This window comes from Rhinolophus sinicus, chromosome 2, assembly GCF_057876585.1.
Source record: "Rhinolophus sinicus isolate RSI-liver-muscle chromosome 2, RSI-T2T, whole genome shotgun sequence".
Taxonomy (NCBI): domain Eukaryota; kingdom Metazoa; phylum Chordata; class Mammalia; order Chiroptera; family Rhinolophidae; genus Rhinolophus; species Rhinolophus sinicus.
Window position 1 is genome coordinate 20,860,580 of NC_142502.1, and position 118,821 is coordinate 20,979,400.

Consider the following 118,821-nt stretch of genomic DNA (forward strand, 5'->3'; position numbering starts at 1 on the left):
TCTTTTCTCTCTTAATTATTTGGCATTTTATCATGCATTGCCTTGGGATGCTACATGATCTTTTCATGTGAATTTTTCTTACCACCCTGATACGCTTAGAATTTCTGTAAGTAGAAATGATATTCATCTTTGTTCTTTAGTGACACTTTAAGGGATTTTTAGGGTAATAATGAGCGAATACTTATGATTGACCCGTTAACCAAATAATGACTCCCCCACTGGAATTACACATGTATTTTGGTGAAAATGGTAAATTTCAAGAATGTGTTGGTTTAACTGAGAGACTTCTTGAACTAGCTCTCAGAACAAGATATAAGAAAAGATTCTTGGTCTGAGACTAGGAATTTTTTTCCTCCTTTTCTTTTCCAATAACCAGCTTTGAGATACTGAGCAAGAAACTCCATTACTCCTGGGCCTCTATTCTATCCTTTGTAGAATGGAAGAATTAGATCATCTCTAAAGGTCCTTCCATCATTTAGAGTTTGTGAACCAGAGTTTATGTCACTTTCATCAGCACTACTAAAGTTTTTAACACTTCATTTAACAATTCAAATTCCCAGGATTATTCAGCTTCCCCAAGTGGTTTAAGAATTTAGATGCTGAAACACTGAGACTTTCCCGAGAAGGTAAATTGTGACCAAATCAAACACATTCCTACTAAGATTCATTCCTTCTTGTCAAGACTCATTTGTAGTGACATGCTATCTCCAATTTTACTCAAATTCTTTCATACCCAGATGAAAATTTCTGACTCTCTAGAAACTCTTTTTATGAAAGCGTACTGCAAACTTTTCAATTACTTTCTTACACAAACTTTAGCATCCTGATGACTTACCCTACGCACTGGCTGAACAGTCATGGCAACGATGACTACCAATGAGAATACCAGTAGGACTTCAGTAACATTTCCTGTGCGTTGTGGAGACTGAGTTGCATCCTTGCTTTTAAAGCTTGAGGTAGAATATTCTACCACTTAATCTGCTTCCTCCTCCATCTTGCTCTCTTTCTAGCCCTGTTGTAAGCCCTGTTTGCTCCACAGCACTCTCCTTCCTATGGTGAACTCATCCCCATTTTAATTGTTAGGTGTCTCAGCCCTGTAAGTCATACGAGTAGGGTTTGGGAAAGAGCAGGCTGTGAGAAAATTATGAATAGGACTGGAGCTTATACAAAGTCGGGATCTGCAAGTTGATACACATTCAGCTTCAGAAAGAATGAAAATACAGGAAAGGACTTAAAGACTCCAATCCATCCATCTATTCCATCTTTACGAGATTGCGGCCCATCTCACTACGACGATGCGTCTATACTGGTTCTGGTAAGCAGTTTCTCCTTATGGCTGTTTTGCTGTAATTGAGAAAAGTTATTTCTCAATTATAAAGCTTTTCCACAATTATATTTTTTTCTTTTTATGCTTCCCTTTATATCTTAACTACCCACCTCATTTAATTAGAATAAGATGCAACTCAAATGCCACCATCACAGGGAAATGCTCAGCTCCAACTTCCCCAGTTTAGAGGAAAAAAAATCATTTCAATAACAATTCATGAATGTTTTTTCCCCGACACTTAAAACTACGCTTCCAATTCTGTTTATTTCTGCACATCTGCATCCTGAAGCAGATTCTGAGCTCCTGAGCAGCAGAGACTTCTAATAAAACTTTGTGTCCTCAGGTTGCTATACTGGAAAATAAATTATTTTCTAATTTCCTTTGCTTTTCTGCTTCACATAATTCTAACATTTTCAAAAGGAACACTATCTGATACATATATGTTTTATGTATGTGTACACACCCACAAACATATTTAACAGGATTCTCTATGTTATTTGGCCAGCAATACTGGGATATTTTTCATAAATGGTACCATTAATCTGCCAATCAAGCAGGTTGAAAAAAAAATTATTCCAAGTCACTATAGCAAAAGTTCTCAGGCTAATTAATTTTGGAAATACTTAGAATATCAGGGGATATTTACAAACAGTATCTCAAGAGTATTGATAGGCGACTCAATAAACACATATACTTATTTGTAAATAACTAAATACACTCATGTGTTTCCCTTTAAATTCAGCACCAAATAAGTCATATGTGTTGTTTGCAATCTTCACATATGTAGAAATAAAATCTCCAATCATGAGAAAAAGAGTCAGTAGATTATTTTCATATCATCTTATATAGGAGTCACTCGAAAAACAACAACAACAACAAAAACAAAACAAAAAAAAAAAAGGAAGAAAAAGAAAAACAGGAAAAGGAGCACACTGCAAAAAGAAAAAAAAAAGCAAAGGCTGATTGGTTTTATTCAGGGTCATAAAGATCAATTTTAAGGGTGTAGTATATTTTGCTAGTCATATTTTCTAATTGGTCTATCAGTTATTGAGGTGGGTATTAAGATCTCCAATTATAGTTGTGGATTTGTTATTTCTCCTCGCGATTGTATTAGCTGTGCTTTACGTATTTTGAAGTTCTCATGGTAGGTACATAAACCTTTAGAATCGTTATGTTCTCTTGATTAATTGACAGCTTTATTATTATGAAATGACTCTCTTTATACCTGGTAACATTCTTTGCTTTGAAATTGTCTTTGTTAGATTTTTGCACACTGGCAATCTTCAAGTTGGCAGAAGAAAATTATCTGCCCAAAGAACAGAAATTATTTTGCTGTCCTGGTCCTTGGTTTCAACCTTGTTCAAAGGGATTTATTTACTGAATTCTTGCCGTATTAAGATAAGATGTTCAGGGGATATTTACTCTTTAAGTAAGATAGATGTGGGGATTCACGTTTTGAGAATACAGGATAATGTGTCTGGTTCAAATGAGAAGTGATTTGATCTAACTTCAAACTTTGCCTGTGGAAGTAAAAGCGTTATTCAGAGACTTGGAGAATCATAGATCGTCAAAGAATCATAGATCGTCATGACGCTGGATGTGGGAGATCTAAGCGAGGAAGCTCAGGAAGGGTACATGTTCTTTAGTGATGGACAGAACAGATTATGGCCAAAGGGGGACCAGAGCCCCAGTTTCCTGATTCAGAACAGAACACTCTCTGCATGATAACCCCCGTGCCCATAGCTCGATAATCTTCACACCTTTTCCTCAGTTGCTTGAGTTTTGAGCTGTGGGCAGAAGAAAAGAGTATATTCACTGAGAAAGAAAAAATAAATCCAAATGAGTTCCTACTTTCCTCACAGTGCTCAGGGCTCAGAAACAGCTTCTGTAATTTTAAGCTTCCATTTGCCCATTCATCTGTAAAAATAATCTTTCGGTTACAATTTCCTCAGACATCACAATTATTTTCAATTTTTGACGTGGTCTGAATATTTTTTTCCTGTTTTTTAACACATAGAGCTTTTCTTATTCAATAACTCCAATGGGCTTGAACGTATTCATGTTTGCCAGAATGTGGATAGGAAAAGAACATACAAGCTGCCTGCAGAGAACATGATTGTTGTTACTAGGACGTCATTAGTGTATAAGAATGTTTTGAGCGGGTCTGAGTCACTGTTATCCTTCATGATTGCAACAGGCAAAGAACCATGCACTTGAACTAGGAATCAAGTCCGTGGATGGACTCCACCCAATATTCCAATATTCTAATATTGTGGAATGAGGGTTTTTTCCTTAGTCACAATGATCAACAAATAATTTCAGAACTCTTTGATGCAACTATCATCATACTTCTGTTTCAGTATTAGAGAACAGACATTTCTGAACATAATTAACCCTTATTTGATGATTTCAGTATAATTTACTCATTCTTCCACCCATTCATCTATAAATTTCACCAGGTATGGATAGTTTGCATCAGGCATCATGCAAAGTACTAAGGGATTCACAGATATATAAATAGCTCTTACCATCAAGGAGCTTATCATGTAACGATGACAGTCATATGCAAGTAAATAAAGCTTAACTTACATGATATATAAAATGAAGATGTAGTCACTTTGCCAAGTTACTGTAGTTAGAGGGGTATTATTGGTTTTACACAGAACGTACAGAAGCATGACATAATAGACAAATCTAAATGCTCTTCTTAAGGGACTCTGAATGTCCCCGTATCACAACACAAATAACATAACTGAGGGGTCAAAAAGAAAAAGAATTCTATGGGTTACCAATAAAGCATGCCACCAATATGGTTATGAGCACATATGAGGTGATCAAAGCCTTCACAGAGATACACAAAGAGATAGCAATAGACCATTTTTTTTTAAAGTGAAGATTGAGAGACAGACTGTAGAGGAAACTGAGAATTGAAATTCATACTTTCAGGTCAAATATTGGGTGATGGAAGGAGAACTGACTGGGTGGTGAACACACAATACAATTTATAGATGATGTAATATAGAAATGTACATTTGAAACCTATGTAATTTTACTAACCAATGACACCCCAATAAATTTAATAAACGTTTAAAAAAAATAAAACTGTCATTGAAATAAAATTAAAAAAAATTATACTTTCCATCTCTTTCAGAGTGTAAATGTCAATTCTTTGGCAGGACTATCAGTGCCTTCATCCTCTTGCTTCCTATCTTAGTTTGCTTGGGCTATCAGAACAAAATGCCAGATTAGGTGGCTTAAGCAACAGAAATTTGTTTTCTCACAGTTGTGGAGGCTGAAAGTCCAAGATCAAGGTGCCATCAGGGTTGGTTCCCGGAGAGGCTCTTTTACTGGCTTGTTGATGGCTTCCTCTTGTTCCTCACATGGCTTCTTCTCTGTGTGAGCATGGAGAGAGAAAGAGAAGTGGAGAAGGAGACGGAGACGGAGATGGAGATGGAGAGAGAGGGGGAGAGAAAGAGGGAGAGTGAGAGGTAGAGAAAAAGGGAGAGATATATTTCTAGTGTCCCTTCCTCTTCTTCTAAAGAGACCAGTCCTATAGGATTAGGGACCCATCTGATAGCCTCATTTAACCTTAATTACCTCCCAAAAGGCCCTGTCTCCAAACAGTTACATTGCGAGGTAGGGCTTTACCATATAGAGTTTGGAAGGACACAATTCAGTCCACAGCACCTCACCACCTGTGCACTCTTTGACTACTCCTGTTCTCAATTGGCCATCTGTCATAGCCACACTAAATTACTCAAATTCCCTGAATTTCCTACATTTTTTTTTTCCCTCCATGCTGTTGCTCATGCTATAATTTTTGCTCACTCTTCTCAGCTTCTCTGCCTGGCAAACCTTCAGCACAACCTTTGCTTCAAGGCCTTCCCTGACCTTCTGCAGGAAGAATTATTGTGTCTCATACAATACCTCAAGTGAAGCATTATCACATTTTACTTTAATCGATGATGGATATTCAATACACATTAATATTTTTGAATAAATGAATGATGCTAATATATTTACAAGATCTCCCAATATTGCTTAATGATAAAGCTAGTTCCCCAGGAAGTTACTTCATGGGCTATTATGCAGTCATCTCTGTCCCTCCAAACTTCAGGGAATATCTGAAGGGACAGGTGCTCTTGCCTCAGACTTTCAGGTAAAAATTTAATTGAGGAACTAACTAATTATAAGCATTATTATTATATTTATATTGAAGTCCACATTCCAGTCTGATTTCCTAAAGGTGAGGGCTATCTAAAGTATTTTTAAAATAAAAATGCTTAACAAAACATGGTATGTTTAAAATAAAAATAGTAATGTTATTTAAGATAAAAAGGAAAAAAACAAAACAAAACAGGAATGTTTGGGAAACTCAGGACTCCCTAGCGATGTGGGTCACCCTCTCCAAGATGACGTACTAATCCATTGCACCAGTCATTCAAATCCTGGTTATTTTCTCCTTGAACTCGCTGTCCATTCGCTCTCAGGCCATAGGCTCCAACGTGTGTGTTCATGCTCTGTATTCACTAACATCCAGTTTATTGGAACACAGTACCCAGATAATAGAAAAATCGAGCTGTTACACCGCCTGCTGATCAATAGGTATTGCGACCTTGATTGTGATGATGTGGAGTTCACTTACAACATCTCCCTGTACTCACAATAATTTAACTGATGGCTCTTCTTACAAGGATGAGACATGGTCTGTAATAGGCACTCTGAGCTTTGAAACTTTCAGGATTAGCTGTGCAGCCTCAGGCACATTTATTATTACCCAGTGGCTCATTTCCTCTAGGAACAAGGATAGGATCCACCTCTCAGCATCACTGGCAGGATTATATGAACTAACACATGTATTATAAAACACTTAGACTCGTGCCTGGTATTTAGTAAGCACTCAAATATTAGCTATTGTATTTATTATGCTTAAAGTATTACTTATTTTGGGGTGGCCGGTTAGCTTAGTTGTTTAGAGCGTGGAGCTAATAACACCAAGGTTGCTGATTCCACCCCTGCATGGGCCATTGTGAGCTGCGCTGTCCTTAAAAAAAAAAAAAAAAAAAAAAAAATGCTTATTTGGAATTAGTCCTACTTAAGCATACTCCAGTGAATAAGCTTTCAGTCTCAGGATTCCATGTAGACATAGACGATTACAGCCATGTAAACATAGTGGTATCTTAACATTTTATGATCTTTTAAGAACATAGCTTTTCTACTGGTGGAGGTTTATTTATGGTCCAACCTAGATGATGTGATCCAACTGCTTTGGTACATAAAGTGAGTAGTTAAAAGGGGGTTGGGGGTGAGTGGAGAGAGGAAGCTATACAGGTAAGTGAAACCTTCAACCCCTGGTCAGTTATTGCTCTTTTAGAGTTGAAGATAATTATAACAATGCTATTAAAGTGTAAAGTTCTTTAGAAAGGATAACCTATAACCTTAACACAATCACCTCAAATTTCTAGAAATACAAGTCACATAGAGATAAATTCTATGAATACCTGAGGATGTTAATTTTCAAGACCTGTAACTGGGGTCTTTTACCTGGTAATCTTGAAGCCTGCAAACTTCTTTGAGCATGTAACCATGGGAACTGTCCTTGGCTTTCAGCAGCGATTTAGTGAGATGTCTGTGACAGTCACTGTACCCAGAACTTTATCGTGTGTTTTCTTCCCCCCGTCTGTATTGAGAAAACAACGTTATCACATAGTTTTACTTGAGACGGCCACATGAACTTGGGAACATTGTACTTCAGCCTAAATGTCAGCAGAATTCAGCAACTCTCCCCACTGCAGTGAGTGACTATTTCTTCCAGGTTCAGGTTAAAAGGTGAGTCAACCTTCAGTCCTCCCACATGCACACCTCAGATCCAGGTGATTGCAAATACTGTGGCTCTACTTTAAAAAACAGCCAGAAACCAGTGACCTATTATTAGTACTTCCACTGCTATCCCTGATCTAAGCCATGGGAGTATCTCACCTTCATTACTGCAATGTTCTTCTAATTGGTCTGTCAGCTTCCACCCTTGCCCACCTCCAGCAGCTCTCTATCTTGCTTAAAGTCAAGTTTTCTACAAAAACTCTCTATGGTCCTAAGCATTCTCGCAACTTCACAAGCGTCCTTCACTTATGCCCTCTGACCTCTCCTGTACCTCCCTCTGCCAGGAATATCTTCCTTTTCCTTTCATTGCTCCAATGTCACCCCGGTGAGGCCTAGCCTCTCCTATCTCATCCTACTTAAATATGCTTATGTCTAGACACACCTGTGCACTTTCTATCCTATTTTCTAGTTTTCTCCATAGCATTTATCACTATCTAATACACAAGTTTCTAAAATGTGGTTCCTAGAACTTTGTAACAAGTTCCTGTGCTGCTGCTGGGGGTCCAGGGGACACACTTTGAGAACCACTGCTAAAGGGAACTCTCTTTTCCCAGACTCTCAGTCTTTCTGAACCACTCAGACTATCAGGCAGGAGCCACCAGACTACCTAAAGTGTTTTTTCCTTTTTTTTTTTTTTTAATTAAAGTTTATTGGGGTGACAGTTGTTAGTAGTTACATAGATTTCAGGTGCACAATTGTGCAACACATCATCTATACATCACATTGTGTGTTCACCACCCAGAGTCAGTTCTCCTTCCATCACCATATATTTGATCCCCTTTACCATCATCGACCACCCCCCTTCCCCTTTCCCCTCTAAAGTGTTTCTTAAAGCTCTGAATGATAGGTTCTACCCTTAGAGTTTCTGATTGGGTAGGACTGGGGTAGGGCCTGAGATTTGCATTTCTAACAATTACCCTTTGAAAAACCACTAGTTGAATATAATACACCATACACTTTTTATTAAGTTTGTCTATTTCCTCCCATTGGAATATAAACTATGAGGCAGAGATTTTTTTTCTTTCTTGTTTTCTGCTATTTCCTCATGCAAAAGACAGTATCAGACACAAAGCAGCTGCTCAATAAAAACACGTTGAATGACTAAATGAAAATTGCTATCCTAGTGTTACATCAGAAAATTTCTAACTTCATTTTGCCAGATTTTATATGAAGATATACAAAGGTAAAATCTTTATAGTTTAATCTCCTCGTGCAAGAGTTTTTAAGCAATGGGCCATGGTGACAACTGGGATTTCCTGATACTCAGGAAATAAATGAACAATTTACAATATTCATATAAACTTAATGTTAACAATAATAAACATTTATGGAATGCTATATGTGCTAAGCACTTCCTGTATAGTATCTTGCTCAGTTCTCATAACAAACTTTGAGGTGGCTGTGGTGTTGCTTTCATTTTTCAGATAAGGACTGTCATACCATCACCCACTCATTAGTGGACTCCAGGGTTTCCATATTAGCTTCTTCCCTCCATCTGCTCTATCGATTGGGATCAATAAAATAGAGTATAAACTAAGAGGTGACAGTTTTCTTTCTAGTGTCCAGACATATTAAGATTTGAATTAAGATTTTTACCACTTATAACATTAAAGATAATTCTAGCCACCTTTCTATTGCTTCAAGTTATAGAGAACTCTTATCAGAGCACTGGATTTCTAGATGTAAATGTTGAACCCTACAAGTGCTGTAGGAATTTAGTGGTAACAGATATGGAAACATTTTTCATGTTAATTTGGGGCTTGTTTTTGCAATAATTTAGAAGTTTATTTTGTTTGAATATTCACATCAAACCCTATATCACAGCATTACACTTATGCATAGAAAAATGCAAAGATACAAATGATTGAGTTAATCCATTTTCTTTCATCAGATAGACTGTTAGATCAGGGCTCAGTAAGTTTTTTATTAAGGGGCCAAACAGTAAATATTTTAGACTTAGAGGCCACATAATTCTGTAGTCATGGAAAGCAACCACAGATAAAGTATAAATGAATGGGTATGATTTTGATTCAATAAAACTTTATTTATACAACAGGTGGCCAGCCTATAGGCCGTAGCTGCTCACCCATATGTTAAAGAACCTCAGTCTTAGTGGAATATATGAAATGTACCAGATAAATTCAGGTAAATTTGCTGAAATTCTCCTCTCTCACTTGAAAAAAATTGCTGTGTCTTACTATAAAAACATCATATTCCTATAATTAAAAATAATGATTTAAAAATGACAATTCTAGCATGCAAATGAAAACAGACATTTGGCTCTGTAATAAGTTGAACTAGTTAAAAGAATCCTTGTATTTATTTTTTACACAGCACAAATGCAGGTGACATAGGAAGTCCAAAATACCCCCACAAAACTTATGAACTTAACAACTGAGAATCTAATTTCTTATAATCTTCTGCATCATTTCATAGCTATACATTCTAGAGAATCCATTCCATAGCAGCAGAAGAGAACCTTAACTTAAAGCACCAAGTTTCCAGGCATTACTACAAATGTCTTTTTTCATTCTCTAATACATGCAGTCAAACTGCCTATGAAGCAAATACCAATTCACCTTACGCTTGAGTAGAGAAGGGAAAGCAGCTGGGACATCAACCTTATTCTTAAGTCTAAAAGTGACTCTATCTCTTTATCTTATATTCCCCTCCATGAAAATTTTAACTTTTAATGTAGTTATATGTAACGTGAATATAAATTAAATTTTAAACATAAGCTCTTTTAGATTCATCAAACAGTTTAGGATGTTCGTATTTGTTTTATAAATTCTGAGGAAAACAAAAAAAAAAATGACCTTTAATCTGAAATATTCTGGCAATCTTTATTAGAAGTTAAATTTAGAATTTTATAGCAAAGTAACATGATCTGTTTGACCAAATTATAGATTAAAAAAATCCTTAATTTATATAAATTAAGACACAAAGCTTATTCCCAATACATTTTAGAGAACTGTATTTTCATTTTTGGAAGCAGGGTTCAACGGGCAGTTTTAGATCTTGCTAACATTAGCCCTATACAGCCAGAGCTTACTGGATCCACTAAATGGACAACGAAAACCGGTTGGGCAGCTGATGAGTGCTTCAACAGGATTCCGATACACAGACACAGATTTCATTGTTATATTCAATGGAACTGAAGTCTTCCTTAAAACTGTGCTCCTGATAGGCTGAAGATAGTGTAACAGACTGCTAGTTCTTCGAGCCAAAATGCATGGATCTGCAGTACAAAGGCTTCATTCTCTGCCTGTGGTCAGTAACTTGAGGGCCTTCTGTAGGTTCTGCACGGCGGTGCTGACATCTTCATATTGCAAAGCACTGCCGGCATATTTGCAGTATTTCTGAGCTCTGGCAAAGTCCTCTGGTGTGAGACGGATATCCCCTAGAAGAAACAGAGTAACTAAGATATTTATAAGAATATAAAAAGTGCTCCCTTCAGGTTAGGGAAATGCTTACATTCAAGATTATAGAAAATATTTAAGGTTATGTAAACACATGAAGGATTTTTTTCTTTCAATCCCAGCTGTATTTAAATAAATTTTCTCATGCTATCAATTTTTAAAATACCAATATAAAACATACCTATGTCAATACATAACTTATACGAGCAAGATTTTTCTCCAGAAGTAATAAACTAGAGCCCTTTATATTTTGGCAAATTAATTACAAAAATTATATTCTGAGTAAAATAAGGACAGGAGCTTTAGTGTTTATGCTAGAATCACTCTGCCTCTCTTTTCATGGAACAATACACACAGACTAAACCATTCAGCACTCATCTGAACTAGAAATATAACCCTCAATAAAAAATAACAAACTTTATGTAAAAATGTCACTTAAGTTACTTAACTTTTTTAAGCATAAAAAGATTTGCATTTTTGTGCTATCCATATAAAAAAAACTCTAAGATTTAACAGATTTGATATCATTAAACTATATAATTAAACATGTATACAACCCTTACGAATTATTTCTTCAAAATTTATTCTCAGTAAGTTTTCCAGTTACACACACAATTAATATGTGTAGAGTCCAACTAAATAATTTGGGTAAACAAACCACACTAACAACATTTCATTCAATCTGAAATTTGAATATATATTTCTACAAGATTAAACAAAAATTGACTTTGTATCTTGTCTTTGAAATAAATGCCATTTTTTAAAGGAATTTTATGAGGAATCTAGGAGAACTGATCAGAAAAATAGGAGCATAGACTATAACCAACACATCTCAATTCTGTTTACAGGCTTATACTTATAAATAGAATGACTTTGTTCAGTTGCTTTTAATTTTTTCATAGATATACAGCATAAAACAAAAACTTTAACATTTCCTAGGTATGGATGTTAAAGTAGGTAGCAATTCCAGGTAAATAGTAAATTCAGATCCAAATTATTATTTCCTCAATTTTCAAAACAAGGAGTACTGAAATAATGTATCCTAAAGTTTCTAGCCCAGTGCCAGGCACCTATGAATGATCAGTAACTATAATGAATGAATATAAAAAAGTTGTCTGTACTTTAAATTATTTCCCACATTTTAAAATAAAGTTCATATAAAATTGAATATTAATTAAATTTCAGAGTTTGACATAATATACGTATAACTCGCCTAGTGTGTTACATATAGTAAGTCTTCAAATATTTGCTGAGTTACTATTATTAAAGATTACATTAAGAGTTGGCTCTTCCTGTTGTGAATTAGAGATTACACATTCCAATTTTGACAGAACTTATTTTAATTTCCTTGAATTTTGGTCTTGCTTAAAAAGCACACAATACAAATCAATAAACTAGTAAAATTATAATTATATACTAAAAAAAATCAAACAGAGTTTCTTTTCAATTTTACTTTTAGTGTTTTAGTGACTTGGCAATTGTTCCTCATTAAACCTCAAAAACAATTATCCTGCAGTTAGTTCTGTTGACAATTTAGTCAGGCACGGTTTGGCTTGTATTTTTTTTCTTGAAAATACCTACCAGATTCTTTAATCGTTTTCCAAAATATATTAAGGAGTTCAAGTCACCGAGATACACACACTATATCTAGGTAAGTGAGACATCTTTAAAAATTAAGTTTACCTTACACTTACACTGCTCATTTTGTGTTTTAATACTCCATCCTCCTATCTCAGGGCAATCTAAATATATAAGGCATCCATCCAGAATTTACCGGCTTGCTGGAAGAAAGCCCTAATGCTCAGGACTAATCTTATTTTTACAGCATTAGCTTTAGCATTGTTTTGCTGAAGTATCACTTATTTGTTAATCAGATAAAATGCGCATAATGGCAAGAACTCAGTTACTATTTTGGTTTTATAAGCTAAACTTATCCACCAATGGTAAAATTATTTTAAAACAAATATTGAATTTTTTTGTGAAATAAAGATTTCAATATTTATAAATATCAATGAAAATATTGTAATAAAAATATAATTAGATATGTAATACACATAATACACATGTATGACAAATTATGTAACTCAAAAAAATAACTAGATAATAACTTATGATTTAGATACAAAAGGTATGTTATACACTTACATAGAAAATTTATTTTCAACAATTAGAAATATAAAGAACTTATGCCATGTCAAAGAGTTACTTTTGTTATTTTCTAACAGTTTAGGTTTTCCTTCATTAAAAAAATATAATGTGTAAGTCATTAAAATAAAACAAATTAAAATTTTAAATTAAAAATAAAATCTGTGTCTGAATTATGATTCTTTTAAATTACAATTTAAAAACTAGAGGAAACGAAAAAGACAGAGGAAGGGAAAACACACTGCAGGAAGAAAACAGTAATTCAATTTCAGTTTATCTAATTTTATATTCAAAAGAGCAAATAATGCTTAATGCACCAAAATAAAAGGTTTTTTTCTATCACTAAAATTTACTAGAACTCATAATCAGAACCAGAGAGCGGGAGGATATTGTGGACCTAAAAGGTGTTTAAAGGATTAGAGAGGTTGTCTAATATAATATCTTTTCTGAAATCTGTGCTTGTATGTTCTAGAAGGCTTCAGACAAGATAAGTGTTTTATCACAGAGCTGCTTCTCCTTTCACAGGGCAGGATAAGAACAGGAACAGAAGACAGCCAGAGCTATCAGTCAAGGTCTCTCTGAGAGCACAAAGAGTCTCGTCAGCACTGGATCAAAGATAACATTACACGTATATGGTGTAAAGAAAAATTCCTGCATGCTCAGTTGGCACAAGCATCCACTTCCAAGGCTGACTTTTCAAGTTTCCAAGAAAGAACACTTAACATAAATATTTCCAAAGTGGGTCTTTGGAGATTTTTTCCTATTTAACTAGGGAGTTCTAGAATGCATGTTAAGGACCTTGGATAACGTGATCCTAGTATATTCTATCATCCTCTCACTTAATGGCATATGCAGGCAGGATCTTCTTTTTTTTTTTTTTAATTTTTATTGGGCCATATTGGGGAACTGTGTGTTTTTCCATGACCCATCAGATCTAAGTCAAGTCGCTGTTTTCACTCCAGTTTTGGAGGGCACAGCTCACTGGCCCATGTGGGAAGTGAACCGGCGGTTCAACTGAACTGGTGATTGTGAAACGGCGTTGGTGTTATGAGCACTGCGCTCTAACCAACTGAGCCAACAGGCCGCCCATGCAGGCAGGATCTTAAGGGAACCATCTGAGCTGCAGAAAATCTCAGAGATGAATGTAAAGCACAGTGCTGAACCCTCATATCCAGTCACGGCCCAGACACGTCACTTAATAATGGCAACAGCAGTAGCAATGATTAGAGATAGAATTTTATTAAGTCAGGTACTATGCTAACTGCTTTTTAGATATTCCATTTAATTCTCAAAAACTTTATGAGGGAAGCTGTTACTAGAATACTATATCAAGTACACAGGTGAAACAGTAAAGACTGTGCTTCAAAATCTAGCTTTCCAATTCCATTCTCATCTCCAGAATCAGCCAGAAATTCATTACACAAATATTTAAAATATATTAATACTAACACATACATGCAATGTGTGTATTAAAAAGCAGTAAGTACCAAGTGTTAAGGAGAAAAATGTTAACAAGAAGGGGCTACCGGAAGCACTACAGGTGGTAGTGATGGTGGTTATGAAACAACTATTATTTTTGTGGATTCTCTAGCCTTTTCCTATGCATTTACACACATAAATACACACAGGAGCTTATAGTTTTCTTTTAAATGTTTTTTTTTTTTTTTTTTTCAAATGGGTCATACTATATATAATATTCTGCAACTTGCTTGTTTACTTAATTTGTCTAGATCTTTTTACATGAGAGTTATCACATTGTTTTTTAACATGTGAACAGTATTCCTTAGTGCAGACGGATAATTGACTTAACAACTTTCCGTTAGTAAGCACTTAAGACTGTTTTCTACTATTACTACAAATGATGCTGATATAAACATCCACATACTGTGTTTCCCTGAAAATAAGACCGGGTCTTATATTAATTTTTGCTACAAAAGGCGCATTAGGGCTTATGTTCAGGGGCTGTCATCCTGAAAAATCATGCTAGGGCTTGTTTTCCAGTTAGGTCTTACTTTCGGGGAAACACGGTAACTACATTTTATGCCCATGTCTAAGTATTTCTTAAGATAGATTCCTAAAAGTAGACTAGCTGGGTCAAAAAAAATTTATGATTTGCATTTCTGATACTGACATAATGCTACTGAGAAAAGCTTTACAGATTTACAGTCCCACCAACAGCATGCTAGAGTCATTCCCTGTTTTTATTAACATTGCAGCTTATAAATCTTTTAAAACATTTGTGCATGTATTGACATAAAACCAAATGCTTTTTAACTCTCCAATTTTCCTGATTATCAGTAAGGATGGGCTTCTTTTCATATGTTCATTGCACATTTATATTACCTGTTTACATTCTCTGCCCATTTTTCCCCACTGAGTTGAATTTTACTTATTCATTTGAGGGAGCACTTTACGTATGCTCTGGACATTAATGCACTATTAATTATCAATTTCATCCTGGTCTATTAGTTACAGTTTAACAACGTAAAGGGGGGAGAGGGAATCTTTTGCTGCACGGAATTTATTATTTTTCACTAGTCAAACCTGTTAAGACAAACCAAATGAGATACAATAATTGAGATAGTTATCATACACACACACACACACACACACACACACACACACACACTTTTCCCTGATATCACTTTTAACACCACTTCTGAATACATATTCTTTCCACACTGATCCAAATGCCACCATTATCATTAATTTAATTCTCATACTATGACACCTATTCTGTTTCACTGAGTTGCCTTGCTTTTCAGATATCTTTGCATCAGAATTTAGGCACAGGCTTTACAGGTGGGTGGGACTATGGGAGGGAATCTGAAAACCAAGTTTAATAGAGGAATACAATATTCGTCGGGGAGGCTATCTGTCGACTAGCGTAAATATTTTCACCATGTTCTTGGGTAATTTGCCAGTTTATTATACAGTCCTACCTATTCTTTAGCACTATGTGGCCCCGTGAAGCACACACATGGTCTTAAATGAGACCTTTCAAGGCCCAAAGGTCACTTGGGCTTCATAACTTACCCACTTTTGATAAAACCAGGAAAAGTGGAACAAACCTAATGTAACTCATACACTTAAATACAAGTAAAACAACATACTACATTTAAATGGACTATGATATTCCAGCACAGTCCTTGATGCTTGGAGACACCATTACCTTATCAGCAGAGAGTGCACTGTGCTGTGCTTCAGACAAGCACATACTTCCAATCTCTCCCCTAACTTTATTAAATTCTGAACCAACTATAGCTAAATCTTTTTGCTGTCAGACTAGTAAGTCAACTGAGTACAGAATTAAAGGAACTAAGTACAGAATTTAAACAATTCATGTTATGCTCATAATGATACCAGGACTCACAAGACAGAGGTGACACCCTCCCCCATCCCCTTCCAATAAAACCTCTCCTCATTCCGTGGCTGAGAGGCAGGTCGCCAATTCCCATTCACACAGGGAGAACTGAAAACTCTTGTGGGAAACAGACCTGCAGACAGTACCAAGGGAAACCCAATAACACAACTGAACATAATAAAGCATGGCTTCATTCTAAATAAAAAGGACTAAATCTCATCAGACATGAAGAGAACTCTGAATGAGAAAGACCAAAATAAACACAACAACGGGACTGGGGTAAAAACAAAACAAAACAAAAACCACAAGTCAGAAAAGTAGGTAAGCTTAAAATCAACAAACCAATCACCTAGCCTGTGAACCAACCAACCACAATAATTATCCTCAGAAATTTTTATTTTCAATTATAGTCAGTTCCTCTTTTCTTAGATAATCTACTAACTCACTGCAGATGAGAAATATCATAATCAAAACACATGGCAATCTTGAACTAAACTGATCTAAGCTTCCAAGGATAGCTTTGGTAACATGTTTGTGCCACTATACACATAGCAATGTAAGAAAAAATGAACTAAAAAAAAATGAATGTGTTTGGATTTGGGGATTTTTAATAGATAATATGAAACAATCTCGGCTCATTAGAGAATCTAGTGAACATAGGCATTCAAAGAAATGTTTCAAATTACCTAGACAATCCTAAAGTAAAATTATAAAACAACGCCCCAAAGCAAGAGATACACTGTATCTTATAAAACAGTCAGCTGACTTACCTTGGGAAACTGTACTGAAAAGTGCAGGATCAATGGCCGGAATAGTCTGTGGAGTAGGTTGGATAGTATTACTTGTTACACCTGCAAATTAGAAATCCACAAATGGTTGTAAGTGTTACACTTCTTAAATATATAGTAGGAAAGGGCTTAAAGGGACATGGAGGAATTTCATGAGATCATTTACTTTCTTGAAACCTTAATGAATCGTAATCTGACATACTTATTTGATGTTGGAGTCTGGTACAGAAAATATGCAGGAAAACACATTTCGAGTGTTTACATACATGTTATTGGCCATACATTTCCAAACACTTATTTTGTTTGTCATGTCTACTTCAACTTGCTTCTCAAAGCAATGTCTATAAATAGTAGAGTCTCTTAATGTCTTAGCCTATCAAATAATTTGAGGGACAAGGTAGGATATAATTATGATTTAGTTTAACTTACGGGAGGAAGTCCCATTTCATCACTCAGGAAAGAACAAATTATACATTCCAAATTTTCTAGTTTACATGTTTTCAAGATGATGTTTTTATATATTCAATAAGCAATTAGTTTTGATGTCTGTGAGAACTTGTCATGACTCATATTCAGTAGACAATTAGCATCTTGACTAATACTAATATACTATATTTGAAGATCATTAATCATCTAAAAATTAACACAAACTGCTAAAACTTTCCAAAGAGACTCAAATGATTCAATAGGCAAGAAAGCAAATGAAGAAGAAAAGTTATTAATCTATCAATGCACTCAAAAAAAAAAAAAGGCAGGATTCACTTGCCTCAAACTAATAGGTTAAATTAGAAGAGGCAATTTGCGACAAGGGTAAAGTGGGAAAGACATTGGAGTGAAAGAGGAACAGAAGGAAGAAAACAAATTGGGAAGTTTCTAGGAAAACAAAAACAGTCAATAGAGTTCTACTATTATGGTTTCACAAAGGTTGACTGAAGTTCTAAAATATAGACTGCAGGCACAAAGTTCTGACTTTGAAGGACCTTCTCATTCCCACCTGAAAAGAAAAAATGGCTAAATACACTAGTCTATCTCATTTAATTTTGTTTTAGAGCAAATTAGTTTCACTTTACAGCTGTTGGAATTATTAAGCCATGAAAATGTTACTTTCTAACTAAAAATTGAACTAATAAAAAATTTTAAAGTACAAAGGGATACAAATGAAAAGTCAAGTACAAATTTTAAACAGTACAAAAAATGTAGGTGAAAAGCCTATTTATTATTCCTACTCCAGGCCACTTTAGTGCTCTCATTAGTTTCTAGGGCACCTTTCCATGCACATACAAGCATGTGTGTGTCCAGTCCAAAGTGTCTGTGTATAAAAATAAATGTTCTTTGCTAACTAAAAAAAATTGTGTTCTTGCCTAAACTGAAATCCTCCAAATTCTTTTCTCTCTGGAGAGGCATACTGTGGTTCGTGTGTGTTTGTTTTTCAAATGGCAATATGTCTGCATACTGTACTATTCTGTACATTTCTCATTTAATATGTCTGTCTGTCTGTCTGTCTGTCTCTCTCTGTTTCTCTCTCACACACACACACACATATATCTGCCTTGTTTTTTTCCTAATGGCTACACTGTGTTCCATTTCATATACAAATCACAATTTATAAAGCCATTCATTAATGATGGTCATTTAGGTTGTTTCCAATCTTTTGCTACTACAGATAATTCTGCCCTGAATATTCCTATCTACTGTGTGTGTGTATGTCTGTGTGTGTGTCTGTGTATGTATGTATGTGTGTGTGTGTGTGTGTGTGTGTATATGCATATATATATGGTGCCAAAAAATGTATACACATATTAAGAAAGGAAAGCTGTATTAAAATTGTAATACTCAGTATATACTGATAAAAGATGAATACAAGTCACGTTTGACTTCTGCAATTACAAGAGGTGCTCCAAGTGGTTACCATTAGCATCCAGATACTTCTGATTACGGTGAACTACTGCTTGAGCAACGTTGACCAAAGTGCCCACTTGTATGCTTTTTTTTGGCACCCCCAGTACATACAGATACAAAAGATGAATACAAGACATATGTATACATTTTTGTGGCACCCCTGGTATATATATGGTGAGCTGCATTTATAATTAAAAGGCTTGCATTAATTAAAAATAATTCTATTATTTAACCTATTTAGATATTTTACTGAGATTTTCTTCCTCTATATTTACCTCCTGTAAAATGTGTACGTTTCAAGAGAAGGAAAACACAGTATACTGATTGCTTATATCAAATCCTACAGTGGTTCAAGCACAAGAGGCAAAAACACTTGGCCTGTTTAAACAATCACTATCCTTGCTCTCTTTGCACCCGCTTTGCTTTTTTGTGGAAGAACTAAAAACTGTATTAGTACACACTATTCTTTTCAGCTATCTTAAGGATTTCCCTTTGATAAAAGTGCATCCTGGACTTTTATATGAGAGAAAATAAATCATTCTAAAAGTGAGCAAGAGGGGAAACATCTGCTATATTTATAAACTAAAAATCTTTTTTTCATTTTCTATTAGGCAACTATAAGCTGATTTTTTAAAGCCTGTTTTAAATATAATAGAAAAAAAATTCTGCCTGCTAAGACAATATTCCAATATCTCAAACCAATCTTAGGGGAAAATATGTATCAGAGAAGTATGTTTTGATATGGTAGAATTTTAGCTCCTTGAAGGAAGGGACATAAAAGGAAGGTGCCAAAAACATGAAATCAGAAAGACTTGGGTTCAAATTCTAGTTTTGTCACTTACTAGGTATGTTTGTATTTAGTTTTCTGGAGATAAGTGCTTAATTTCTTTACTGTCTATAAATTAAGGGCAGCGATATCTAACACAGTTTCTGTAAGAATAAATTTATAAAATAGGATAATTATTTAAATGCTAAGTCTGTAAGAATGTATAAAATAACAAGATAGGATCTTATCCTAAAAAAGTTCACCAGTTTTCAGTTTTATGTCCTCACTCTGAGGAACAAGAAGAGAGAAAAAAAAATCATGCCAGAAGTTAACTGGATCTAAATGAACTGCTCATGCCAGAAAATTTCCTAATAGAAGACTAACTCCTAATATCTATCTTTGTGTCACAGATATTCTAAGCAGGAAATACTGTCTGTTAGTTTGAACATATGAAACTACCAATATTTTTTCACTTTTGTTGTATAAAAATAGCGATTCAACATAATATAGCCTCCCACTAGATGTATACTTTCCCTCTCATATATACACATAGTATGTCTACATATAAAATAAAAGTATATATGCCTATGCCAATTCTCTGCCCTAAGATATACTATCTAAAGCAATACCCCTTAGGTCATCTTTTTCTAAGGCCATATCCTATCCCCAAATGGGACATTTCCCTTGATTCACAAACTGATTTTAAGTGTTCATTAACTTCCTATTAAATACCCCATCTTTCTTTGGCATAGAAATAGGAAGGAAGAGGGAAAAAAAAAGGAAAGGAAGCTAATTTGCTGAACACTGATTTTCTGTTAGGCACAGCACTAGTCAATTTTCATTCTTTTCCCCTTTAATCACTAAAATAACCATGAGAAGTGTGATTAATTTCATTTTAGAAAGAGGAAAAAACTAGGTTGAAAGAAGTTGAATAAACAGTTGAGTTTGTGGTTTAGCAAGGGGTAGAAACTAATAACCAATACTATTTGACTCCAAAATGCATTTTATTTTCACTTCACTCCTCCATATGGATGTTTCTGTCTGAGGCTCTTGATTTGTGTTTAAATTTACTAGCATAATTCATTCAAACAGTGTTCATCTAAGGTAAATACACATAAGTAGCGGGTTTTGCTTATATTATTATTCTACACTGGAAATACTGAATATTTCTAAAAGATAATGAAATATTTAAAACAGTGTTCTATAAAATTTTACTTACAAAATTAATTCAGATTGGTTTGCCTATTAATGTCAACACATAGACCATAAAGCAATGAAAAGTCAGGGTAAAATATGCGGAATGATGACACAAAAGAGACCAGTGTTAAAATTATTACTTTCATTAATATTCTTAAAGACAAAAATATTAGCAATATTTGTAGATTATAATTGGAAGTTTTAAAATAGGAAGAAAGAGACTAATCATAATTGCTGCTAAGATTGTCAAAATAGAAAACTTTTGAATATTATTCAATGTACGTAAAACAACCTAAATGGTTTGGGTAAACTGAGGTGAACTAAAAGTCAATGACGTAATGGCACACTGTATAACAGAAATGGTAGCAATCAGGACTCAAAGAATGACTCTCAATTTTATCAATTAGTTTGAAATGTTTGTATAGTTTATTAACATAGGTTAAACTTATGCTGAAATAAAAGTAAAATTTTAAGAATACTTTTTGTAAAACAATTAAAATAAGTTAAAGATTTAAATTATGGTTTCAAATATTCTTCTACTTGTACTATGTCAACAAGACAAGTATATAGAAGAGTATCTCTTTGCAACTTTAAAAAATACCTTTATCTACTGACATGGACTTACTGGAGACTAGTTTTGTCAGATCTTTCTTCTATGAAAACATAGATATACAGTCCTGAATTATTCCAGGATAGTAGATATGACTTCTGTTTTTAGTCTCATGTTTGTAATCTTAAAAAAGAAAATAACCTGAACCCCCTCTTTTCACTAGTCTGTGATTCCAGTGCTACTGAGATTCCATGGCTCAAAGTCTTCTCCCCTTCATCAATAACACCTATGCTGAGGCTACAGGGTCCTAAGGAAATGAGACAGGAAAAATTGAATTTTGCTATCACAGTGGGATGCTGACTGACACATCCTATAATGCCCTCCCCCACCTCAATGCTAGTCTTAAACAACACTGAATGGGAAAGAATGGGAGGGAAAGAAAAAGAACACAGCAACACACATGAAAAGCATAGAAGCTATTCTTATTAATAAAATATAAGTAATCAATATATTGATTACTAGTAATCAATATATGTAAATGTTCTGTCATTTCTCATAAAACTAAAATACAACTTATATTAAATCTTTGACGAAAGGATTTAATGTTTTTTTGTGGGTTCAAATGAAATTTAAAGCTCTTATGCTTTATGACCATCATTATGAGGCTCAGATATGATAAGTGCAGTTATTATTCATGCTCATACTTGTTGAGCTTTAATTTCCTACCTGTGCTGTGAGGCACTTCTGCGGGTGTATTAGCTGGAGCATGAGCACCGGGAGGGATCTGTATTCCAGTGTAGCTGCTTGACGGCATGTTGCTGGGGTCGTAAGTTGAAGATGGCGGCTGAGGTGGCTGGGTGGGAAGAGAGGTTGCTCCAACATCTTCGTTTTCTTCAACATCTATTGAATATATGTATGCAATCTTAAACTAGGCATTTTGAAATAATAATGCCAAATATTCTAATTTTGTTATACAATCATGACAAACAGACCTTCAAATGCAATTCCATTTAATGCAGGTGATAAGCAGGCTGTATCTCATAAAATATTTTTCCTAAAGATAAACTTCCTTTAAACACATTCTGTAAACTTATGAAAAATTGAGGACATTTTTGGCATAATACATATTTATGCTACCCAATAGGAACTCTGTTTTCTGACAGATGCCTTTTACTAAACAACCATTGCTTATTAGCTATTAAATAATTACCTGGGTGTCTGTTGTCCAAATTATTCAGTTAATCAACAAAACAAAGAAATGAAATTTCACATTCAACAATCTAAGCAGAAAGGAGTAATAAGAGACTTTGCTAATATAAGTTGCGAAATACACTTTTAAAATATATAATATGTATCATTAGCTGAATTTGAAAACGCTTTGAGAAAATTAAATTTGTAGTCTTTAAAAATCACAAGTAGCCACTTTTGGGAATCTTAAAATAAAATAAATGCAAGCCAGAGCTACATATTTCTGAAATAAATTTGTTTCGTGTTCAATTTTTAAGTAACTTTTTTTGTCTGATTATATAAACAAAACTATCTATCTACTACTCTGATACATACATTGTACTAAGTAACCTTGCAGATGTATTTATATCTTATATACGCGAATGTAATTTTTTCCTATATTAGAGAACTCTAATATTTATACATTCTGACAAGAAAAAAATGAGCAAACAAACTACTATTTAAAGGCACTGGAGAGTGACCAAAAGCTGGCAGAAACTAGAGTAAAGGTGAACCTTGGGAAAGGAAATCTCATCAGGTAAGATTTGCTTTCATGTGGCTTTTCACCTGAGGGCACTCAACAGTTTGTGCAAAAGAAAGTGTTGCAGAAAAGTGAGGCTTAAAATGTGTGTATGAATCCCAACTAAATGCCTGTATGGCCCTGAACTATTCATGCACACTCAGGGAAGATTCTAGGGCTCCTGGAGAAAGCAAAGCCTTAAAGATGAAAGAAAGAAGGGTAGTGGTTGAGTTCAGCAAGTTAACTGACTATTAGAACAAGAATCAAAACTTTGCAGAGGAAGAGAACAGAATGTAGAGGAGGCACAAGATTGTTTATCAACAATAAAAAATAATAGAAATATTGGGAGGGTGGCAGGCAAAGAAAATGTGACCAGAGTCAGATAAAAAAACAGAGTCTATACAAATAGACACCAAAAATGACCCAGGTAGTGAAAAATTAACAGAAAATAACTTAAAACCAGGTACTATAAATATGTTTCAGGGCTACAGAGAAAAACGTTGTCATAATGAATGAAAAAGGAAACACTAGAGAAAAGAAATCTGTAAGAGAGAACAGAAACAGATGGAACTAACAGAAAACAAATGGCAAAAATACTAGGCTTAAACCTAGCTATAGCAATAATTATATTAAATGTAAATGGACTAAACACTAGTTTGAAGATAGATGTTGACAAAAAAACCCCCACCTATATGTATTAAGACTCAGATATATTTAAAAAGATGAAAACAGATACACTATATAAATACCAAACATACAAAAGCTGAAGTGTTCATTTCAATAACAGACATAACAGAATTCACAGTCAAGGAATATTAACAGAGATACAATGGGATATTTCATAATGATAAAAGGTTAGGTAATTAACAACAACAAAAACAATTATAAAGGTGTATGTGCCTAATAAAATAAAATTTCAAATAAAACAAAAACAGAACTAGTAAATACTTTATTAAATAGTATATATTTTACAAGACTTTATATACACAGATACATACACACACACATACATAAAGTAGCTCTGCAGAAATTCAGATGAAGGAAAGATCATCAAATAGGCAGGATCAGATAGGTAAAGCAAGATGAGCATTTTAGGAAGGAGAAATGATTTTAACTAAAGAAAGAGACAAAGGTCCTCTCTGGCTCTTAACTTCTGTGGTTATAATCAAGGGTTTAAACAGCTACTATGGACTGAACTCTGCCTCCCTGCCCAACCACCAAATTCACAGGAAGCCCTAATCCCCAATGTGACTGCATTTGGAGACAGGATCGTTTGAAGGTAACTAAGGTTAAATAATGTCATAAGGATAAAGCCCTAATCTGATAGGGCTGTGGCCTTATAAGAAAAGAGATCTCTCTCTCCTCCATGTGAGAACAGAGAGAAGGTGGCTGTCTGAAGGCCAAGAAGCAAGTTCTCACCAGCAACCAAACTGTGCCAAACCTTGATCTTGACCTTTCGGCCTCCAGAACTTTGAGAAAATAAATGCCTGTTGTTTAAGCCACCCAGTCTATGGTGTTCTGTTATGGCAGCCCGAGCCAACGAAGACAATAGGAGACAGGAGTAGGAAATAAAACCGGTAAAGTAGGTTGGTGCCAGATCGCGGTAAGTCTTGGTCGGTAGGCTAAAGGTCATAGATGTTTTCTTGTGGACACTTGTAAACAGTAGGATTGACATAAAACATTCCTGATTATAGTCAGTGTTAAAGGAGGAAAGGAAATATGTAAAACATTCTAAAGTATTAAATGAAAAAGAAATAGTGTTGCGGCAATCTGCTTTAAAAAAAAATTCCAACTCCAATATCATGATGAGTAACCCAGAAACATAACCATGTTTTATAATAGTCTGTTTTAAACACTTAAGAACAATATATTACATTATTCATGTAGTGTTAGTGTAAAAAGCACGGAACTTAGAGTAAGAAGGCCAAGGCTCAAGTTCTAGTTCTCCTTCTTTGTGGTTCTGACATTAGGTTGGCTTCAAACCCATGTGGAACCTCAAGTTCCTCCGTTGTAAGACAGGAAGAGCATAAACTATCTCAGGGATTTTTGAAGGTATGAGATATGTGAAAATGATTTATAAGATTTAAGGCACTATAAAAATGCAATGCATTCATTATGTAAAATGACTATAAGCATCCTATGTGAAAAAGACTTTAAAGATCAGACAAGGGCATTATCATGAACTGTGCTTCAGGAACAGATAGCAAAAAGTTGAACTTGAAATACTGCATGGACATTTGTATCTCTAGACAATGAACTGCAAAATAATTTACACAGAGTATTCATATGTAAAACTGCAGTGCGCCTCTGTCATTGAGTGGCATTATAAAATTCTAAATAGTCCTCTAAACGAATAAATGAAATACAAAGATTTTCCCCGTCTTCCCCACTTCCATTTTTTTTTTTTTTTTTTTGTCTTTCAAAGGCAAGTTTATTGAGGTATAATTTACATACAGTAAAATTTACACTTCTTGGGTTTTCACAAAATTATACAATGAATAACCAACCACTACTATAGTCACAAATGGAATATTCCCTTCATCTGAAAACCTTTTCCCATGTTCCTTTGTAGTAAATCCCCTCTCTCGCCTGAGACACTCACTGATCTGAGTTCTGTCCCTAGAGCATTACCTTTTCCAGCATGTTACATAAGTGCAGTCATACAGTACTGTAGCCTTTTGTGTTTGGCTTCTTTCACTTAGCATACTTTTTAAATCAATCAATATTGTTGCATATATCAACAATTCCTTTAATTGCTGAGTAGTATTCCACTACAAGATTGTTCCACAATTTGTTGATCCATTCATTAATTGATGGCATCAGGATTATTTTCAGTTTTGGGCAATTACAAATAAAGGTGCTATAAACATTTACACACAAGTCTTTGTGTAACATATTTGCATTTCTTTTGGGTAAATAAATACATAGGAGTGGAAATGCTAGAGTTTATGCTAAGTGTAATTTTAACTCTATACAAAACTGACCAACCGTTTTCTTTTTCTTTTCCCACTAATGAGAGTTCTAGCTACTTGGCACTCTTGCTAGCACTTGGTACTATCAGCTTGTTAAATTTTAGCCCTATATTCTAGTAGGTGTGTGGACTATCTTGCTACAATCTTAATTTGGTTTTCCAAAATGACTAAAGATTCCAGCATCTGTTCATGTGCTTACTAGCCACCCACTTATTCTTAAATTATATATGGAAATGCTGGACCACAACTTTTATATTTTGTCAGCGAATACTTATACAACATTGTACACATACTAAGTATACGACCAGGCAGAACCACAACAATTATGATCTGAAAAATTGTGAAGAGAGCACGCATATGGAGAAATTACTAAAATGGCCTAAAAGAACTAAAATATCATTCGTCAGTGCACATTCATTCACTGGACACCGATTGAGGAAACTTTTAAAAAATCTAACAGGAATAATTTCCATAGAATAGTGTTAATAAGCCATCCCCAGTACCAGGGCCAGTTGGTTTCACAAAAAATTCTAGGAAGCTTTTAAAGAAAATGTAACTCCAAGGCTATTTAAAATGTCCAAAACATAGAAAAACAATAGCAACTTTCAGATTATATTTATAAAGCATAACATTAATACCAAAAAGTAACTTAGAACAATTTTACTGATGAGTGTCAATGCAAAAATCCTAAATGATATCGCAGTAATGAATTGAATCCATCAATACAATAATAATAATAAAAAAATCATGACCAAGTGGGGTTTATAACACAATGTAAAGCTGGTTCAGTATTAGGCAATCTTTTAATAGAATTCACTATAACAACAGATCTTAGGAGATATATTAGACTGTAGCTGGCCAACTATGGCCAGTAGGCTGGCTGCCTGTTTTCACAAATAAAGTTTTATTGGAACACAGACATGTTCATTTGATTACATATAGTCTTTGGCTACTTTTGCACTCTAAGAGCAGAGTTGAGCAGTTGCAACAAAGACCATATCACATCACCTAGAATCCTAAAATATTTACTATCTGACCCTTTAAGAAAAAGTTTACCAACCCATGCATTTGATGATCATCTTCACATATACCTAAAAGTTGTATAACAAAATGCAAGAATCATCTGCAATTTTCTTAATTCAGAGAACAGTGGTTGTTTCTCCTTGTGACAGTCTATTGCCTATATGTCTAATCAAGAAAAACAAGTAAGTGATAAACATTTTTCCTTTTCTTTTCCATCACACACTAACTGAAAGCCCAAGTGAAAAAATGAGACCCTTATTTTTTCACAATTTAATTTTATAAAACCACTTATTACATGATGGTGAAATTTTCATATATATATATATATATATACACACACACACACACACACGTATATATCAAGTAAAAACAACAACAACAACAAAAAAAAAACAGTTGCAGAACAGTGCACATTACCAACTATGTAAAAAAAAGGGAGGATATATATTCCTATTTAGTTGTAAATTCATAAAAAATAATCTCTGTAACGATACCCAAAAAATTTAAAACAGTAATTACTTATTTGGGTTTCAGTAGGCTCTGGAAAGATGAGGGATATGGTGAAAATGAGAAATTCACTTCATATTTTTTATATGCCCTATAGATTTTGAACCATGTGAATGTAATACCTACCACCACCACCCCCAAATAAAACTTTAGATACATAGATAATAATAGTGTTCCTTGTGGTTTGGAAATATTTTATAAATTATAAATGGACTGCCCGTTTAGTAATTTTATAACTATAAATGGATTATATGAATAGAGGTAGGTGACAGCAAAGCCATTCTGTTGACAAAGTCAGATGTTACAGGAGTTAGGCCTTAATCTCTCAGCCCCTAAATTTATGATTTTATACCAAATTTCCATGGATTTTGGACCTTACGGCAGAAACAAAATTATATGGTTCCTTTTGAAAACTTTGAATAATAATATACTGAACAATTATGATTCTATTAAACCATTTTACTATTCTATTCTATTAAACCATTTAGATAAATAAATACATACCATTATCTTCTTCAATTCCAACAGGCCCTGCTTGAGGAGTCTCTCCATTCTTTAAACAATTATGGATATATGTTGCCTTCCACCTTGCATACTTTCTGTGTTTCACATTCTAAAAGAAGTATTTTTATATCACTATTAGATTGCAATAAAAAAGTCAAATAAAAATATACATTTATGATAACCTCTACCTATTTCTGAGATTAAACCCATTTTTTCAGTATAGCTCTAAAAGAGTCTGATACCCTCCACACCCTACCACTGGACTCTACCAATGTCTAGGGCTGGACAGACTTCTTGAAAAGCTATCTTCCTCACAATTCATGCCTAGTTCTCTCTTCTGGTTTTGTATTTCAAAAGAGGTCTGCAAGAGGAGTCTCCTTCCAGGAAAACTTGAAACCCTTATGCACAGGGGAGAACTAAGCTAAGGAATTCTAAAATTAAATATAAAATAGCAACAGACTGAACTATTTTCACTACAGATGAAAAAATAGATCTACACAAATCTATGAAAACAAAAACTAAAATGATGTAGTGGTTAAAGCAAATAAACAAACACTAGACAGACAGCGAGACAAACTTCACCTTTTAACCTGTAGTATACTGTTTACCAGCTCGGATTCTTAGTTACGTTATTTCTTTTTGGTTTAGTGCTTGTTATCATCAAACAGAAGGTCTGAAAATTTGAATGTGCCCATGCCTTGTAATGGCTGGGAGCCCACATGTGCCAGCCTCACTTAAGTCATCAGTTCACCTTAGGAACTGCTCTTGCTAATGTCACCAAAGACCTACTTTTACTGGCAAATCCAAGGGACACTTTCCAGGCATCATCTTGTTACTGGTTCAAGGCCCATGTGCCCTATGCTTTGAAAGACCAAAACTCAAAACGTCTGAGTTTGGAATAAGGAAAGGTTTATTGGTCGAGAAGGCACCAACTGAGACGAGAGACCTAATGGTGCCTCAAATTCATCTTAAGAGCCCAGAATTCAGGCTTCTTTTACGTCAAGGGAAGGGAGAATGGGCTTGGCAAGAAGTGGGAGCCAAGGAAGAGCAGGGAAATCTCCAGATCTCTTTATGTTCAGTTCTTGATATTCCGGACCCCTGCTGATCTGAGTCAGGTCCTGAGATGCCTATAAATCTTTGATAAACCTTCATATCTTTTTGCATATCTTTCCCCACCTATTCAGGAGGCTATTTTTGCAGAATTCCTCTAATCAATTAGAACTATTTGCCTGAAGGCCCTGGAAGAAATGCAAGTTAGAATTTATGGTAAGATTAAGAAGAGAGAGAACAAAAGCATACCATCCACCCTGTTACAATCTTACCAAGCCTCTCAGGTAGCATATTAAACACCGAACCATTCCAATCTTTATGAAACATTCTCTATTTCCGGTTTTTATGACACTACTCTCGTTTCCCTCCTAAATCCTCTGGCTGCTAATCCTCTATCTGACTTCCAAATAATCTTCTGTTCTCTGTTCTATAAAAGAGATTAAACTGGTGGGTTCAATCAATGCTGACTCATATAGAACTTTAAATATGAATTGTTTTCCACATAATAAAACTAGACAAGCCAAAGAAAATCTAAATTCCTAAATTCTTTTAAAAAATGGAAGATATGGAAACACTGGGCCCACATTAACTTGATAATTATTAGCTGAACTAAGTAGAGCAGTCTCCATTGGATGAAGTATATCCATTCACATTCATTCATTCTCTCCCCCCGCTCTCTCATCCTCCCTCTCCAGTTCACACACCATATCAGCTGTCATTTATTATATCCCAGTGGGCTGTCTTTATTAATTATACTACCTACCAGATTCCTACAAGCTTCAGGGTTCCTGTCACATGGTTTATTTTATTGCTCCATACTCATTCATTCCCACGGCTTTAAATACCATCTGTATCTTTATTATTCTTAAATTGATGTATCTAGTCAGAATTTGTTTCTGACAAATATCCAACTGACGTGACACCTCTACTTGGATATCTCAATACAACTTAAATTTGTTCCAAACTGTTCTCCATTCCTTCAACCAGTTCTCCTCCATCCAGCGAACTTCATTCTCCCAAGTCAGAAATGGATGGGACTCATTTTTAGCAGATTTCTCTTATCCTTTGTCTCTTCCCCCACTCCCTCATCTACTGTGTCAGGAATCCAGTTGATTATGTTTTTGAAACATAATGATTTGGTCGTGACCCCATTTTCTCTGCAACAGCTCCCTAATCTGTCCCCTTATTTACATTCTTGCCCTACCCCCACCCACCACACAACCCCTCATCCTGTACTCAAGAGTAGAATGATCTTTCTAAATTTAAATCCACTCATGATAATCTTTTCAATGGTTTCCCAAGGCACTTGAATTACAAAACAAACTCTAATTCTGGCTACAAGATTTTATTCTACCTGGTTCTTGACTGTCCAACTTCCTTTTATGTCCCTACTCCATCCATTCACTACCGATTACCATATTTTGCCATGTATAATGCACACGTTTTTGCGCAAATCTGAGGGAAAAATAAGAATGCACATTATACATTGGTAGTACTAATTCTGTATCTATATAAATTTCTGTATCTATATTTATTTATGCTTATGAATTAAAAGTGTAACTGTAAAAATCAACAACGATTACCGTATGCAAAATAATACCCTGGAATACGATAATCTGTTTTGTTGAATTTATGAGGAACTTGCAACGATAGAGTTTTTGGCCTTCTATGATGCGTAAATATCATAAATTTGTTACCGGTACATAAAATTTCTTGTACCTTGTATCTGTTCTTGTGTTTTGTAATTATTTGTTACATAAAATTTCTATTCCATAATATGTTAAAAAATAAATGTTAAAATTCCTTTATAATACAAAAAAACAAGTCCCTAAATGTAAACAAATGAAAATTTGAATTAAAAATTTAAAACAAAATATTTTTTCCCTGAAAGTTTGGGCCAGAAACGTGGGTGAGCATTATACACGGGAGTGCACTATACACAGCAAAATACAGTAGCTATGCTGGCATCCCTTCTACTCCTAAACATGCCACGGCTCACACAATCTTTTTCCTCTTGTCCTTTCCCCTTCTTCTCACCCAGCTAACTCACTCCTACTCAACTCATTCTTCACAGATCAAATGTCACTTCCTCAGAAACCTTTTCGTGACTTCCCAATATAAGGTGGAACTTCCCAGTAATCCTGTCACGTTTTCTTTAATAATGTTCATCACAATTTAAAATCACATATTTATATATATTTATAAACTCTTGCCCCAGCCCCAAAACACACATACCCTAGAATATTAGCCCATTAAAGGCCAGGTCTATGTCTGTCTGTCTGTTGTTTACGATATACCAAGCATTTGGCTTTGTGGACAGTACATAGTAGTTGCTCAACAAATATATACATCTCTCATTCATGATAGCTTAATCGATTTTGATGAAAGTCATTCTGTTCAACACACAGATTTATTATCTCTTTGGTAGTACTATAATGACGATTGTGTTTAGGAAATTCAATTAAGTTTATTATAGTTAGAGAGGCTTGCAATTTCTAGTGTTTGACTGTTTTTGACCTATAGAAGTAGCAATATCACATGGTTCAACTTTCCCTTCCTTCTCTTCCATTCTTTGAGAACAAAGAGCATGTATTAGAACACTGGTTTTCCAGGTTAGTTTGACTTTTTCAAAATCATGGACAATTGGGATTGAAAGTCTACAAATGCTGAATTATAATCAGACTTAGAGTCTCTAGGTTTGCATGTCCACTTGAATTCACTGTATCATTTTAAACTGCTCATTATTAACCTATGCTCCAGCAATTTAAACTAATGGAGATAATTACATACTTGAAATTTCCAGTGATTTAAAATTTCTCTCTTATGATGGAAACCTAAGATACAATTAACCTCAACATTTTTTAGGCTCAATAAATACTGGCTATTAAAACCTTCAGTTAGACAATATGGGGCCATTAGATATAAAATAAATCAATATATTGTTTCTGCTCTTTGGGAGCTGATCACCTTGCCATGGATGTGGAACTAAAATTATATACAAATTCAGCAGGTAGGAAGTATTAAACTTGTTTCTTTAATAAGTACATGGAACAGTGCAGAGAATAAAGGAAAAGACCATAATGAAGGGTAGCTGGTAAAGTAAATGATACTTTAGTTTGGCCTTGCAGGATGATGTGAAAGGTGGAGGAAAGGAGTAGTAAGACCACCCTGGGGTGAAGGAAAAGTATGAGCAAAGTCAGAAAGGCAGAAATAAATGGAGTGTTCAGAAAATAAAAGTTAAGAAATGAATTTGCCATGGGTGGAAAATGCACATTAGAGACTAGCTGAATAAATAAGCTAAATCCAAGAAAAAATTAAAGTCTGGGGCTAAACTCTTTATAGTACTCTCTCTACAAAGCAGGACTGCATTTGAACATCAAGACAAAAATCCAGACTACAGAAAAAATACACAACTTTAGCATAGACAATGAAGATATCAAAATTGTTATTTTGCTTACTTTGGTTCAGTCATCAATTCAAATGGAGACTGCAGGCAAAAAAAATCAAATAAAAAAATCAAAAGACTTGGAAGGGCAACAATGGGAGAATTAGGGAAGATCACCAAGAGCAAAGATGTATCATTAGAGACCAAGGCTAAAATTATCCACACCCTCACATTTCCAATTGTACAGATGTGCAAGTTGGACAGTGAAGAAGGCTGATAGGAAGAAAAAGTGATTCATTTGGAATCTCTACAGATGCTCTGGACCACCAGAAAGATGAGTAAGTGGGTCCTAGAGCAAACTGAGCCTGAAACACCACTGAAGGCAAAAATGACAAAATGGAAGCTGTCCTACTTCGGGCCCATCATGAGAAGGCAGGGGGCTTTGGCAAAGGTAATAATGCTGGGAAAAGAGAAGGCAGCAGGGAATGAGGAAGACCACATATGAGATGGACTGACTCCATAAAGGAAGCACAGGTATGAGACTACAGGAGCTGAGCGGGGCTGTGAGGACAGGACACTGTGGGCGTCACTCGTTCATGGGGTCACCGGGAGTCTGAGCTGACTCAACAGCACGTAACAACAGCAGGTTATAAAGCACTTGCACACATTTTTCTCTTACTTGGTCCACACAATAGCCTTGAGATTTAGGCAGGTCACATTTTACTCTGCTAAGATCCCGAGACAGTGTCAGGATTGGCTCAGTGTAGATATGGTTTAACATGGCATTCAGGCCTTCCACATGTGAACATTGCTTCAGTCTTATCTTTCACTATTTCCCCTCAATCTAGACGTGCTTGTCTCACCTGCAGTCTTTTCTCATGCTATTCTCAATCTAACATGGTTTCCTCTTCTGCCAAGTAAGTTGCCTCTTCCCTTAGACTCAGTTCACATGTTTATTCTCTTATGAAGCTCCCTGATTTCCAGCAAGTCAAGTTATTCATCATTTAATCACATCAGGCACCATGCTAAGTGCTGGGGATAACAGGATGAACAGGGTAAGCCTGAGCTTTAGAGCCCAATGTCAAAGCAAGCAATAACTTTCATCACTAAATGTGGAACTTACAGTACCTCCTGAGGTCCATGTTTTCTTCATCGTTCTCTTTCAGCCTTTACAATCCCATCATTACAGAGATGAGGAAATGACACTACAAAAGTAAAGTGACTTAACCAAGGTGACACTATTAAGTAGTGAAGCCAGCCATTGAATTCAGGGCTGCCTTGGCAAGCTAATTACCATTCTGCAAATAACAATTTAGATGAGAACATACGAAATAAGAAAAAAATGAGCATTAAAAGGTCAGCTACTTAACATTTATTAATATAGGATATACTCTGGTAGATATAAAAGGATCATTCTGAAAGCAAAGAAATAAATTGCCTAGGAAAGTTTAATTTGCCTTCTTTTGGAAGCTTTAAAAATATAACTGATTTTTCCTTGGTCTGAAATAACGTAGTACTGTCTTAAAACTTAGTTGGGTTAAGTTGTATTGTAATGACTGTAGAAGGGTCCTTCATTCCTAATTTCCTAGAATGGACTGTGAAGAGACATTTAAACTACTTTGGGTTCCTTCATTCGTACGTAAACTTTAAAAAACATTACTACAACATGAAATGCATTCACTTTAGTAAATACATTTTTAAAAAATTTCTCCGGAGGATAAATCAACATAACAGTTTAATTTTTCATTCTGCACTACTTCCAAGATACCCCTGCAAACAGGGGCTTACGTTTAGCAGAAAATTTTGGCAGTTGTAACTCAAAATTAATTTGATTTTTGATTTTGTTCTTTAAAATAAAAGATGCTAGATATTAAATAATATTTTAAGAGGACAATATCAAGATGTCAATAGTTTTTAAATCTTTTAACTCCTTTTAACTGATTAGATATCCTTTCTGGGAAACAGGAATTACAAAAAGAACTTTTACTTTTGTCCCGGCCTTTCCTTTAAGTTCCTGTTTTATAACTGGATTGATGAGAATCACTTACAACTGCAAATTTGGCCACTAGAGTCATTTAATTTTTAAATCATTTGCGCTTGCTACCATGAAGAAGGACTAGGTAGAAACACCAACCATAGGCTAGAGCAGGGGTTCTCAAACCTGGTCCATATAAGGATCACATGAGGGTAGAATAAAAACAAATTCCTGGCCTAAACTAAGGAAAATGTGATATAAATCATTCTCCATTAGCATACCAAAAGGCCACCTTGAAAAAGAATGCTTTTTACTAGCTGTCTCCAACTCTTCTTCGTGGATTTTCTCTTGAAGCCAACCTTGTCAAGTTTTTATCCCCAGCATGCACTGCAACTGGCTTTTGTCAAGGTTACAGATTACTTGTCTCTTGCTAAATCCAAAGCTTAGATGTCATCTTACTTGACTGAATCAGCATGAAAAGTTGATCACTTCCTTCTCTGCGTAACCCCCTTTTTCCTTGTTTCCTGGATATCAAGGTTTTCTGCCTCGATGACCTTGCCTCAATGAGGCACCCTTGCCTCGATGGGTGCTCTTTTCCAGTCCTTCGGATGGATTCTTTCTCATTACCAGAATGGGGAGTGCCATAAGACTTCAGTTCTTAGACTTCTCTTTCAACACTTTACCTTGATGATCTCATCCAGTCTACTGGCTTTAAATACAACCTCATGCTGCCAACTCCCAAATTTACATCATATGCTCAGACCTGTCTACTGAACTTTAGGACTTAAACAGTCAACTCAACATTTCACTTGTATGTCTCATAATTCAAAACATTCGAAGTTCATAACCAACTTCAGATCTTCCCCTACAAAATTATTCCTCCACATGTCAGTAAACGGCAACTCCATTCTTGCAGTCGTTCAAGCCCAAACCCTTAGTCAGTTTTGAGTTCTCTATTTCTCTCACATTCCACCAACGATCTTTTAAATTCTGTCAGGTCTACGTTAAAAATATATCCAGAGTCTAACCACTTCTCACCATGTCATCTTCTGCAAATTCTGGTCTCAACCATCAGTACCTCTAAGTTTTATTATTTAATAATGTACTAACGGGTACTATTTCCACCCCTGCTCATTACACGAAAAGGAATAACACATTAAAAATAGCAGCCAAAGCCTATCAATTCTGTTTGAACTGCCCCTCCCAAACTTCACTTCCTATGACTCTCACTCACTCCTGTTTCAGCCATGTTGTGCTCCTTGCTCTTTCTTAAACAGGTAACCTTTACTAGCTCAAAACCATTGCACTTCCTCTTGCCTCTTCCTGGAGTATCTGTATGACTCATTCCCTTACCTTCTTCAAGGCTGTGCTAAAATGTTGCCTTCTCAGTGAGGTCTTCCCCAACCATCTTATTTAAATTGACTCTTATCCCTACCTTGAGTTTCTCCTCGCCACTTACCATTTGACATGCATTTTATTTATTAATTTCTTCATTGTCTGTTTCCACCAGAGGCGTGTGATTACCATGAGGGCACGGATCTTACCCACTGCCTTATTACTAACACCTAGAACCGTTCTTGACTTATAGTAGGCTCTATTTATTTAATATATTTAAAAGCACAAATGAATATGGACTTCTCCAACTCCAATCTAACAATTAATCTAACAATTAACAATACAATGTAATACTTTCCTATCCCATATTTTAACTTCTTTACCCAGAAGTGAGAAACCTGGCTCCCTCAATATATTTACTCATTTGCTCTATCCTAGAATAGAGTAGGCAGTTTTAGAATTGACAGCCGAATACCATGAAGAAAAAACAAACCTACAAACAGCAGTTCAATATTTATTTTTTGTGGTAAAACTGATATACTTTGATGATGCACAAATCTTAAGTGAATATTTGATGAATTTTGACAAACAGATAAACCTGTGTAAAACATACTCCTATCAAAATATAACCACACTAAGTTCCCCAGAAAGTTCCTTTATATCCCTTTTCAGATCAATTTCCCCTGCCCCCTCCAAAAAAAAAAACCCTCATTTTTTTTCACCAGATGTCTATTGTAGTTCTTTATATGAACAGAATCATACACTTTGTATTCTTTTGAGTCTTCTTTTCTTAGCATAATGTCTATAAGATTCATCCATGTTGCAAGGTGTATCAGCAGTCCCTTTCTATATCTTAGTAATAGCATAATTTATTTATCAGTTTCTCTGCTGGTGGACACCTGGGTTGTTTCCAGCTTTGGACTATTATGAATAAAATTCCTATGAGCAGTCTTGAACAAGTCTTTTTCTAGACATATGTTTTCATTTCTCTTGGATAAACACCAAGGAGGAATTGCTGGGTAAAAGGTAGGTATATGTTTAACTTTATAAAAATCTGCCAAATCTTTTCCCAAAGTGGTTATGACATCTAACATTTTCACTGAGCAATGTATGAAAGCTCTTGTTTTTACACATTCTAGCCAACATTTGATGTGGCCAGTCTATTCATTTTAGTTAATTTTACTGTTTTTAAACTACTTATTCTATTGATGACTGAGGGGGAGGGTGTATTAAACTCTCCAACTATGATTAGGAATTTATCTTTATTTTTCTTTTATTTCCATCAATTTTTGTTTCATATGGGTTAAAACTCTGTTATTCGGAACACAAACACTTTTAACTGTAGTATCTTCGTGATGAACTAAAATGTCCCATTTTACCTCTAATAACAGATCTTCTTCGTTTACTGTGTCTAATATTAATATGGCCACTTGGGATTTTGTTTACTTACTATTTGCATCAAATACTTTTTCCATCTTTTCAAAATATCTGTGTCTCTGTATTTATAGGGTATTTCTTGTAAATGACAAAGTTAGAGCTTACTTTTTTATCTAATCTGAAAAATCTTTACTTTCAAATTATAGTTAGTCTATTTACATTTATAGTACATATTGATACATGCCTAATATTTGTTATTTGTTTTATATTAGTCCCATCTGTTTTTGTTTCTCTCTTCCTTTTCCCTGCCTTCTTTTGTGTTTACCAAATATACATGTATAGTTAAAATAACTTTTATTTAAAAAAAGTATGTATCTTTTAAAGAAATGAAGAAAAGTGAAAATATAGTTTTATATATTTACCTATATACTATGTCTAGTGTACTTCCTTCCTGTAAATCCAAGTCACCACCTGGTTTCCCTTCAGACTGAAAAATTTCCTTTATGCTGTTCTTTAGTGCAGATTTGCTAGCAATTAATTAATCTGCCTGAAAATGTCTATTTGACCTTGATTGTTTGAAGGATACCTTTGCGCTATATAGAATTCTAAGTTGACAGGGTTTATTTGCTTCTTTTGTTTTTCTTTCAGTACTTGAAATACGTCAGTTTCATTATCCTCTTGCCACCACTCATTGAAAAATGAGAAGTCACCCATCCTTCAGAGCACTGTGACTTTATATACAATGTGTGGTTTCCTAAGACTGTTCTTTCAAGATTTTACCCTCCACCGCTAAATTTCTATGATGTTCTCAGACACGGTTTTCTTTGTATTTCTGTTACTTGGAGGTTCACTGAGCTTCTTGAATCTGTAACTGTTTTCTCACTCAATTTAGAAAATCAATGGTCACTATTTATTCAAAAATTTTTTCTCTCTTTTTTGGGACTCCAAATATAGTTAGTAGTAATACATAATGACTATTTCTGAATAAATTCAACTTAAGTAACTATGCAAGATAGAGCAATTTAGAAGTTTCCATTAAAATTTTCATGTATTTGCTGATGTCCTCCTATATATAGTACACTAGACCATTATCCATCAAGTAATAAAAGCAAGAAGTAATGTTTTTTTTAAGCATTTACTATATGCTAAGTACTTTGCTAAAGGCTTTACATGCATTTCTTATTTTATCCTCAAGATAATCTGAAGAAGTAGGTATTACAATTTTCTTCATCTTACAGATGTGAGAACAAGCTTACATAAGTCAAATAATTTATCCAAAAATAAGTTATGAAGTGGCATATGGAATTTTCATTCACAATTAATTGAATATTAAGTACAGGACACAGTTCTTGGCAATTTTAATGAACTGCTACTCTAGTAAGACAGACAATACTCCTCTCATATTTTTCTATCTATTATCATAATTGCTAAGGATGAGAGCTTCAGTATACAGTGAGAGCATGAAAACCTAAGGCATGGTGTGTACAGAACACATGCTTCTGCAATTAGATCAATTTCCCTCACTCTACCATGGTTTTCTAGGCTAGCGATAAGATGTTGCTTAATTCAGAAACTGCCAGTGCAAATTGATTCCTTAAACACACTACCTCCTTCACAGCTAGCTACACATGTAATTGCTCCAGTCATGTTGTAGCCCTGTTTTTCCAGCACGGCCAGTCTCAGACTGGGATACAAACAGTATCCCTAGGGTCTTCCACAGAGGGATATAGATCAGTGCTAATCAAAATGTGGTTCCACAACCAGTACCAGTCTGCAAACTGCTTTCCAGTTTGTGACAAAATAGTGCAGAACTGAGAGTATTTAGGAAAATTATTGCAAATTAGACTTGTATTTTGCATGGCTTTTTTAAGTTTCACTTTTTCTAGTAATTCAATTATCACTTGTATTTTATAAAACATTCAGTCTGCAACAAATTGGAAATTAAGAAAAAAAAAAGCTGGACCTTTATCAGAGTCTGAGAACACAGTTCTGGGCTACAATGTCTTGGAACATTGCACTTATATTTTTCTGACCCTCAGTTCTCTCACTATAATTCATAGTTATGAAAGGTGAAACAAAATATATCTGAAGTGTCTAAGCACAGTGGTAGGAGTGGATCCCTTTTGTGTATTTTATCATTATTAGACCACATATCATTATAGTTGGTTATTTTGCTTCTCTTTCTGAGTTAGAATACACAGTCTGTGAGGGGAGGGAAACATACCATACTCATTTGATTCCTTCAAATTAGCAAAAACTTAATAGATAAGAGCGATTTTATTATGTTTTACCAGCGATTTTCATATTCTTCATAAATTAGCAGCATTAAACCTAAACCAAAGACTACAAAGGAAAAAAGGTAAAATGATACTTGCTTCTCAGACCTTGCTAGAAGTGAAATAAATCTAAAATACGATAAAAGGAAGCCTGTCAATAATATTGGCCATAAATAAATGATGATGATATAGTAGGAAAATAAAATATTTATGTTTTCAACATTCCTTGCTTTAAAATACAAAATTAGAATTTTTAATGTATATTTTAGTGACTCTACCTAAAACTGGGACACTGATTCCACAAAAGCTACAAGAATGCTAAAAGTTTACATAACAACAAATTTAATTAAATACTTATATAAGGCAAGTTAAAGGCGTTCAATACACATACCTAAAACAGAGAAAGGGAAGTTCAGAAACAGAAGACTGGCAGATAAAATATGTATGTACATAAATAAATAAATAGTTGAAGGCTAAGGAAAATATAGACTTTATTTAGTTCTGTGCAACTATGAGTAATGACATGAAATTAAAAGGGAAAAACTATCAGGAAACCAAAATTCTGGGAGTAATTGAGATCTATTACATTTCAGAAGAGTTATGAAAGAAGTTCTGTGTAAAAGAAGTTTCTGTCCACCTAAGGACAGAAAAATAAAACGCTAAACAATAATGACTTTTGAAATATTAACTAATCGGCCACTGTTTTTACTCAGTCTGCAAATTTGCACTTAATGCCCAAGAAGATATAAGTGTAGAATAAGACAAAGCTCCCCGTTCAAGGACTTGCAATATAATTCATTCCAAAATATATTCTATAAAACTCAAGTCAATACAGTTACAGTGTAATATTCACCCAGTTAAGACTCTAAAAGTGGAAGAGTTGAAAGGATGGAGAAATTCACATAAGAGTTAGAACAATGTAGCTAAGACTTGAAGAGAGGGTGAGACTGAGATAAAGTAGGGTGAAAATATAAAGTTCCCAATGGTCAAAGCTGGGAGGGTGGTGAGCAGACTGGCCTGACAAACCATGACATGGGATTGGTAAGGAAGTACCACAAGTAAGATGAAACTGCAATGCCAGGAAATGAAAAGTCCCTGTGGGTTCTTCAATTAAACAACACAGAACAGTCTGCAGGGAAAAAGAGCTCGAAATAGTTTGAAAATAATGTAAATTGAAGTAATCTAGCTGGTGAACCAGTGGCCTTCTCAAAAAAGTCTATTTTTTAAAAAGAAAACCAAAAAGAACTTAACTAGAAGATTCAAAATCTTTATGTACAAATGTCATGCAGAAGGCCTCTGGTGTTCGGCTTGCTTACTCCAATACCATGTTGCTGCGTCATCTTTCTTCTCCCTTCTTCCTACTAGAATTTGTTCTGATCTGGTTTATGACTTACTTCTCTAATCTGAGCTCTCGTTAATCTCCTCTGACTACCTGGAACTCTGCAAAACCCTCTTGAACTATCTCAAGCTTTCCATAGGTCATGTTTAAGTCACCTCTGCATCTTCAAGTATCTAGTATACGTAGCGTCCCATACTAGTGAAAACAGAACGGAAAAGAAATCCAGATCAGAAATAACAGGAGATGCGAGTAGAAAGGAAATTAAACATAGTGGGTCTACAGGGCCTTTAGAATACAGAAGGTGCTACCCACTGAGAAGCACTTCAGGTGTCCACCATGCAGGTCTGTTTCCTTACACCACTCAGCCTCAGGAAAACTGGACAGCAGGGGCTCCCAATGGGCACTGCCACATACACCAGAGGCTGTTTGGAAATATCTGGGGGTGCTTTCTGGTTATTTGAATGATTAGGGAATGCTGTGTGGGCAAGTGCTAAGGATGATTGATGTTTTGAAATAAAATGAGCAATCACAGACAATAAAAAATTATCCCTCACTCGGCACGATTTTGAAATGTCCAGCACAACTCTGCCCATGCAAAACCCAGCTTATAATCAAGGTTAGAACGTAACTTCAGTTTACATATAAATACAAAATTTTTTTGTAGTTTTGATATATTGTTTCACAAAAATGCAAATATCTCATAGATTACACTTTTTGTTTAGAACTTTACAATGCGCTCTTCATCATTTTGAAAAAACTTGTATCACAGAAAGCAATGTTCTTCATAGATTTCAAATCACCAATATAACATGCCTCTATCAGTCTCGTTTATGGCTTTTCTGTTCTCTTTCTAGATTATTAACTTTCCTCTCAAAAACAAACGTTCTTGCTACAGTGAAAACAACACTGAAATCACAGCAATGTTTGTTGCTTAGCCTCAATTTGCTCATGTATAAAATGAATATGCACTCTACTTACCTTAGAGGAGATATGAGAAACAAATTGATAAAAAAATATAAAGTATCTTGTAAAATATCAAGTCCTATGTGTGTTTTACAACAGAAACAAATCATAAACATTTCTGACTAGAAATAAAATAGGGAAAAAAAAAAGTCCTAAAAGTCTCTGCCTCGTGTTTGCCAAAATAACAGTGAAGAAACTTAACAGGATACAGAATTAGTAATATTTAAACACTTAATAAAATCAAACTCAAAACGTGTGCTGCCCAATACAGTAGTCATGCATTTCCTAAAGTGTAAAATACACACTGGATTTAAAGAGCTTACTATGAAATAAAAATATATTATTAAAAATAATTTCATCTTTTGTTTTTACTTTCTAAAATGTGGCTAGCAGTAAATTTAAAATTACATTTTTGTTTACATTTCTGATAGACACACTGCTCTGAATAAACAATGTATTAATAAAACTGATAAGCAACAACAATACTGATCTTCAGCTAATAAGACAATAAAGAATACACACTCACTTCATCAGTGAGTTCTCCAAACACTGTTATGACATCTATTAAAAGACTTGCAGTATAGAAGGACTTGATCATATTTCTGGAAGAGAAAAAAGAGCTAGTTTAGTTTAAATAAAAAACATTAAATGTAGCTATATAGTCATGTAGCTACAAGAATAAAATTTCAATGTTTATAAAAGCATTCTAAAAATTAGTATTTTTAATAAAATCTGATTTTAAGAACACAAAGGAGCTCCTTTAATAATCTGTTACTAGGAGAAAGTAACAACACTCGTGTTAGTGTTACAGGCTTTACAGTACACATATGGTACAGTAAATATAGTAAAGGTTTTATAGTACACATTTGATATTAGAAAAAATAATTACAGTATTATCTAAATGCACATCACGCTATGTGCATTTCTTTGCATTTAAGTATTATAAGAAAGACAAATTATTTCAATTGGTGGAGTGGGAGCTTTTAAAATCAGCATCACTGAACCAGGCTGTTCTTGGCGAAAATCAACTCTTAGATTTTGAAAAATATTAAAATAATGGCTAGTTAGGGTATATTTACTGAGAAAATGAATCTGCCCTGTTATTCTTCTTTCAGACATTTTGTCTCAAAAGAAAGGATTGCACTCAATACTCAGAATCACTCTGAGATTCTACAAGTAATTTTAAAAAAAATCTAAATCAGTAATCAGGAAGTCAGAAAGTGTTCAATACATAACTGGATAATTCTGGTTATAGGAACTAAACTTAACATTTTTATTTTCCTCTTTCTTTACTTACTTGTGAAATCGCCCAGCCCGATCTTCATTATCTGCATACAAAAACATTTTCAAAGCATAATTCTCCAAATGGGCACAACCAACTATTTCTTGAGTAATAGCTTCATTATCACCCAACTGTTTCTTAAGCTAAAACAAAATCAGATACGCAACTTATGATTTTGCACTTACAGAAGTGTATGCTTAAGTACAAATTATCCTGATAATCATTTTAAGTAAATTATTTTATATTCATTTCAGTAAAAGATGTATCAATGAAATCTTGCAAAAAAGAAAATTGCTCTGCCTTAGCCCAAAGTATTTAAAACAAAATCCAATCAATGTTCACAAAATTTTAAAGAAACACACTCATGATAACTTGAAAGTATAATTTAGCTCTAAAAAACAAAATAACCAAGAAATAAAGATAACACATCCAAACATCTATTTTAAAGTATCACACAAATATTTCAAAATAATGTATTTTTCAATGTATATACTATCAGGTATCCCAAAAATGGTATTAGGAAATTCTTTCCTAACCATATATAATTTAAAATTTTAATTTATCCCGATTTCAATTTCTTCTTATCAAATACAAAAATAAGACTAGATCAATAAGTCCTAAAATAGTCTCTCTCTCAGAGCACTTTAGTAAAAAAAGAGATCTATTTCTAAGTAAGGTATGAAAAATTTAGAATTGGATTATTAAAGTTTTTAGAGTTTAAATAAATATGTACCTCACATCAACACAATTTACAACTGTGTAAATTTCCAGTCAGTACATCTATTTTCTACACACACAATAAAGTATTTTAAAAACAACAAACTAAGGTCCTACATTTTACTCAAACTGTCAAATTAAAATAAATGACCCTCTGGAATACTAGATCTTAGCACATTGTAAGATAAAAAATTAAATTTAAAAAAGGCCTCAGGATGTTTCATAAAATTAACAAAGTAAATATTCTCATAATTATAACAGAATAATTTAACATCCAAAAGAGCCTTTTTAGCTATGCTTATCCTGAACAATTTAGGGACTTTTTTCGCTATGCTTATCCTGAACAAAAACAGAAAAAGGCCCACTAGTTTACTGTATCCAAAACTGTGAAAGAATTCTAGATTCAATTCTAGAAAAAGTTTAGTAAAAGTATGTCATCTCACCTTCAAAATAAAACAGCTGGCAGCAAAACATAATATACTAAAAGTTTTTCAACTCGAATAAAAATATTATAGTACAGTCAAACGTGCTCTCACCATGGAATAAACTTACTTGACTTGTTATTTAATTTAGACAATAATAAACTCCTGATGAATCCCTTTATAAGTGTGACTTTACATTTTGCTTATTATGAAGAACTGTTTGAGTTTTGTGGTATCCAAAAGCTATCATTATTTTACCTATTATTGTTATACTGTGAAATTAATAAAGAGATATATTTTATATAAAATGTGTTAGAAATGGGATTTTACAAATATATCACTATGTGTAAGACACATTCTTCCTCCTGCCCTCTAACCCTACCCTCCAAAAAAAAAAAAAAAAAGAGTACTCAACTTTTTCCCCTTTTTCCTTTAGCAGTGTTAGAAGTGGAAGACCAGACAGACTCCAGGGACTGCTGTGCTCCCATCAGTGGTGCCAACAGAACCATCCTGGGTGGTTAATAGTAGCAGAGAACAGGGGCTCTGGGTCAGAAGGCCAGACACCCATACCAAGTTAGAGAAAGAACACTATTGCCCATGGCTGCTTAATACAACCAGGCTTTGATCTAAATAACTTGCAACATTTATAAATAACCTATGAAACTATCCATTGGTGTTTCTCCATAGGCTGTGAAATTCAAGATAGCTCCTTAGTCACCTACCATATTTCTTCTAGCAGGGGAGAATGCCTGAACCATAAGAGCATCTTACCCTGGAAGCAAGAGTGGGAGGAAGAGACAATAGGCAACTGATATCATTTCTTTCATTGTCCCTTTCACTAAATAAATAGCCCATTTCAATCATCCATGTGATTGCATGAGGGAAGGTTAGAAACGATTCATCACTTATGAATGGATGACTCAAAGGTCATCTACAATAACATGGAGCAAGATATAACGGTATATGCAAAGATAAAGGGACCTATTTTAAATTTCACTTAACAACTCCTTTAGTAGAATGATGTAAATAAAAAAAAAATGTGTCCGTTCTTCCTCAGCTATAATGATATCACTGAATATTGCCTAGGGAAAGAACTAAAACGACAGCACATACACACAAATGAAATAAAATATTTTTAACATTAATCAGAAAATAAATTATCACTGTTTAACTTACAGCTTCTAACTGATCCATTAGCTTTGTTAAAAATTTACGACATTCAGGAGTTTTACTATCAATTTTCATTCCAGTTTGCATTGCATATAAACGACCTACAAAGAAAAACAAGATAATTTGAACAATTTCATTTTTTAACATTTTTTTTTTATGACTGAATGTTTAAAATATGTTTTGTCTAACAAATCACCCAAAATTTAAGTGAATTTAGAAATAAAGTTTTGATTTACTGTGAATTTCATTTGGAAATATAAAGAACACAAAAATATTATTTGAAGAATGCAAAAGATTCATGAGGATGATAACAAAGTTTTACCAAGTAAGGCATTCTCTTTTGGCATGTTTTTAAAAAAGGACTAAAAAAGGACGAAAAAAAAGCTGTCAAAGGAACCTGCAATTTAATTGGTAAGTTAGGGCACTCAGAAAAACAACTACATGTACAAGAGCATGTACCAAGTATCAGATAAGTAAGAGTGATAACACATACAATATAGGCTGGGAGAGTGGGAAATGTGACTTGAGCTGAGGCTAACAGGAAGAATTGTTTTAACCATTTTTATATATACAAATAAAAATAAATACATTCTAAAAATTTAATGAAAATTAAGGCTAAAGCTAAAGACTTCTCTAACACCACAACCATAACAGCTTTTCCAATAAAAGCTGTGAGCAGTTGGGTGGTAACTTATCACTGGTGTGTACCTGTACATGTATCATCTGTAATTTACCTCTTACATTCAACACTGTTTTGGAGATCTGTTAGTGCTACAGTGCTCCACTGTATGGACACATAATTCCAACTGAAGCACATTTAGATAGTTCTCAGCTGTTCATTACTACTAATTGTGTTGCCTTACCACACCTTCTTGTAACACATTCAAGAGTTCCATCAGGTAAACAGCAAGAAGTGGAATTCCTGGGTCATATAGCATGTGTACCTTTTTCATTTTGAGTTACTCCTATTTTCCAAAACAGATTACTGTACTAATATACAGGTATATCTCCAACATATACAAGCACCCATTTCCCACAAACTCACAAAAAAATGGTATTACTAAACTTCCTATCAATCTCAGGGTTGAAAGTGGTATCTCACTATTTGATTTTGCATTTTCCTGACTAAATAAATAGGTGTTAGATATACAGGATAGCCCTATAGCCTCCTTTATGAATTAGGACTATCTATCAAAAGAAAAGAAAAAACTTCCACCAAATTTTGTTGGGTTGTTTGCTTTTTAATAAATTGGGTTGTGGCAGTTCTTTATACAGTATGAAGTAGGAACATAACCCTTTTCCCCAAAATTGAATCTTGCGAACACTATCACCATTCCCTGCTTTGCTTTCTTCCTCAGCATTATAATCATCTTCTATTTATTTATCCTCTGTCTCTACTACAACTACAATTTAAACTCCATGACAAAAATTTTAATCTATTTGATTTGCTGATACATCCCTGGCATCTATGATAGTGCTTGGCCTTTAATAAACATTTTCTGAATAGATAAAATACATGAATGAAAGAATAGCTCATTTTGTCCCACTGATTCAAATGCCATTTTTATCATTCATTATCATATATTAAGTTTCCATGGGATAAAAGAGCCCAATTCTATCGCTGCTTTATTTACTAGCGCTTTATAACATGGTTTGGTATCCGTTACTCTCAGGATTTCCAACTCAATTATGTTTACCTGATCATATCTTTAAAAATGTATTAATGTACGCATAATATATATTTATTCTATCTCTGTCTTTAATTTTAATAGCTTTATCTGAAGGAACTGTTTTTTAATGCTTAGTTAAGTTTCAGGACTATCTCATGTTCGAGAGCTTGAAGCTTAATTTATTGATGTATTTATTCCCACAAATCAAATTTAAGGGTTTGGTCCATCTAGGTATTAGCGAGAGGGAAAAAAATTGGCGTTCCAAAAGTATCATACAGATTTACACTGCCACACAGTGTAAAACATGGTGCTTTCATTTTCGCTGCATACTAGCCAGCATTGGCTATCACTTTGACACACACAAAAAAAGACAGATGCTAATTTAAGAAGCAAAAAAGCACTTGTTTTACTTTAAATATCTACTGTCTAATCATAAATGTGACAAAATTTTCTGTAATTTCTTCTTCTTTGAAGGAGTCATATTTCTTTAGCAACTTAGTTGTCCAGGTCCTTTTCCACTTTATCTGTTAGATTTTAATCATCAATCCCTCCCAGCCTCCCCCTTTTAAAGCATAGTTGAATGCCCCTCCCCTTTTTAAACCAGTCATATTTCTTTTGAGTTATTCTTGTTCTGTGCCTATTTTAGTTAGCTCTTTTTTCCTTAAAACTAATTGAACTCAACACCTCTTCTTTGTGAGTTGTTAAGTCTTTTCTCCCAGCATTTCTGTTACATTGGTTATTTTGAAGTGCATCACACGCTCTTTAGATAATAAATATATAGGCTGCAAATATTATGCCGTCTTTCAATTTTTGAATGTTGTTTTAAAACACAGAGGCTTCAAATATTTATGTACTCAAAGCTATCATCTGTGATTTTTTTTTCCCCTATCAGTTCTAAGCTTGGAAAATTCTTTTATCTCCAGGGACTTGGTATTTAGTTGCACGATTTTTCTAGTTTTTCCTATGGTTTTTCAAATTTAACTCTTCAATCTAATTTGCATATCCCCCCAAGTTAATGGCACCTTGTCTCAAAATCACTTAATACTCCTTCCTATCTTGAATGATTTGTGATTCCTTCCTTAACATGCGTAGTTTCACTTTTTATACTTCCTGCCTACTTGATCTCAGATCAAATGTCATCTTTTTATATGATAATATCTGTAACTGATATGCTTTTTCTTTCCCCAAATTTAATCTTATTAGATCGTATTGTATCGCTAACATTTTCTGAAGAATTTTAAGTGTTGCTGTTCTGATTTTTGAGAGGAAGGCTTTTAGTTAGGAGTAGGAATTGTTAATAAATTGAGGCATATTAAAAGGGTGTTAAGAGTTTACTTGAACAAAATCAGTTCAAATAAGGGCAGCCCCAAACTAAAATTGTTAGGAGCACGCAAGTGACAGAAGACAGGGAAAGACTTGTATAGAGAAAGTGTGGAAGCAAAGAGAGGAAATCATTTAATTGGTTGGCTATGGTTTACAGTCTCCTTGGCTGCCTGTGATTGGGTGTCCTCAGTATTTTGATTTAGTAACTATGAGGCATTTACCAGCTTAGATTTCAGTTTGCTTACATAGGCTACCCCAGCATTAGGGCCACATCAGTCTAATGGCCGCATTTAATAGGACCAATTTCATGCCAGGTTGCTCTTATTTTCCTTAATAGAGCCACCACCCTAAGCTATATTGAGGCTGAGGTCTTTGAGACCCATATGATCCCAGAAATTGCCAAAACAATAAGCTGGAGTGTAGGGAAAAAAATATTAGTATTCTCAATGATATTTTTATGTCTTTTTAAATTTCAATTTTTATATCTTTTATAATACATATAGTATTAGAATGTCAGTACATAAATGTAATTTCTAAATAATTTATATAACATATTGGAGATTTGTGTTTTGTTGTTTTTTCTTAACTTATGTGGATAGGTGATCAAAAGGTTAAGAATCGCTTACTGCATCCTCACTCCTCTCAACTATAAACTGTATTTTCTTGCCCCAACCTAGCCCGTGCCTCTTCCCCACGACCCCATTCCTTCTACTGAATCCCCTGGAACTACTGCTTCATAATCAGCAAACTCCTATACACCTTCTCAGATTCCTTCTCCGTCTTAACTAAACTCTGAATTTAGTGATTTCTTGAAATCATGTTATTTGTAGTTCTCTTGAGTAGTGACTTGTAATTCTCTTACATTCTTCCTATCTCAGGATTGTCAAGTAGGACTGGTTTTTCTCTTTGCATCCACTGCTACTTAAATTCCAGTATTCTCTCAATGTTCTCTAAGTGTTCTAGTCTAGGACGTATGGCATCCTCTTCTACTTGTTCTTGTTATGCTTATAATCAACTGCCCATGGACCTAAGGGTACTTCCTTTTTCTTGGAAATGTCTGTTCACATAGATAACCGATATTTGTGGCAAAGACTCCTAGCGGCCTTTCCACATTCATTCTTCCCATCTTACTTACTAACAAGGTCCTTACATTATTAGGGAGTTGTAATGTACCTAGCCAAAACAGTACATTTCCCAGTATTCTTCAGAGCAAACTATGGCCATGTAACTGAGTAATTATCATGCAACCAGAAATTGTTGGCAGAGATTTCTGGAAAAATCACCTCAAAGGGGGAATGACAGCAGGGGAAAGATCTGACTGACCCTTTTCCTTTTCTCTTCCCTGCTGCCTAGAATAAAAACAGGATGACAGAAACTCTAGTGGGCATCTTGGACACAAGCAACCTTGGAAATAGTAACAGTGCTAGTTTGTAGAATTGAAATCGGAAAGAATGTGAGTCCCTAATGACTTCATGGAATTCACATACTGGCACTGGGTAATGCCAACATCACATTTTCTTTTAAATGAGAAAATAAGTTACATTTTACTTACTGTTATTTTGGATTTTCTGCAATTAGAAAGCAAATGTCATTCTAATATTCTAATGCATATAGACAGTGCCATGTTCTCCATTCTTATCAACCCTGATTTCCAATAATTATACATACTCTTCCTTACATGCCAGTCATTCCATAATTAATTTACCACCACAAACTGTTGTAGTTCCAAAACCAGTATATCAAGCATCCACTCTAAACACAATAACCTTTTTTCCCAACAACATTCAACTATCCTATTACAACAGGCTTTCAGTTCACTGGTATCTCCCTACTTCTTCATCACAATAAGTCTTCTCTCCTTTAATGTCCCTCTGCAACCAGCTTTGATTTTACAATATATTTTTCTAGAACTTTACGGCCCAATCTCCTTGTATCCATGTTTCTTTTTTTTACATCCCTATGGCAAAAGCACACTCATATATATCCTCTTTCTCTATGCCTACATACAAGCAGCAGAGACCACTGGCATAGTACCATCACTATAAATATCATAATTATCTAACTCAAATAAGCTTAAGACTTGCCTTCCTAATTTCTCAAATAACTATTTCAAACAACTTCAATCTCGTTAAAACAACTGCACCCAAAGAAACACGCAGAAAATTTAAGACATTAAGTAATGATTTACTATGTATATATAATATTGGTCAACATGATAACATGAGAACTGTACTCACATGAAATATAGTACTGAGAGTTTTATTTTTCAAGAGGTCTTTCTCCTTATTTTCTAACCACAGTAGTGAGTACTATATGAATCCTACCATCCATATAGTTAGCTACTCGGTAGACCAACTTTAGGTGTAAAGCATAGGTAACAGCCCAAATAAATGACAAAATGAGGCTGACTCCTAGATACACCTTAGCTTTAGTGGCAACCATTTCAGAACTTAACCATTAAGCAGACATGCAGGAAATTAATTCCAGCATTTTCCTGTTACCATGTGAAAGTGATGTATTCCTACGTAAAAAGTACAATATTCAGTTTCTAACATGTGATTCTCAACTCTTTCTACTGCTTCTTATAATAAAAATGGAGACTATCTATCTCCTTTGAAGCAAAACTCAAATTATTCCCACCTTGCTATCACAACCATTATCATCCTCCCTCACATCACAAATATAAACAAATATTAGATTCTTGTCCTTTAACAGTTAACCTCAATGCAGATGGCTGATTTTTGAAATAGTGTAATAACAATACAGTTTATTGGTTTTGCCTATGTGCATTTTTGTCTTGGTTTACATGCATACTTAGTCTTTGCAATTTTAAGGGCATTACTGTATAGTAACACCTTTAATTGAAGAACTGGATCATCTCAGAATTGGAAAGATTTAGGATAAAAATTGGCCTGGCTTTTACATTTTTAAATATCTCACATGGTTTACAATTCTTAAGTACAGAAAATGTATCACAAGATGCATTCTCTAATATTAATAAAAGTGAAAAGAAATCTACTTATAAAAATTAATAAAGATTTTTGCCACAAGGAGTGGAAAAAAGGATCACTTTCATATAGATCTATGTTCAAAACAAGTAACTCATAGCAGCAGCAGTACGATGAAAAATCAATGTCTAACATGGAAATTACCTACTAAAACAATAAATGTGTAGCTAAAATCATCTATAAGAAAATACATTTGATTTATTTCATCAAAGAAATGGGTTTATTTCTATGAAAAAATATTATTTGAAGATGGGTAATGAGGCATATTTGCAAAAGAATTAAATACTTTCTGACTCAATTTTAATTGAATCTGAGGCATTTTAGAAACATTTACTAATCCTGAAGGTATGTGCAATTCAAAGTTCCACAAAATCTAAACATTAACATTCTAACACATCCTTGTTTATACATGAGAAATCTAAAAATATGGAATTTATGATATAAATACACAAAAATATACATTAAAAGAAATTGTGAAGATACTTTAATAGATTAAATGAATGTCTCACTCAAATAGGGATCATTATGATGTATACTGATGTCTAAAAGAAAATTTTATCCCAATGAAAAGAGCCGAATATATTACTCTATTTATAAGTATATTATAAATATCTGCTACTTTTTTTGCGTGTGTGTGTGAAGGGACTTTTGAATCAAAGATTAACAAGAAAGTATCAATGAATGTTTACTACCATGTTTCCACGAAAATAAGACCTAGCTGGACAATCAGTTCTAATGCGTCTTTTGGAGCAAAAATTAAAATAAGACCCAGTATTATATTATATATTATATTACATATATTATAATATTATATTATTATATTATACCCAGTCTTATATTATAGTAAAATAAGACCAGGTCTTATATTAATTTTTGCTCCAAAAGACACATTAGAGCTGATGGTCCGGCTAGGTCTTATTTTCGGGGAAACAGGGTATTTACGTCACTTCTTCCACAAAACAAATATTTATGGAACTTATGAAGTCATAACGTACATAATGCAGCAGCTTTAAGAAAAAGTTATCACTGAATTCCTACTGAAAGATTATGCTGGTATACAGCAAACACTAAGTAACAATTTGATTATTAAAATAAGACCACAGTATTTAATTCCGGCCATGATGGAGTAACTATATTTATCATCACCGTAAACAACAAAACACATCTGCCAAAATATAGAAAACCTATTTTCAGACAAGGAAAACAGCAGAAACCATGACACCTAGATTAAGGAAACAAATGAGGTGACACCAATGGTTAGCCAGGCATTCTGCCTGGCCACACATTCCAAACTAAGAAGTAGGGAGGCACAGTCCTCTAGTTGAGTTGAGAAGACAGACTGGAGTTCAGGTGGACTGAGGCAGCTGTAAATTGAAGGGCAGCCCTCAAAAAGAGGGAGCTAAGCAGAAAAGAAACCCAGAAAGCTGTATAGGGGTAACCTTGAGGCTCGGCCAAATACAACGACGTACATATGTAGGAGAAAACTCCACAAGGCCAAAGAATGGGCAAGAGCTGTGAACTGAACTGCTCCCAAAGCACACTCAGGGCTGGGATGCATTCAACCAGAGTGGAGAATTCCAGATGTTTACCCAGGATTTTCAATAGAGACACCAAAGATATACGCTTTACTAGTTGACTTTACCTGTCCCTAGAGAAAAGGCTACTTCAGACCTGCCCCCAAAGCTAAAATCAAACAAAATAACAAGGCACAAACTAATCAAATTGAAAGGCAAATAACTTAATTGTTGGCACATCAAATCCCTTCGAAGACAGACCATAGACTTCAGATATTCAAGAACTTAAAAATTCAGTGTCCTGAAGTCAAAAATGACTAATGATGGTAATAGGCAGGAGAATGCAACCCACAACAAAAAGAAAAATAGTACTGTGATAAGTTATAGGTCAACAGCCCAGTAAAATTAAACAATGACAATAATAACAGAAATAGCAGATGACAGTAAAATACTAGGAAACCATTATAAAGTATTTAAAGGAAACCATGAATAAAATTAGGAGAGAAATAGAACATAGACAGAGGAACATAAATAGAACTTCTAGAGATTAAAAAATACAGTATCTGAAATAAAATAATTTACTGGATAAGATGATTAATATCGTGTTTCCCCGAAAATGAGACCTAACCGGAAAATAAGCCCTCGCCTGATTTTTCAGGATGACATACCCTGAACATAAGCCCTAATGCACCTTTTGGAACAAAACTTAACATAAGACCCCGTCTAATTTTCGGGGAAACACGACAGTAGTTTAAATACCACAGAAGAAAAAATTAGTGAACTTCAGAAGACAGCAATAGAAACTACTCAAAATAAAGCAGGGAGAAAAAGGATTGAAAACTGGAACAGAAACAAAACTAGAGTCTCAGTAAAGTGTGAGAAAATATTGTACCAAGTGTTCTAACACGTGTAATTGGATCCTCCCGCAAAAGGGTGGGAAGATATGGCAAAACAAAACAAAAAAAATTGCTGAAAGAAAAAATAAATTGACAAAATCTTTACCCAGCAAAAATATCTTTTAAAAATGCAAATGAAATAAAAGTTTATTTCACACAACAGAAGCTGGAAAGAACTGTCAGCAAGCCTCGTAAGAAATGATAGTTCTTCAAAACGAAAGAAAATGACAACCATATTTAAAACTTGGATCTATACAAAGCAATGAAGAGTGCTGAAAATGGTAATTATGTGAAAAAACATTTGTAATTTTTATGTTCTCATTTCATACATTCCTTTAAAAAACAAAGACAATAAAAATGTATTAGGGTTTATGGCATATGTAAATACAATGTATGACAACTAGAGAAGAGAAACTGAAGTTCTTACTTTATATGTGAGGTGGTATATATGACGGTACTGTGATAAGTTATTGTAAACACTAGAGCAATCACTAAGAATATAAAACAAAGAGGAAAATCTAATAATCCCACCCTGGAGATACAATGGAATCCAAGGTGCTTCCAAAGAGACTTGACTGAGGTTAAAAAACTAAAAACCTTGACAAGCCACAGAAAAATAAATGACGAATTGAATGAAACAGGAATTTATCATCAAGCACTGAAACTTATTATATATAATCCTGGGTTGCTCAAGAGTATGTAAGCTTTCACTCAAACAAAAGTCATAAACATGAACCTTACCAAAGACCCTCAAGCTTGCATTGGTGCCAAAAGAAAGGACAATGACAGTTAAGGACAAGTTTCTTGACTCAACTGACCCTGTCTCTTCAACCTTAGAAACAGGTAAAAAGAGACTAAAAATGAAATGACTTACTTAAAACAGGAGTAACTATTAAAATGACTATTTTTAAAAAATAAAATTCATGTTTGCCTATGTTTGCAAAAACAAATGTAAACGAATGGAATGGTCATCGAAAAATCAGTAGTCCAACTTTGTTGTTTTGTTTTTGTTTTTAACCTGTTACTGCGACAGTAAAATATCCTGAATCAGCTGATGAAAAAAAGCACTTAGGCAACAGGACTACAGGCTCCAAATAAACCTACGGATTTAGAAATTAGCAAAATAAAGAAAAAAAAATTACTTATTTTTATTGGCTGAGTTAAGCTTGTCTGACTGGCTTTAGAAAATCCAATTTCTGTGTGATTAACAACAAAAATGGGCAACTGATTATTAATCCTAATATTCATGTGGCTTACCGCCATTGAGAAAGAAATCTAATATCATTTAGCGTTTATTTACTAAAAATTTATACTTGTTATGTCTAGAATTGAAATAACCACACACATTTACAACTTCCTGAACAACTGTATTTTAATTTTTCTATGACCACATAAATAAATGACTCAAAGACATTTGTACATGGTCATTGAAACTTTATTAATTGTACAATGTCACCCCCTAGAGGAAGTTTTAAACCAAACTTGAAACTTTGTATGTTTAGTCAATTAAGCAAATTTAAAAAGAAGGGATCTTTCTAGGTTTAACTTCATGTATAACACCAAACCTGACAGAATAAAACTATTTATCATATAGCGCCCACATTTAGTAGGGACTCAAATATCTTCTGGCTTTATTAAAGAAGAAAAAAAGAAAAAGAGAGAAATATATGGAGGTCAGAGATATGTTGTTAATAACATCAAACCTGTTCTCCATTTATTAGGAATGTCTCAGATTAATTCATTGGTTTTCTGCCCTCTTTCATTTTTCACCAATTTAACTAGTCCCTTTACTCTCACTCACTCTATAACTGGTTTTCTAATTACTACCCACTATCAACAATTTCCCACATAGCCATTTCTCATCCAGCATGTGCCATGCGGGTCCTGGTTCCTTCACTTACTCAGGGAAGGACCAGGATGATTGTGAGGTTCGCATCAGATATCCTGCAGGAGAGCACTGTCAGAAATGCCAAGGGCTACATGAAGTTGTCTGGGCCTCTTTATTTAGTGAGAACTATATATGGCCATAGGTCCCTCTGGGACAACTGTTGCCTTAAAATTCAGCTCATCTTAACAAACATTTTTTAAGCACCTAGTCTTTATTTCTGTAAATATCTTTAGTGGCCTAGCACTACAGGGCACAATCAATGAACAAGAAACACCCAGCAGGGTGCAAGCCTTCTTAAGTTTACAGTTTACAAGAGATACAGACAAATGAAAACAATTAACGTAAAGGGACACAAAACACAAAGAGGATGACATAGAAAAGAAGCACTTTAAAACCAGGGGGATTAGAAGATGGCCTCCCTGAAAAAATGAAGATCAAGCTAGTAGTACCTTAAGGATAAAAATGGAATGGCGGTGGTGGGGAAGGGAAGAGGCGTCAAGGCAAAGAAAACAGAATGTTGGAAGACTTGGAAACAAGAGAAAATGAGTAAGGTTCTAGAAATAGAATGAAATTCTGTTTGATTAAAACTGCAAAAGATGATTAAACTACTAAATTTGAAAATCTGACAGAAATGGAAATTCTAGAAAACTTTAATATAGCAACATTGGCTCAAGCCAAAATTTCTTTTAAATGGGGATCAAATATATGGTGACGGAAGGAGAACAGACTCTGGGTGGTGAACCCACAATGGGTTTATAGATGATGTAATACAGAATTGTACACCTGAAATCCATGTAATTTTACTAACAATTGTCACCCCAATAAATTAAAAAAATGAAATTGATAAACGTATAAAAGAATTTACCCCCCAAAACCCCAAAAAGTTCTGCTTTACCAATGACTTTTTTTTAATCTAAAGAAAGAAATCTGCTTTTAATCCAAATCAGATACGAGAAAAAAGAACCAATCTTCTCAACAGTATTTAGGAAACCAGCATAACATTACCAAAAATAAGACAATGATAACACTTCAGGAAAAAAAAAAAGGCTGACCCAGATTTACTTAGGACTATTCTTGGGGCAGGGGGCCCACTGAGAAAATACAATAGACTAGGGCATTAAGAAAAATACACAATAAAACATATACATGACACCAAAAGCATGATACAAAAAAGGAAATAAACTAATGAACTGGGTACCACTAAATTTAAAAACTTTTTGTTCGTGGAACCCTGTAATGAAGCTAAAAGGACAAGCTACAGACTGGGAGAAAATGTTTGCAAAAACACATATTACCTGACCAAGGACTAGTAACTAGAATATATTAAGAACTCTGTCCTTTTTGTTGAGTTGTATGAGTTCCTTATATATTTTGGATATAAGCCCCTTAATGGTGATGCTGTTTGCAAATATCTTCTCCCATTCCGTTGGTTGCCTCTTTACTTTGTCAGAGAGTGAGAGGGAAGCGGGGTGGTAGATGAGGGTAAACGGGGTCAAATATATGGTGATGGAAGGAGAATTGATTCTGGGTGGGGAACACACAATGTCATACGTATATAGATGACGTATTACAGAATTGTACACTTCAAACCTATGTAATTTTACTAACAATTGTTATCCCAATGAATTTTAATTAAATAAAAAAGAACTCTCAAAACTCAGTGTAAAATGATAAAAAAAGGAGCAGGGGCTAAAACAGGAATAGACATTTTGCTGAAGGTGATACACAGATAGTAAATAAACAAAAGAAATCATGATAATTTCAGTAACCATCAGGGAAATAAAAATTAAACCATGGTATCACCACACCTTTCCAAACAACTAAAAAAATAGTGACATGACAAATACCGGCAGGATGTGGAAAAACTGGATCACTCATTACTCCTATGTTGCTGGTGAGAATGTACAATGGTACAGCTAATCTGGAAAACAGTCTGTCAGTTTTTTATAAAACTAGACATGCAATTGCCACATGACCCAGCTATGGTACTCTTGGGCATTTATCCTAGAGAAATGTAAACTTATGCTCACACAAAAAAACTATACATTAATGTTCATCAACTATATTCATAAAAGTCACAAACTGGAAACAACTGTTTTGGTCTCTTTGGGCTGTTATAACAAAATACCATGAACCAGGTAACTTAGAAACAACAGAAATTGACTGTTCACAGTTCTACAGGCTGGCAGGCAGTGCTAACATGGGCAAGTGGGGGCTCTCTTCCTGGATGGACTTCTTGTTGCATCCTCCAGTGGTGTAAGGAGTTAGGGAGCTCTGTGGGATTTGTTTTATAATAATAATCCCATTTCTGACGTTCCACCCTCATGACCTAATCGCCTTCCAAAGACCCCACTACTAATACCATCATTTTGGGAGCAGGATTTCAACACGAATTTTAGGGAGGAAACAAACTTTCACACCACAGCACAGCTAAGGATCCTTCAACAGTTGAATTGTTAAACTGTGGTATATACATTCCATGGACTACTACAGAGCATTAAAAAAGAAACAGACTATTCATGCATGCAACAGCCTAGACGAGTTTCTAGGCAATTATGCTGAGTGAGAAAAGTCAATTCCAAAAGGTTACACAATGTATAATTCAATTTATGTAATGTTTGTTAAATAAGTCTAGAAATGGAGAAAAAGTTAGTGGCTTCTAGGGGACAGGGATGTGGGGCGTGGGGGAAGGAGAGATACACGTGGCTATAAAACATTAACATGAGGGATTCTCTTAGTCTCTACTTTGACTATGGTGATACAAGAATCTACACCTGATAAAACTATTTAGAACTAAATACAAACACACAGATATGTGTAAAACTGGGAAAGTCTGAATAAGATTGATGGCTTGCATCATGTCAATATTCTGGTTGTGATACTGTACTATAGTTTTCAAGTATTACCACTGGAAGACACTGGGTAAAAAAAGGACACACAGGACCTCTCTGTATTATTTCTTATGGTTGCATATGGATCTACAGTTATCTCAAAATGAAAGTTTTTTTTGTTCTCCCCCTTTTTTTTAAATGAGTTCCAGGTGCACAAAACAATGTAATAGACATTTATCATTTATATCCCTCACACAGTGACAACACTCCTCCCCCCACCCACTACCCCTCTGACATAGCACACAGCCATTACATTTCCACTGTCTCTATTCCTAATGCTGCACTCTGCTTCTTGTAACTATATATACATGTATACAATTATAGTTGACCTTCAATTCAATTAGAGTTGACATTCATTGTTCAACTTCAGCTTCAGGTGTACAGTGCAGTGATCAGGCATCTCCATCATCCCTGAGGTGGTCTCCCTTATGAGACCTGTGTTCATCAGATACCCTACAAAATCTTTAATGTAATTGATTACATTCTCCAAATTGACTTTTGTTTCCCCAGGGCTATCTTGTGGTTACCAATTGTGCTTTCTAATCCCCTCACCTTCTCCCTCATCCCCACCCCAAGTCCCATCTAGCAACCCTGTTTTTCCTCTATGTCTCTAAGGCTGTTTTTGATTAGTTCATTTATTTATTCTTTTCTTTAGATTCCACATATAAGTGAGATCATATGGTATTTGTCTTTCTCTATCTGACTTATTTCACTTAACATAATGTTCTCTAGGTCCATCCATATTGTTGCCAATGATAATATCGAATTAAAAGTTTTAATTAAAAAATACAAATTAATGGAATTCTTTCTAGAAATGAAGGTATGTTTCAAATATAAGGAAATTTACTATTTTGTTATTACTTATATTAATAAGTTCAAAGAAGTAACAATAAACATCAGCACTTGCATAGATAGTAAAAAAGTAATTTGATATACAGTGTTCCAACGTTCATTTCTGATTTAAAAGAAGAAAGACCGAACAGCACAGAAATATAGGATTAAGGTAACAACAACAACAAATTATAAAACACTAGAGTATTCCCATTAAGGCCAGAGATAAATCATTTTTGGAAATCATACAATACTGAAAAGGCGAAGGCACATGGGTAAATCCTATGACATACCTCCTAATCTAAAACCCATTATAACATAGCAAGGTAACAAGTTACAAAATACAGTGTTGGAATTCTTCCCATTTCCTTACTGTAGCTAGCGCAATGAATTAAAAAAGCAATGAATTACTGTATAGTTCTTTCATTCAATTAACAGATAAAATCTACAAATATCCACCATGTCTTAGGTACGAGATTCAAAGATCACCAATATAAGACACATTTCTTGCTCTCAGATTCTAGTGGAATATTAATATTTAGAGAGATGGTGTTCATTAGATATTTATAAATATCAATTATGTGCCAGGTGAAAGAAAACAAGATGTCAATCCTTGTCCTCCAGGAGAATCCAGAAGATTGAAAGGTAAATAGATGTTTATAACACAGTGTGATCAAGATGAACTGGAACAATTCTAGACCATCCTTATGAGGTCATGAAAAGCAACCTGCAAAAAGTAAAATTTGTATTGAAATTAGTAAAAGTTAGTCAGGTTAAGAGGAAGTCAGGTAATCCCAAGCAGAGAGCAGTATACATAGTCTCAGAAGTAAGAGAGAACATGGAGCTTTTGCAAATTAGTAAGCACTTGAGCAAAATCTTGAACTTTTTTCTTACAAAAAAACTTCCTTGTTCTACAAATTTAGAAAATGTTTGTTTGCTCTAAGACCTTAGAAATGTATCCCTTCACACATTTTAAAGTTAACATCTACCACTTTTCATCAGCTGTTTAAACAGATACAAAAAATGTCGTTTCTGTACTACATAAGACATTAAAAAAATTATGATATTCTTTCAACTGTAAATATAGTAACTTGGTATCGATCACAATCTATTGTAGACACAAAAAGCTTTTTTAAATTAGAAATAATATGCTGTTGTATTTTATTTTAACCTGTATTTTCATTTACTTAATCTTATAGAATTTTATTATAAAAAATGTATCTGTATGCTCAAAATCCCTAACTTGAGTATCATTATCTCTGCAAAAAAATGTACAAAAATTAAAGTTTATCAAAATTTCCTGTGAAATAAGCTGCTAAGTATTAAAATGTTTCTTCTGGAATTGAGGTTTTATAATTACTGTAATGCATAATTGATCAAAAAACAATTATTACTATATACTTTAATAATCATTAAAAATAAAAAGTAGTTTTATTAGGAATGCATCCTATAATGAGTTAAATTGCATATATAAGAGTCAATATGATTTACTGTCATAATGAGCCATAATAGGGTATTAGTCTTATTCCTATTTTCATTTTTATGAACGTAACATGGAGAAAATTTATTCACGTAAAGTAGCAGATCAGAATGGAAGTTCTGTCACAGCAAAATCAATTCATTCTATAAATGTTTTCTGGGTGACAGGCTAAAAACCATATAATAACCTATTATCAAGTAATATTTTTAATAGCCTCTTAACTGACAATTCAATTAGGTCTGTTCCAAAATTTGTTTTAAGACTAGAAAAGGATTTGTCACCCCATCAGTAGTTATTAATTTTCTCAATTCCTGTGAAACATACAGAAAAAGATTCATCTTTTTTTTCAGAGGCTTCTTGTTTATCCTAAGTCACTGAAACAGGATTGGGAGAACTGGAATACTGTTCATTTCAACATCCTATGGCAATAAATAAATAAATAAATAAATAAATAAATAAATAAAATGGATGAATCGACTAACCAAGCAATAAAAATGTTGTTATTTTATCACTTGTTTTAAATGTATTTCTGAAACAAACAAATAAACAAACAAAAAACATAACACCTCAGAGCTGAAGATCTAGCTCATTTAGTTTAAGGAGAATGTCTACCATATGACATAAATGGCAAAGCCTGCTGTTAATGCCAAACAAATCAGCCAATGGAGGCTTACTTTTTCAGAAAAATGGCTTAAATTTCCAATTCAAATAAATGTTAACCTATGTCCCCACATGCCTCATTTCATCTTAATTTTAATTCTAAAACTGTGGTTAAACCACAGACCCTTACACAAGCTTGTCATTCGGATGAAACAAGAAACTGCCCCCTTCAGCCTTTTGCTCTTATCTCAGGAATGCCATTCTTTAATAATAAAGAGAGAATGAAAAGGTAAGGTCATTTCATGAAAACGCTTACCATTTGGGGAATTCAGCACACTACAACATAGGTTAGTTTTTAACATGAGGTATTACCCTGAACAGATATACGTATGAGTGTAAGAGAGTCTGAACACAGTATTTTCTATTGTGTTCCTTCCATGTCCTTGTCCCTACAGCTAATCCTCCCCAAACCCTCTTTCACAAGACCTTGGTCCCAAATGGTCCCTCCTCACTCCTCTGGATAAAATCCAAAATGATCAAACAATGGTTTCTAATCTCTAAGACCAACTCCTCCATCTTCCTGACCAATTATTCCTAAAAGGAGACAAACTCCAGGTGACTCCTCCATCCCCCTTATAAAATGTACTACCACTACCCTCCTTCCCCAAATGAGAATGTTCCTTTGACATCCTTTCTCATGCCCAGCGTTTTGAATAAAGGCTTATTCTTTGCTCTCATTGATTTTTGTCCATATAAGACAGGGAAAGACAGGAAGCTCTACCTGATACCTTAATCAATGGAGGCTTCACTAACACTAGTCATGTGAATTGCGCCTTTTTTCCGGACACCCTGGAGGTTTCCTACCTACTTTCCCAGGGCAACACACAGTAAAAATATTCATGATGGATGAGAGTATGCCCTTTTTCTGTAAACTAGAAGAGCAATTGTGAACATAATGTAGGAAAAGAGAAGCAGCATACTACTTTGCTACCGTGACAAGGAAAGAAACATATGGAAATTGAGACTAGGGAAAATGATTCCTGTAGCACAACTTGCATACCAAAGTTCAAAGAGCACTGGCTTGGTATGTCTGAAGTACAAATTACAAGGAAAGAAGTCACCATGAGCAGTGTTCTGTTGAACAGAAGAATCAGACCCACAAATACAGCAGTTAAAGAAATTACCAGACAGCAAATAAAAGTATAAATTTTAAAAAACATTTACAGAAATTAGTATTTTAAAAAATATGGTAATAAAACACTATCAGAAATGTCTATGCCAATTTGAAAACAAAACAAACAAATCAAACCCCAGAACATCTAGAAATAAAAAATGAAAGCAGAAACTCTAAAAATAGGTTATACAACATGATATCTAAATGGAGGTAAACACAGATCAAAAGAAATTACACCAAATGAAACTCAGAGAGACAAAGGGACGCTGACTATGAAAGCACTGAGACAAAGAAATAAAGGAGAAAAGTACAACACATGTCTAACCAAAATTTCAGTAGAGAATAGAGATAACAGAGAAGCAATATTCAAAATCCCAAACAAGGTACTACATGTACAAATGGAAACCTAGGCCTAGAAAATCAGAATACAAATCATAAGGAAGAGATTAATAAACAGGCCATATTTTAAAATTAATAACTTTTAAACACCAAAGGACTTCATAAATAAAGTGAAAAATGAAACTATGAACTTGGAGAAGGCATTTGTAATGCACATAACAAAGAATTAGTATCTAGATTATTAAGAAAAAACAAATGGTGAAATAGAAAAATGGTCAAAAGCAATATAGGTATCTGGAAAGGGAATCACAAATGGTTAATTAACATATGAAAAGACGCTCAACCTCATTAAGACTCAGTGAATTGCAAATTTTGCTCCACTGAGACACCATTTCATGCCCACCAGATTGGCAAAACTTAAAAAGTCTAATAACATCAAATATGGTGGGTACATTAGGCCTCATTTTATTATTCAATAAACTTTACACACATTATATATGTTCTTTAATATGCATATGTTTCAAAACAAAAATATTTTTAAGTGCCATCTGGATTTAACAATAAAAATGTTCATGACCCTGCTGAGAGAAGTTTCAGTGAAATAATAGGCATGAAAATCAGACTGCAATGAACTGAAAAGGATGCATGAAATAATGATGTAAAGACAACTACAGACAAATATTTCAAGCTTATCTTTGAGGTTAAGCAGACAGGAAAACAACTTTAGAGAATATCATAGTGACAGCTTCTTTTTTCTTTTTTAAATAAAGGAAACTAGGGCAAACTTCGAAAGAAATAGCAGGATAATGCCACAGGAAATAAAGGGTCCTTGGATATTCACAAGGGTACACAATATAGAGCTCATGAATAGGGATTAGTTTTAGACAGGAACAAGGGTTTCTATTTCATTGTTACAAGAGATGACACCTCTTTGTCCCTATCATATCATTTTTCTCCTCTATCTAACCACTCCAGTGACAATGGCCTCCTTGATCGTCCAAGCACCCCCTTGCCTCAGGACTTCGTTTTGTTATTCCCTCTATGGAGGAGAGAGAATACTTATCCAGATGAATACTTTCCTCGAATACTTCCCTCGCTTTTCACTCATGTCTGCTCACATGTGAACACAGTGAACTGGTTCCCAGACCACATTGAAAGTGAAATCCCCTATTCACTCCCTTACTCCTGTTACCCCTATTCTTTTTCCCTGCTTTATTTTTTTCTCCATAACCTTCTAAAGATTCTATATAATGTACTTATTTTTATTGCTCAATCTCCCACTCCATTATATGTAAGCTCCACGAATGCAGGGACTGTAGCCACAGTGCCTGGTAATGCTTGATATAGGAAGAAACTCAATGAATACATGCGGAAGGAACGATTAATGGCCCTTGCTTGAAGAACCTGAAGAACAAGTATAATAGAAAAAATGCTGTAAGATTTGAACAAAATGAAGTAAAGCCGGGAGAAGAATCAACTTACTGACTACAGAAGTGGTGGCATTTGAGTTACATTGTAAATCATGAGGAATTTGCTAAGTGGAGTAAAAAGGTAAAACTTCCAAGGTGAAGAACCCGGAGGTTTGAAAGGGCCTTGCACATATGAGGAAAGAAAATGGGTACACCTGGAATATGGCAGAGATGATGGTGGACCAGATTTTAGCTAACCTTGTAACATTCACAACAGATGACAAATTATATTGAGCTTAACTCTAAAAATCCTTTTCAAAAGATTTATAGTTTCCCGGTTACTTATTTGCAGTAAAGTTAGAGTATGGAATATAAAATAGAGTTGACATAACATTACTGGAAGTACTCTCTTTACCACAAAGGAAAAAAGTTTGAAAAAAATTCAATCCCTGTTTTCCATCAACTGTAGATTGCATGTATCACAAGTGAGAATACTGCTACCAAATGCCTCAACCCCAACTATTACTTAAGTCAGACTAAAAATTTTCACTGGTGGGAGAGCAGTTTGGATGCAGGCATGGGAAGTCAAATTCAAATGCTTGTTTTGTAGCAGATGCTCTCCATTTAGCCACTTATGAGTTGTTCAACTGGCTTGCATTGGTCATAATTAACCTGCATAAGACTATGTTTACAATTAGTCTGTATTCTTTTGTCCACATCACTACTGTCTTTGGGGCACTCACCTTCGATTTAGCTGCAACTCAATTACTCAAACTACTCAGGTTATTTTCAGGATTCTCTGGTGGAGACAAGAGGCTCTTGTGTGTACACACAGAAGAAACAAACAAACAAAAAAACACCTTAGGGCAGTGTGTTTCTGAGTTCTTGAGCCCATGTATCAATTTAGGAATATTAAAGCACAAAAGAGGCAGTGGACACCATCATGCTTTTCAAGTTTTGGCTTTCTGGGACCTGCGAGGCTCAGAGAGAAGGTCGGGATCCCAGAGGAGGGCGGGGCCCCACTCTGTTCCCAGGGCGGGCCAGAGGTCAGAGCTCAGGTCTAAAGTCAGGGGGGCAAGGCCTGCCCCAAGAACCACAGAAGAGTATGTGGGGCCCAGAAGGTAAGGGGGGGCGCAGAGACTCGGAAAGACTCACAGTAATAGGCCACAACAGGGTCCCGCTTGTCATGTTCCTGAGCCGTCCTCAGATGATGCTGTATGCTCTTAAACTGCGGGGGTAGCGGAGGCAGCGGGGCAAGCGTAGCCATCGCTACTCCAAGACTCACCACTTCCTAGTCGCGCGCCACCGGCACTTCCGCTTCCGCCGAGAGGTCACGCGCACGAGCACGCAAGGCAAATCCCGCCCACTTTCTTGTTGCTTAGCGACAGCCAGCCAACTACAGATTCCCGCTGGAACAACCTCAGCGCGCTTGGCTCCTGGCAGTTAAAGGCTGAGCAACACCAGCGCTCTCTGCTGATGTGAAGGGAGAGTTTTTGTTTTGTTTTACATTTTTGTTCTGTGGGTCACCCCCCTTCCCCGCCCCGCTTTTGTGCAAAAGGAAGGACAGAAAGGGAAAAACAAGAAGAAAATAATGTTTGTTGATTGGGAAAAAGGATAAAGACCTGAATTGCCTTTGTCATCATTCAGGAATTATCGCTTCCGGTTCCTCAGATTGTATTAATGGCATCCATAGTAACTTTTCGGATCTTAGTAACTGTAAATTCAATTCTTGTGTAAAATGAGAGATGTTGCATTTAAACTTATTAAATTACATTCTTCTATATTCACACATTAGATAAACTGATCATTTTTTTCAACTTAAAGAAAATTGAACTTTCAGAACTGGATAGTGTATACTTTAGTGAATGAATAATTCGTAGATCATTTATTTTTGGAGAGTGATGAACCATTTACAAAGTATTTTGACATGCATTATCTTGTCAATGCTCAGAGAAGGTGTTCTGGTATACTTCTTGCTCAATGCTACTGACTCATACCATTGGAGGCATCAACTTTTCCTTGTACCATCAATAACTTCAATTCTTTTTCTTTCCTCTCCTTCCCATACTATCATCTTTTACTTTACTTACGTCCTCGATTAACCTTCATTATTTATTTTGTCTCAGTCCCCAGATTGGAGCGTTCATCTTCAAACCAGTTTTTATTGAAATCACATTATTTCCAAGAAACAAGATCTCAAGCTCTGAAAATTTCCTCTGTCTACTACTCTCTACTCAACACTAAACCCGACCCCCAATCCCTGCAGACGCTGTTCTTGGTCTTTATATAACCCCCACTGCACATTCTTTGTCTGTTTGCAGAGTCCATTATCTTACTCTGGGTCTGGCTTTTTTTTACCAAGCAAAAAACTGAGTTCTGTATTCTCCCCAATCTCAGCAACTTGTTTACTACCTCTCAAGGATGTGTTTGCTATAGACTGAATATTTGTCTCCTGCACAAATTCATATGTCAAAACCCAATGTGATGGTATTAGGAGGAGGTGGGGCCTTTGGGAAGTGATTGTTGTTTATAAGCAACCCAGTTTGTGACATTTTGTTACAGTAGCCAAAATAGACAACAGCATTACTGTTTCTTTCTCTTACTCCCACTATCTTGACTTTCCGATCAGAAGTTGCTGGATTGATAGAAAAATTAATGAAGCAAAGCAGAGTGGGATAACCATAAATGCCTTTTCTCTGTCCTTATGACTTCTCATTTATTCTCTTTATATTACTTCTTTTTTTTAATTTTTTTTAATTTTTTTATTTTATTTTATTTATTTATTTATTTATTTTATTATATTACTTCTTGATTCCCACTTGTGGTTGTCCTTAAAGATCACCTCAGAAGTTTTTCTAAAAGAGTCATATCTAGGTCCCACCACCAGGCATTCAGATTTCATTGTTCTGGGTTGGATCCTAAATATCAGTATTTTGAAGGCCTTGACGAAATTTTAATGGCATGTCTAGGGTTGTGCAGCTGATGTTTCAAGCCTTCCCTATTCTCTTCAAGCCAGACCTTCTGCCCTGATTGCCTTGGTCAAAGACTGTACTTCCTGCAATTAAGATTAAGGCCACCAAATAGGAATTCTTTCACCTCCCCTCTGCCACAAAAAATAATGATAACTAGCTAGCATTTACTATGTATCATGCATGTTTCTAGGCACTTTACATCAACTTATTTAGTCTTTATCACAACCCTATGAGGAAGATAATAGTTTCATTTTCATTATTTCACAGATGAGAAAAATGAGACACAGAATTTATGTAACTTGTCCCAGATCACAGCCAGTAAGTATGAGTTTTCAACATTAGTAATATCCAGGTACTTTGCTTTTAGAGCCTGTGAACCTAACCATTACTACTTGACTTTAATGTCTCTCTACACCAGTATATATTCTTGTGTTTTGTCTTTCTGATGAAAGCTGCACTTTTCTGCTATTTTCCTGATCTCCTCCTTCAGGAATAGAGGCTGCTCAAGGTCCCTTGATATATTCTAGGAGAGGAGGGGCAAAATATCCAAGTAAGTGAAATGGTTACAATTGGATTTTACTTAATCTGCGAATGCATGCTCTTTTCTTTCTAAATACCTTAATCCCTTCAGTAGACAGTGATTGATGTGAGGGAGAAAAGTAATAGAAATACTGTTAGCATAACAGGACATTGAAATTATGCCATGAATCAAAGTAAATATGAACAACCGGAAATTGGTTTTTCTTGTTGGCGTTTTGCAATGAAGAATTTACTTTGATAGTTTACTATGAAGAAGGACCCAAACTCTCCTCCATCCAGTTCTGATCAATTGCTAAAGGATTTAACATCACCCTCCAGGATGGGGCTAGAATCTTGACCAATGAGAGAAGGGCAGATATAGGAAGTAGGGGCAACCACAGGAAGAAGAAAATGGAGAAAGATGAGAACAGACAGGTGTTTTGATGGAAAAAGTTAAATGTTTGTTTGCACCACTCACTGGACTCCAGTGTATGTGTGATCATCTCTCACAGGAAAACTTTCTGTTCCAGTTGCGGTTACATCTATTTTGACGGCAAATGGCAGGGCTCGACCAATGTAATCAGAGTACTATACAGCTATCACTGTATCTTTTGGGTACATTGCATATGGTAGGAAATTTGGCTTCTGATATTATGAGACTTCCATTCTATTTTTTTTTTATCATCCCCTAAAATAAAGGTTTTTTCCTTAAAAGTTCCTGCAGAAGAGTATAAGAGAAGACCCCAATGACTAAGCGAGGCCCGTTAACACATCCATGGTTGGAACAGGGATGGAGGTAAAATTTGCATTTCATTTTTTCAACATAGCTATTTGATTGTTCTGGCACCATTAAATTATGTTGGTGAATATTAAAAAAAAACTATATACGTGTAGAAGTATTTTTAGTCCATTATTCCTGTAAATCAATATACCTATCCTCATGCAAATCCCACACTGTTTTGATTATTGTACCTTTATAGTAAGTCATGAGAGTATGTAGTGGAAGTCCTTTACTTTTATTTTGTTTTTTCAAAAATGTGTTGGCAATTTTAGTTTTTTTCTATATTCAGGTACGTTTTTAAAGCTCCTTGTTAATTTCTAAAATGATTGCTGGATTTTGACTGGAATTGTATGGGATCTACAGACCGATTTGTAATTATAAAAATTTAAGTCTTCTAAATCATGAATGTAGTTTATTGTTCCACTTATTTAAAGAATGTTTAATTTCTTTCAGCATTGTTTTGTTTCATTGCACAGGTCTAGCACATCTATTATAAAATCTATTTCTATGTGTTTCATGTTTTTGAATATTATTTCAAATGACTTTTTAAAATTTAAATTTCATTTTGTTACTCTACAGAAATATTAACCTTCCTAAATTTAATTATTTAGTAGATTTTTGTATATCCTTTAGAATGTTCTATGTATATGATCATGTCTGTGAGTAAAAACAATATTACTTTATTTCCAATCTGTATCTTTTCTTTTTTTGCCTTGTAATATTTATTAAACAAATATATACTCAAAAAATATATATTTTTTTCTTGATCTTATTGATCTCCAGTTCACTGTTAAACAGAATAAAAGTAGACATCCTTGCATTTTTCCCTGATTATAGAAGAAATTGTTCATTCTTTCACTATTAAGTGGGATGTTTCCTGTAGATTTTCTTAGATGCTTTTCATCAATTTTACATAGTTCCCTTTTATAATGAGAGGTTTCCTTTTTCTTTGTTTCATCATTAACAGGTGTTAAATTTAATCAGATACTTTTATCTGATTCTATTAAGATGATTATGTGAGTTTTCTCCTTAATTCCTTTGATCGAGTTAAATTACATTAGCTGTTTTTCTAATATTAAAACAACCTTTCATTTCTCAGATAAAACCCTCTTGTATACGATGTATTATCTATATATTTATATCTATGTCTATGTCTATATCTGTATCTATATTTCTGGATTATAATTACTAATATATTTTTGCTAAAATGTTTTGATATCAAGGTTATTCTGGCTTCATTAAATGAAATGGCAAGTATTCCCTCCTGATTCCTGAAAGAGATTGTGGACTATTATTTCTTCCTAAAATATTTGATGAAATTCATCAGGGAAGCTATTTGGGCCAGGCATTTTCTTTGTGGAAAGGCCTTGATTTTAAATTTAATTTCTTTAATAAGTATAAGGATATTTATTTTTTTATTGTTGAGTAAATTTTTGGTAATATGTGCTTTGTTCATTTTAGCTAAAGTACTTTGTTCATGTTAGCTAAAAATCACACTTATTGGCATAACATTGTTCATGATGTTTCCTTGTAATCACTTAAATGTTCTGTTGTGATGTCCATTTTTTTTTTTCCATTCATCATTTGGATAAATTTCATTTTCCCCTTATTATCTCAATCTATCTAATGATAAATTTATCAGTTTTACTAATCTTTTCAAAGAACCAGTCTTTTGTTTTATTGATTTTTTTCTCTATTGTCTTTCAGTTTCTTATTTCACTGTTTTGTGCTCTTTTATTTCCCTCCCGTTTAATTTGTATTTATATTGTCCTTTTCATCATTTCTTAGGTGAGAAGCTTAAATCATTTTATGACTTTCTTTTTTTAAAACATAGAATTTAGAACATTTAATAGTATTCTGCAAGCACTCTTCTAGCACCTTCCACAAATTTTGATAGATTGTATTTATACTATCATTTGTTTAAAGTGTTTAAAAAATTTCCATGTAATTTCTTCTTTGATCCATGGGTTGATAAATCTGCACTGTTAGTTTCTCAAATATTTGGGAATACTCCTGATATCTCATTTTTATTAATTTCTGTTAATTCCATTGTGAGCAGCTAATATACTTTGTATGATTTCATTCCTTGAAATTTTCTTATGTCCCACCAATGGTCTGTCTTGGTGAATGCCCCACTTGCACGTGAAGAAAACGTGTATTCTGCTGATGTTTGATGGAGTATTCTCTAAATATCAATTAGTTCAAATCAATTATTAATAATGTTTAAGTCCTCCATATCCCTTCTGATGTTTTGTCTATTTTGTCAATTGCTTACAGAGAGAGGAGTGTTGAAACCTTTAATTATAACTGGATTTCTCTTTTCAATTTTATCATTTTTGCTTCATGTATTTTGATGCTCTGTAACTGGTGGCATACACATTTATAACTATTAGGCTTCCTGATGAAATTATACTTTAATCATTATGAAATATCTCTCTTATCTCTGTCATTACTTCTTGCCCTGAATTTTACTGGAGTTTCCTCATGTTAATATGGCCAATTCAGCTCTGATACTTACTGTTTGTATGCTATATCTCTTCCCATTTTTTCTTATTATCTATTTCTAAAAATGTTTAAATGTTTGAAATATTAAAGCTTTAAATATTTAAAATATTTAAAGTGAGTTTCTTGTTAATAATTGCACCTGGCCTTTTAAAAACTGCATTCAAACAATCTGCTTTTGTTTGTAGTGATAAGACCTTTAATATTTATTGTAACTATTGATATTTTAAGGTTTAGGTGTACTACTTTGTTATTGTTTCGATTTGTCCCGTCTTTTTTGTCCTCTTTTTCTCTTTTCTGCCATCTTTTGGATTAATTGAATGTTTTGTAATTCCATTTAATTTCCTTCGTTGGCTTATTAGTCTAAATTTTGTTGTTTTGTTATACTGGTTGTCATATTTTATAGTATACATCTATAAATTATCATAATATACTTCAAGTGATAATATACACGTATAAGAATCTTACAATCCTGTACTTCCAAACTTGATTTGTTTTGCCAGATTTTTCTATTTGACTGTTATTTTCAAGAACCATTTTGAATTTATCGTTGTATGTTTGGTTTCTAATTTATTACTTTATGCTTTTATCTTTATTAAATTATTTTTGCTTTTTTTTAGTTCTTATAGTTTGCTTTTTTATTTACATCTGTTATTTCTTTTTAATAATAAATGTATATTCAGCCATCAATTTTCTGTGCACTACATATTTGGTCATGTCTCATGGGTTTTAATATGTAGCATTCTTACTGTTCATTTATAAATACACTGAAAAATTTCAGTTAAATGACCTTATTTGATCTAAGAGCATTTTATGAAATAAGTTTAAATATAGTTTTCAAATGGTTAGATACTTGTCTAGTTCTGACATTGTTATTAATTTTTACTACACTTGCATTTTGGTTAGGAAGATCAGTTTTTATATTTTAAAATAGAAATATTTTTACTTTATGAATACTATAGTTATATAGCATTAACTATCCAGGAGTGTATAGCTGTGTACTAATAATCCTGATATAGTTACTAATGAAATGAAATCATAAAATAGTACATCAGTAAGTCATTAAAAAGATTTTCCAAACCAACTCTTGCACCCTATCTGTATCTTTAAACATAATAATATGTACTGTTTACTTGAAAGAAGCAGAAGTAAACAGGTTACCTTTAGTGACTTAGAAATACCATCCTTCCTCCTATCAGTTGAGGAGATAATGTCCAGGGAGGCCAAGGAGGTTAGCTTTTGCAGGGCAGACTACAGTAGAGGGAAGAGCTACAAAGTAAGAGAGCTCCAGAGATCTGCAAAGGGTCTTCAACTGAGTCCTATTCAATGTAACATCTTAAACATCTTTCTAGGCAAAAAACTGCCTGAAAGGATTAAAAGGAACAATACCTAAGATTCACAGAGGACTGAAAATAATTGCTGTTCCCAGCAGCCACCGGTGTACTTTGACAGTATTCTTAAAAGATGAATCAGAATAAGTCAAAATGTTCATCAGTGAATGGACAATGAAATTAAGAGACAGTCTTGTGGATTTTTTGAAGAAATTATCTTCTCTGAAAAAATTTCAGAAAGGCAAACCAGGAGAATTCCCTTTTGCTCTTTCTCCCTTCTTTCCTTGGGTGCAGCAAAGACTTCCTTCCTGTAGCTACAGCAATTTATGTGGCAACTGTGAGTGCAATGCACTGAATGATTGTGTCCTTCAAAATTCAACTTTCAAAATCCTAACCCTCGATATGATGGCATTCAGAGGTGGGACTTTTAGGGGGGTGATTAAGTTATGAGGTGGAGCTCTTGTGAACGAAATTAGTGTCCTTATAGAAGTGACTCCAGAGAGCTTTCTCACCTTCTTTCTACCATGTGAGGATAAAATGACAAGTGAGTGACCCAAAAGAGAATACTCACAAAAACTTGACCATGGTATCACCTTGATCTCAGAGTTCCACCCTCCAGAACTGAGAAATAAATTTCTTCTATTTATAAGCCACCCTCTAGGTATTTTGTTATAGCAACCCAAATGCACTAAAACAGTGAGTCTACCAGCTTGTGGATGGAATTTAAGATGGTGAGAATGGTGGAAAAGTAATATTTCCGAAGTATCAAAGGGGCATCTGATTGAGAACTGAGAAAAGCTTTGCTTTAGTAATGTGGCAAAATTAGCCCTTCAGTGAGGGCTACATTGGTCTCATATAATAAAGCTTAAAAGGAAGCACAGAGGACCCAAGTTTCCAAGTAACTTAACTGTACCCAGAATAAAATTTAAGAATCTTTGTGGGAAGACAAAAATATTCAGCATCCAACAAGGTAAAACACACAGTTTGGCATCCAATAAAAAATTACCAGCCTTCCAAAGGTACAGGAAAACATGATCCATGATGAAGAAATATGTGTATGTGGGATGATTGATGAGAGGAGGCAATAAAGGGTGTATTATACATAGGAAATTTAAAAATAAGAATAAAACAGACTAAACATTGTTGATGTTTATTAGCACTAAGGGCCAGTGATTCTAAACAAAGATAGTGAATAAATATACCTTCCCTCAGGATGGGCAGCCCCCACCCTCTTAGCTGCTGAACCACCCAATGGAATATAATCTCATAAAGGTACTAAACTTTAGTTATCCTTTATATGAACTCTTAATGCAGTACATGGTAAATAATAGATATGCAGCAGCTATTTATTGAATGAAGGTAAGTTGGATTTTCTCCTGTGCATTTATGTGGAGAAAGCTTCAACGATTTAGAAATCCTAAATCTGGAAATTCATGATAGCAAACATAAGCTGAATAATACTGAAGAAAAAATTGGAAACTTCAATATCTGACTGACTCTACTTATTTCCCTAATAAGGCACCAGTATAAGGCAGTCATACATAAAGATTTTAAATGACATCAAATGAAGATGATTATTGGCAAGGCAGGCAGATAAAATGAAATGCGCTGAATTGATATAAAATTGCCTTTGAAGTAATTTTATAGCTATTTAGAAAGTCTAACTCAATATAAACATAATTTTTCCATTATAACAATTTTGAATGTAAAAGCTGTAGTTATAGGATATCTATGAGCACAGAGGTTTTTATTTTTTAACAAGAAAACTTCAGGCAACATTTTCCATAGCATTTTTTATTTACTTTGTGGCAATATTACCATAGCACTTAATATTAAAAATTTTAAGAAACAGTAGGTATAATATTAAAAATGTAATTGCTTCATTTCTTTAAGTTAGTGATCAAACGATAGAATGACTCTTTTAATAATTAATTTACAACTTTTGTGCTTAATTAAGTTGTACTTTAGATGGCTGCAAATATAATTACATCCTCAAATTTTAAGCTGCATGGTTCAGTGGACAGGGCAATGGCTTTATAATAAGGAGATTTAGATTCTAGTCTGGTTGCATGTCTTTAGGCCCATATATTAATCTCCCTGAGCCTCAATTTTCCATTCTATATAAAAGAGATAATAAAAGTTTCTCTGGTCACAAAATACTGTGATCAATTAAGATGTTGTATGTGATCAATTAAGTATTCCGTGAAAGTATTATTTAAACATGAGCTAACATTAGTTCTATGTTTATTTTCTAATGCATGACAGATTTTTAAAAAATGAAATGTTTGTTCAAGAATATTTTATATTAGACATAAATTTCAGACACAGTGAGGTAAATTTAAATAATAGACATTTATGTTTGAAGTTGAGATACTCATTGAATAAGATAAAACTAAAGAAAAATGATTGATAAATAACTTTGACATGACAGTAGATGATAAACCTTTTGGTCACTGCTTCACTAGAAAGCATAATCTTCTAAATATGATCTCAAAAAACTCAGCAACACATAATACCATTGTAATTACAGTAAATGTATACATTGCAAGGAGAAAAATGATCTTCTCAAGGTATTCTGGCCCCATACACTTTATAATAGTAAATTTTTTGCCAAGAGATCCAGTATCACACAGGTAGAGTGGCTTTACTTGGAAACCAAAGAGGTGAATCTGAAGCCAAAATGCTATCACCTCTAGACTAATACTTAATAAAATGGAGAGGATATAAATCACAGTATAGCTAGGCTTTTGAAGAATGCATTCTTTATTTTTTTTCGCTTGTATAAATGTTTACAATGGAAAATGGAAAATTTTGTTACAAATGGAAAGAACATGTAATCAGTTTGTCATTTAACATTGAAAGAACAGTGTCCTTGTGATCCAAAGAAAAACTACGAGAACTGAATGACTTAACCTATTCTTCTGGTCTCATGCCAATGGCTCCACGGTCCAATCCATTTATGCAAGTCAGAATCCAAAGAATTTTCCTTGGCATCTTCTTCTCCCTTAACCCACATATCCAATCTATCACTGAGTCCTGTCAAATTTATTTACCAAATAACTCCCAAATCTATACCCTTCTCTTCATTACTACCATCACATTCCAAGATACCATTATGTCTTACCTAGTCTACTGCTACTTTTCATATTCTCCCAACCAACAACCACACCTATACCTTTCTCTTCACTGGTATTCAGACATAATTTTGAACACCTACCCTCAATTCGTATATAAATATATATATATATATATATATATATATATATATATATATATGCACACATATACATATATATATATATATATATATATATATATTTTTTTTTTTTCCCCCTACAAAATCTTTACAACTTTATTGATTACATTCCCCCAATTAATTTCCAAAACCCCGTGGCAATCTTGTGGTTACTGACTGTTTTCTAATCCCCTCACCTTCCCCTTATCCCCACCCCCCTACCATCTAGGAACCCTCAGTTTTTCCTCTATGTCTCCAAAACCATTTCTGATTAGTGCATTCACTTATTCTTTTCTTTAGATTCCACATATAAGTGAGATCATATGGTATTTGTCTTTCTCTTTCTAAGTCAGAATAAGTGTCTGACTTATTTCACTTAATATAATGTTCTCTAGGTCCATTCATGTTGTTGCAAATGGTAAGATTTATTTCTTCTTTATGGCTGCATAATACTCCATTGTATAAATGTATCACAGTTTCTTAATCCAGTCATCTACCGATGGGCATTTCAGTTGTTTCCATGTCTTAGCTATTGTGATAGTGTTGCAATAAACATAGGAGTGCATAAAGATTTTTGAACTAGAGTTTTGGATTTCTCCGGATAGATACCTAGGAGTGGAATTGCTGGAATATAAGGTAGTTCCATTTTCAGATTTTTGAGATACCTCCATACTGTTTTCCATAGTGGCTGCACCAATCTTTAATCCCACCAACAGTGCACAAGCGTTCCCTTTTCTCCACATCCCTGCCAGCACTTATTGTTTGTTGATTTATTGATGATAGCCATTTTGACTGGGGTGAGGTGGTATCTCATTGTGGTTTTTATTTGCATTTCTCTGATGGTTAGTGAGGTTGAGCATTTTTTCATGTCTGTTTGCCAACTGTATGTTGTTTTAGAAAAATGTCTCTTCATGTCCTCTGCCCATTTTTTAATTGGGTTGTTTGTTTTTTTGGAGTTGAGTGAGTTTTTTTAATAAATTTGTGATATTAACCCATTATCAGATATATGATGGGCAAATATCTTTTCCCATTCAGTAGGATCCCTTTTTGTTTTATTGATGGTTTCCTTTGCTGTGAAAAATCTTTTTAGTTTGATGTCATCCCACATGTTTATTTTTTCTCTTACTTCCCTCGCGCGAGGGGATATATCAGTAAAAATCTTACTCTGGGTAGTGTCTGTGAAGTTTCTTCCTATATTTTCTTCTAGGAATTTTATGGTTTCAGATCTTACATTTAAGTCTTTAAACCATTTTTAATTTATTTTTGTATATGGTGTAAGGAGGTGGTCCAGCTTAATTTTTTTTGCATGTGTCTGTCCAGGTTTCCCAGCACCATTAATTGAATAGACTGTCTTTACCCCACCGTACATTCTTGCTTCCATTGTCGTAGATTAAATGGCCATATAGGCATGGATTTATCTCTGGACTCTCTATTCTGTTTCATTGATCTATGTGTCTGTTTTTATGCCAGTACCATGCTGTTTTGATTATTATAGCCTTGTAGTACAATTTGATGTCAGGTATCGTTATACCTTCCACTTTGTTCTTATTTCTCAAAATTGCTGAGGCTATCCGGGGTCTTTTATGGTCCCACATAAATTTTAGGATTATATGTTCCATTTCTGTGAAAAACGTCATTGGTAGTTGAATGCGATGAATATGTATACTGCCTTAGGCAGCATGGACATTTTAACTATATTAATTCTTCCTATGAATGAACATGGTATGTGTTTCCATCAATTTGTATCTTCTTTCATTTCTTTCTTCAGGGTCTTATAATTTTCTGAGTACAGATCTTTTACTTTGGTTAAATTTATTCCCAGGTCTTTTGTAGTCTTTGAAGCAATTGTAAATGGGATTGTTTTTTTAATTTCCCCTTCTGATGTTTTATTATTAGTATATACAAATGCAACTGATTTCTGAATATTGATTTTGTATCCTGCTACTTTACTAACTTCATCTATTAGCTCTAATAGTTTCTTGGTGGAGTCCTTAGGGTTCTCTCTATATAGTATCATGTCATCTGCATATAATGACAATTTTACTTCCTCCTTACTGATTTGGATGCCTTTTATTTCTTTTTTCTTGTCTGATTGCTGTGGCTAGAACTTCCAGCACTATGTTGAATGGAAGTGGAGAAAGTGGGCAACCTTGCCTTGTTCATGATTTTAAGGGGAATGGTTTTAGCTTTTCCCCATTGAGTATGATGTTAGCTGTGGGTTTATCACATATGGCCTTTATTATGTTGAGATATGATCCCTCTATTCCCACTTTCTTAAGGGTTTTTATCATAAATGGCTGCTGGATTTTATCAAATGCTTTTTCTGCATCTATTGATATGATCATGTGATTTTTATTTTTCATTTTGTTAATGTGGTGTATCACATTAATTGATTTGCAGATGTTGAACCAGCCTTGAATACCAGGGATAAATCCCATTTGATCATGGTGTATGATCTTTTTAATGTATTGCTGAATTCTGTTCGCTAATATTTTGTTGAGGATTTTTGCATCTATGTTCATTAGAGATATCGGCCTGTAGTTTTCTTTTTTTGTGGTGTCTTTGTCTGATTTTGGGATAAGGGTGATAGTGGCTTTGTAAAAAGTGTTTGGGAGCCTTCCCCCCTTCTGGATTTTTTGGAAGAGCTTGAGGAGAATAGGTGATAATTCTTTTTGGAACGTTTTGTAAAATTCACCTGTAAAGCCATCTGGTCCAGGACTTTTGTTCGTTGGGAGATTGTTGATTACTGATTCAATTTCCCTGGTGGTAATCAGTCCATTCAGGTTTTCTGTTTCCTCTTGAGTTAGCCTTGGAAGGTTGTATGCCTCTAGAAAATTGTCCATTTCTTCCAGATTGTCAAATCTGTTGGCATATAGTTGCTCATAGTAATTTCTTAAATTTTTTTGTATTTCTGCAGTGTGTGTTGTCACTTCTCCTCTTTCATTTCTGATTTTATTAATTTGGGTCGTCTCTCTCTTTTTTTAAATGAGTCTGGATAAAGGTTTGTCGATTTTGTTTATCTTCTCTAAGAAACAACTCTTGGATTCATTGATCTTTAGTATTGTTTTTCTGGTTTCTATTTCATTTATTTCTGCTCTGATCTTTATTATCTCCTTCCTTGTACTCCCTTTGGGCTTATTTTGCTGTTCTTTTTCCAGATCCCTTAAGTGTGAAGGTAAACTGTTGATTAGTGATTTTTCTTGTTTCTTTAGGTAGGCCTGCAATGCTATGAATTTCCCTCTTAGGACTGCTTTCGCTGCTTCCCATATATTTTGGGTCGTCGTGTTTTCATTTCGTTTGTCTCGAGATATCTTCTGATTTCTTCAATGATTTCCTGGTTGACCCATTCATTATTTAGTAACATGTTATTCAGCCTCCATGAATTGGTATGTCTTCCAGTTTTTTTTCCTGTAGTTCATTTCTAGTTTCATAGCACTGTGGTCAGAGAAGACAATTGGTATGATTTCAATTTTCTTACATTTATCTAACATATGGTCTAACATATGGTCTATCTTGGAAAATGTTCCATGTGTGCTTGAGAAGAACGTGTATTCTGCAGCTTTGGGGTGAAGTGCTCTGAAAATATCGATTAAATCCAAGTGGTCCAATGTGTCATTTAAGGCTGTTGTTTCCATATTGATTTTCTGTCTGGAAGACCTGTCCCTTGTTGTCAGAGGTGTGTTGAGGTCCCCTACTATGATAGTGTTACTGTTGATCTCTGTCTTTATGTGAGTCACTATCTGTTTTATATATTTAGGTGCTCCTATGTTGGGTGCATAGATGTTTACTAGGGTTATGTCCTCTTCTCGGATCGATCCCTTTATTATTATATAGTGCCCATCTTTGTCTTTTCATATGGTCTTCATTTTAAAGTCTATTTTGTCAGATATAAGTATTGCAACTCCAGCTTTTTTCTCATTTCCATTTGCATGAAATATCTTACTCCAACCCTTCACTTTCAGCCTGTGTGTGTCTTTTGATCTGAGGTGAGTCTTTTGTATACAGCATATACAAGGGTCTTGCTTTCTTATCCACTCAGCCATCCTATTTCTCTTGATTGGAGCATTTAATCCATTTACATTTAAAGTGATTATTGATAGGTACATAGGTATTGCCATTTTAAAATTTGTTGTTAGATTGTTTTCATCTTTCTTCTATTTATAGAAGTCCTTTTAGTATTTCTGGCTTGGTGGTAATAAATTACTTTAGCTTATTCTTTTCTGGGAAGCTCTTTATCTCTCCATCAACTTTAAATGATAGCTTTGCTGGATAAAGCAATCTAGGTTGTAGGCCTTTGTTTTCCATCACTTTGAGTACCTCTTGCCACTCCCTTCTGGTCTTCAATGTTTCTTAGAAAAGTCATTTGATAGTCTTATGGGAGTTCCCTTGTTTGTAACCCTCTGTCTTTCTCTTGCTGCTTTTAGGATTCTCTCTTTGTCTTTAACCTTTGCCATTTTAACTATAATGTGTCTTGGTGTGGACTGGTTTGGTTTTCTCCTGGTTGGAACTCTCTGCACTTTCTGGGGTTGTATGTTGGTTTCCTTCATCAGGTTAGGGAAGTTTTCAGACATTATTATTTCAAATATGTTCTCAATCCCTTGCTTCCTCTCTTCACCTTCCTGGTATTCCTATGATGCACATGTTGTTGAGCTTGATGTTATCCCAGAGGTCTCTTAAACCATCTTCATTGTTTTTTATTCTTTTTTCTTTCTGTTGTTCTGTTTGGGTGATCTCTGCTAACTTGTCTTCTAAGTCGCTGATTCGATCCTCTGCTTCATCTAACCTGCTGTTAATTGCTTCAAGTGTGTTCTTTATTTCAGTATTTGTGTTCTTCAGTTCAAACTGGTTGTTCATTATGATTTCTACATCCTTCTTTATGTCGTCTCTAAGCTCCTTAAACATTCTTATCATCAGTGTTCTGAACTCTGTCTCTGATATGTTGGTTACCTCTGTTTCATTCGGTTCCATTTCTGGAGGTTTCTTTTGTTCTTTTATTTGGGACATGTTTCTTTGTTTCCCCATTCTGGCTGACTCTCTGTGTTTGCTTCGATGTATTAGGTAGATCCCCTAGAGTTCTTAGTTCTTGCTGGGTTATCTTATGTAGTATTTGTCCTTTATAATTGACTTGCACTACTTCCTTCTTCTCCCCTGTGTGTGCTCCAAAGTTGACTCTTGTGTTTGTATATTGTCCTGTTAAAGAAGATCTTTAATTGCTTTTCGCTTGTGATAGGTTGGGTTAGCTCCTATGCTGACTAGTTGTGAGACTTGGCTCTGCCCACCCCAGGGTATTCTGCTGCGTGAGGGTTCACCACTTAAATGTGGTTTGGCCTCTATGGACTCTTGTGCCTATAGAGAATTCCCTCTGGGTGTGTCACTTGTAGGTCAAGCCCGGTAGTACTCTGGTTTGGTCTGGAGTTGGCCTCTGGGTATGTTGAATCTTGTGCCTCTTAAGCTGGGCCCTGGTAGGGCAATTTCAGAACAAAGCAAATCACCAAGCACAACAACAACAAGAACAACAACAAAGAAAAAATCAAATACCTTCATATGTAAAAACAACCGACAACTCACACTCAACACAGGCAAAGATATCAAAGATATAAAAGAAAAACAAAACAAAACAAAAAAAAGCAGTACCATTCTTGGCTTAAGCCTACCAAGTAATCTACAGGTTGTCCTCTGCTGTACCAAAGAGTCCTCTGTGTATTGTGCAGGCAGAGCCGGTCACCTGGTGCCCAGAGTGACGTTGGGACTACAGATTTAGATGAGTGGGGCTGAGGGGTCTGGATGGTAGTTTCTACAAAGTCACTGCAGTTTCTGCCCTTGCCTGCACATATGCGCACTGAGAGTAGCACCAATAGCCCTGTGTCCAGTTCTCCTGAGTCTTAGGGCACTTCTTCCGTGTGTGTGTGTGTGTGTGTGTGTGTGTGTGTGTGTGTGACGGGCGGGAGATTTCTGAGCTGCTGAAAGCCCAGAGCTGCGTTTGCTGCCTACTGCTGATCCCTGGGAGTGCCTCCACGGTTGTAGTTGCCCTGCCCTAGGCAGGCCAGAAAGGGTGGGGGCTGGGGATGGAGTGGTCTTCTCTCTCCCAACCCAGCCGTGTCACACTGAAGAATGCACTCTTGGTTGATGCTTTTACATGCAGCATAAAGATGGAAACTACCTCCAGGAGCCAGGACAATCACTAGCTGTAATGCCCAGAACACCTAAAGTGTGTGAGAAATATCTTAGTCAAATCAATCAACATATAACGAAAAATACACTTAAAAAAAATCACTGATTTTGAAGAGAAGCTAAAAGTTCTAAGTTTCATAAGTCTTATAACAAAAATAATGTCATAAAAGTACTGATGTTGAACTTATCTCATTTAATTGTGAAAATGTAGTCATATTTTACTATCATCACCTACCAGTTACTAATAATGATGAAGTACCTACCCAATTTCTATTTTCTAATTACAAGCCAGGAGTATAATTCTAACAGCAACAGATAATAAAATACTGGAATTGGAAGAAAGTTGGAACCGACTCAAACTAACTTACCTGAAAGAAACAGCTGGTTTAAAAAAGTAATAATTCTGGAAATCATACCTGTTAAGGTATTCTTCATCTTATCATAACATTTTACATTTAAAAAGAAAAGAATTTTATGTGGTGTAGAATAAGTTTTATGTGTACCCAGAAAAACTTGTGGAGTGATTGGTCTGAACTGTTTTTAACAGAAGAGGCTTTATTTCTCTGCTGTCTGGATCACAACTGAAGTGCAAAACCTCATTCCCATAGACTGCAAACTAACACTCCAAAAAACAACATTCGGAGACATCCAAAGAAAAGGGTGTGGGATTGACCCATCACAGTTGGCGGCTTCACTGTTACAATTTTAGGGAGAAAAAAAAAAAAGTTTAAGAACAAACATTAAAGGAGGATATTTTAAAGGATTTTTTCATTATGACATTTAAAAAAGTTTAAGATTCATGAAGTTTTGAGGCAAGAAAGAACCTTAGAGATCATTAAGCTCAATGGAAATCCTGTATTATGAGATTTCTCACCTCTTCACTCTGAAGATATAAAATGCAACAGTCAAATAGGAACACGTTACTAATCAAATGTATAATTTTGGAAATACGTAAAAAGCTTTAAATTCAATGAACATTCCCTACCCCTGTAATACTTTTGCAATAAAACTCAAGGGAATCTTAAAATATCTAGGATCTCTTTTGGAAAATAAGATAACAAATCCAATATTAAACTCATAGCAGTACTAACCAACCAAATAATATTTATTTAATTGTCATTACAGTCTATTTTCTACTTTATCAATGTGGGGACAGAGTCCCAGAGAGCAATTTCCAGGTGCTCGGCCTCACGTGGAAAGGTGCTGGCTCCGTTATTAGACGGCCATCAGCTGTAATCAGACGGCCATCCACTGTGGCTGGTGGCCATCAGCTGTTACCAGTTAGCCATTAGCCACTAATATAACTGCCGTGGCTACGCTAGGGGGTGGTTGGTGGGTTGGTGGGCAGAGAAGAGGAGGGCAGATTGCAGATCATGTGGATCCTACTTCCTGTGTCTTTCCCGGCAGCCAGGTAGACTGGGGTACAGGAAAACCCCTTGTTGGGGTACTGGTGGATGTTTGCTTTTGTGTCTCGACCAGCCGCCATCGAGAATATGGTGGTATGACTCCCCTATCTATGGCTCTGTTGGTGTTCCTTTTTGGCCTCACCATATTTTGTGTTCTTGTTCAAGGAGCAGGGGCAGAGACCCTGCATGACAATCAAATTGAGCGTGAGTTACTTAAAATGTCAACAGCTAAAAGTACTTCCTGAATTATTCTAGTTATAGTTTTAAATTCAGAATATTTTGAAGTACATGGTTAATACTCATATTATTCTTAATATATATGTAGAAGAACATATCAACAGTCATGCAAATCAGGTTAAAATACACAGATACAACTCATTCAAATTTTTTTTTGCTGTTGTTGTTTGTATAATACTTATACATCTTTCATAGAAATTTTTGATGTAATTTAGAGACATGTCTCAGGAGATTTTATCCTGGCATCCCTGTAGGTTAATTCTAGACCCCCTGCAAATTTCTCTCCCCTCCCTCTTCTTTTGTCTTCCCCCCCCCCCATAGATCTCTGGGGCGCCTGTCACCTTCTCTACCTCTCCAAAACAAAATGAAAACAAAGAAACAAAAGCTGAGGGCATGTGGTCAATCTAATAAACCCTTGATTTACACTGTCAGCATAGCCAGCCAGACAGACAGGTGTGTCAGCAAAGCAAGAGGCCAGCCAGACAAGGGCTCTGAGCACTCAATGCCTCCCAGTTACCTGAAAATTATAATTCAGTGAACTCTTTAGCTTAGAGTTTTGTCTGAAAAGTCAAGCAATCTATTTTTTTTCCCACGTAGGTATGTCTGAAAAGATAAGTACATGGGAATTAGTCCTGATTCTTTCTTACTTACTTTAATGAAATAGAACTACTTTCTGGAAAGTTTAAGAAATCATAACATTGGCTATGATGGCTATTATGTTATTGAATATTATGGTTGTGTTGCTATATTCTTCCTTTGGCTGAATGCTTACCACAGATAGGGAAAAATCTGCAGTTAGATTTCTGTTCTAAGGAAAAATACTAGGCACTCTTAATCCAGAGGAGACCAGGGTCTAGTACATATCAATCCTGCCTTCCTTTTCTTTTGTCTTTTAGTAGATATATCATCCACTAGACATTGTTACAGGTGCTGATGATCAGTGGGGGTGAAGACAGACAAAAAGCTGCCTTCAAACTGATACATCTGCATAATATCTTCCATCCACCGAGAACGCCATTCAGCCAATGTATCAAATCTACTTTCTTCACCTGCCTTTCTCATCTTAGTTTTGTGATCTGCGAAAGTTGTGACTTCAGACAAGTTCGTTGCTCTCCTCAGCCAGTGGAGAAGTGACTGCATGACACATGTGATTGTAATCAATAGGCAAGGGGAGTGGCCTTGTTGAGTCAGAGTGTTGTCCTGGATAGGAAAAAAATCAGAGACATTGGTGTATATTTTCATCTCCTCAGAAACAGAATTCCAGGTTTATTGTGTGTTAATTCCTTTAAAGAGGCATCCAAAAGTTCAAACATTCCTTCACATGGGAGGAATTCTGCTTTGACTTCTATTATTGTACAGTAATGATTTTTTACATTTAAATAAATACCATGTGTGAGGACAGAGCCCCAGAGAGCAGTTTCCAGGCTCTCATGTAGAAAGGTGCTGGCTCAGGTAGTAAATGGCCATCAACTGTGATGGGATGGCCATCAGCTGTGGCTAGTTGGCCGTCAGCTGTAACCAGTGAGCCATTGGCCACTAATATAACTGCTGTGGCTACGCTAGGAGAGAGAGGAAAGAGAGAAGAATGGGGCTAGCAAGAAGATGGCGGCTGGGCTGGCAAGTGTAGATGGCGGTTTGCGGACAGTGTGGATCCAGCCTCCAGTGAGAGTGTAGTGCCGCCAGAAAGAGTATAGTGGTATGACTCCCCTACCTATGGCTCCGTGGGTGTTCCTTTTTGGCCTCACCATATCCTGCGTTCTTGTATGGGGAGCGGGAGCAGAGACCCCGCAGGCCTCCCGGCACGACACCATGTTTCTCCGAAAATAAGACCTAGCCAGACCATCAGCTCTAATGTGTTTTTTGGAGCAAAAATTAATATAAGACCCGGTCTTATTTCACTATACTATAAGACTGGGTCTTATATAATATAATATAGTATAATATAATTCCAGGTCTCATTAATTTTTGCTCCAAAAATATGCATTAGAGTTGATGGTCCAGCTAGGTCTTATTTTCGGGGAAAAACAGTACATACTAGTGTCAGATGTGTAAAAATCATTAAAGTCTTCATGTGTTCTTTCAGAGATGGACAAAATAGACTTGAACTGTAATGACATGTGTAGAAGAGAAAAATGCAGCATGATTTTCATTGCTGAGATCTTCAAAGGGCCAAACAAATAGTATTGGTCTTCCCCTCATAGATTATGATCCAACTGAATTATAAGACTAATGAATATGGCAGATAGAGGCCAACATATCACTCTTATTACCATGAAGATTAGGTTGCAGGAGGGACCTGGCTTATCTCTTTGGGAAAATGATTCTTAGATATACTGCAGACCTGGTCAATGCTGTATCATGGCTACCTTTCCTGCATGGAGTGCCTCCCGACCTCTATAAGATTTATGCATGAGACAAGCTTAGTAGAGCTTCTGAGCTCTGTGGGCAATTTCCTCCCAAGAGGAAAGTGCTAAGAGATAAGTGATGTAAGCCGAGTTTTACCTTCCAAATGTGAGGTAAACTCACCAGAGAAGACAGCAGGTATAGTGAGGCTGGCCTCACATGGACAGCAGTGGGTAGGGCTGTTAATTCAGGTGACAACTTGAGCTTCTTTAGATGAAAACAGTTGCAGGGTTCCAAAAGCAGTAAAAGAGGGCAATCCCCAATGTGTAAAGTATTATTTACTCCTCTGTTTGCTAATGTTACATTAGGCAAAGCAAGTTATAGTGTCAACCCAGGTTCAAGAAATAGCTCCTGCCTCTTGATGGATCTGCAGTCACATTGTAGGGGTGTCGGTGCAGGACTGAAAAAAATTTGTAGGTAATTTTATATTTTACCAGTGTTCCCTCTGATCACATATATTCGTATCTCACCCACATGTCTTCAGTCTCATCCCAGGATGTCAAAACTCTCATCTAGTTATAGGATTAGGGCAGAGGTCCAGGGTTTTGTGATTTGCACCATGTGCACATCTGGATGTGGCTGAGATGTAGCTCCCATCGTGCAGGAGCTAATGAAACACAAAGAAAAGCCATTTTCCATAGAACATCAATGTAGAATGGTGATACAAGGGAAGCGTGACTTCAATAGACACTTCCACCTCAAATGTGGAAGAGTAGAAGGCACACTGGTGTCGCGAGTCCATAATAGTTCTGAAGTCTGAAGGCAAGGAAGATACTACCAATTCTTCCTACTCTGGAGGAAGGAGAATGTTCCGTGACTAAGGCATTAGTCCTAGTCCCTGCTATCTAGTCACCTGCGCTCTGCTGCTGAATGGAAGTGGATCCCTGGTCCTTCGTGTCCTTGACCTGGGGCTCCATCCTCTGGGTTCTTTCTTAGCTGAAAACATCTTCCCCTTTTCATGAAAAACAATGACTATTTGAAGCAGAGTAGCTTTTTCAAACTGCTTCCTGTTAGAAGCAAGTTGGGTGACCGGAAGTCTTTTTTACAATTTGACAAATATCTGTCCCTTTAACTCCAAACTTGTCTTGTAGTCCTTTTGTTGGCACAACTCTCTTAATCTTTTTTTGAGTTTTTTACATACCAGATTTAATTTGAAAAAAAGTCCTACCCAATGTTATTTTAAAAACCATACCTCTTCCTATATGTATAAATTTACTGCTATTTCTGAAATAGGCTTCTCTGAGTCCATGCTTTTTAAGAATTTTAGAAACATTTTGTCTTATTGAGGTGGCCATTAGGCATAGCTTAAATAGTTGAGGCCTTATGAAACAACATTATGCCGTTCCATTGATTTGGTTTTTACCCTGAGACCATGTCTTATGTCAGAAATTTTTACTGGCTAGGGACACTAGGCATAAATAAATAAATAAATAAATAAATAAATAAATAAATAATAAGAATTTTCATGTAGCAAGTCCCAAGCCCCAAGCTTCTATGTTTCCCCAAAAGTTTGCTTGCAAACTCATCTCTAGGCTCTTTCATTAGGCAATCTCTCTTGTTTTATAACTTATCAAATGTGGCTAGGTGTACCAAACTGTTACTTCTTGTGTTTCTCTGGATTGCTCCTTTAACCAAACCCCAAATTTCATTAGCACATTTTTTATCTTCTAAGATATTTCAGGTGATTTTTTGTGCCACTTTTTTTCCCCTGCTACATAATAAGGATCCTTATAGTTCCAGCCTGCTACAGTAATTTCCTCACTGCTTTCCCAGCCTCCGTTAAGAGTTTCTCTTTGCTTTTCCTGCCTTTGGCAGTGCTTTTGTTGTTGTTGTTTTTCCACCCTCTGCCTCCTGCCTGGTCCCAAAGATGATGCCACATTGTTGGGTTTTTGTTATAGCAGCACCTAACCCTTGATATCTGTATCTGTTAAGAATTTTTTCACAAACTGCTCTCACATGTAAGGTCCAAACCACCAGCATTTATTTAGCTCATGGTTTGAGTGGTCATTTTTCCAGGTATGGGCTGATTCAGTTGTTCTCTGCTATGCTTTCACACACATATGTGTTCAGCCGGCAGGATTGCCTAGGATGATTTCACTCACATGTTTGGTGCTTGGCAGGCTTTGACTAGAATGATCCTGGTGCCTGAGGCATGTGTCTTTTCATGCTGGAGACTAGCCCAGGTTTCTTCCTATGGTGGCAATTGCAGAGTTCCAACAGCAGCAAGAATGGAAATGTTCAAACATGCAAGAGCTTTTCAAGCCTCTACTTGCTTCATGGTCTCTAAGTTCCATGAGTCAAAGCTAGTCTTCTGGCAAACCTGGAATCCAGCTCTTAATAAGAAGATCTGAAGTCACATTTTAATAGCATGGATGTGGAGAGGTGAAGAATTTGTAGTGATTTTGATTTTACAATCTACCACATGACTAGGGGCATTAATTGAGTAAATCTAACATTCCAGAATCTTGCCTGATTCAAATTGTAATTGAGGAATCATGGGTATATGGTTTCTTTCTAGACAAACCTAGACTCAGGAAATGAGAACTGAAGTTTGAAGTCATGCCTGTGTGCTGTTACGCTGAGCCCCTCCTTCCTGATGTGAAAGGAACATGAAAAGGTCTAGAGCAAATGGGGAAAAGAAGAAAAATGTACTCTCCAACAATAAAAATCTAATAGTAATGTACGAGTATTATGCTTGTTGAATGTTTTCTATTTGCTAATAAGTGCTTTAAACAAATTATCTCCCTGAATTCTTACAACTCCATAAAGTATGTACTCTTATAGGTACAATTTGCAGATGAGGTTTAGAGGGTTTAAGTAATTTATACAAAGCTATAGTTAGCAAGTGGCAAAAACAGGTAGTGAAAGATAGTGAATGAGTTGCTTTTTATTAACTTGTAGGCTATAGGGCACATGATAATATTATTAGGTTGATTGATGAGACCCTAAAACATGGAAATTAAGGGGAACTAAGCTCAGACTTTCTTCTCTTCTTCTGGAAAGAGCTTAGGGGTTATTGGAGTATATAGGGGCTGGAGAGTGCCGCAGAGGTTGGCCCTTAGCCTTTAGTCCTTGGCCCTGATCTGGCTCCTGGCCAGATCTCACTGTGAAGAGGAGAGGCTAAGCAGAGAACTAACCCAATATAGTGTGTGTCAGGGAAGGGCTTGAGAAGCATGAAGGACTTCACAGAAATGAATCCAGCTAATGTTTCTCATTTTGCATCAATGTAAGGAGGAAGGAGCACATGGTCTCTAAGATCAGGGGTTCCGGAATCAGAAAAACTATGTTTGAACCCTGGTTTGACCACTGGGCTTAATTTGAGATTTCAAGAAAATTATTTGCCATCTCTGAATCTATTTCTCCAACTGAGGATTACAATAGCATTTACCTCATGGGGTTGCTATACATGGATTATTAAAAGACTTGGGGGAACATTCCTCCTGTCTTTAATGAGGGTCTGAACCATCTATCATTTTCTATTCATTTTCCCTTTTCATGTAGCTAACAGAAAATTAATAATCTTTCTTAAGTAAGGAAGAGTCATTATTTTCTTCATTGTAAAGAACCTTCATGTTGGCCAGAGTATGAACGTTTTCAGACATGATGAATGACATTCACAAATCCCATGTCCTTTTACAGTATCTCTTCTCTCTCTCCCTATTCCTGTCTAATCTTTTTTTTTTTTTTTGGGAGGGGGTGACTCTTCCTCTAGAGTTTATTAAGATGCCAAGACATGGACTTCTGCTCAACAATGACTAGTGGGATTGAACCCCGGTGAGGCTTTGAGAAAATGTAATCATTAAAATTTACTTCTGCTCTCCCAGCCCCAAAGATTTAAAAAATGACCAGGACACCTCCATCAATTTCCTAAGTAAATGGCCTGAAATTTGAGGCAACCATAACAGCTTGCTTGCTCAAACTTGCTAAAAGCTTTTAACTTCAGACGTGTGTGAAGTCAAGCTCAGATCTACCACTACTACAACACACACACACACACACACACACACACACTGCTGACATTTTTTATCACTATCTTCCAGTACTATAAACCCTGAAAGTTACGTATGATCTTTTGACAGATATTCTTGGCGTCCTAAAATTTCTGAGATTAAAAATATTTAAGACCTGTGTGGTTTAATCTAGAAAGGGGGTAAAACTTAATTTAATGCAGAACCCAAGAAAGGATTGAATGAAATAACAGTATAGAAAAGCATTACTCATGATAGCTAACACATGAAAATGAATCCATAACCGTTATTTATTACTTTTCATAATCTGCTCCAATTAGTATTTTAAAATCTAGTTACATGTATTGCCTTAGAGCTTTGCTTTTCTATGTGTTTGTATTTATTCACCCATTTTCTTCATTCACTTAATAAATATTGAGCACCTACAGTACCAGCTACTCTGTAAGGCGTTAGAAACGTGTGAGAATAATGTAGCCCCTGCCTTCACAGGGCTTACATAAGAGCATGCGTGCCTGCGTGCATATGTATAAATGTATATGGTTGACATTTATACTGCTGAGAATTTGCTTAAAACGAGGATGACTTATATTGAATCCTTCAGAGTACAGTCCCAAACTATCTTGGCTTATTTTATATCTGTCACAAAAAGAAAACTGATCTCTGTATAAGTTTCCTCTCTAAGATCCTTTCATTTTCAGAATTTTGCATTATGTTATAATAATTTACCTTCTTTTTCATGAGATAGTCAATCACTGTTGAATGGGATGGAATAAAGTTCATTTTAGGTACTGACAATATTATAGTATGTTTCACAGAAGGACAGCTGAGATAAGGCAATCTGGGTAACTGCCTCAATTCATAAATCACAATCTTAAACCAATTCGCATCTCATTGAAATCTCTGACCTGCCAAAATTGGCTTTGTCTTTGTGCATGAATAATTTATATTTTCTAGAATGGAATTGGGATAGCTTAGAAGAAAGGGTCAATAACCAATGATGTTGTTTTAGGCAAATGATATAATCTTCTGGGTTGCATTTCCATTCATCCAAAAGGAATAGACTAGATTCTACAATCTGTAAATAATTTCACAGTTCTGTGGTTTTATGATGCTAAGTCTTATAACTATACTAGGAACTATTGTACTAGCTTTGAAATTTATTCTAAGTGATTTGTATTGTGCCAGTATTGCTTGAACTAATGGTAAAATCAAAGGCCTCATTTTTTCTTTATCAATAAGTTTGTATTTCAAATATCTCTAAATCACATGATTTCTATTTATAGGACACATATGCCTTATTTCTTTTTCCAATACTCCACCCATATAGTCAAGCTCCATAGGAGAACACAGCCTGTAAATCCAGAAGACTTGAGTTTGTGTCTTTTTCTCCCATTACTGGCTGTTATTTAAGCATTCTGTGTTAACTCTGTGACTTTTAGGTTTCCCATCTGTAAAATGGGAAAATTATTCTTACCTACTAGATTCATTGTAATTAAATAAGAGAATATATGGGATAACATCTAGCATAGCACCTGATAGAAAGTTGGTTTCTCAGTAAATGTGATCTCTGCTCTTGTTATGGAGACTAGACTCATTCTATCAAGCTTTAGAGGAAATATACCAAATAGGTAAAAACTTGGGTTCTTGAATCAGCAAACAGATTTAAATCATAGCTTATTATGAAAATACTTTTGGAAAATTACCTAACAACTTCAATCTTCAGTTTTCTCATCTACTTGGAAATTGTTGAGCTCTCTGGATCTGTGGATTCGTTTTCAACAAATTTGAGGGGGAAAATCAACCATTGTTTCTTTAGATAGTTTTTCTGTCCTCTTCCCCTTTTATTCTAGCATTCCAATTACAAATATGCTAGACTGCTTGATATGGTCCCAAATACCTGACTCTCTCTATAAACGTTTTTTTTTCTCATTGTGTTTCATTGCGAATAGTTATTATACTAGTAGTTATTATGCTGATCTTTTCTTCTACACGATCTCATTGAGGTTAATCTCACTCAGGGAATTTTTCATTTCTGATATTTTAACCTCTAAGTCAGGGATCAGAGAACTATTGCCCCTGGATCAGACACCACTTTTGTAAAATACAGATTTATTGCAGCATAGTCATGCCCATTCACATTCATTTATGTATTGTCCATGGTCGTTTTTGTGCTACAAGGTCAGAGTCGAATAGTTGCAACTGAGCTCATATGGTCCTAAAATATTGACTGTTTGGCACTATAAGGAAAAATTTGCCAAACTTTTTAGAGCCAACTCTTCTCTAGAAGTTGAATTTGGGTCTTTTTATAATCTTCCATCTCTCTAATCAGAATGTTAATATTTTCCTCTACCCTTTGATGGGTAGATGGAACATATTTTGATAGATGTGTAATGTCCTTGTTTTCTAGTTCCAATATTTCTGTCATTTTTTGTGTCTATTTCTAATGATCAATTTTCTCCTCATTATGGGTTGTATTTTCCTGCTTTTTATATACTTGGTGATTTTTAACTGACTGCCTGACTTTTTTTTGGTTGGTGTATTTTATTGTCTCCCTTTCAATTGTGTTAGAATTTTTTCTGGCATGCAGATAGGTTACTGGAATCAGTTGGATACCTTTGAGTCTTGGTTTAAATTTTGTTAACATGGGTTTAGATTAGCTTGTGGTATAGGGCACATTTAGCCTCAAAACTATGGTAATATGCTTCTGAGTATTCTACAAGACGCACATGGCATTACAAGGTCTTTCTCCTCTGGCTGTGTAGACACAAACTACTCTGAGCCTAGTCTGTATTTCAAATCATTATGGGTATTTCTTTCTCTGGCCTTGGGATGTTGTTCTCATGTGTGAGCTGATCAGTACTCAGTCAAAACTTCAAGTGGACCCCTGCAGGTCTCTGGAGTCCTTTCTCTTTGGCTCCCACCGTTGTAGTACTTTGCCCTTCCAATTCTAGCATCCTCAAACACTGACCTCTGGTTCTCAATTCAGTGAGGCCACTGGGCTCAGTTAGGGTTTCTGCCTCCTAAACAGCAGCCAGAAAGTTGCCTCTCGGCAGTAAGCTCAGTGCAATCAGGACTTGCCTGGTTTGTTTCCCTCTTCTCAGTGATTACAGCCCTGTCCTGCTTGTTTTCCAATGGCTGTTTCATGTTTTACAATGATTGTTACACTTTCAGATTCGGTTTTCTAGTTGTTTAAAGCAGAAAGCAGAAAAGAACACCCAATCCTCATTACTCCATTTCTACCAGAACACAAAAGCCTTTTAAACTGGTTTCATGGTTCTCAACAATGTTCTGAAAAGCTAAGATCATGTGACCTCTGAATAAATATAATGGCAATTTTGCAGCATTTGTAGTAAGCAGATCTTACTTTGTACTTAAAATTAAGTCAACAGAGTTCCCCAAGTGTCAAGTAGTATGTGGTTGTAATAAATCAGGCGATGTAGGTAGTTTAGCAAAGTTTTTATGATTAAGGAGTCTGAAACCCTTCATTTCAAGTTCTATGAGTTATTAATTGTGTGATATTGGATACACTCTGTTCCCCCCCACCCCCAAATTTCAATTTCCCACCTGTAACATAAAAATAATAATACCCACCTTCTAGGGTTGCTGTTAGGGTTAAATGAGATAGGTTATGTAAAGTATTTAGTATATTACCTAGTACTGTAAGTACCAAATTATTGTAAAAAGATTATTATAGTGTTGTTGTTGATGTGGTTGTTATCGAGAAATTGGTCATTTGTTGTACTGAAGATGAGTCTAGGAAACTTTTATTTCCCACCATGCTGGAGTCCTTGAGAATTCTTTGTGCTTTATGGTTTGGCTGAAAGCAGACAGATTTACTTAGCCACAATCAACTAGACCAGATCTTAAGTCACCAGACAAAGCTTGCCATGAATAAGCTTGATATAGAAGGCCATGCCTAATGAGGTGTTCTTATTTAGATGGGGAGGGCTGACCTAGTCCCATCTCCTTTCTTGCTGTGGTGCATTGGCTCTGTACCAGCCCCCTGCTGCTGGGTATATGGGCTGCTGGCAGAGCACCACCACATCCTTCACTGAGCACAGCCCTCCACTGAAGGGAAATGTCTCACCCAAGCTTGTGTCTATTCCCAGAGGGTGACTCATGGCCAGAAATTTGCTGATGCAGAGCTAAAAGGCCTGCTTCTATTCCATTTCAGAACAACTGTAAGGGGCCATCTCCCCTCCATGACCACATTTGGAATTGATGAAAACTTCAGTTGCAACCACATTGTGGATGTTTCTTCACCTGTTCAGTCCTGCCTTCTTCATTTCCTTATAGGGTCAACTCCTAAGAGCACTCTTCAATAAACCCCTTGTGCACAGGGCATCATCTCAGAATCCATTCCTCTGGACCCCAATGTAAGACACTTGGGGAGCATGAATGTGAGACATACACAGTGAGAGACTGTTGCATTCTGAATGCAGATGATCCGTTGCTCTGGCTCATTCTGAGAACTGACATAGATCTTAGTCGGGAGTATCAAGATCAAAAGTTGTACAACTGCTAAGACAGTTTCTCATGCCTCTCCCTTCTCTGTGGGACATAACCACAACCTCTGCCACCCAAGTGAACCTGGAAATGGTTTAGCTTTTTAAAAAAACCTTTATAATATGTGGGTTCCTGAATACATTTCAAGTGTGCTGCACATGAGCTTAAAGAGGAAGAAAGGATCTGGAGAAAGAATAGAAAGAGAAGCAGTGATGGTTAGGCCAACTACCAAAGTCCCTTCTGAAGATTAAAAAAAAAGAAAAGATGGCTCAAGGCAGCTGAGGTTTTCATCCTTCAGGTGTGCCAGAAGATGGAATATTTCTTTGCTCTCAATTTCATACCAACTTCCCCAAATCTTCTAGGACTCCTGACCCTTTTTGAATAATCCAATGTCCATATCTTTAGACATGGGCATTTCTCCTAAAAGCAATTCATAGATAAACCTGCAAGGGTAGTAGGGTAATTCTTCAATGAACAGATTCTTCCAAAATGAGACAATCCACACCCTATTAACTTGACTTTGGAGGGCTCTTATGTGAAGTTATTACAAATTGCCATTAACAAATGAGAAACTTAGGTATAAGTGAACATGACTTATATTCTTGGTAACAATTTAGTGATGACTACAAATATGCCTATATTAGCATATACTTCTCAATATGCTCAAGTTTTCAGGTTATTTTTAATTATTTCAACATCAAAGAGTTAGTTATGACATTGTGGCTAGATTTCAATTTATTTATTGCTTTCAATTTATTGCTTGCTGAAAAATACTGATTTTTTAAAATTCTTGATGACCCAGTTTTATTTATTTATTTCCTGTGACCCAAGTATCTGCAGAGAGGTAAATATCTGACTATCAATGGTTTCTGTGAAATTATTTGTTATAGAGTCAAACTTAATACTACTCCTTTGTCAGTGTTGATCCCTGACTTTACCCCAATTTTCCTCAATATAAGTTCTATAAGTCATCAATTGGTTGTAATTTTTTAATATAGGATATAATGACAAAGTGTAAATACTTTTGTTGCATGCTTTAATGTGGGGGAAATTAATGACTGTTTGATGTTTGGCGAAGCAGTATACTCTGATTAATTTCAGTATACATTGAATTATACTTTGTATTATCAAAATACATAGTGCTCTTTTAACTTATGAAATGCTCATAGAATCAAATTTTAGTGTGTTTATATATAATCAATCTTATATGCATAAACTCCACATCACTGAGATAAAACTCTGTGCTAAATCTCTGGGCTATCATTAGCACTTCCGTTCCTTATTCCCTTTGTGACACGTTACCAGGGAAAATTCATTGCTTTGAATAATAATGAGCCTGAGACAAATTTAGCTTTTGAAAGCTGATTAATGCCTTCCCTGTTATGAACACCTAATGTATAAACCACCTTTGCTCCCTTGAACAAGAAAAATGCAATGTCCATTTTTCTATGAATTTCTACTTATTAAGCATTAAGATGTACTAATTTATCTTTAAAATGCTAATGTAGATCTCAAAATGCAAATGTACTAGCGCTGGTAAAATATACCATATGTGAGATGATTATATTAATATGTTACTGACTATAATTATTTGAATTTTATGAGTCATATGAACTAAAACTGTCAAATATTCTCTGATAATTTCTGAAAGAATAATTTTTCCAGCTTCATATGTTAGGGGTATATACTTTTCAAGGTATAGTGAAAAGGTTTTATGAATGTCTAGTGACCTTAAATAACCTTGTCATCACAGTCATTCTTGTACACTACAATTAATGGAAACCAATCCCAGCGTCTCTGTTATTGAGATACAAATGATTTAAGGTGAATTTAAGTGCTGCAAGTCTCTAATAACACTTTTTATCTATAAAATGTACATAGGACTTCCTATCCTACTTTGGGTGAGGTGGCAGGTTTCTAACATTATACTACTAATCATGATGTTAGAATTTAATAATTTGTTAAAAACAATTATGTTAACAGCAAAGGTGATAGTTATGAAGCTGTTTGGCTAAAATTTACACTAATAATAATCTGAAAGATGATTTGATGCTAATAGTTCTGTTAAAAATATGTAACACTGAATTATGTATGGAAACTTGAATGGATAAGAAAAATAAAAGGCTGTCTAAATAATACCTGGCTGAAAATTGCTTGTCAATTGTCAGATGATACAGGAGATCTTGTGAAAAAGTGAGACCCTGCTGGAATTAATTCCCTCCAGTTGGTAGACAGAGCAACTTGGAATGAAATGGTATCACAGATATGATATAGACACCTCCCACTGATTTCTGATACGTCAGAATTCAAAAGCATTAACAACATACTAGGGTTTCAAGACTGTTAGTGGAAGTATGGTTTGAGGATCAGTCCTTCATTAAACTCAAAAGGGAACTCCTTTAAGACCTTTAGCTCTGTTCAAACAAGATTTTAATAATTCTACACATCTTTTTAGAGCCAAATATTCTATGTACAGCTTCCTGTAGTAATGGTGGCCTGAAGATATTTTTTGTGTGTAAATGTAGGTATTGTGTTTTCCTGAAAATAATAAGACCTAGCCAGACCATCTGCTTTAATGCATCTTTTGGAGCAAAAATTAATATAAGACTGGGTATAATATAATATAATACCGGGTCTTATATTTTTGTTGCTCCAAAAGACACTAGAGCTGATGGTCCGGCTAGGTCTCATTTTTGGGGAAACAGGGTATATGTATTTGGGTAGGTATATCTTTTTGGGAGATTAGAGGATATGGAGAACAATGGATATTGCTGTTCTTGCTTTCATGTAATAATTCCATTAAATCACAATTCAAGGTCTTTAGGTAATTTTTCATGGCCATTATCCCTATATTAAATTCCAAAAGATGTTAGTGTTTTAATTTGATGTCCATATGGACAAATATTAGAGCTAAGAATTAAAAAAAAAGAAAAAAATACATAGGAAGAAAGAACAATAATGTATTTCTGGTGATAGATTTCCCCTCCTCTTCACTTTCACTATTTCTACCCTAGTGTAGTTCAGGTCTGGTATGATAGTTTCTCAATTGTTTTCTTATTGCCATATTATCTGCTCAAAAAACTTCTACACCCAAAAATGGTTATCTTATGTATGGCTTTATTTCCCTTCAAAATCTTCTATTGCTCTCCAAAATTTTAATGATCATAGACCATACACCTTAGTTTAGCATTTTGAGTATTCCACAAATTGATCTTTTATAGTCTGGTCTCTAATCCTTCTAGAAAAATCTATGCTTGAGCCACTTCAGACTATCTCCTACACCTTAAAGGTGCCTTAAGTTTTTCCATGTGTGGATCATTTGCATTTCCCAAAACGCCCTACTTTACCCTCCCACTATACTCTTCATCTTCCCCATTAAAATCTGATTTGTTTTCAGGCTATATTTAAATTTCTTATGTCTCTGATCCTATCCCTGATCAACTGAGCTGACAGCAAACTTTTTACTTTGAATTTTAAGAACATATGGCAACAGACAGGGTTTACTTAATACTAGGCCACTTGACATCTTTGTATAAATTAGAAAAACTCACTGCATTTGGGCAGACAGTTCCATAGGCACACAGCTTGGTGAGCAGACTGACTGTAAGTGAATTAGGAAAAAGTCACTCTTAATCCTTGCAAATGTAGCTCCTTGCCAGGATGCATGGCTGAGCAAATGGAGATTCACTAGACTTCAGTTCTCTTTTCTGTCACTGTCTAGCTGGGTGACCTTGGATATATTAGTTTACTGCTCTAGATTTAGTTTTCTCCCCTGTAAAATGGGAATAGTAACATGGAGTTCATAGTGTTGGTAAGAATATGACATGAGATAATGAATGTAAATTGTCTAGTTGGATATTTGGCATATAAACCCTAATCAGTGAATTGTACTGACATTCACAATTATTATGGTTTATGATACCACACTTAGTCTCAGGGCTAGTCCATTTTTCTCACTGAATTAAAGTTTCTGGTATGGAAATTCAATATATTTGTAGACACAAATGCATTTTTGACTGAAATATTTACTGATGATCGTTAGCAGGCTAGTACCTCTTAAATAAATATTAACAAGACTACATTTCTTGAACTATAATTTGTTTTCTTTTGCTGTTGACATTAGCTAGACATATACTGACATACAAAACCAGAGAGAGAAAATAAATATGAAGAAGGTAGTAGTCTTATTAATACTCTGACCTTGATTTAAAATTATGATGGAGTTTGAGAAAGACATTTGTTACATGGTCAGTCATTCCCACTCAACTAATGAGAACCCTTGCCATTTTCTGAAAGACAATTTGTGAAAAATATCAGATTACCGAGCACAAAAATGTCAAAATCCCCTACTTATCTGGTTAAAAAAAAAAAAAAAAAAAAGCTATGTAGATGATTCTCCACACAACACCAAAGAAAAAGGCCTTAGCCTTGACCCATGGAGATTGCCTACAAGGCGACAAGGTAATTTATTTTTTCAACCTAGATGCATTCAAATTCTTGTTTTGTCTGGCAATATTGCTGCAGGTTATATTCAGTGGACCAAATTCATATCAGTCTTTTAACCTCTCCAGAGCACTTTGTAACTTCGTATATCGACTTTGAGTGGGGCTTTTCCTATTTTATAATTGGGCTCTTCATGCTGACTAACCTTTGGGGGATTAGGAGGGATAGCCAGGAAATGTGAATGCAGGAGGGAATTGGGCCACATGATTTCTGCTACATGTTAAATGTAATATTAACATATTTGCATGTGCAAGTACAATTGACTTTGATATTTTGGCTAGATTTATACTTACAATATATCAAAGTCTTTATGTGAAAAGGAAACATTTAGGCAAAATTGACAATTCAGGCAAAGATGACAAATATTTAAATGTTCACAGATATTTAGATGTTTCCAAACTGATAAACTGTTTTTATGCAATTGGAGAGGACAGATAAGAAAATATACAATATGCACACTGTTTCATTCCTCAATCTGGCTGTTCTACCTGAATTATGTATATGGTAGAAAAAAATGAGTGTAATGAATATATTTAATCATATATTTGGAATTGTTTCATTTTTATTTTATTAGTATTATTTTATGTATTTTACTATTTATTATTATTTTATTACTTCTGACAAGATCTACATAGAGATGGTGAAAGAGCTAACGTTTGTAAGAGGACTTTTTCTTATACAGAATCATTCCATTTTATAAAACTCACTGACAGTCAAATATCAATGAACTTGATACTTAACCACATTAAATTCTTTGTGTGCTTCATGACTCTTCAATAATTTCAGCGAAATCAGAAATTTGAATTACAAAGTCTTCATAGGTGTTTGATTCAATGACGCTTCAGAACTGAAAAATAAATATGACTTTAGGTTATACAAATAATCCCTATTTCTTTTTTTGGAAATGAAAAGATACTAAGAAATGGATTCCAAACCATCAAATGTAGGAAATCTCTTTCCTGTAAAATGAAATATTTCACCTTTTCCAAATGCTTTGATCAATTGAAACTAAAGTAGCAGCCTAGCCTGGATCATAAATTCAGTTGTAGCATTTTAAAATATTGGGGGGGGGGGAATAGAAAATACCTTTCCATTGTGGCTTAAATTGTATAGAATGTTTTGCACTATTAAATGTTTTATGATTTTTTTTTTTGGGGGGGGAAAGGGGAACAGGACTTTATTGGGGAACAGTATGTACTTCCAGGCCTTTTTTCCAAGTCAAGTTGTTGTCCTTTCAATCACGTTCAGCTTCAAGTTGTTGTCCTTTCAGTCTTAGCTGTGGAGGGCGCAGCTCAACTCCAGGTCCAGTTGCCATTTTATAGTTGCAGGGGGCGCAGCCCACCGTCCCTTGCAGGACTCGAGGAGTTGAACCGGCAACCTTGTGGTTGAGAGCCCACTGGCCCATGTGGGAATCGAACCGGCAGCCTTCGGAGTTAGGAGCGTGGAGCTCTAACTGCCTGAGCCACCGGGCCGGCCCCTGTTTTATGATTTTTAAAGATTTTCAGATGCATTATTTTATATAATTTTTATTATCAATCTGTGATATATGTAAAGCAGGTATGGCTTAATAATATTTGTTTTTATCAAGGTAAAGCCTCTTTTAATCAAATTGAGTATCATATTTATATAAATAAAAATTAAAGCTAATTCCTTTTATGACCTGACGTTCATTGCTCTGATTATTACACCTATACTCAAATAGCTTAGATAAGAAGAAAATGCTGGAGATATAATCAGTCTAGTATCATCCTTTTGTTACATTGATTTGGTTCCTTTGGGTTTTATAGCAGTTGATTTTTAACTGAGGCTTATGAAATGTGACCAGCATCTTCAGTAGGTGGCGCTAATGAGACATAAAATACTGAATTGTCACCTATTGCCAAAGATTTATTATAGTTTAGTAATAAGGATGTTGGAGTAAAGACAGGCTGATCGTACTGTCTCCCATTTGAGGAGTGCTGATGTCATATCAAATGATTTTAGAGATTTATTCAATTCCTGATTTATCCTGGATTTGAAGATAATCATTATTTGTTCTTGGTTACTTCATAATAAACATTCTTTCTTATTTACTTCATATTTTTGAAAAAATAAAGCACCTTCTTCCACTGAAAACAGTCTAGTCATTTGCCTACATGAACTACCTTACAATCATATGCTGCAAGAGGAGGAGGTAATCGATCACATTGTGGTGATTCCATTAAACACATAATACGGAATTCAAAAGAGATTCTTGGGAGCTACAAATTCCCAAGAAATTATAATCCTGTTTATCTTTGAGGGATGCCTAACAGATTATTTGCCATTTTACATTCAGGCCAAGGATTTCAAGTTGGAAAATTTCTGTTCTTTTTTTTGGTTCTACTAAGCGTTCAAAATGAAAACCAAATTACTGTGGCAATTAAATGGATTTTTTAGAATAAGAAAAATACTATTTAACTAGAAAGAATTGAAATATTTGCTTACTTTATTAATCGAACGATTGAGCTACACAAATAACATTGCTCATGATTTAGGAAGTGCCTTGGTGGCTTCTGAGCAAGTTATTTGAGAGATATCCCACTAAGAGATTCATGGGGATTCAGGGGAATTTACTAAGAACATATTAATGCATGTTCTCTGAAGTCACATACTACATGTATGTATTGTCATTGATATTTTTGGTATCCTATGTTTTTCAATGTTCACTTTTATTTCTAATAAAACCCAACGTCATTCCAATTCTATGTTTTAATTTGCATAAAATGATCTAATTCACATTTCTGTGAATCTTACTTAAAACCAATGGGTGAATAAAACTGTTAGTTTAAGGAATTTCCCTCTAAATGACTATGGTTAAGAGACTTCTACGGAAGTGATGGTCTAGTTAATTTTTTTTACAAGTGACATTAATAGTTGGAAAACTCATAGAAATTTCATAATATAACTGAAGCAACTTTTTAAATTAAGAAAAGTATTTAATTTTTGTTTTTATCAACAAATCAAGAATTATTACTGTTTAATTTATTGCCCTTTCCCAACAGAAATGATCTCTTCCCAGGTACCAGATTTTGTTGTGTATAGTGGTGTAAATTGAAGGCCATGTATTAGTGCATACAGGGCACAGGTCTTTTGTGTGTATCACAACAGATCTTTTATCATCTTATGGGATTGAGTTGAAATGGTTTCCCAATGGGAGAGGTCTTCAAAAAGAGCCAACCAAGTTCTCAGTGGAATTATCTGAGAATTTTTTTGCTGCATTTTCTGTCCTCACACAGTCAATAATTGGGTGTGACTTATTGTATCAATTCATGGAACCAAAGCTGACAAGGAAATTTATATGAATTACATCCCCTATCTAGAAACTTCCATAATTTAGAGAGTTCATTTTCTTTTTATTTATTTTTTTAATTAAATTTATTGGGGTGACAATTGTTAGTAAAATTACATAGATTTCAGGTGTACAATTCTGTATTACATCATCTATAAATCCCATTGTGTGTTCATCACCCAGAGTCAGTTCTCCTTCCATCACCATATATTTGATCCCCCTTACCTTCATCTCCCACCCCCCACCCCGCACCCCCCTTATAGAGGGTTCATTTTCTATAAATGGATTAAGCAATAAATACAATAAGCTAACAACCCTCTCTACCTCCTTTTTCTCTTCCTCTTTTCTTCTTTCTCTTAACACCTTTATTGATATTTATTCACATTCTATACCATGAACCCATTTAAAAATGCATAATTAAATGGTTTTTAACATACGTATTCATAGTTGTGTAACCATCACCACAAGCAATTAAAAAATATTTCAATACCTCCAAAGCAAAACTCATGCCCATTATCAATCCCCCCATTTCTTTCCCTTTTCCCCCAACTCCCCAGTCCTAGGCTGTCACTAAAGTACTTTCTGTCTCTATAGATTTGCCCATTATGGACATTTCATATAAATTTCATACATTACATTTCATGTAAATGGAATCATATAATATGTGGTCTTTTGTGATTGACTTCTGTACTTAGCATACTATTTTCATATTGTCCATGTTATCAGTATTTGATTTGTTTTTTATTTCTAATTATATTCCACTGTATGTATAGATCACATTTTATTTATCCATTCATCAGTTAATGGACATCTGAGTTGTTACTACTTTTAGATTATTATGAATAAAGCTGCAATTATTTGCATATAGGTTTGTGTAATATGTTTTCAATTCTCATAGATATATACTTAGGAGTGGATATGCTGGGTATTATGGTACTTCTTTATGTAATCTTTTGAGAAATAGCCAGATCGTTTTCCACAGTGGCTATGTCATTTTTATTTCTACCAGCACTGTATAAGGGTTTGAATTCCACCACATCCTTGCCAACACTTACTTTGTCCGTCTTTTTAATTATAGCCATCCTAGTGGGTGTAAAGTTGTTTTGATTTGCATTTTCCTGTGGCTAATGATGTTGAGCATCCTTTTATGTGCTGATTGGCCATTTATTATCTTCTTTGGAGAGCTCTTTGGATTTATATATCTTCATTGGACCTATTCAGATTCTTCATGCATTTCTAAACTGAGTTATTTGTCTTTTTATAATTGAGCTGTAAGAGCTCTTTGTATAGTCTAGATACAAGTCCTTTTTCAGGTACGATTTATAAATTCCATTCTGTGGATTGCCTTTCCACTTTCTTGATGGTATTCTGGAAAGCACAAGAGTGATGCCCCTCTTTCATACCTGATTTTAATAACTTGAGTCTTCTTTTTAATCTCGATCAGTCTAGCTAAATTTTTTTGCAATTTTGTTGATCTTTTCAAATAACAATCTTTTGATTGTGTTGATTTTTTTTGCCATCATTTTTAAATTCTAAATCTAATTTTTATTATTTCCTTTCATTTGCTTGATTAGTTTTAGTTTTTTCTTTTCATTGCTTTAAGGTTAAAGGGTAGGATATGGAATTGAGATTTTTCTTCTTTTTAAATATGGGCATTTAAAGCTATAAATTTCCCTCTGAGCACTGATTTACATATATTTCTGTAAGTTTGCTGTATTTCATCATTTTCATTTAAAATATTTTCTAATGTCTCCTGTAATTTCTTTTTTGACACATTGGTTATTAAGGAGTATGTTGAATGTCCACATATTTAAGAATTTCTCAAGTTTCTTTGTTACTGGTTTTGAATTTTATTCCATTGTGGTCAAGAACATACTTTGTATGAGTTCAATAATTTTAAATTTATTGAAGGTTGTTTTATGGCCTAGTCTATGGTCTATCCTAGAGAATGTTTCATGTGTACTTGAGAAGAATACCTATATACTTTGCAATTAGTAAATAAACTGTTCTATAGATGTGTCTTAGGGCTGGTTGGGATATAGTGTTATGTCTTCTATTTCCTTGTTGCTTTTTTGTCTGTTTTTTCTAGCCATTATTGAAAGTGAAGCTTTAAAGTCTCCAATTATTATTGTTGAATTGTCTATTTCTCCCTTAAGTTCTGTCAATATTTGCTTCATGTATTTTGGTACTTGATTGTTAAATGCATGTGTGTCTATAATTGTTCTATATTCTTGATGGATTGACACTTTTATCATTATAAGATGCCCGTCATTATCTTTAGTAACCTTTTTGTTTTAAAACTTGTCTTTTAAATTGCATTGTTTATTTCATTCACATTTTATATTATTATCAATGTAGTAGATTTTTGTGTTTTTTTTCATATGTCTCACATCGTTTTTGTTGTTGATGTTGATCTGTTGCTCCTTTATTGCTTCCTTTTATATTAACTAAATATTTTCCAGTTCAACATTTTAGTTTTTTAATATTTTTTTACTATGTGTTTTATGATATTTCCTCAGTAGTAGCTATATGGTTTACCATATATATCTTAATTTATCAGAATCTACTTCAGATTTTTCTTAGCCTTGTACTAGTGGTATGTAAAAATATTACTCCCATATAGCTTGATTCTCTGTTTCTTTTTTTGTGCTAATATTATTATGCATACTACTTCTATGTAGTATTATTACCAACCCAATATTACATTGTTATGATTTTTCTCATATTATTTATAACTTCTAAAGAAGCTGAGAGAAAAAAGGAGAGCAAGTTTATATTTATAGTTTATGATATTAAACTTCTTATTTAACATATATGATTCTTTCCATTTGTTCTTGTGGGTTCCCTTCATGGATTTATCTGGTGTCTTTTCCTTACATATATATAGCTCTGTTCTCATTCATTAATTTTATGCATTTGTTGTTAGATATTATTATATTTCTACATATTATAGGCCCAGCAATACAATTATACACAGATTTTTATACAATTTCTTTTGTAAATAATTAAAGAAAAGGAAAGAAATATGTATATATTGCCTTTGTAATTATACTTGTCTACATTATTTGTTTTTTTATGTGAATTTGAACTACTGTCCAGGTCATTAGCTTTCTGCATGAAGAATTTGCTTTAGTATTTCCTATAAGATGGTTCTATTAACACAAATTCTCCCAGTTTTTGTTTATCCGGGTATGTTTTTTGTCTTCATTTTTAAATGTAAGTCTGACTGCATGTAAGATTCTTGGTTGACTGTTTTATCTTTGGTACGTTCAAGATTTGATCTTTGTCTTTAAACATTTTTACTTTAATATGTCTAGGTGTAGGTCTCTTTGTGTTTTTTTGGAATGCACTGAGTTTTTTTGGATGTGTTTTTCATCATACTGTTTTTCATCAACTTTGGAAAGTCTTTAACAATTATTTCTTTGAGTATTTTTATGATCCATATTCTGTCTTTGTACTTGTGGTACTCTTATTATGCATATTATAGTATATTTAATGATGTTCCATATTTCTCTGAGTCTGTTCATTTTTCTTTTTTCACTCTTTGTTCTTCAGATTGCATAATCTCTGTCAATTGATTTTCAATTTCAATGACTCTTTGGCTGGTTCAAATTTCTTTTTGAACCCTCTAGTGACTATCATTCCAATTACTGTACTTCTCAACTCCAGATTTTCCATCTGGTTCTTTTAAAAATATGTATTTTTGTTTCTTTATTGATATTCTCTATTTGAATAAGAACTTATCATTATACCTTCCTTCACTTCCTAAACCATGGTGTTCTTTGATTCTTTAAACATATTTATAATAGTTGCTTTGAAGTCTCTGTCTGCTAAGTCTGAACAATTCTCAAAGGTAGTTTTGTTGTCTGCTTTTTCCTTGCATGAGCCACACTTTCCTTTTGTTTTTTGCATGTCATAATTTTTTGTTGAAAATTGGACATTTTAGATAATACATTGTAGCAACTTTGTACTGACCCTTCCCCACACTTATTGTTACTGTTTGCTTATTTATTTGTTTAGTGTCTAGTTTGGATTACTTCAGTGCTGTCTATTTACCCTATATTGTGCAGCATCTGATGTAACAGCTCAGAAGGCACAGCCTTGGGTGTGTACGAGGTTTGCGAACTTGTAAAGCTGTTGCTAACTTTTTTTGATATCAGAGGGATTATCCATTATGAATTTGTACCAACTGCACAGTTAACCAAGTTTACTGCTTGGAAGTGCTGAAAAGGCTGTGTGAAAAAGTTAGACGACCTGAACTTTTAGCCAACAATTCATGGCTCTTGCATCACGACAATGTACCAGCTTACATGGCACTGTCTGTGAGGGAGTTTTTAGCCAGTAAAAAATTACTGTATTGGAACACCCTCCCTACTCATCTGATCTGGCCCCCAATGACTTCTTTATTTACCTGAAGATAAAGGAAATATTGAAAGGAAGACATTTTGATGGCATTCAGATCATCAAGGGTAATACGATGACAGCTCTGATGGTCATTCCAGAAAGAGTTCCAAAATTGCTTTGAAGGGTGGACTAGGTGCTGGCATCAGTGCATAGCTTCCCAAGGGGAGTCCTTTGAAGGCAACCATAGCGATATTCAGCAATGAGGTATGTAGCACTTTTTCTAGGATGATGTCATGCAGTGTGTCATGCGGGGTCTCTGGTCTTGCTCCCCACATAAGAACGCAGGACATGGTGAGTCCAAAAAGGAACACTCACAGAGCCATAGATATGGGAGTCATACCACTATATTCTCGCTGGTGGCTGGGTTGGAGACACAGGAAGCAGGACCCACACTATCCGCAACCTGCCATCCACTTCTCTCTGCCAACCAACCTCACTCGCTAGCTGCAATCCGCCGTGATAACTGCAAATCGCTCTTGCTAGCTCAGCCACCATTTTCTTGCTAGCCCCCCACTTTCTGCTAGCGTAGCCACAGCAGTTATATTAGTGGCCAATGGCTCAATGGCCAACTAGCCACAGCTGATAGTCATCCAATCACAGTTGATGGCTATTTACTACCCAAGTGAGCACCTTTCCACGTGAGGGCGAGAGCCTGGAAACTGCACTCCTGGCTCTGTCCCCACAGATGAGTTCACAAACTTAATTGTCTGACCTCGTATACATTCACTCTGGGATGAAGTGGTTCTAGCTGTGGTGCTCTCTGACTTTCTCTTTCCCTGATCCTTCTATTAAGCTCTCTGCCTCTACGTATAACATTTAGCTATTAGCTTCCACAAATTGCTGGCTGATTGCTGTATTGTGTTTAATAATGCCTTGGAGGCATAAATTGCGTCATAGTATGCACCAATTAAATTTAGGCCCCTTTGCAAGAGTACTCTTTAAGACCAGTCTTTTATGTTTGTTCCAACCTGTGGGGACAGAGTCCCAGAGAGCAGTTTCCGGGTTCTGGGCCCAACGTGGAAAGGTGTTGGCTTGGTTATTAGATGGCCATCAGCTGCAATTAGATGGCCATCTGCTGTGGCTGGGGGGCTATCAGTTGTTACTGGTTAGCCATTAGCCACTAATATACCAGCAGTGGCTATACTAGCAAGGGGATTGGTTGGTTGGCACAGAAGCGGACAGCAGATTGTGGATCGTATTGATCCTGCTTCCTGTGTCTCACCCGGCTGCCAGCGAGACTGCGGTGCAGGAAGACCCCTCGTTGGGGTACTGGCAGATGTTTGCTTTTGTGTCTCGACCAGCCACCATCGAGAATATGGTGGTATGACTCCCCTATCTGTGGCTCGTTGGTGTTCCTTTTTGGCCTCATCATATCCTGTGTTCTTGTGTGGGGAGCGGACTAGAGACCCTGCATGACACAACCCCAAAAGAGTTCTTCTCAGTCATCTTTCTCCAGTTCTTTCTTGTAAACTTGTACCTGGGTTACAATTTAGTATGTTGCTCTCATAGGGCTACCAGCCTCCTCTTAATTTCTTGACACTATAATTTCCATACAGGAGTGTCCCTCACCTTGAATTTACCCACAGTCTGTTCCCAATAAAATCAGCCCCCTTAGGGGCTGTCTCCCCATTGTGCAAAACATCTGCTGTTGTTCCAGGTCTGAAGTCAGGGACAGTGACTTTTTTCCTCTGAGTTATACCTCTGATTTATTAGCAGGGCAATGGGTGAGAGTGCTCGCCTCTGCTCTCCTTGGCATGCTTCTTCCAGCACAGAACCTCCCCACTGCAATCTCTGTGAGATGAGGGCAACTTGGGCACCAGTACTCATAACCTGCTGCACCTGGGATAGAATTTCTGCCCTACAGGTAAGGGCTGAGTGGTAAGATAGGTTCAGACCATTGAGCTGCTTTTGCCTAGGACAGAGCATGAAACTGAGGAAGCTGGAATTGGTAGTAGTTGGCCCCTTTTGGAGGGATACCATAGCACCTGGTTGGGAGCTGGGTGGGGAGGGAGTCCTGTGTTCTTGGCTACACCCACATGAAAAGGAATTTCTGTCATGCCGAGTTGGCAATGTGGGGGGATAAATGTCTCAAATGCCAGACTTTGGAAGGTTTTTACTGAGGTTTAGTAAATATCATTGAATAATATGTATATATTTTTTATTTGTTTTATGCACATTAGACAGTTTCTAGAGACAGTAAATGGTTGTTTATGTTTATTTATAATTTTAACCAGTTCTGGATTTTTCCCTGGGAAGAGTATCTGTGGAACTCTTTATGCTGCCATTTCAGAAATTGTCCTCCCATTCTGGGCTGCTTCTGCTTCTATTTGTAAGGGTATAGCCAAATCCTTGCTTGATTCAAAGTATAAGCTTCTCCCACTATTTTGTTTAGTCATGCTTTCTTAACATTTCCTCCATTTGGAAGTAATTTAGTTACAGCTTCTTTACCAGACTAAGACATGTGTTACCATTTACCTGCTCCCTGGAATAGGATAACCATGGGACATCATATTCTTGTAAGAGACATCCTTTGAATGTCTCTTCACGTTAATGGCAAATTCCATTAGTGCTGATTTTCCTATGCCTAGTCCTGTTTTCCCTAAAACTCTCTTTGATCTGGTGGTCAACTTTTATCTACCATATATGTTATATCCTACCATATATATTTGTAATGACAAGTGGGGGAAAAGAAGGAGGAGGGACACAGGCTAGAATGGAGCTAATGAATTTATTTAGCAATATCTAATCAATTTATTTAGCAATATGCAATAGTAAAAGACAAAGGCAATTAATAGAATGTGCTAATGACAGAAAGTAAAGGTGGTTAAGACTAAACTATATAAATTGATACCAATGTCACGTCAAAAGAATACACATAACTTTAAGAGATCCCAACATATGTTGACTATTGATCAAAAATCACTTGGCTAAATACACAAATAACATCAGTAAGGAGTATCCAAAAGCAGTGATAAGCTCTACAGGATAGTAACTATTACAGTAGATCTCAAAAGCTCACCAAACTGGGGGAGAACACTACTGAAAAAGGCATAAATCAAACCCTTGCCAGGTCTGTAGCTTAGAGAAACTCAGGCATCTCCCACACCGCTGCTTGCTAGTTCCCAAGAATGCTGTTGTTGTTGACATTGTTGTTCTTAGAAGTCAAGGCGTCTTCTTATGTTGTAAGCTGCAAGTTGCATATAAGTTTTCTAGATACTAACAAGTTCTCAAGAAGGCTAACTGTGGGGAACCACACTGGAGAGGCCGGGAACCAGCCAGACTTCACCAGGTTTGCAGCTGGAAGTCAGGACATTCCCTGGTGTTGTAAGCTGCATGTTGCTGGAAGTCTTCAAAATGTTAGAATGAGGAGGAAGCACCAATGACAAATGATCAAATGATGAAACAATAATTTATTAATACTGGCAACTGAGGTCTGTCTTATATATTTTCTCAGATGTACCTTAGGGCCAAGTGTCTTGTTTCTGCCTCCCCCTCCGGGAATGGCCAGTTCTGGGAGGGTCCAGCAGTTACTGATATGAATGTTGCCCATCCGGCCAAAGTGCCAATTTATCCAGAGAAGCACGGTCTACTGTTCTTGCTTGGAACCATCTGCCCAAGTTCTTCCAAAGCCTGGCAACGTGTCTGTCACGTCATCCTGATATAACTCAATTACTTCTTCACTTCATCTGTTGATGTGGGCAAAACAGACAGAACAAAAAGGGAATTCTCTCAATCACTGATACAAGAATTTCTTTAACTTTAAGGTAACCATCACCTCACAGCATGGACAGAACAACAAACATCATCTCATATCTCCCCTACTCGAGAGAATGAGACCAAACAGAAAACCTCATCTCATGTCTCCCCTGCTCGGGAGAATGAGACCAAAGGGGGAACTTACTCAACCCCTGATCACAGCACAGAAATCACCTCACATACAGGAACAGACAAAAGCTAATAGACAAAAGTTCACATCAACCATTGAAGACAAATTTTCTTTAACATCTTCCCTACAATATTGTATCCTAATTGTATGCTAACTGCCTGAGTGAAATCAGGAAATGATATTTACATGTAAAATTTTTGTGTTTCCTAAGACAAACTCATGTGGGAGTGGTTATTCCTAAGTATACCTTGATCTGTGTGTGCCTGAGAATCTTCCATAAGTCACCTGGATTACAGGTTCTATGGTCTCCAGTATGTGAACCCACTGATGTTCTCCATGGATCTGTCTGTTTCAACAATGTTCATGTTATATTCTTTTTTTTTTTTTTTTAAAGCACTGTAAAAACTGTTTTGACACATAACATTTATTACATGCTGAGTAAGTGGCAGACAACTTCCTGCCACTATAACTTGGTATATTCCTTAATAGTTCATCATCAAATTTAGAGTTACATAATGATCTTCAGTTCTATTAAAAAGGGTCCTTAAAGGTTGATCAGGGAGAAGAGATTCTCATAGATGCCCCAAAAGAGTCACTGGTGTAACCTGTGAAATGAGAGCCAACAGGTAACCACATTAGTATCCTTCCACTTAGCCAGCATAAGAGTTTCTGTGCTTTCATCAAATACATATGAAACAAGTCACTCTAGTAACACTAGTTCACAGGTTTGCTGTCCTTCAGGGCATAGAATATTGTTGAAATAACGGCAGAGGTTTCAACCAACAAAGTGATTTGCCGTTATAGGAATATGAAGCCAAGAGACAAAATTCTTATCTTCCTCAAAGTATTGTGCAAGGCACCAATGTTCTATTTCTTTTCCCTTTTGAATAATTCATCCGTTAGCTCCTTTCTTCTTCAAATATTATTTCACTTTCTTTCATTAATTTTTATCATTTCTTTACCCAAACATTTCATCCCAACATAGGTCCAGTTTAACGGGTAAGTTTAATTTGGCAACTAAATTACCATTCTTGCTATGCATCCAAGCCCTATACAGTTCCAAACAAATGGGGTAACAAATCTGTATGTATTTTCATTGATTTTCTTGCCTTAATGTACTGGCTAGAACTTCTGTAACAATATTGAGTAGATGTTGTCAGAGCAGACATCTTGTCTTGCTCCTTATCTCAGGAGAAAGGCATTCAATCTTTCACCATTATGTGTAGTTTCCACCGCAGATTTTTTGTGGATTTTAAAAATCATGTCAACAAAGTTTTTTCTATTTCTTGTTTGCTGAGAACTTTTTTTGTGAATGGATTTTGGATTTTTTCCAATGTTTTTTTTCTGCATCTATTGAGATGTTAATATGGTTTTTCTTTTTCAGTCTTTCAGTATAGTGAATTACACTGATTTGTAAGTGATACACCAATGTTGCAATCCAGTGATAAACTCTACTTGGTCATAATATAGGATGCTTTTCTTAAAGACATGTTTTTGGATTTGATTTGCTAAAATTTTCTTAAGAATTTCATATCTATGTTCATGAGAGATTCTGGTCTATAGTTTATTTTTTCCCCTAGTAATGTCTGTCTGATTTTAGTATCAAAGTAATGCTAGCCTCATTGAGTGAGTTAGGAAATATTCCCTCTTCTTCCATTTAATAAAAGATTTTGTTTAAAATAGAATCACTTCATCAGATTCCCTTGTCCTGATTTATTTTCTTATAGCAGTATTTTGTTTCTTTACTTGCTTGTATTATCTTTGTTTAAAATTGTTTAAGCATTATTTCTGTCATAAATATTTGGTAGAATTAATCCATGAAGCCATCTGGACCTAGAATTTTCTTTGTGGGGAGGTTTTCAAATTTAATAAACTATTTAATATAAGACAGTTTAGGTTATTGATTTCTTCTTATGGTAGCTTTAGTAGCTTGCTTTTTCCAAAAGAAATGTGCCCATTTCATGTCAGTTGTTGAATTTATTGTCATAAAATTCTTCATTATGTTGCATATATACTAAAAATATCTATAGAATGTATTCACTTCATTCATATCTTCATTACTGGTATCATCATTTGTATCTTCTTTCTGTTTTCTGATAAGTCTAGCTTATCAGAGGCATGTCAATTTTATTGCTCTCAAATAATTAGCTTTTGATTTAATTGATTTTTCTACGTTCTTATGTTTTCTATTTTATTTCATTTGTTTTATGTTTTATTGAATTATCTTTTAATTTATATTCTTTCTTCTGCTTACTTTGGGTTTAATTTGCTATTCTTGTTCTTGAGTTTTAAGATATAAGCTGAAGTCGTTGATTCTTCTTTATTACAGGCACTTAGTGCTATAAATTTCCCTCTAATCATTGCTTTATCTGTATAGCACAAATTTACATAGCTTGTGATTTTGTTTTTATTTACTTCAAATTACTTTCTAATTTGCCTTTTGATTTATTCTTAAAAATAAGTCATTTAGAAGTGTGCTTTTTACATAGATTTGGGGATTTTCCAAGTTACCTCCCATTATTGAGTTCTGATTTAATTCTTCTACGGTCAGTCAACATGTTTTTAGGTTTGAAATCCTTTTATATTTATTGAGATTTTTTTTAAATGACCCAGAATACATTTTATCATTGTAAATGTTCTGTATGCAGTAGAAAAGAATGTATATACTGCTGTTGTTTGGTGAAGTATTTTATAAATGCTAATTAGAACAAGTGGGTATTACTATCAACCTACCTAACCTAATTATCTGAGTCAACTTGTTCCAGTCAGTGTTCAAGTAATATTATACCACTTCACATATAGGTAAGAAACTTACAGGAGTGTATTTGCATTTCTCCTCTCCATTTCTTTGTGCCATTATTATCATATTTTACTTCCATGTATGTTATAATTCACACAATATGTATTTGCCTTCTCAATTACCTTTTTAAAAGATTTAAATAATAAGGAATTAATTTATATATTTAAGATTTACATGCTTTTATTCATTTTTACAGGTAGATAGAATCATTTTACATCTGTATAAAGAACTACTTTTACCCCTGTAGTGCAGGGTCTGCTAGTGATAAATCTTTGATCTTTTGTATGTCTGAAAAATTATGTATCTAACCTTTGTTTTTGAAAGTTATTTTCTTGAGTATAAATTTTTAAGTGATATTTTCTTTTCTTTTAGGATTTTAAACTTACTGATCCACTGTCTTTGGGCTTGCAATGTTTCCAGTAAAATGTCTCTTGTTGTTTTATTTGTGTCCCTATACATGTCTGTTTGTTTATTATTTTACTTATATTACTGGCTGATATTAATAATTTTCTCTTTGTCATTGTGATTTGCTTATGATGTACTTTGGTACAATTTTTTTTTAGGCATGGGTGGAGTTACTTAAAAAAACAAATAAGACTTTTTTAACATTAAAATATAAAGCAGATAATCCTATCAAGTAGTTTTCATAGACATATATATATATATATGATGCTGCATATATATATTATATATATAAGATATATATATATATATATAAGATGCTGCATTTTATATATATATGTAAAATGCAGCATCTTATTAGATAAATATGACTTTTATCATATTTATCTTTTTTAAAAACTAGAGTTTATTTTTTAGAGCAATTTTAAAGGCAATTTTACAATAGTGTCACAGAAAAAATAAAACTGAGTGAAAGTACAGAGATTTCCCATATACCTTCTTTTCTCACACATGTACAGTGTCCCTCATTATCAACATCCTGCACAGAGTGGTAAGTTGTTATAATTAATGGACCTATCATTATTACCCAGAATTACCATTAGGGTTCATTCTATGGGTTTTGGTATTGTACATTCTATGGGTTTTGACAAATGTATAATAACGTGCATCCACCATTATGATATCGTACAGAGTACTTTCACTACCCTAAAAATCTTCTGTGCATTCCTCTTCCTTTCTCCATCCTCCCTAGGGTAAGCCCTGGCCACTACTGTTCCCTTTACTCTCTCCATAGTTTTGTTTTTTTCAAGAATGTCATATAGTTGGAATTGTACAGTAAGTAACCTTTTCAGATTGGCTTCTTTCACTTAGTGAAATACATTTACATTTCCTCCATGTCTTTTCAGGGTTTGTTATATCATTTTTTTAGAGATGAATAATATTCCATTGTCTGTATACACCATAGTTCATTCATTTACCCGCCGAAGGACATTTTGGTTACTTTAGCATTTTGGCAATTATGAATTAAACTCTTATAAACATGCATCTGCAGGACTATGTGTGGACATTATATCCTAGAGTGCACTTACACAAACCTAGGTGATGTAATCTACTACACGCCTAGGCTATGTGGTATAGACTATTGCTCCTAAACTAGAAACCTGTTCAGCATGTTACTCTACTGAATACTGTAGGTAATTGTAACACCATGATAAGTATTTATGTATAAACATATAAGTATTTATAGCTAAACATAGCTAAACATAGAAAAGGTATAGTAAAAATACAGCATAAAAATAAAAATGGCGCACAGGGCATTTACCATGAATGGAGCTTGTAGGACTGGCAGTTGCTGTGGGTGAGTCAGTGAGTGAGTGGTGAGTAAATGTGAAGACCTAAGACATTACATATACTACTGTAGATGTTGTAAACACTGTACACTTAGGCTACACTAAATGTATTTACATTTTTTCTTTCTTTGTCAATAAATTAAGCTTAGCTTACTATAACTTTTTAAATTTATAACCATATATTTTTTTTAACTTTTAGACTATTATAATAAGACTTAGCTTAAAACACAAACCCGTTGTATAGCTGCACAAAAATATTTTCTTTCTTTATATCTTTGTTTTATAAGCTTTTTTCCACTTTTAAATTTTAATTTTTTAAAGTTTGTTGTTAAAAACTAAGACAGAAACACCCACATTAGCTGGCCTAGGCCTACACAGGGTCAGAATTATCTGCACCACTCTTTCTACCTCCACATCTTGTCCCACTGGACGGTCTTAGGGTAAAGAACAGGTATGGGGCTGTCATCTCCCATGAGAACACCTTCTTCTGGAACACCTCCTGAAGGACCCACCTGAGGTTCTTCTTGAGGACGTGTCACTCTTTTCAGAAATATGTCCACGGTGGTTTGTTTGGTTTGTTTCTTTTTTCGTCATAGATTTGCTTGTAAGCTGATAATGCACCATGAATGTTCCTCTTTAGTAATAAAAATCTTTCAGTGTTGACGTCCATGCTTTCAAACTTTTTAAGGACCTCATAGAGGTCTGAACAAGCTTCTGCTATACCCTTCACTGTGAGTTTTCTTGGGAATTCTTTTTATTCTTCTGAAGTTTCCGTTTCCCTTGCCTCTTCTTCAACTTTGTGCTCCTGTTCCAGTTCCAACAACTGCTCATTAGTCATTTCCTCAGAAACCACCTCTAGGAGCTCCCTAATGTCATCCTCATTCACACCCAGGTTAAAGTTATTTGCCTTCTCAATAACAGCCATGTTGACTTTTGCAGCTTCGTCATTCTTGGCAAATTCTTTGAAGTCATGAACTAACTTCTTGCATATCTTCTTCCAGGTGCCATTTATACATTCCTTGACGACAACATCCCAAGCCCAAGCAAAGTTCTTGATGCAGTCATAGATATTTTAATCCTTTGAGGAAGGCATCAGGACCTTCTCCTTGTCTTCCTTAGTTGCAGCAATAGCCTGGGCAAAGGTTCTCCCCAAGCAGTAGGCCTTAAAAGTTGTTATAATTCCTTAACCCATTTGTTGGATCAAAGAGGTGGTGTTTCAAGGGAATAATACCACTTTGATATTGGATGGAAATCACCAATAAAAAGATGATCTCTGGGAGCATTATCAACAATAAGCAAAATCTTGAAATGTATGTTATTCTCCAAAGAGTAGTTCTCTATTACACTGGCATAGTAATTCAGGAAGGCATTTTGGAAAAAGAGCTGGTCATCCATGCCTTCTTATTGCACCTGCGATACCTTGGCAACATGTGCTTATTGATATGCTTGAAGGACCTGGGGTTCTCACTGTGCCAGATCACAAAGGGTTTCAAATTGTAGCCTGTAACATTGTCCTTAAGCAAGACCATTATTGTGTCCTCAAAAGCCTTGAAACCTGGCTTTAATGTTGCCTCCTTATTGACGAAAGTCTATTTAGACATCCATTTCCAGAATAGGGAGGTTTCATCCATACTGCATATTTGCTCTGGCAAGTAATTTTTCTCTGCAATCAGCTTATCTAGAGTTTCCAAAAATTCTTCAGTTGCCTTCACATCAGCATTGTCAGACTCACCATTCGCTTTCATGTTATGTAATGATAATGATTCTTGAGTCATTTAAACCACCCACAGCTAGCAGTAAAATCAACATTATAGTCAGATCCAGCTTTTTCTTTCAACATTGCAAACAGACTTTTTGCTTCAGCCATGATTGTTATGGTGCTATGGATATGCTTCTGTGTCTGGTCTTCAATCCAGCACAGTTCATTAGAAGTTTCTCAAAGTGTGATAGAGGACCTTATAAAATTTTTGTTAGTCTCATTGCCTTCAGTGAAGCAGATCCTTGAACAACTTCCATTATTTTGTTCTTGCTCTTCAAGATTGTAGCTATGGTGGAATGAGACTTGTCTGACTGGTGAGCAATAACCAACACTGGTTTTCCACTTTCCTTGTCCTTAATCACTTTGAGTTGCATTTCCAGGTCTATCACTCAATATGACCTCTTACTGGCAACATTAGGAATGGATTTTGTATGCAATGATGAACAAAACAACATAAGATTAAATCAAGCACAAGAGAATTATGCAACCAAGAAACGAGGTAAACAGGAGATAGATGAAGCTGCTGCTGATCCAGCATCTCATGGCAAAATGTTTTACAGAAAACATTTTTTTATAAGTGAAAAGAGTACACTCTAAAATAATAATAAAAATTAGAGTATAGTAAATACATAAACCAGTGACATACTCATTTATTATCATTATCAAGTATTCTGCACGGTACATAATTGTATGTGTTATACTTTTATATGAACATAACATGGTCCATGGAACATTGATTATAATAAAAGAAAGTTTGTGTCTTCACTAGATGTTTATGATGTGAATTGATTCTATACAGTTGAGATGATACCCATGTACTTATACATAATTTAGTGATACATCTAAACAGTGCAAATTATAATGACTTTATAACATATTTTAATATGGTATTAGTAAAGCCATCATTATTAAAACATTCATTATATTCTCCACTCCCATTAATCAAAGGCTTTAAGTAAATACATGTGGATTCACTTGAAATGGGAAAAATTCAATGTAATTCAGATGCCTTTTTTCTACAATGCCAGGCAACTGGATGTTTTTAAATCTAGTTTTTATAGTAAACATTTTTTTTTCATCTAAGCTAAACAATTAGCATCATACAGACATAGATATAGCATAGATAGCTATGCAGCTATTTAGACTGCAATATGTTTTCATATGAAATATTAAAAGAAGATAATTGCAGTTTGAAAGTTTGAGAGATTTCATAATTTAGAAAATTGCTTTGGTAATTTACTTTGCACGATAAGATTGGAAGTTAAAAGAAAATAACTTAAATAACTTTGAAAATAAAATACCTGGATATATTCTCAGCTTTATATATACATGATATATAAATATATGTAGTATGTTCATATATACTCAAATATATGTATACAAACATTTTATGTAGCCAACTTTAACTTAACAGATTATTGTAAGTGATGGAGTCCAAGAAGAGTATATTGAGAAGAGTATCCAAGAAAAGTAGATTGAGTTCGAAAACATAAAATTGATTAATATGCAATTATTTACCTTGTCTAACTCAACTATGATAATTAAGTGTTGTTCTTGGTCAACAATACCTGAAAAATTTGCTTAGATATTACAAATTGACATATTTCATCAGCTTATGGCTAGATCATTGCAGGTAGTCCTTGACTAATTTCCTTGTCGTTCCAGTTTTATTCTTTAACAACCAAGAACCAATCAAATGTTTTTTGCCCCTAATGAATAGAATGTTATTTGGCTAACTTCAAAACTGTGCCATTTCTGGGCAGTTTATATTATATTAGACTCAGGTAGTTAATTTAGGAAGTTATTTTGTTCTGAGGGATATCATATTTAAAATAGTGTATCAGAAAAAGATGAAATACTGCATCAGATATATATTGAGTATATATTTAGGGCTGGCATTTCTCAGTCATAGGCATGTACATATGTAGCCTTAAAAGATATTGTCCAGCAAGTCATCAAAAGAAAATAAAAAGTC

General features: G+C 34.9%; 2 protein-coding genes across 4 annotated transcripts; both read right to left on the minus strand.

Annotated features, from left to right (window-relative positions):
- Positions 1 to 8,967: 8,967 nt before the first annotated feature.
- Positions 8,968 to 65,715, minus strand: VTA1 (vesicle trafficking 1). 3 transcript variants are annotated; one of them, XM_019756639.3, is made up of 9 exons: positions 65,558 to 65,695; positions 65,146 to 65,201; positions 45,386 to 45,480; positions 43,086 to 43,213; positions 42,315 to 42,390; positions 28,089 to 28,197; positions 22,062 to 22,235; positions 16,906 to 16,986; positions 9,496 to 10,607 (listed from the first exon to the last, which is right to left on the minus strand). In XM_019756639.3, exons 3-9 carry the CDS (start codon positions 45,464 to 45,466, stop codon positions 10,462 to 10,464), a joined length of 795 nt encoding a protein of 264 aa, XP_019612198.1. In that variant the 5' UTR covers positions 45,467 to 45,480; positions 65,146 to 65,201; positions 65,558 to 65,695; the 3' UTR covers positions 9,496 to 10,461. The 3 variants fall into 3 exon arrangements, with proteins under 3 accessions (XP_019612197.1, XP_019612198.1, XP_019612199.1); XM_019756640.3 differs by having other exon boundaries at positions 65,146 to 65,220; XM_019756638.3 differs by lacking the exon at positions 65,146 to 65,201 and having other exon boundaries at positions 8,968 to 10,607; positions 65,558 to 65,715.
- A 9,242-nt stretch (positions 65,716 to 74,957) lies between these two features.
- Positions 74,958 to 83,777, minus strand: GJE1 (gap junction protein epsilon 1). The gene is given in 6 exon segments (XM_088794098.1): positions 74,958 to 75,268; positions 81,846 to 81,945; positions 82,427 to 82,468; positions 82,470 to 82,530; positions 82,532 to 82,607; positions 83,735 to 83,777. Coding segments are annotated over 6 exon segments (633 nt in total).
- Positions 83,778 to 118,821: the final 35,044 nt, after the last annotated feature.

Coding starts and splice junctions, on each gene's coding strand:
- VTA1 (XM_019756638.3), bottom strand. CDS start 65,669: ATGGCTACGCTTGCCCCGCTGCCTCCGCTACCCCCGCAGTTTAAGAGC. Junction 16,987..22,061: donor AGAAGTGCCTCACAGCACAG/GTAGGAAATTAA, acceptor TCTAATTTGCAG/GTGTAACAAGTAATACTATC. Junction 10,608..16,905: donor TTTCAGTACAGTTTCCCAAG/GTAAGTCAGCTG, acceptor TGTTTCTTCTAG/GGGATATCCGTCTCACACCA.